The sequence below is a fragment of the Schistocerca cancellata genome, chromosome 2, assembly GCF_023864275.1.
Source record: "Schistocerca cancellata isolate TAMUIC-IGC-003103 chromosome 2, iqSchCanc2.1, whole genome shotgun sequence".
Taxonomy (NCBI): Eukaryota; Metazoa; Arthropoda; class Insecta; order Orthoptera; family Acrididae; genus Schistocerca; species Schistocerca cancellata.
This window is the reverse complement of record NC_064627.1, coordinates 507,979,437-508,123,615: the sequence shown is the minus strand read 5'-3', so window position 1 is coordinate 508,123,615 and position 144,179 is coordinate 507,979,437. Positions and strand designations below refer to the sequence as shown.

The window sequence follows — 144,179 nt, the reverse complement described above, 5'->3', positions numbered from 1 at the left end:
ATCCCTGGCCCAGTCCCATGTGTTACTCACCTGTGACCACTTGGGTGATATTCCCATTTCCATCACTCCCCATAAAAGCCTCAACATGGTCCAGGAGATTATTTTCCATTGTGACCTCCTCTTGCAGTCTGATGATGAGCTCCACGCCAGTTTAGAATGGTGGGATGTTCATTTCATCTGGTGCATCTACATGGGTCCCAAGGACAATAGAATTGCTACCGGTGCCTTCATCTTGGCCTTTGAGGGTGATTCACTGACTGAAAAGTCAAGGTGATGGTTTACTGCTGTGACATCAAACATTATGTCCCTCCCCCTAAGTGCTGGAAATTTGGGCACATGTCTTCCCACTGCAATTCTAGCGCCACATGTAGAGACTGCGGACATACACTGCATCCAAATACTCCGTGTGCACCACCTCCCATTTGTGTCAACTGTGGAGAGCACCACTTCCCCTGCTCACCAGACTGCACAGTACTCCAAAAGCAGCAGAAAATTATAGAGTACAAGACCCTGGACTGGCTGGCTTACCAAGAGACTAAATGTAAATTTGAACGATTGCACCTGGCTCAGTTGACATCCACATATGCTGCAGCGATGTCAACATCACCCTCCCATGTGCTGGTAGTTCCACACTCCCTGCTGCGTACAGTGGGCCCTTCAATCCACCCGAATACATCTGCCCCCTTGGTGGTAGGGGGCACATCTTCTTCTGTTGCTCCAAAAGCACCTACTTTGGGAGCAATACCCCCAAAACACATGGAACATTGGTTCGCTCGCCCCAGCCGGAGACGCAACAGCCTCCTCTGGCTCCTCTTGTGCGGAATGTACTAATGCCACAGCGGACACTTGCCAGTGGCTAAAGGAGGCTAAAGGGCTTCGTTATCTTCCTCCACTCCTGAAGCTACTTCAGAGATGCCCTTCGAGCAAGCCCCTACAGTGAAGCGAGAGAGCAAGCAAATGAAGAAGAAGTCTACTAAGAAACAGGACAGTTTGGTGGTCCCAACACCACCACTCCCTACCAGTTCTGCATCTGAGGACAAGGTGAAGATTTTAGTGTCCTCCAAGGACCTGGCTCTCACTGATGCTTCATCCGCAATGGCGATAGGTGCAAATACTTAACCAGTGGCAGTAGGTGACGTTATGACATAACCTACCTCCTTGGCCACTTCCCCGATTCCAGAAAGTGTCATCCTCCAGTGAAACTGGGTGGTTTTTTCTCCAACCTGGCTCAGTTACGCCAATTTTTAAGCATTACACCTGCTTTTTGCATTGTCTTTCAGGAAACCTGGTTTCCTGCAATGCGGACCCCTGCCCTTTGTGGCTATTGGGGGTACTAAAAAAACCATCTGCCTGTGACAGACCATTGAGTGGAGTTTGCATCTTTGTCCTTACTTCTGTCTGTAGTGAACCTGTGCCCCTTCAAACACCTTTAGAAGCTATGGCTGTCAGGGTGAGGGCAACATAGGAAATTACCATATGTAACATCTACCTCCCACACTGCCCCATGTATTGGCTGCACTCATTTTGCAACTCCTCCCCCACCTTTTTTCCTTCTCTTTGGTTTTAAAAACCCTTTGTTACTGGCCCTGGCAAAGATGTTGAGGACATGTTAACTCAACTCGATGTTTGACTCCTAAATACAGGTGCCCCCACACATTTCAGTGTGGCACATGGCACATATTCAGCCATTGATCTCTCGATTTGCAGTCCTGGCATTCTCCCATCTATCCACTGGAGAGCACATGACGACTTGTGTGGTAGTGACCACTTTCCACTCTTCCTGTCCCTACCACAACATCCCTCATCTCACCAATTCCAACGTTGGCTTTTCCCAAGGCTGACTGGGACACTTTCACATCTGCTATCACCATTGAATCTTCGTTGAATACCACCATCGATGAGGTGATTCACACCATCACTAATACCATTTCAGAGCAGGAAACATCGCACACACAACAAAATGAAAATGTGAATAGTGAAACAAGGAGCTGTCAAATGTGAAAGAAAACATGTGATATATAATGGACTTCATGACTAACAAGCTAAGTACAATTATAGAGGATAAAATAAACCAGATCCTGAACAGGCCTACACACAAAGAAAATGAGAAGGTATACAACACCAAAGATGGGGAAGAAAATTACTATAACTATTAAAGAACCAGAATGGAAACTGGTAACTAGAAACAGAAATAATCAGTCCATCAGGAGAACAAGGGTAGTAGAAGATGACCTGCAAGCTGCAAGCAAAATAGCCTGGCAGGGAAACATCATAATAGAGAAGGTTAAACAGTATTTGCAGAGAAATGGAGTTGAAGACAACGTCCAATGTGAAGAACTACATGCACTAGGGGGAAAAAGGCCTCCAAAATAGAATTCCCATTCGAATTCCTCAAACACACAGAGTGACCAGAGTTCTGGCTGATAGGAATAGTCATAAGATGTACCCATTTTTGGAGGACACACTACAACGAAGGGGGAGAATTACAATAAACTCACAAGTGTTATCCTATGGAACATCGAAGGTTTGAAGGATGCCCTGCCTCTCTTCCCAATATAAACACTAAGAAGCTATGGTGTTATCATACTGACAGAAACTTTCCTAACAGAGGAATGCTTTCCTAACAGAGGAAGCCATTCATTCAGCCATCAGACTGCAGGAAGCCCAGCAGGAGGGGTCTCAGATTGTCTCAAATCTTAGCAAACAGACTCATAAAAATGATAGACTTGCAAATACCAGAGAATCAACTCGGCTTCCGAAAAGGAAGAAGCACACTACATGCTGTAAGCTACCTAATGGAGCAAGCACAAGATACACTCAAACATCCAAGAAAGAAATACTTTGTAGTTTTTGTGGACTACTGCAAACCTCATAAACAGAGTGACACTAGTCCAAAAACTCAATCACCTGAAAGGAGCCACACAACCATTGGCAATCACGATCTCAAATATCCTCAGATACAACAATATCCAAATATCAGACAGCGTAGCAATATCCATCAACTTAATCCAGACAAATGGAGTTCTACAAGGAGATCCAATTAACCCAATGTTATTCAACATCATGACTGCAGACATTACAGATATAATCAGAGACACCTCAGCATCACTTATTCTCTATGCAAACGAGATGGCAATAGTCTCAGAAAATGCTGATCAACTCCAAGGGGCCCTCAGCAGGCTCACATCATGGGCAGAAAGAAATGGATTGCAAATAAACCACAGCAAAACCAAACAAATGACTTTTAGAAAAGAAGGGAAACACACTCCCAGAAATACAATGACCCTGCACAATAGACCTTTAGAGGTAGTGGCAAAATGCAAGTATCATGGAGTCATCCTGCAAATCACCTTCCCATCCTTCAGTATCCATGTCAAAGAAAGAGCTACCATAGCAATAAAAGCCATCCACCATATCAAACAGCCTCAATAAATATCACTGGATACAGCAATGTTAATGTTCAAGACAGCCATTTCCCCAATAGCTACCTATGGGATCAGCATCATGTGAGATAAACTCACGATATCTGTGTCTGAGAATTATCACCCCATCTTTCGTCTCCTCAAACAGAGGGTGGAACAACAACATCTATATTTTGCTCCATATCACCCTGAGCCATATAATGCTCCCTTCAGTGCATGGGAATTTCTCAGTGTCCTTGCTGACTGTCCTGACACTTTCCCTAGCCCAGACCGCATCCATTCGCAAATGCTGAAACATCTGTCAGCAGATTCCCAGCACCACCTCCTTGCTGTCTTCACCCACATCTGGAGCAATGGCGAATTCCCTTTGCAATGGTGGAAAAATATCATCATCCCAGTGCTAACGCTTAGTAAGAACCAACTAGATGTTGATAGCGACCGTCCTATAAGCCAACCGACATTCTGCGCAAGCTACTTGAATGTATGGTGAGCTGGTGGCTGTGTTGGCTCCTTGAGTCTGGGGGCCTTCTGGCTCTGTCCCAGGGTGGTTTTCGCCTAGGCCACTCCATCGTCGACAATTTGGTATACCTAGAGTCTGCCATTTGATCAGTCATTTCCCGGTGACAAACATGTTATTGCCGTCTTTTTTTATCTGATGAAGGCCTATGATACCACTTGGTGACACCACATCCTCACTACTCTGCATGAGTGGGGTTTCCGGGGCCTGTTCCCGATTTTTATACAGAACTTTTTGTCAGTCCTCACTTTCAGAGTTTGTGTTGGTGCATCCCACAGTGCACCCCATATACAAAAAAAAGGGTTCCCACAGGGCTCTGTCCAGAGTGTCCCACTCTTTTTAATTGCCGTCTATGGTCTTGCATTAGCAGTAGCATTATCAGTCTCTCCCCTCCTAAATGCTGACGATTTTTGTATTTCCTTCTGCTACTCTTCTATTATTGTGGCTGAATGCCAGCTGCAGGGACCTATATGGAAGATGCAGACATGGGCCCTCATTCACGGCTTTCAGTTTTCAGCCGCCAAAACTTGCGTCATGCACTTCTGTCTTTGTCGCACTGTCCATCCCCATCCAGAACTTTACCTTGATGACCCACTACTAGATGTAGTGGAGACTTACCACTTTTTGTGACTGGTATTCGATGCCTGATTAACTTGACTTCCCCATCTTTGTCAGCTTAAGGGCAAGTGCTAGCGGCACCTTAATAGTACATTCCCGTATTGACTATGGAAGCGTGGTGTATGCTTCAGCCTCACCCTGTGCACTGTGTCTGCTGGGCCCTATCCACCACTGTGGAGTTTGGCTCAAGATGGGAGCTTTCCGAATGAGCCCCTTGAACAGCCTCCTTGTGGAAGCTGGTGTTCCTCCATTTCAGCTCTGGCAGCAACTGTTGCTTGCAGATTATACTGCCCACATTCGCAGTTCACCTCATCATTCAAATTACCATCTCCTTTTTCCTAACAGGCCGATCCATCTCCCACAATGGTGGCCCAACACTGGGAATCACCTCACTGTCCATTTCCGGTCGCTTCTTAATTAACTTGATGCTTTCTCCCTACCACCTTTCCTGTGGGTCTACTTCCATACACCTCAGCCACAGCTTTGCCTGGACCTATCACATGGCCCAAAATGCTCTGTCCCACTGAGATCCTGTGCCAGCAATTTTACTCTCTTCTCAGCGGGTTCCAGGGCTCAGAAATAGTCTACACCAATGGATCAATGGTCGACAGTCTTGTTGGCTTTGCTTACATTCATTTTGGACATACTGAACAGTGCTCCTTGCCAGATTGCTGCAGTGTTTTCACTGGAGAGTTGGTAGCCATTTATTGTGCCTTTCAGCATACCCACCGGTGAGTCCTTCATCATCTATAGTGGCTCATTAAGCAGCCTACAAGCTCTCGACCAGTGCTTCCCTCAACATACTTTGGCAATGACCTTCCATGAGTCTCTTTATGCCCTTGAGAACAGTGGACATTCAGTGGCCTTCATTTTGACCCCAGGACATGTCAGGATACTGGGCAATGTACTTGCTGACCACCTGGCCAAACAGGCTACCAGTAAACCATCTTTGGAGATTGGCCTGTCGGAGAGCGATTTGCAGTTGGTCTTCTGCCACAAAGTTTTCATGATCTGAGACACTGAATGGTGCACCCTCAGTACACCAAATAAACTCTGTGTTATCAAGGAGACAACAAATGTGTGGCGACCATCCATGCTACCACTCATAGGGAATCTGTTGTCCTTTGCTGGCTCTGCATCAACCATATGTGGCTAACACATGCTCACCTCCTCTGTCGTTAGGACCCACCTTGGTGTTGATGTGGCTCTCCTATGACTGTTGCCCACATCTTGTTGGACTGCCCAATTTTACCTGCTCTTCAGAGGACTTTTAACCTTCCCAGCACCCTGCCTATGGCATTGGGCAACAATGCCTTAAGAGCAGATTTAGTTTTATGTTTTATTCGTGAGGGAGGTTTTTATCATACCATCTAAGGATGGGCACCTGGTCTTCTCTCCAAGGCCTCTATCCTCCCTCTGATTTCACTCTCTGTCATCATTTCTGTGCATTTTGTTTGACTTGTTGTTCATCTTTTCCGTATGTTTGCTCATCTCGCCTTGTCTTTTTGGGCTGGAGATTTTTGTGTGTTGCAGAGTGGCTGGCTCATCCTCTTTTATTCTTGTAGTCAAACAGCCCAGACCATCTGCCCTATGGTTTTAATACCTTCCTCTACTTATCCTTGTGGTGTACATTTTACTCCTTTTTGTTTGTTTCTTTCATTTTCTCTTTCAGTGTGGTTCCCCATTTCTTTTACCCCCTTTTACCTCCCCAAATTAAATTTGTGTGTTGTTTTACCTTGAGCTTCATTTGTGTCAGGAAAAAGGGACTGCTGACCTTGTAGTTTGGTCCCTTTATATCCTATACCAACCAACCAACCAACTATATGTATTCTTTGGCTGCTGCTTACAGAAGAAATAGCCATAAAAGAACATTGTGAAAACAACAGAAATCTCTTAGATAGGAAGCATACTACTGTGCTCAGACTACATAATTCCAGTACTCAGTCATGCAAGTAGCCTCTTACCAGAAGCACTCAGGTATAGACCAGGCTGCATATAACTTGACCTTGTCAGGAGTAATGCATCAGTCATACTCATTTGTAAACTCTCCCTGATCCTGAGTGACTTTCCAGGCTCTGAACCAACACTTTCCATAAAATGAATCATTTAAAGCTTGTTGTATCACTCAAAGAGTAAAAATGTTCATGCTAGTGTGAGGCCCACTGTCAGTTATGTGCCTGATGTCATCCTAAATTGTATAATGAGACTGTGATATAACCTGTTGCTTGCACCCTCAATTATAACTGCTTGATTTTCTTTACCAAGATATTTTGTCAAAGAGCTGAAATCACAATTGCCGGCCAGACTGTCTGAGCGGTTCTAGGCACTACAGTCTGGAACCCTGCATCCGCTACGGTTGCAGGTTCGAATCCTGCCTCGGGCATGGTTGTGTCTGATGCCCTTAGGTTAGTTAGGTTTAAGTAGTTCTAAGTTCTAGAGGACTGATGACCTCAAGTTGAGTCCCATAGTGCTCAGAGCCTTTTTTTTTTTTTTAAAAAAAAATCACAATTCCATGATTGAACTCTGTTTAAAAATGCTGGTGACTTGATAACCATCTCACAGGAAGTTGTATAAAAAATCTGACATTATCCTCCGTACATGCTATGTATTAACAAGATACTGATTATTCATCTCTATAACAAGTTTTTTCCTGGCAATGACTTGCATGATGAAGGAGAGCATTCAGGGATGTGGAAAAAGTTGTACATTAATGAGCAAAGGCAGTTGTTGCAGGCTACTTCTGTAACATTTTGACTAATGCTAAACTATTCATATTGATAATTATGAGGATAGCTTCTAAGTTACGTTATATACAGGGTGAAGCAAAATTTGTGCACTCAGGTTTCACAGCGCGACTTCTAATTTCCTAGTGATAAAAAAATGTCTGTCACAAAATTTCGTCCAGTGAGTACATCCAGCAGAAAAAGGACATTAAAGAGCGGCAACCTGGCAATACTGTAACCACATGTATGTTAACTACCTCTGTCAGCACATATAATGTGCCCAAGTCCCACTCACTTGAAAAACCAGTGTATTCACACAAAAAGTCAAAATTTTGTGTTTTCTTCCAGAATATGCAAAGCATAAGGAACAAAAGTTTAGAACTACAAATATTTTTAGAAAGCTTTAGAGACACTATAGATGTGCTTTGTTTAGCTGAGCATTGGCTTAAAGATAATGAAGCTGCCTATTTTTCCCTTCCAGGCTTTCAAATGGTTAACAATTTTTGCAGAACTAATAAAAAGGGAGGTGTCTGTCTAATACTTGCCCGAAATAATGTAGAATGTAATCCATTACTTAAAACCAAGCATATGAACTGTGAAAAGCATTTTGAACACATCACAGTAGAAGTTAAATCTATTAAGCTTTTAGTTATATGTATCTTCAGACCACCTGATGGTAACATACAAATATTCACCTCCAAACTATATATGCTACTACAACAGTACAATTTAAAATATCCCAGTATTATCTTATGTGGAGACTTTAATATAGATTTTCTAGTAGAATCCACTGCTTCCTGGAAAATAGTGAATATATTTCAATGTTATAACATGATAAACTTAAACAAAAAACCTACTAGAACAACTAATACCATTTCCTCTGCAATAGATGCTGTTTTGGTTAACACTAACATGTCATCTGTCTGCAAACTAGACAACATCTCTAACAGTATATCAGATCACAACTGCTTGATACTGAATATGACCATGCAAGATGCAAAATTTGGCATGGGGGGAGCACATCGATGCACTGTGTAAAAAGATAAACAAACAGATCTTCATCATGCATAAAACAGCTAAGACTGTGGATGATAAAGTCCTCAGATCAATGTATTATGGACTTGTCTTCCCACATTTGTCTTATTCAGTTCATATATGGGGAAGTGCACAAGCTGGCTACCTAAAAAGAATATTCACAATTCAGAAAAGGGCAGTGAGATGCATTGCAAAAATACCACCAAGACAGACCTGTAGGCAAGCTTTTGTATACTATAATATTATGACAGTATATTCACTGTACATATACCAAAGCATAATGGTGGTAAGGTCAAGTGATAAACACCTCCTAAATAAAGATGTACACAAACACGGTACAAGAGGAAATGAAAATTACTACATGATAAACAGAAATCTAAAACTGTCTATGACTGCCCCAGAAGAAGCAGGCAAAAGGTTTTTTAATAAACTCCCCAAAATCATTAAAAAAGAAACAGACCTAAAATGTTTTAAAAATCATTTGAAACTATATCTCACAGAGAAATGTATATACAGTTTGAGTGAATACTAAGATGGTGTTTAATACGTTATATCATTACTGAAATGTATCTTTTAAAATTATCATGTATGTTGTTTGGATTTGTGTGTACATATAATGTGAAACATGTAATACCTTTGTATGATTATGGACTATTTCTGTTTAATCATTTGTTTCATTTATATATAATGAAATCAAGTTTGATGTTAATAGCCTATTGTATGACACACCCAATACTCTCAGCTGGATTTTCAGCTGGAGTCCATGGGCAAAGAATAAATAAATAGACAGGCAATTCATGAAGCAAAGAAAATGTATAATAGGCAATTCATTATCAACTCAAGTAATAAATCAAAAGCCGTGTGGAGATTGATAAATGAAACAGTTGGCAAAAAAGACAAGACACACTCAATAACCTGCATTAAAGATCAGGATGGTGTTATCACTGACCCTAAGCAATTGTGTGAAATATTTAATGACCATTTCACAAATATTGGTGACAAGTTTTCTTCTTTAATCAAGACTCCTGCACTCACTCATCACTCAGATTCAGCAGTATTCCCACAATCAATTTTCTTTGACCCAGTCATACCAAATGAAATCTGCAATATTATAAGGCAGAGACCAAACAAACATTCCTGTGGTCTTGATGGTATATCTGATTGCCTTTTAAAATGAGTCTGCCATCATGTGTCTGAACCACTGTCAGATAAAATAAACTGCTCTTTATCATAAGATCAATTTCCTAGAATTTTTAAAGCAGCAAAAGTTATTCCTCTGTTTAAAAAATGGGAAAGGAGTGATGTAAACAACTACAGACCCATCTTAGTCTTATCAAGCTCATCAAAAGTCCTTGAGAAATCAGTATATGACCATGTTATAAATTTCTTGGAAAGTAACTGCGTACCAAGTCCTCACCAGTTTGAGTTTAGGAAAGGGAGATCAATAAATGGAGCATTATACTCATTTTTAAATGAAATCTATAGGTCACCCAATGATAGGAAACACACAACAGGTGTGTTTCTTGATCTCACTAAAGCTTTTGATCTTGTCAACCATGAATTACTTTTGGAGAAACTACTACGTTATGGGATTAGGGGAAATTGCAATGACTGGTTTAGGTCATATCTCTCAGACAGAGCACAGAAATTAGTGATTACATCAAAAATTGGTGAAAATGCTCAATCAGAGGAGCAAGTTGTAAGACAAGGTATTCCTCAAGGCTCTACACTTGGTCCCCTTTTATTTCTAATATTCATCAATGATCTGCCCCAAAGCATTCAGGAAGGTCTACCGGTTAATGTTTGCTGATGACACCAAATACTTTTTCAAATCACTGTCCTCATCAACTGAACTCCACAACTGCTGATACAAATTGTAGTCTGGTAAACTGGTTGAACAAAAACAAACTTCTCCTAAATAAATATAAAACAGTGTATATAAATTTCCACTCGACACAAAAAGTATTGTCTGTGATAGATGATATCAGGATTGAGAATGTGCCCATACAGCGAGAAAGAGCCACAAAATTCCTTGGAGTGTGGATAGATGACACGCTACAGTGGGACATACGTAAAGATAAATTATTAAGTAAAATGAACAGTTTGTGCTATGCTTTTAGTATTTTAAGTAAAATCTGTGATATCGAAACACTAAAATGTTCCTATTTTGCATTAGTACACTCAATAATTACATACTGCATTCCTTTTTGGGGCTTCTCCCATAAGAATGTTTTTATTATACAGAAGCGAATAATTAAGACAACGAAACAAGTACCTCTGCCTTCCACCACTAAAAATTTCTTTAAGGAGCTCAGTATTTTGCCAGTGCCTTGTATCTCTATTCATGAAACAGTGTGTTTTATTCATGAAAATCTCCATATATTTACAAAAAATAGAGATGTTCACTATCATAATACTCGTCATTCCAATGACATATTTATAGCTGATCAACGGCTACATAAAGGGCACAGTAGTGTAAGGCACAGGGGAGTACTTCTGTACCAGAAGCTACCTGAAAATGTCAGGTCTTGCCAGAAATGATTCAGATCCAAAATAAAGTCAATCCTACAGAAGCACTGCTTCTATTCAATGGAAGAATTTATGAATAGTAATCTAAAACAATTTTTGTAATGTATTTTACTGGATGTGTTAAAATATTACTTTCAACTGACTTATTTGACTCTATTCACTGATATAACTGTTCCTGCACTTACGATAACAAAATGGTTCAAATGGCTCTGAGCGCTATGGGAATTAACATCTGTGGTCATCAGTCCCCTAGAACTTAGAACTACTTAAAAATAACTAACCTAAGGACATCACACACATCATGCCCAAGGCAAGATTCAAACCTGCGACCATAGCGGTCACGCGGTTCCAGACTGGCCCTATGATAACACAATGTAAATAGTGTTACTCTGTAATCATTATCTGATGACTGTATGTAACATACCAAAAAAGTTATGATTCGCTATGTATATCTTAAGAATGTCTATACTTATGCATGTACCTGAATACCTACAAAATAAGTATATTTATGTATCAAAGCATGTTAAATGTAATTTATCCTACATCTATGTGTAATAACACAACAAGATTTCTGGACAAATAAATAAATGAAATGAAATGAAAATGAGATGAAATATTACTTGTTCTGTCAGTTGGTGCAGTGCATAGTTTTGGGTTAGCATGCAAGAGGTCGAAGGTTCAATCCTTGATTGGGGTGCATTTTTTTTTTTATTTGCTAATTTCATTCTGACATTTCATACTGTAATATACACCATTTCTTAGATCACGTGTATCCTAAATTTAAAGCACCATTCTGTAACGATGAACATAATAAATACGTGGTTAGACAAATAAGAAATAGACAGTTGAAACAAATGACCTGTCATAGGACAGAATAACTACAAAAACAATATCAATTTCAAGATGCTAAAGACTATAGCACAGTGCAATAACACAACGTCTACTTGTCATTTATACTACATGTAATATGAGCGCTCAGATGTTGCACATTAGCCACCAGTGACAATAATAATGTCCATATTAATGACTGCAACACCTTCACAACAGAACACGTTGTCCTCAGAACAACTGATACTCAAAGCGACCTCCCTGTGCGTCCAAACATTGCACAACCCACTGGATCATACAGCTCTGGACTCTTCGCAGCAAAGCTGTGTCCACAGTAACAAGAGCAGCATGACCATGTGCTACCAATTCTTCCACATTCATTGGCGGAGTAGAGTACATGTGCTCCTTCAGGTGTCCCACAGGAAGAAATCCAAGGGATTTAGGTCAGGTGAATGCCCATACAAATGGACCTCCATATTGGAGCCATTTCGCTGGAAATGTTCTGTGCAAATACTGTCACACATTAATTCCAGAGTGTGGAGGTGCACCATCATGTTGAAAACACATCCTCTGCCGAACATGTAGTGGAACATCTTCCAACGCATCAGGCAGATAGTTTGAGAGGAATGCACGATATCTTCATGTAGTCAGCCGGTCAGGCAACATGTAGGGGCCCAAACACCTGTTGCCCAATATCCCAGACCAGACGCTGATACCAAGGTTGCAGGTTAACCTCACACCAATGGTGGGCAACGTGCATATTGAAGACACCCTCATGAGTGAATGTTGCTTCATCCGGTCATATTACGGTGTTCACGAAGTCATTGTTGGCTTCCTGTTTTTGTTGGAACCATTCACAGAAAGGCATCACCTGATTGTGATCTGCAGGATGCCGGTGTTGCGTGAAAGCATTATGATAGGGGGCGCAGCCCATGCTCGTGCAGCATGTTAATGACCATGTGTTACGAGACGCAGCTGCCTTGCTATGCTACATGTACTTCACTGGACCTCCAGAATAGCTTCCTCAATAGCTGGAGTACGGCGACTCCATGGAGAACCTCTGTCACACGATGGTGGAAGGAGAGAACCTGTCTCCCAAAGGCGCAGCTCCAGATGACAAAACACATTTTTATCTGGATGGTGTCGATGAGGCTATCTAGCAGCACATTCATGGGCAGAAACACCAGCCCGGTTATCAGATGCACAAAGGACCAGAAGCATATCCACATGTTCATCGTTTGTGTATGCCATATGTCTGCCACACTGGTTTGGAGGTTTACAATGAGAAAATTCGATACATGTACACATGTACATTGGAGCCTGTCATGGGCGCGTTACTCCACTCGCAACTAGTCCCTGTCTGGTGAACAGCTCATACAGTATACACACACTGTTAGTCCTGTGTGCTGCTCCACATAATGTGCATTACACCTCTGATGGATTTTGTTCTGTATGATTCATCCTGACACTGCTAATTGTGATATGTTCGATTTCAAATTAGACTGCTTCCCTAACGGTAATAGACATGATGTTTCCACAATCCCATCGATATAATAATAATAATAATAATAATGCATTGAGATACATACTAAACACATGCAGTTACCAGACTCAATGTTGAAAGGCATAATTAGTGAAACCATGGTGATAATACATACAGATAGTAACTGAATTTGGACATTATTCGCAAAGTACATTGCTAGTACTACTGGTAATGTAAGGTCCAAACGAAATGTAATGGATCTCAACGAGGCAAGAATAATAGTTGGTACTAATCTATGGGTCTATTGGAGGAGGATGCAAAGAAAACACGTTTCGCATCTAGTAGATGAAGTGGTGCGAATAAATTCACACCCATGATGTGGAAAGGACTTCTTTCAAAGCTGACCAGTCTTCCATTTCTACGATTGTAGTATGTAAGTGCAAATATTTTCTAGAGGACCTGCTGCAATCACTGTTGAGGATTAAGATACCAGGTACCATACCACCTGGACTACATTTACCAAATAAAAATCATATGCCTGGCAGAGGTAGTTACCATACATGCGGTTACAGTGTTGCCAGATTGCAGCTCTTTAACATCCTTTTTCTGCTGGATATACTCACTGGACAAAATTTTGTGAAAGACAGTTCTTTATCACTGGCATGCGATTTTGAGTCGCAGTGTGAAGCCCGAGTGTGCGAATTTCGCTTCAACCTTAATGTTTATAACAACGAAAATAATCAATTTTTTGACAATATAACATATCCATGTGGATGGATATATGTGTGTGTGTGAGTGTTTACCCGTCCTTTTTTCCCACTAAGGTAAGTCTTTCCGCTCCCGGGACTGGAATGACTCCTTACCTTCTCCCTTAAAACCCACATCCTTTCGTCTTTCCCTCTCCTTCCCTCTTTCCTGATGAGGCAACAGTTTGTTGTGAAAGCTTGAATTTTGTGTGTATGTTTGTGTTTGTTTCTGTTTCTGTCGACCTGCCAGCACTTTCATTTGGTAAGTCACATCATCTTTGTTTTTAGGTATATTTTTCCTACGTGGAATGTTTCCTTCTATTATAACCAACCATGTATTCATTTACATCAGTTTGCAATCATGCTATTATAACCTCATTTAATTTCATGTGTGCGTCTCTACTTACCTTGTAAATCTGAAAGATAAGATGCAATTCAGGCGTGGTGTGACCTCTTATTTAGCTTGTCACTTATATTGTACTCAATTGTTTACCTGCAGAAAGCATTTTCTGGTCCTATAATTATAAGTAGTGTGTGCACTTTCAAAACTTAAATTTGTAAATATATAATGTACATAGTAGTGTAACTTCAGTAAATATTTCATAGTTTAGGATCCCTCTCTGTGTATATAATCCCTTAGCTTATCTTTGTTTATGTGTATTGTGTAGATAGTCATAGTTGTAGTATACACTCTCCCTTAATATTCTATGTCCCAGTTTATACAATAGGCTTTAAAAATGCTAGTTCTGGCTGTAGCTCATAGAGTTTGTTTGTTTTGGGTGCTCCAACACTTTTAGCTGTGTCTGACATGCACGTGCCTGCAGTTTGTTGGCTACCTTTCTCCCCAATGCGCACGCACTGCGTCTCTTTCTTACCACTAATGTCTCAGCGAGCTGTGTATTGCAGTGCGCACTCCTGTGTGTTTCACAAGTTCATCTATTCATTTAAAACTGGGCTACATGCAAGGCAAAGCATTGTGTTTAAAGTATCATTGTCTCTAGACACATAAAAGTAAAGTTCTTCCTTGTTACATCCACTCACCTTATCATTTACACATTTGACGTATAAGAAAAAAAAATCCTTATCAACTAACAACATAAATTCTGGAATGTGATTTTTGAGCATCCTAAATCTAATATTATTATACGTATGTACAACTTAGAGGGTAAACAGCCCTTCTTCGATATACAAATGTTCTCAAGTCCTTGTGTGGGTAAAGGCCCTTGTCTCTACCCGCATTCGCGTGCGCCAATCTATATGCTCCTGGGTAGGGGATTTTGGTAATTATGTATGTTCTGGTTTATAGTAATTGCCACTTACGGTTCAGTATTCCAATTTTTGTGGATTTGGGGTGTGTTCTAAGTAACATCTTTTGTCCTATGTAAAACTGTTTTGTATGTTTCAGCTTTCTGTTGTAAATTCCTTTCCTATATTTAGCCCAGGTTTCAAGGTTGATTACTGCTTTTTGTATTTTATCATCCAGTGATAATTCCAGTATCAGTATTTCGGGTAAAGGTTTTTCCCATTCATCTGCCTGTTTGCAATTGAACATCAGCTCATTTGGTGTTAATCTAGTTGATGTATTGGGAAGGTTGTTACCAACTTGTAAGAAAGAAGTGACATATTCAATCCACTTGGTACGTTTATGACATATATAGGTCCTCACAGACACGTTGAATTCCTTAAACACCCTTTTTTATGGGGGATGCTTCAGGATGAAATTTGGATACTAAAATGTGTTAGACTCAGTTGGAATCTACAAACTCTTTCCATTTACATCCCACAAAATATGAGGCATTATCTGTTAACATGACTCCTGGTTTTCCTACTCTTGCAAAATAATCCTCTTTAATTTGTCTTATAATTGAACTGAGAATGCTTCACTGAGGTTTGGTAACTCACCTGCATGTTGTTCCTGTTTGCAGTCTACAGATGTTACCTTTTCCGTTAACGTATTTATATCGCAAGACGTGTTGGTAATTGTTTCTTGTTTTGGTTGTTTACTGAACTTACTGGATAATTTGTCAGATAATTCAGTAAGTATAGTTTTGCTCACTTCACTAAACTGGGATAAGATGTAATATATGTTGGAAAACTGATTGAAAATTTGCTGCTTAAATAATTAAAAAGGAAATTTTGAAAGAATAATTGAAAGAAATTGGAAGGCACACATATCCTGAGAGGATCTTAACTGGCACTAATATCAACAGACCTTCAATATTCAATACATATATTCAGCATTTAACTTTACATATATCTTTTTCTTGTTACCGGTGTTGTGCACAGAGCTTGGTATAACAATAATGGTTCCAGATCACCCCTCCTCTGCTCACGCAAATTCTTCTTGTCTCTTCTTGATGCAGGATTCTTGGCACCAGCAAAATGAGGAACAGATGGTTTTTTAATAAACTTTATCTTTCAAATAATGTTTATAACACTTATTTAATGTCCGATTAGAATACATATTTTTGAACAATATTAATGTGGTGGAACTCTTGATACATCTACCCGCTACCACTTATAGAGACAAACAGATGAATATAAAGAAATTAAAAAATGTAAGAGCATATCTCTACTTGTTTCGTTTCTATGCCAATGTTATTTATGGTACAAAATTATGGAATATGGTACATTACAACATGTTGACAATGTTTTTGAAACTGTACAGCTAAAAAAAGTAGTTACTTTGAACCTAGGTGATTTAATATCCAGTTTTACTCTATAAACATCACAGAAAAATCAGGTATAATTGAACTAGGTATGGATAGGATTGGAAATTTTACCTGTCTCTTTCTGTTCAACTTAAACAATTACTTTGAGCTAATGTAATCATTAACTGCAATCTTCAGCTTCAGATGTTTTAGCTGTAGTAACTTAGCTTACATGCAAACACTTTTGCCCATTTGTCATTTCTTACTTGTCATATTATGGCTGTAGTGCATCAGTGTATTTCTGAACTGCAGTTATTTGGCAAATTCTGCTTGATTCCTTGTTATTTCACATAAGATGAGGCTATGTAATATCTCAACATCAGCATCTGAAGTGTAGTAATATGGTCAGTACAAGCAATTATTTTAATTGCTTTCTTTTCTTTTTGTGATGCTTGGTAATGATAATCTAGGCATAATTTTATGTTCTTTAGTTTGTTTGTTTGTGTGTGTGTGTGTGTGTGTGTGTGTGTGTGTGTGGGTGGGTGGGTTTATACATATTCTTATGACAACTATAGCTCACTCTGTAAAAGAAATAAATTAGTTTCAATTTAGATTTTTTTTTTACTTTCAGGGCCATTTCATTAAAGAGCTGTGGAATCAACATAAAATATAAGCTCATCAATTTCTAATAGATTTAGTATTCATCTTGATTGCAATAATTTTTTAAATGACTGGGTTTGGTTCAACATGAACCATCGTCAGATCTGTAAACGACAGTAAAATAACTAATTAGCAAATACTCTATGAAATATAAAATCTTACCATTTAATACCTACATCCAACATCAAATGTATGAGGATATATCTGAATATATTGCCTACAAGAGTAACTTGTCCAATTATCAACAAATTTACAAACTATGTCATGTAACAAAATAATGGTGAGGTAGAATTCATGTTATTAAAATTTCCTGTGAGGCTACTGCCAACAGGTGGTGCCTGGTACATTTGTCACATGTGAATAAAAGTAAACCCCCATACTGGATTAATAACAATATATGTTTCTATTGGGAGAATACTGTCCTGTGAGATAATTAATTTAATTCAGTGGTTTGGCAATGTTGAAATATATTGTTAACCCCTTAATATAAAGTTCTGAGTTGCTTAGTTTTTATCAACCAAAGGGAAATTCAAGATGGAATGTAACAATATTATGAAAAGAAAAGTTGCTGCTCACCATATAGCGGAGATACTGAGTCGTAGATATTCACAACAAAAAGACCTCACAAATAAGCTTTCGGCCAACAAGGCCTTTATCAAAGTAGACAACAGACACACACACACACACACACACACACACACACACACACACACACACACACACACACACAACACACACACACGCACACACTCTCTCTCTCTCTCTCTCTCTCTCTCTCTCTCTCTCTCTCTCACGCAAATGCAACTCACACACACATGACTGTAGTCTATGGTAGCTGAAGCCACACAGTTTTTATTATTTTCACAGAAACTTAAAATCCCCAGTATACTCAGGCAACCTCAGAACAGACCATTGAAAAAATAAAACCTCAGTTATATCCTTTTCAGCAATAACAGTTAAGTGTTTGGCTGCTAAAGGGCATCCAGTTCTACCTTAGTAGCCTGGTTATCATCTTTTGGTAGAGGTAGTTGCCACTATATATTGTCTTTACTCTGTGCAGCTTTAGATTCTTGAAAACAAAATGTGAGCCCCTTTAGACTCTGTTCTTTATTGTTGTTTACATCTACATCTACATGATTACTCTGCTATCCACAATAAATTGCCTGGCAGAGGGTTCAATGAGCCACCTTCAAGCTGTCTCTCTACCGTTCCACTCTCAAATGGCATGCGGGAAAAACGAGCACTTAAATTCTTCTGTGTGAGCCCTGGTTTCTCTTATTTTATTGTGATGATCGTTTCTCCCTATGTAGGTGGGTGCCAACAGAATGTTTTCACAATCAGAGGGATTGACCCGAGGGAAAACGCCTTTGTTCTAATGACTGCCACTCCAATTCACGTGTCATGTCTGTGACACTATCTGCCCTATTTCATGATAATACAAAACAAGCCATCCTTCTTTGAACTTTTTTGATGTAAAACATCAATCCCACCTGATGCGGTTTCCACACCGCACAGCAATACTCTAGAATAGGGCAGACAAGTGTGGTGTAAGCAGTCTCTTTAGTAGACCTGTTACACCTTCTAAGTGTTCTGCCAATGAATTGCAGTCATTGGTTTGCTCTACCCACAACATTATCTATGTGATTGTTCCAATTTAGGTTATTTGTAATCATAATCCCTAAGTATTTAGTTGAATTTACAGCCTTAAGAATTGTGTGACTTACCGCATAATCGAAATTTAGCAGATTTCTTTTAGTTCTCATGTGAATAACCTCATACTTTTCCTTATTCAGGGTCAATTGCCACCTTTCTCACCATGCAGATATCTTATCTAAATCATTCTGCAACTTGTTCTGGTCATCTGATGACTTTGCAAGATGGCAAATGACAGTGTCATCTGCAAACAATCTAATAGAGCTACTCAGATTGTCTCCTATACCTTTAATATATATCAGGAACAGTAGAGGGCCTATAACACTCCCTTGGAGAATACCGGATATTACTTCTGTTTTACTTGATGACTTTCCATCTATTACTATGAACTGTGACCTTTCGCACAGGAAATCATGAATCCAATTGCACAATTGAGGCAATATTCCATAGGCACGCAGTTTGGTTAGAAGATGTTTGTGAGGAACAGTATCAAAAGCTTTTTGGAAATCTAAAAATATGGGATCAATTTGTCATCCCCTGTTGATAGCACTCATTACTTCATGAGTATAAAGAGCTACTTGTGTTTCAAAAGAACAATGTTTTCTGAATCTGCGCTGACTAAGTGTCAATAAATCATTTTCTTTGAGGTAATTCATAATCTTTGAACTGTAACGTCTCTTAGCAAAAGGCATATTATGTAATAAAGAGAAAACATTATGTATCATGTTTTGTTCTTGTATAAAATTATGTACTTTTTTTATTATTTCTTTAAGATTATATCTGCGTCGGCGAGTACTGAAACCGCCACATACGATACTTATTAAATATCGAACAAAGATGAGAATGTGTGACTAGTATAAATAATACAGAACGAACATTAATTTCTCTGTTGTCTTCTTGGAGTTACATGAGTAGGATAGCCTGTGACGTTATATTGTACGCTAGCATAGCATTCTTTTGTCAAGTTTGTAAGAGGGATGCCATTAAGTAAGGTTTTGAAAAGGTGTGTAATTAATCAAATTGTTTAAATGTTTTGAATAGAGTTACTTAGTGAAACCTTGCATTATGATTTGTAATAAGCTTGCCTGGTATTTTATCCCATCCCTTTAAGACATTTTCAGTTATTTAAATATTATTCGTGGTGCAGAGCGGCGCTACGAACGAACGAGCCGTTGCCGCGGTGCATTTAAATTGCACTAAATGAAATCTATCATACCGCAAAGAAGCGGGCAGGTAATAGTGAAGTAAAAATTATTTCTTTCAGCTTTCGGAGTTGCAGAGCAGAGCAGCAGATTTTATGATGTGTTTTACAGGTTGATGCGGGCTGCTGATAATATATTACTAACAGTGCAAAAAGATAATTTACTTTCGTCACATAAAAGAAATCTTGCTGTGCGTAGTTCTGGTCTGGCAACCTTATAGTAAAAACATCTTTTTTCTCCGATAATAGTCTCATGTTCTCGTGTTAGTCATGGTACTTATTGTTGTTTTACTGTTAACAAAAATCCACTGCAAAATTATGATGTTGAACAATCATTGCGTACTGTAACATTAGTATTGATAACAAAGTAATTTTCATTAACCTTTTCAATAACTATAAAGTAAGGAAGATATGTTGAACTTTATGGCGAGTTACAGTAACGAAAAAATGTTCCTTTAATAGAAAGCCAGATCCAGAACAATAAGAACATAATATATTTTGTTTTGTTGAAAATTAATGATCCAAAGAAAGGCATAGCACAGCATCACTAAAAGGTATTTTGGATCTCTTTTCATAGTAACATATTTTGTCTCATACATTAGCTGTTACGCGAATAATAATAATAATAAAACAAAACAAATAGAAAAGAGATGAAGCGAAAGAACCAGTATATGTTCCAAAAGCCTACTGCAACACAGTATATGTTCCAAAACCCTACTGCAAATGGACATTAGTGATATGGCCCTGTAATTTAGTGGATTACTCCTATTTCCCTTTTTGGGTTTGGTGTGGCCTGAGCAATTTTCCAGTCTTTAGGTAAGAAACTTTCTGTGAGTGAGCAGTTGTATATAATTGCTAAATATGATGCTATTGTATCAGCATACTCTGAAACAAACCTGACTGGTATACAATCTAGATTGGAGGCCTTGCATTTATTAAGTGATTTAAGGTGCTTTGCTACACCGAGGATATCTATTTCTATGTTTCTCATCTTAGCAGTTGTTATTTATTGGAATTCAGGAATATTTACTTTGTCTTCTTTGGTGAAGGAGTTTTGGAAAACTTTGTTTAATAACTCTGCTTTAGTGGCACTGTCATAAGTGACTTCACCATTGTTATCATGCAGTGAAGATAATAATTTTGTCTTGTCACTGGTGTGCTTTATGTATGACCAGAAACTCTTTGGGTTTTCTGCCAGATTCTGAGACAGAGTTTCATTCTGGAAATTATTAGAAGCATCTCGCATTGAAGTACGCACTATATTTTGAACTTCTGCAAAACTTTGTCAATCTTGTGGATTTTTCATTCTTTTAAATTTGGCTTGCTTTTTTTCATTGCTTCTGCAACAGTGATCTAGCCCGTTTTGTGTATTATGGGGGATCAGTACCATCACTTATTAATTTATGTGGTATATATATCTCAATTGCCATTGATACTATCTCTTTGAAATCATTCCACACCTTTTCTACGCTTACGTTATCAGATTGGAAGGAGTGGGGACTGTCTCTTAAAACGGTGTTAAGAGCATTATCAGCTTTTTTAAATAGATGTACTTTGTGTTTCTTTTTGACAGTTATGGGTGTTACAGTACTCAGCCTAGCAGCAACTGCCTTGTGGTCGCTAATCCCTGTTTGTTGCTAAGAGGTGAAGTATGCTTTCGCAACCATTTATGCTTTGAGTGGGCTCATGAATTAATTGTTCAAAATAATTTTCTGAGAATTGCATTCAGTACAATTTCAGATGAAGTTTTATGCCTGCTGCCAGCTTTAAATGTATAATTTTTCCAGCATATCGAGGGTAGATTGAAGTCACCACCAACTATAATTATATGAGTGAGGTACCTATTTGAAATGAGACTCAAATTCTCTTTGAACTGTTCAGCAACTATATCTTCTGAGTCGGGGGGGGGGGGGGGGGTCAGTAAAACGATCCAATTAATAGTTTAGTCCGATTGTCAAGTATAATGTCTACCCATACTATTTTGCAGGAACTATCTGCTTCAATTTCACTACAAGGTAAACTACTTCTGACAGCAATAAATACTCCACCACCAACTGTGTTTAATCTATCCTTTCTGAACACTGTTAGGTCATTTGAAAAAATTTCCTCTGAACTTATTTCTGACTGTAGCCAGCTTTCAATAGCTATAACTATTTGAGCTTCAATGCTTTCTATTAGGGCTTGGAGCTCTGGTTCTTTCCCATCACAGCTATGACAATTTACAACCACAATACTGATCGTTTCTACAACTGCCTTACCTGTTTTACCTGCCTCCTTTTAGATGGACACCCTTTCTGTGGTTTCCTGAGACCCTTTAACCTAAACAACTGCCCAGTCCCTTCCACACAGCCGCCACTACCCATGTAGCTGCTTCCTGTGTGTAGTGGGCTCCTGACCTATTAAGCGGAACCTGGAAACCCACCATCCGATGGCGCAAGTCAAGGACTCTGCAACCTACACAGTCACAGAATTGCCTGAGCCTCTGATTCAGACCCTCCACTCAGCTCTGCACCAAAGGACCACAGTGGGTTCTGTCGACGATGCTACAAACGGTGAACTTCATCTTATTCTTGCAAGCAAGACTGGCATTCTTGACCATTTCTGCTAGCAGCCCAAAACCAGAGAGAATTTCCTCCGATACAAAGTGACACATGTCATTGATACCAACATGGGTCACCACCTGCAGCTGGCTGCACCCCGTACTCTTCATGGCATCTGGAAGCACGCTTTCCACATCCAGAATGACTCCCCCCGGCATGCATGTGGAATGCACACTGGCTTCCTTACCCTCCTTGGCAGCCATGTTTCTAAGGGGCCCCATTATGTGCCTAACATTGGGGCTCCCAACTACCAGCAAACCCACCCTCCATGAATGCCCAGACCTTGCAGGCCAAGAAGCTTCCTCTGGAACAGGGTGGACAAGTGCATCTGGCTTAGGGACTTCTTCAGCTACAGATAATGCCCAAAACCTATTCATCAAATGAACTGGGGAGGCCCTATGATCAACCTCTCGGAAAGTCTTTCACTGCCTACCAGGCTTTGGAATGATCTCCCACTTGACCATGGGTGAGGGGTCAACCTCAGTGCAGGCAGTACCCAGGGCAGGCACAGCACTGGACCGATCGGGGGACATGTGGGACATGCTCTATGTCCCTTGCATTCCCATGTCCGACCCCCCACAGTGATGCCCCTTGGCAGCAGCCTCAAGCTGTGTGACGGAAGCCAACACTGCCTGGAGCTGTAAGCGAAGAGTTAGCAACTCAGCTCACATCTGTACACAGCAATCACACTTCCTATCCATTAATGAAGTCGCTCCTGTTTGAAGCTTGTAAAAATATGTAATAAACGAATGGTATATTCGCCTTTTTAGATGCAGGAACTCGCGGTACTCTCTCACTGATGGTCTAACCAACACTGAGCTGTTCTAACCAAAACAAACAAAAGCCTGTATGATATGAGAGTCGATACAAGGGTCAATAACAGGGGCAGTACTTTACGTTACACTTTTATTAAAATAAAAGGTTGTGCCTAGTAAGCTCTCAAACATGCAGGAAATTACAAAAATAAACTAGTAACTACACAGATAACTGTAACTTATTTAGGTAGTGCTTCCAAAAATGGATGGCTACAGCAGTCCTGAGTTTGATACTGAATTTAGGGGCTCAGAAAGCAAAGAAAAATTAGACATTATTTCAATAGATTGAAAATGACGATAGTTTGTCACACAAGTGAAAGGTGTTCACCAGTGTTTCAAGATAAATATGTCCACTGTGCTCCACCCAGTTCCACCAAGATTTCTATGTACAGGAAACCATTGTGAAATAAATGGTTCAACTTCTTACATACAAAGAAACTAAAATATTACTAAGTTTCAGGATATTTTAGTCAAGGCTCAGTATGCAACAACACATGGGATTTTATTAATGGTGAATTTCAAAAATTTGTAGCTCAATAGTTTGAACTTTAAAGTCTGACTTTATTTGTTTACATATAATATTATTCATTACAGGGAATTTTTCGTTAATAAAAAAATACTATTTCTGGGAACATAATTTGTAAGAAAATTAATATGTTAAGGGGTTAAAACCATTACAAAATATTTGTAATTTAAAAGACAGACAGCGTCCACATCTAGGGCGTTGCTGTAGGCTTGTCTGTGTCGTGGGTTACTTCCTCATGTGATCATTGTTTTGCTGTTGTGCAATGAACCAAACAATCATCTGCTGACCGCTACCGCAAACAGGGGGCTATGCAGGGGAGCCCCTTCACCAATGTCAGGTGCAGCATACATATTAAGCTATCCTACGGCACACTCACTCTCATCTATTGCCTTGGAAATCAATATGCAACAATCATCACTTTAAGTTATCATACATGTTAAAAATAGAGATTACAATAGAATTTGCTTTGTTCATTCAGTATTAGATAAGGATCTTGCTCTTTGTGAGCATAAATTTGAAGTTCCTCCAAGACAAGGAATTTTCCTTTTGAGCCTTATGTAGAATGTCCAAATTTTTCTCAGTGTTCGCGACTGAGTGCTTTAAGGTTGTGTATGTCCCACAAATGCTGTTTTGGTCTGACAGTATGTGTGCTATATGAATCTAGTTTCGAAGTTCCTTCTCATTTGTCCTTTGTACTGTCTACTGCAGTCACTGCTTTTGCACACACCTGAATTCTGAAACTACTTCTGGCTGTTACAGATTTTATGGCACAGTTTGATTTTCAACATCTTATCTGCATGAAAACCATTTCGAATATTTGATTTACAAATATTTTATAATGACTTTTATAATGTCTTTTAACTTGGACAAACCACAGATTTTAATTGTAGTTAATTACCTTCAAAAACAGTAATCTCACCAAACAAACACAAATTATTATTACTTTAGTATGGATGTTACGTTTTATTCAAATGTGACAAATGTACAACATGCCACCTGTCAGCAGTGGCCTTATGGGCTGTATTAAAACTGTGGATTCTACCACACCCCTATATTGATTATTAAGTGATGTAGCATGTGAATTTTCTAGTACTTGGACAGATTACTCTTGTAACCAATACATTCAGATTCAATCTTGTGCATTTGATGTTGGATGTAGACGTAATCTGGTAACATTTTGTATTTTGTAGAGTACATACATCTATAGAACATTTGCCCTCCACAAATCACTGTTAAGGGCAAGGCAGAGGTTATGCCACATTGTATCAGTTATTAGGGTTTCTTCCATTCCACTTATGTATGGAGTGCAGGAAGAATGATTGTTTAAATGCTGCCATGCATACTGTAATTAATCTAATCTGAGATTGTAGTATATTCCTAGAATCATCATTTAAAGCTGGTTCTTGAAACTTTGTAAGGACACATTCTTGGGATAGTTTACATTTAGCTTGAAGAGTTTGCCAATTCAGTTTCTTCAGCATCCTTGTAACACACTTTCCATGGGCCAACAAACCTGTGTCCATTTGTGCAGCCCTTCTCAGTATATGTTCAATATCCCCCGTAAGTCCTATTTCATATGGGTTCTATACACTTGAGCAATATTCAAGGATGGGATGTATGATGATTGGTAAGCAATCTCCTTTGTAGACTGATTGCATTTCCCCTGTATTCTAACAGTAAACTGAAGTATGTCACGATGACTGAGCCTATGTGACTGTTAGTATTTGTATTTGTTAATTAGTTATTTCACTGCTGTCTACAAATCTAAGGATGGTTCATGTTGAAATGAAAAAAAAAATTAATGTAATCAAGACAAATAATAAATCTTTTTGAATACCAGTGAGTGTGGGACATTACACCAATTTTAACACCAATTTCTGTGTAAACTTTATGTTCTATATTTTATCTGGCATGTTCCATAACCACGAAGATCTCCTCCCTTTGAGGCTATGAAACAAACAACATATGCAATCTAACAGAGGATTGGTGGCTAACTTAATGTATGTGCAATTCCAATTCTTTCAACTATATACTACCAAGAACTGAGAAACAGGGTCCTTCATTTTTATATGTGTATGAAACAACAAATACTCATAGTTATTAATAGACTGCTTTATTACATACAATTTTGATCAAGTACAAAGGCTTTTCATTGTTTTTCCTTTCAATGGATAACAAACTCAGTAAACACAAAATTGTTTTTGCCTCTATTTATAATGATGACAGTAAAGGCAGTAATTATTCCAGTGACGATGTATTGACTTACTTCGACCTGCTGAACTGTCCTCTCTGATCTCTTTCCCATTTCTTATGTTACAAGTTACTTTTGTATTCCTGTTCCAATGTTTCAGTCACTTGCTTCAAGTTATGTAGCTGTCTCATTTTTGTTTTCCTGCTACCCATTCTGTTTCTGTCATCAGGTCTACCAGCAAACCTCAATAGTCCATTCTCTTTCTCTGATAAACCTTTTGGTTTTGAAATATATCAAGATTATTTGGACTTCTTTTCCAAGGTTGATCTGCCCATTACGTCTTACATTAAATTATAATTACCATCACTTCATATGCTTTGCAGTTTGTACCCTGATCAGATTCTTTCAAAACAGGTTCATCTTACAAGTCTTCAAGTTTCTTCTAGCCATACTTCCTCACTGTCTGTTTCATGAGACAGTGATAAAATTTCCATTTCCATTAAATGAAGACAACTTTTCAATTGAACTCATGTTAGTACTCGAAACTAAAGGCCAGTAGAGATTATAGTTTGTATCATCGGCAAATTCTGGTGAGCTATTTGAGATTGGCCCATGCAGTTCTTCATGGGTGTAGTAATGGGCCACATAATAACGTCGATAAAGTACAACAGCAATGACCATTAGTGCTACAAAAAACAAAACAAAAAATAAATGTTCTGTTATGCACTCTTAAAGTATTTCTCAACAGAGTTGACAAAAATGTAAAATGATAAGAGAGTACAGATTCATTTTTCATAGCATTTACAATTTAGTTCTGAATGTAATGTATTTCTGTGAGTTCTTATTATAAGAGAAAATGATTTATGATATCTTTAAAATATTTTCACATCTTCCCTTATGAAGAGAAAGCAAATACATGCAAAAATGTGCAACCTACTGAAGAGAAAGATAGTTTACATTTATCTTTTACAAAATACAGCTCCTTTCCACCATTTTCATGAAAGCTAAATTTAAAAAAATGTATATTAACAAGAGAAAGGAAATAAAATGCTTGTTAGAGATAAAAACTAAAAGTAATTTAATTTTCTTTAACCCATAGATGTTTCAGCACTTGATGTGTGATCTTCATTTATCTTTCTTATTATTCTTACTGAATAGTTTTTGTGAAATCATAGCATCTTTTCAATGTTCATATGACTTTGGTTTAAGGGTGTTTCTATACAAAAAGTTTAGTATCTGCCAGTGATTCTCCGCCCAGCCCAAGTATTGATATTGAAGACAGGTCAGAGATACTTGACGTTCATACTGCTGCAACAGTTTGCTGCAACAAGGGGCACAGCCACTTCCGGAAGCATGTCATGTGGTTGCTTCCACAGATATGGGACTGCCTATAAATGCAATGGTTCATATTTGCCAGTTAGTCTCTCAACAGCCTTTAAACCCGTTAGTTATGCACTACTAAACAGTAGAGTTCTGACCCTGACTATATTACATTTGTGATATGGGTTCCTTACTCGACCATTGTATATGCTTACAACAGCTTTTCTATACTCTGCTCTTGTGTTTGGTTAGCCATTCATTTTGTGAACTCCATCATCATTGACCTTAGGAACTGTGTGTTTATTCCACAATCAGTGTGAGGACCATAAAATGTGTTCCACCCACGCAGAGCAGGTTAGAAAAGTGGCAAACAGGACTTTCTCACCATGCAACTATTCCAGTGAAGCAAAGACCCTGAATTTCTACAATTGTGGCAGCAGCAGTTGTAGCTGCAACAGCAAGAGCAAGAAAAACAGGGAGAATTCCACCAGCAACAGCAGAAATTGCTGTTACAACTGCTAAAAAACCAATAGCAGTTGTCAAATGCAATTTACTCATCTCTTCCTCCACCATTCAGTTGCTTCAACTAAACACACAACAGTTGGGAGGTCTATTTACATTATTTTGTTCTTCACTGAAAGGTAATTCAATAACTGACACTGAACATGAATGTGCACTCTTGCTGTCTTCTAATAATAAACTGTAGGAAGGGCTACAGAAACTAAGCCCACACTAGAACCCCTGTAGTTTGAGATTTTCTTATGTTTGTGTTTTGCTGACTGACTATTACTGCCAACAGACCCCCCTCATTGCAGCTAGGCTCAAGTTTAATCAATGCATTGAGCAATGTAAGCAATCCTACACAACATGGGCTGCTGACTTATAAGTGATGCAAGGGTGATTTTTCCTGTTAATAGTGTGGTGCATTGTATGTAGAATTGTTAATCCATGATGTTATTATACATCTTGCAACTGACAGACATTATTATGAAGACTTTAGAGTCATCTGATCCAATCCTGACCAATATTCTAACAATTGCCAAACCCCACCAATTACAGTGTCTGCAAGTTATATTCCAAGATTCTTCTAGTGTCAACTTTCTTAGTGGTAGTAGTGGCTATTGTGTTCTATGATCAACTGGTGACATCAGTCAATGTCAGTATCTGACTTACTCAGCAGCTGTTTGCCCAGTATCCCAGAGACAGGGGATTCAGTTGTTAGTGCAGTAGGTAGTGAACTACTGCTCTTGTCATTGATAGGCACCCAAAACAGAAGCTCATTGTTCACTCCCAGATTTTCCCAAAGCGAGCAGAGGCTCAAGCACCAGTTTCCTCCCCATCATTGTTGAAGGGTCCCTGGAAAGTTCATTCCATCAAATTAAGTTCAGATTGGAGCCCATGACATCAATGGCATCAGTGCCCTTTCTGTAACATCATCTGTTTTGCATGCCACAAACCAAGATACCCTGCATGTTTCTGCAGTTGTTGGCATGCAACAACTACAATAATGGCTGTCAGTGCACTGCACCCTATCTTTACAATGATCATAGTAGCAGTAGACAGGATGCATAAGATCATATTGCAGCTGGAAATTAATAGAGCAACAGCAAAGCTCCGGCTGGACACAGGCATGACTGTGTCCCTGATTGATGCAGACATGTACCAGCACACTGACTTTCCACATCTGTGGCACTCTCAACGCTGAGTGTGATGCACAATGGCCAGTTAATCCTATTGTGGGAGCAGATTGTGGCTGAAGATAAGTACAAAAAATGTAGCTTGGCAACTAACCAGCTGGTAGTCAACTCTTGAATGACAATTAACATTTTTGGGTTAGATGCTTTTGTGCTTTTTGGTTTCCAGAATCAAGTCATAGTGATTCTCACTTCATTGGGATACCATTCAAAGCACTTTATACATTATATGCATAATACAAGCAACTGTGTGAACCTACATTAGGTTGTGCAACAGGTTTCCAAGTTTTACAGAACGCGTCCAGTGCCTTTTGCTATGTGCTATCAAGTTAACGTGGAACAGGATAGATTGCAAAATATGAGAGTCATATCCCCAGTGTCATCTAGCCAGTGGGCAATGCCAATGGTTGGAGATAAGAAGCCAAATGTCTCACTACAATTCGTGATCATTTTCAGTCTACCATTAATGCTCAAGATTCTGCCGCCATATCTAAGTGGTCAGCATAGATGGCTGCCATTTGAAGGACCCAAGTTTGATTCCCAGGGATATTTTCTGGGTGGTATGGGGTGCACGCAGCTTCACAATGACAACTGAGGAGCTACCTGACCAAGCAGTAGTTGTTTCACAGCCTGAAAAGTCTGTAAAATAACTCGGAGTGCTGTGTGCTGACCACATGATCCCCCCTACTGCATCCGCATGATGCAGAAAGGTGGAGGATGACACAAAAGCGAGTCAACATCCCTTGGCTTCACTGGCTGGACAAGGAACTCATTATATCAATGCTCAAACAAATGTTGATCTGTATCCAGTTCCTAAGTCGGAGACATTGTAGCCAAAATAGGCTGGGGGGGGGGGGGGGGGGGGCATTATTTTCTAAAGGTAGATCTCACTGTCACTTTTTTCTGGTTACCTGTAGATAATCAGACAAGACAGTTTTTAGTGAGTGACACATAATTCAGCACGCATCATTAGAAAAGGTTGCCATTTTGGGTTTCATGCACTCTCATGGTATTTCAGAAATACCTTGAACAACTCAACCAAGGTATCCCCAACTGTAATTATTTAGATGACTGATAACTATGGGGACACCCTGGAGAAGTACCTGCACGTCCTACAGAAGCTGTCCAAGTGGCGTCTGGCCTATTGAGCTGTGTCAAGTATCTGGGACATATATTACGTAAAGAAGTGCTCACACCTACACAGGATCATATGGATGCAGTCACTAACTTACCAGCTCCTGAGAACCACAAGGAACTACAGTTGTTCCTTGGCAAAGTAAATTATTACACAAAATTTATTTTCAACGCAGCCCAGATTTCATATCTGATTAATCAATTGCGTAACAAAAGTGTATGGTCTGAGGCATGCCAAATGACTTTCTCCCCACTTAAAAAATGCCTTAGGATGGTCCCTTGCTTACAAATGTTCCATGCTGGCAAATGTTTAACATTTGTCAGTGTTGTATCAGTTGTGGGACTGGTGCTGCGCTATCACACAAATATACCAACAGTACTGAACAGCCCATTGTATTTACATCTAAAACATTAAATGGAACACAGAGAAAATATTCGCAAATTGAGAAAGAGGTGTCAGTTATTATATAGGGAGTCATGAAATTTAAAGTGAATCTTCATGGTATTAAGGTTCACGTAATCTCCAATCACAAGCCCCTAATTCCGCTGTTCAGACCCCATTTGAAACTTCTCAATAAGATAGTGCACCAGCTACAATGCCAAGTGGTGTTCCTAAGTAACTATACATATGACATCCATTATTGGTCCACCATGCAGCACGCAACCACTGATTCATTTTCCCACTTGCTGTGCAGCTCAGATGCAGAGTCTGGCAGGTACAAAATAAGGAGTTTCACCATAAAAATAAATCAACAATACACTTATGATGAATTTCTTATTATGCCACATGAGGTGGCAAATAAAAGGGGGAATGCCCCACTATTCTGCAGGGTGTTGTCTGCTGTATGGTGGGGTTGGCCTGAGCAACTGCCAATTAGGAATGGTGCACCTATTTTTCATGACAGCAGAGGCTTAATGTCACTTAGCGCGTCATTTCCTGAGCTATGGAAGTTTCAGGTGGTAGTTCCCCCCACACTCCGCCCCTGCATACTGAAGTTCCTATACCCTGCACATTGGAGAACGTGCAGAATGAAGGCAATAGCTTGGGCATCATGTGTATTGGCTTGGCACTGACGCCACCACAGAACACACCATCCAGAAATGCCAGGCCTCCTCCCAAAATCACCCAGCCCCTGCACATCATTTCAACCTTGGTCATGCCCTGACCACCCTCAGCAAAGAGTGCATGTCAATTTTGCTGGACCATTCCAGGAAGCAATGTAGCTGCTACTTGTTGATGCCCTTTCTAACTTACCACATGTTACCACTACTGCAACAAATACTATCTGTGCCCTGTCCATAATATTTGCAAAAGAGGGTGCACCTTCACCCTTAATTCTGACAAATGCCCTCAGCTCATAGTATATGCAAAACTGGACTTCTGTAAAACAATGACATTGAGCAACTAACGACTGCCCCTTCCAACCTGTGTCCAATTTGGAAGCTACAAGAATAGTCAGGAGCTCCACACAAAGATGCACAAGATGATGATGACAACCAGTCCAGGAAAGCACTCACCAGCTTCCTTGGCACATTCTGGTCCACATCCATAAATGGATGCAGTCTGGTCATAGTTTTACATGGACTCAGACCCACACCTTCAACCTGCTGTGCCTAACTCAGCAAGCCCACTACCTATGGTCCCACATTTGAACTCACTTTTGGCTCGGACCCCTGGTGAACTCAAGGTATTTTTGTTGGCAACAGGTGGTAACAAACATTTGAGATTGTTGGAAACTGGAAGCACTTACTCATGCATCAAAATCAGCTCTGGCTGCATTGAGGCATACCATACCCCCACCCCTTCCACACAGCTGCCTGCTGGGCATGACCTACATAATAATGCCAGGGGCAAGCATGTGCCACAGCCTGCCACCTGCTGCTACAGCCTCCACTAATACATTAGTCATCAATAGGGGGTAGACAATGACCAAAAATGGGAACAGACTGAAGTGGCCCCACTTCCAGATTCCACTAGTTTCACAGGTAGCCCTGGCTTTGACTGGTTAGGTGATGTTTGTGACTGGACTGGAATAAGTGGTAGTGGGAGGATGTATGGGACAGGTCTTGCATCTTGGTCTATTACAGGGGTATGGGCCATCAGGCCATTTTCATAAAACTAAATCAGTCATTTTAAGGAATTAATTTTCCCCAGAACACATGTACCACTGAATGATTGTTTACATGGAGGACCATCAAATGGAAGGGGCAGAGTAATTTATATGTTTTCCACATGCTTCATGTAGAAAATGCTCAAAATGGTGAATTTCTTTAGCAGTTCCTCACCATTACATTTGAATGTAAGGTCAAGCCTCATGGTAGCATAGACATACCCAGTTTTCCCTTGTTCTAAGAATTTGCAGCCAAGCAAGTGTTCCAGCCAGAGAGGCAAAGAGGCCCCTCTGTGGTGAGGCTGCACCAATGGTTTGTTCCCTCCGCCTGTTACGCTGACTGTTGGGACCTACTTGTGAACTGCAGACACATACTACAGTGTGACGCCTGAGTTTACAAATGGGACCAAGAGCCACATTCCATCCCTTCAGTTGCTGATCTTGGTTGCCCTCATTCCACAGACAGTGTTGTGGAAAGTACTGTCATTTTGTTACTGAAGTATTATCTCTCATCCCTTTGTAAATTAGTATGATTCACCTTCAGAAGCTTGCAGAAGTCATGTTGTTGCTAGCGAACAATTATGCTGTTTGTACAGTGAGCACCCAGTACTGTGATCTCACAAACTGTAATGATGTAAGTTTTGTTATCTGACCCCAGTGCCTGTTTTCATTACACAGATCTCACATCTAGCATCTTATCATTCTCTCATTCAACCATTCCTCACTCTCTAGGGAATGGACATAATCTCATTTAACTTCAATGTGTTTTGATGTACTTTCTTTTTTTAATTCCTTCTCCTACAGGAAGATGGCTTCAGCCAAGTCACTCAGATTTGTGAGTGCTTGTATAAAATTTGTCACTTTTGTGTCTTTTACTGTAATATCTACCCCTACTTTAATAATATTTATTGTCTATCACCACCCTCCACAACTCCCTCCCACCACCACACAGAATCCTGAACCTAAACACACACGCAACACAGTCATAAACCTTTCCTCCAGAAGCCTTAGCCCCACAGAAATATCAGTCCTTTCCAAAGCCCTCACCTTTTGCCCTTCTTCAAAATTTAATCATGCAGGACTTTTAAAGACCTTCTCTTCTTTTCCTGGTCCCTACAGTGGAAAAACATTTTCGCCACCAACTCTACCAATCAGACTCAACCAAAGACAAATACTGAACCTTGCCTAACTCAGTTCACTACTTCATCGAATCGTGAACCACACCCACTGCCCCCAAACCATGCCCTGTTAAATTTCCAGAATTTCTTAACCTCACACCTTGCCTCACCATCATTCCCCAAATCCCACAACATACAGACTAACCTTATATCCACAGAAAGAACCACAGTCCACCATCTAAAAACTGATAGCGACTTCACTCTCCAACCCGTGGACAAATGCTCCACCACTGTTGTTGTGAACCACAAGGATTACCTGGTGGAAGGACTCTGCCAGCTGTCAGATACTTCAACCTACATACCTGCCACACTGACACCATCCCAGTAATCCAGCAGGATCTCCAGTCACTACTTAAATCCTTAGGCCAATCCCAGAACCCCTCCCCTGGAGTCACCTCTACCAATCCCTGCACTCCTACCTTCTACATGCTTCCTAAAGTCCGTAAACCTAACCACTCAGGACGCCACATTGTGACTGGTTACTGTGCCCCCACTGAGAGAATCTCTGCTCTGGTAGACCAACACCTTCAATCTATTGCCCGGAACCTACCCTCCTATATAAAAGATACCAACCATTTCCTCCACTAGCTCTGTCTCTTTACCACATGGTGTCCTGCTCGTCACTTCTGATGCCACCTCCCTGTACAATAACATTCCTAAAGCATGTGGCCTTACTGCTATTGAACACTACCTTTCCCAACGCCTGATGGATCCCAAACCAACTACCTACTTCGTGGTCGCCATGACCAACTATATCCTCACCCACAATTACTTCTCCTTTGAAGGTATTACCTACAAACAAATCCAGGATACAACTATGGGCACCCACATGCCACCATTCTATGACAAACCTACTCATGGGCCATCTAGAGGAATCCTTCCTAAAAACCCAGAATCCTAAACCCCTCACCTGGTTCAGATTCATTGATGACATCTTTGCTATCTGGTTCGAAGGTGAGGGCACCCTATCCACATTCCTCCAGAACCTCAAGAACTGCCCCATTTGCTTCACCTGGTCATACTCAACCCAACAAGCCATCTTCCTAGATGTTGACCTTCACCTCAAAGTTGGATACATCAGTACCTCCACCCATATCAAACCTACTAACCACCAGCAATACCACCACTTCGACAGCTGTCGCCCATTCCGTACCAAGAAGTCCATTCTGTACAGTCTGGCCACCTATGGTCACCGCATCTGCAGTGTCTGTGATGAGTAGTCACTCTCAAAATATACCGAGGGTCTCACTGAAGCCTTCACTGTCTGTAATTATTCTCCCAACCTTGTACAAAATAATATCTCCCGTGCCTTATCTTTCCAGTCTCCAACCACCTCCCAAAGTCTCACTGTCCGGCCACAGAGGAGTATTACCCTCGTAAATCAGTACCACCCAGGACTGGACAACTGAATTACATTCTCCACCAGGGTTTTGATTATCTCTCGTCATGCCCTGAAATGAGAAATGTCTTGCCCACTATCCTTCCCATCCCTCCCACAGTGGCATTCCGCTGTCCACTGAACCTACACAACAAACCCATCCATGCTTACACAACTCCTGCTCCCAATCCCTCACCACATGGCTCATACCCCCGTAATAGACCTAAATGCAAGACCTGTCCCATACATACTCCCACCATCACCTACTCCAGTCCGGCCACAAACATCACCTATCCAATCAAAGGCAGGGCTACCTGTGAAACCAGTCATGTGGTCTACAAGCTAAGCTGCAAGCAATGTGCTGCATTCTATATAGGCACGACAACCAACAAGCTGTCTCTCCACATGAATGGCTGCCAACAAACTGTGGCCAAGAAACAAGTGGACCACCCTGTTGCTGAACACACTGCCAAACATGATATCCTTCATTTCAATGACTGCCTCACAGCTTGTGCCATATGTATCCTTCCCACCAAGACCAGCTTTTTTGAATTGTGCTGGTAGGAACTTTCCCTGCAATACATCCTATGTTCCCGTAACCCTCCCGGCCTCAACCTTTGTTAGTCGCTGTCCTCACCCATCCGTCCCCTTCCCTGCTCCCATTCTAGCACTACACAACTGACATTCCACCACCACACCCAGTATTTTTATTTATTTCTCTCTATTTCTCTCCTTTTCCACTACTTCCCCTCCCCCCTTCCCCACCTCTACCCTGCCCTCCAACTAACCTGCAACACTTCACTGTCCACCATCCCCACCATACTATCTCTCCCCCTCCCTGCTCCAGCTTCCTCCTTACCCCCACCCAGTTGCTGCTACCATCATGCTCTGGTCCTACCATCATGCTGTGGTCTGCTGCTCGCAGTGTGGCTTCAATTATCTGAGACTGCAATCGTGTGTGTGAGTTGCATTTGCATGAGTTTGTGTGTGGGCATATGTGTGTCTATTGTTGATGAAGGCCATTGGCCGAAAACTTTAAGTGTGAAAGTCTTTTTGTTGTGCCCATCTGTGACTCAGCATCTCCGCTATATGGTGAGTACCAACTTTCCTTCTCAGAATCTTGTTATTGGCTATTGTGTTTTATAAGTTTTCCTCTATCTCTTTGTCATTAAATGAAGCTATCAACTGGGTGATGAAACAGCTGCAGAGAGAAGAAGGCCAACGCCTTTATGGTCCAGGGATCACAAATCAGCAGGTGAATGTAACTTCCCATCTGACAGGGAAAGGCGTTTTGCAGAAGAACATCATACCACATCAGTCACCCAGTTCAGACAACAGACCAACATTTACAAGTACCACCATCTGGCCCAGCTGATCACCTCCAGGAACAACTGCAGGAGCCTTTGTTGGGGATTCTGGCACTTCTCTCCCCTGTTCCTCAACAAAGTTAGCATAGGTTGGGCCATTCCTGGTCCTAGATGCCAATTAAAGGGGGAAGGGTTTAGTATCCAACAGTGATTCAGATTCCTCATGCAGCCCTATTATCATTATGGAAGACAAGTCAGAGATACTAGGGCTCCTTAGTCCAGCCCTAGCTTTCTCCCATGAGTGGTGCAATTGCTACCACAAAATGTCACGTGAAGCCGTCCACTGACATGAGACAGCCTACAAATACTGTAGCCCATATTTGCCACTAGCAGACTGGACTTTGATTCGGGAGGACAACAATTCAATCCCGCATCTGGTCATCCTGATTTAGGTTTTCCATGATTTCCCTAAATCACTCCAGGCAAATAATGGGGTGGTTCCTTTGAAAGGGCATGGCCAATTTCCTTCCCCATCCTTCCCTAATCCGATGAGACCAATGACCTTGCTGTTTGGTCTCGTCCTCCAAACAACCCTTCCCCCCCCCCATATTTACCAATCAGTCTCTCACTAATCTTTGAAGGCTTTAGTTACTCACCATTGAATAGTAGAGTTCTGACTTTGCTTGTATTATGCTTGTGATTTGGATTGCTACCTGAACTATTGTATACACTCAAGATGACTTTGCTACACCCTGGACTTGTTTTTGGTTAGACATTCACTTTATGAACTCTGCTGACATTGACATCAGGAACCACCTATTCATCCCATTGGTCTCTGCATTACCACCAGTGTGAGAGAGAAAAAATTGTGTTCTATCTATGCAGAGTAGGATGGAAAAAAAATAATGATAATATAACATTAATTTATGTTAGTATACATAATTAGCTAAATGATGTGACACACACTACACAATTGAGAAACAAAACATTATGTGTCTTATTTATCCTGTGCTGAAAATTTAGGTTCATAATACTCATTTGAAAAATAAGGTAATCATTGTGTTATATATTCCTGTACATCGCATAACATTATTAGTTATTTTGTGCTGGTGCTGAAATATTTTACACAGCTTGTCATCTGCAAAGAACAAAACATTATTCTATTTTTCTGTTTTTGTTTCATTTCAGATTGAAAACTGCTGTATCATTTTGAAGTTTTCAATCTGATACGAAAGAATGATGGAAAATTAGCTCTTCATTTCAGAGTAGCACTTGCACCCTATGCCCTTGATTATTGGCTGGATGTAATCCAATCTCTGTCTTCCCTACAATTTTATCCTCTACAGTTCTCTCTAGTACCAAGGAGGCCATTTGTGGATATCTTAACACATATTCTATCACACTGTCCCTTCTTCTTGTCAGTGTTTTCCATAAGTTTCTTTCTTCACTGATTCTGTGAAGAATCTCCTCGTTGTTTATCTTATCAGTCCACCTAATTCTTCTGTAGCACCACATCTAAAATGCTTAATTCACTTCTGGTTTTCCCACTGTCCATGATCCACTACCATATAACACTGTGCTCCAAATGTACATTCTCAGAAATTTCTTTCTCAAATTAGGGCTCAATTTAGATAAAAACAGCCTTCTCTTGACCAGGAATTCCCTCTTCGGCTGTGACAGTCTGCTTTTTATATCATCCTTGCTATGTCCAGCATGGATTATTTTGCTGCCAAGTAGCAGAGTGCCTTAACTTTGTCTACTTCATGACCAACAATTTTGATCTTAAGCTTCTCACTATTCTCATCACTGCTACTTCTCATTACTATTTTCTTTTTATGGTTAACTCTCATTTCATGTTCTGTTCTTGTTCCATTTATAAGATCTTGTAATTCCTTACTTTCACTGAGGATAGCAATATCATCAGTGAATCTTATGACTGATAGCCTTTCACCTTGAATTTTAATACTATTCTTGAACCTTCCTTTTATTTCTGTCGTTGCATCTTCAGTTTATAGACTGAACAGCAGGAACAAAAGAGTGCTTCCCTGTCTTACAGCTATTTTAATCTGAGCACTTCATTCTTGGTCATTCAATCTTATTGTTCCTTCTTGGTTCTTGTACACCTTTTATGTCACCCATCTTTCCCTGTAGCTTACTCTCATTTTTCACAGAATTTCAAACATTTTGCACAGTATCACAATGTTGAAGGCATTCTCTAGATCAGGGGTCTCCAAACTTTTTAGTCCGCGCGCCACATTGACTCCTCCACGAAGTCATAAGGACCAAGATCTACCTAGTGGGATTAAAGCACCCTAGCACTCCATGATCACCATAATGTAAGGCTAAAGGAAAGATAAAATCGCAAAAATCTAAGGTTGTGAGAATAGTTAGCACTGAAACGAACTACGATTTTTATTTAATTACATAATTTTGATTGGTGGACGTACCTGACCGATATTCTGGCGTATTTTATTCTGGCGATTTTCGCCGACAAAAAAGTATGTCACTGCACATTCTTCACGAAAGCACCCTGCAAAGTTAACGAAATCTCAAAATCATTGTTAGCACCACTATTACTGCAAGACGTAACAGAGGTAGAGTATGTCAACGCATTGTTATTTCAAGCTGTGCAAGAATAAGTTTAGTTATGTAGTCTTGTAGCGAGTAGCACAGCCAATGTTGCGGTGTATTGGTCACGATAGGCCTCGAAACTCAATATGTTGGCAGTATAGATACCACCTCAAATATTTGGCAGGTTGGATACCAGGGAAGTCCGGTAGCTAATGCTGGCTGGTTTGCCGGCCCTCGCGGGCCGGGATCGGCCCGTAGTTTGAAAACCCCTGCTCTAGAGCTACAAAACCTGTGAGCATATATTGATTTTTCTTCAGTCTTGTTTTCATTATCAAGTGCAAAGTCAGAACTGCCTCTCTGGTGCCTTTACCTTTCCATCTTCATCTAACAGATCTCCAGCTTTCTTTCCCATTTTTCTGTATAATATTCTTGCCAGCAGCTTGGATGTATAAGATGTTAAGCTGATAGTGCGATAGTTTTTGCATGTATCTGCCCTTTCTGTCTTTGGAATTATGTGGATGATATTTCTTTGAGAGTCTCGTGGCACATCATCAGTCTCATAAATTCTACACACCAACTTGGGTAGTCATTTGGTTGCCATTTTCCCCAATTATATTAGAAATTTCAATTAATTTTATCCACATCTTCTGCTTTTATTTGATATTAAGCCTACCAAAGGACTTTTCAATTCAGTTTCTTCTTCTATCAAATCATCAGGTAAGTCCTCCCCCTCTCTCTGACTCTACTAGCACAAAATAGTTGATGGCATTATGTTAGATAAATATAACAGTGTAACTCCTACTTTCCAAAGAGTATTGTGGACTTAATTTTCAACGCAAAAGAAATAACTGATATATAGTATTTCACGGTTCAACTGTAACATTTGTGCCGCATCCATAAGCAGTATATTGTAAAGCAACAGGGTAATGGCTAAATTTCATATGTGAAGTATTCAATACCGGATTTCATGTACACTTTATATTACATGTTTAAATCTGACTTACATGATACTTTTGGGCAAATAAAATAAAAGTTACATTCAGAATTAATAGCAATTATTTTTTTCAAACATTGTTTCCCACAGTATGTAAGTTTCCACAATATGTCCTTGATCCTAGCATTTCTTTTTGAAATATGATGTATGCAGTTGTAAATTTGTGATATGTATACTAATGTAATGTAAATTGACATTGATTCATCACTAATTTTCTCAAAGCTTTAAACAGAGTTAATATGAACCTCCACAGGAAGTTATCATATCACAAAAACTTTTCAGGAAGATCAATAAAAAAAATTGAAGACAGCCCAAAAGGTGCTGCAGTACATCTAGGCAAAAGAAACAAACTGACTATATTGAATTAGTTGGAAATTCTCTCCAATTTTTCTTTGCAAGCATGAAATTAAGAATAGCTACAATACTGGTATCCAAAAGACAACTGTGAAATTAATAATGAAGTTGGTTTCTCCTTTATGTTATTTAATGCGCGTAGGTGAACTGTATTTTTTCACTTTGGTATTAGACACTATTTTAACTAAGTTAATCTAACTTCACACCTCCTCAGTAATATGATCAAGAGATACTATTGACGGAGTTGATATTGTTAGTTCAAATCAAAAATCAACCTTGACCAAGAATGCAAAGAACCTGATCAGGTATCCATCCTCATAACAGAATCCAAGATGACAACAAAATATATGAATAGGTGATTCACAACAAACAAAGTAATTATAAATCCTTCAACAACAAATCTTATGCAATTATTGGTGGCAGATATAACCTAAAGACAAGTGGAACTACAACTAAGCATTTAAAATTAATGAAACTGCAAAGATAATTAACATACACATGTTCAGGGTATGGTGCCACATCATAAGGCAAATTAATAATCACTGAATAAAATTATGTTGAAGCCATGGTTGCAGCAGTACTGGACGACTCAGAAGGCCATTGCAACCATTGCTGAAATTTCAGTTTCATTCAGTGATTGTGATTTTACAAGATGAAGTAACACAAACCCAGAAACTTTTATGTCAATGGACATACATCTGCAGAAGCTTGCACATTTATGTGTAAGTGAATAGACATTTGAGATGGAGTGAGCATACACAGCAGTTGCTCAAGAAATTAAGTTCACTACATTTCATCCTATGGTATTTTATGGCCAAATATTGTGAGAATAAACTATCTATAATGCAGAAGCTATCTATGAAAACAGTTGATAGAGTTAGTAACTGACAACTTCACAAGGGCTGTTGAAAAAGTATCTGACTTTTATTTATAAAATCAGTCTTTATTCAGATACAGTTGTTTGACACTAGTCACCTTCAAAGTAGTCTCCTTCAGCTTCTACATAGCTATCCTAATGTGGATGCCTCTGCTGGAACCATTGCTGGAGAGCCTCTTTCGATATGCTGCACAGCCACTCCATCAAATTCTGCATAATGTCTTCCCTGTTCTGAAATCTGGTGCCTTTCAGAGTCTGTTTCAGCTCAGGGGAAAGCCAGAAGTCACTCAGTACTAGGTCAATTGAACAGTAAAGCTGACAAACCACAACTATTTTGTTTTGGCCAAAAAACACTGAATTAAAGAACGGTGAGTGGGTGTGTTATTATGGAGAAGGTGCCAACTGCCCACTGTCCAAAGTCCATCGTTTGCAACTAATTGCCTCATTGGGGAAATGCAGAACCTCTTGTTAGTACTCCTTATTGATGACAGAACCGTTTGGGGCATACACATGATAGACTACACCACTGTAGTCAAAAAAGACTTACAGCATGACTTTCACATTGTTATGGATTTGTCTCACTTTTTTGGGTCTCAGGGATGATGGATGCTTCCATTGTGATGATTGAAACTTGTTTCAGGGTCATACCCATAAAACCAGAGCTCATCACCAGTGATCTATGCGTTAATGAAGTTGGGTTTACTGTTCACAGTATTCAGCATGTCCTGTGTAATCTCCGCACAAAGTTACTTCTGCTCACTTGTTAGTAACTTTGGCACAAATTTTGCTAAGATCCTCCTGAGGTCCAAATGTTCCATTAAAATGGAATGAATGGATCAAGTACTTATTTGAACCTCATCCGCAAGTTCTCTGATCATGATTAATCTATTCTGCATCATCAGGGTCCACACATGATCAATAAGAACCTCATCTGCAGATGTTGAGGGCCTACCTGGACATGCTTCACTTTCCACTAATGAGCAGTCACCTTTGAAGCAGTTGCACTGCTCCTTTATCTGTGCGATATCCACTGCTTTGTCTACAAACACTTGTCAAATCTTGTGGATTGTTTCAACTTGAGAATCACCAAGCTTAAAACAAAATCTGATGCAGTTAAATTTTTCAACTTTTTCTTTCATCTTGTCCACAGTACAAAACCTGAAGTCTATCACTTACACATGTTCATTTTTCAATGGCTACTGAGTGACTGGTTGTTTCTGCAGTCATGAAAAAAATCAGGTGTACACACTATGTATGTCTACAAACAAAGAGACTGCACATATCCCGATACCATTGTTGGTTTCCAAAAAAAAATAAGGTCTGATACTATTTGAACAGTCCTTGTGTAAGGTCTTTACAAGAATCAACAGGCAAATGAAAAGTTTTGCAACAGAATACCTATTTATTTCATAAACCTAGAAACATCCATCTAACTTCACCAAGTCATGTACATCACACACATACAAAGTGGAACATACGGGATACAATATACTGCCAACAATTAATTCACAAAGCGTGTCTGCCAATGAAGAGCATGATGTTCAAAAATATCTTGAGGTTTTTTTTTGTGTTTGTAGTACTTTCTGCTATAAAGATGAATTTGCCTAAATTGTGAGTCATCGACAGTAGTATGTAACACTGCAAAACAGAAGCCATTATTCACAGTAGCTTTGAGCTTTTGCTCCTTTTCTAGTAAATGCATAAACATCCAAATACATGCAACTAAAAGGTAATATAAGTTAAATAAATGGTGGTAGCTTCATCATAAGTTGCATGGAGAAGTATCTATTTTTTATTCCTTGATGGTGATCAGTTTTCATTGGACACCTGTGTCTGCTTTCAGACCATCCATGCTGTAAGCGCGACAAATACAGGTAACAGCCCATGTACAGAAACTGCCCTTGCAGTAAGTAAAGTGGTATAAGGCTGGCTTAACAAGAGAAGTGGTATAAGGCTGGCTTACTAACAGCAAATTACACCACATAAGATGAACATTTTTCACCTGCAGCATGTAAATAAATTAAATGAATGTAGTAGAATACTGCATTAGGACAACATAGAAGGGAAGAATACCTATTTGTATGTTAAAAGAGTCAACCAAAGCAATGAGGAATGGGTAGCCAGGATTAGTGACAGTAAAAAGTGTATCAGTGATTGGATTTAACAACTTTTGCTATGTGCTCAGAAAATACTTTATACTAGACTGTTACACTTTGTGAGGATCTCAACAAATGTTTGAATAGTTTCAAAGGAAAACAGAGTGAGTCTCACCTACTGCCAGTATTAGCAGAGAAACCCCCATTACTGCGGCAAATATTTCACTGCCTCCAAATATCCCACCATTTTTATTCATCCTGTACACTTCACATGGAGGAAGCTGCTCTACTCTCAAACTGGAAAGTACCATTCCATGAGTACTTGAAGGCCAGTGGCATGTAGGCCAGTGAATGGTGACAAAAGTGCAATCCCCATTCTCTGCAAACACCAAAATAATTTTTAGAAAAATAACTCACTTGTTTGCAACATTAAATTAAAATGAAATAGTAATAAATATTTATACAACAATAAAAATGTAATTTATCATTTATGATCTGATGACCAGATTTTACACAATTCTTACTGTATTTTTAGTTTTAATTGGCTAGACTATAAAAGAAGCACAAAATGACACATCCAAGCTACATTTATTAATCCTAGGCCTTATAGAAATAAAAAAGAAAGAAAAAAAAATCTTGAGTGTTAGCAGACTAGGGCACTTTCTTTCTAGTGAAGACAAAATCTGTTTATTATGAATCCTATGGACAGAAAACACTGTAGCTCAAATAAAATTTAGTATTAGTTTTAATATGATATGCAGTATATGATGCAATATTTCATATCATAAAGCAGCAGTTACAGAAGCCTCTTCAATGACTGTACCTCACTATGTTTTTCTATTGTATTGTAATCACTCATTTATGGTAAAATTGTTGAGTCATGCCAATTTCGTGTAGACTTAGATCAGTTTCTTAGTAAAATATGTTAGCTGACTTGTATGTCACTGAACTTACATTTCAGGATTGGAATAAATGTAGCCACACTTTTATTTAAGTTTACATTTTTGATAGGGATAATCCATCATTTACAAAAATGTGAAATGCACTTATATAAGAAACATATGACATAGATTCCAGAAGTAACATGAACTATACCTGAATGGCTTGGGGACAGAATACCTATCTTGTGAACCAGATTATCAAGGAAATTAAAATATGCTAATATATTTCCAAACAAAAACGACAGTAAAAACAGGAGAAATAACAGTGTTATTAAAAGAAGGAGAGACAGTGACGCCAATATCAGTGCCAACAAAAAACGCATTTGTAGCAGAAAATGTAAAAACAAAGACATGGTGTCTACAGACGAAACAGTTGACAATGAAGTAAATGGTACAACTTCTTAGTCAAAGACAAAAGAATGAGAAGGCTCCAAGAAGAACATTACTATCACACACAGCAGAAACACTAGCACCACAAACACAGGTAGTATCAGAAGCAGCAGTTAAAAAAACATCACCACCACATGAAGCAGGAACAAGAGCACAAAACAGGCAGTTCCATCAAGACCAGTAGACAGTCCATAGTCAGCAGGAACATCAGTAGAAGTTAATAGAAAAATCACTAGAAGCGGAAGACCAATAAGCCTTAAGGAGTTCTGGTACTCTGACTGAACAAGAATCCAAATTTAACAAATGTAAGAGCACAAATAAATCCCTTTTGCGATGATTTAAAATTTATGAGTCACTCACTCCCCATTACAAGTGACTGCAAGCAGGAGAAGCATAGAATAAATGCAGTGCACTCATACAAAATACCAGATTTTTGTGTTTTCTTCCAGAATCTGAAATACACAAGAAACAAAAGCTTAGACCTACAAATATTTTTAAAAAATTACTAAGAAGCTGTACATTTCTTCTCAGTAGCTGAGAACTAGCTGAAAGATGATTAAGTAACTTATTTTTCTCTTCCACATTACCACTATGTTAGTAATTTCTGGACAACCGACAAAAAGGGAGGTGTCTGTCTAATACTTGCCAGAGACAGCATTCGAGTGTTATCCCATACTACAAACCAAATGACTGAACTATGAAAAACATTTTGAACATGCAACAATAGAGATACAATTCTGGAAGCTTTTAGTTATATACTTCTACCAATCACTTGATGGTAGCATACCAATATTTACTTCAAAACTATACACATAGTGTTAGAAATCTGTAGCTCACAGTACAGTAGAACCGCTCTAATCCATCACCTTCGGGACTGGGACCACGGTTGGAACAAAAAAAAAAGGTTGGATTATCTGAAAAATCTAATATTTATTGCAAAAAATATAAAAAAGACGTTTAGTACAAAAATTTAAATGATTTAAGAACTAAAAGACGTCTACAGTAATATAAAAAGATGTTTTTTACACAGTGTTAAACAATATATTAACTAAAAAACGTCTACACACACTATAATATGTATTGGTTTTAAAAGGAAAAACGACAAACAAATTACAGTACTGTACTGTATTTAATAACGTGTAAACAATATATACTGTAAACTAAAAAATGTTTATAGCAGTGTGTATAGAAAAGAAATTTTCTTACAAAGAAATAAACTGTATGTATAAACTTAGAAATGATTATACTGTATGCATTGTTTTTACAGTAAAAACGAAAACAAACTACTCGGAAAAAAAGTCAGTGATACATTTTTGTTTAGCAGATGTTAGTCTAGATTTAGCTGCAGTGTCCCTCCATTTTTTTGTCCACAAAACATCCATTGAAGTTGGATTCTGCTCGATGTACTGAAGGGCAATGTCAAAAGTGTTTTATGCATCGTTGTGTGAAATCCAGGTGGGGGGTTCATCTACGCCGTCCGAGACCTCATTACAGTTTCCTCGCTAACAGCGGCAACAATCTGGTCATCATTGAGCTCTTCAAAAGTGTCACAGTCTTCGCCACATTCGTTGATCCACTCTTCAACTTCATTGGCAGGGACGTTCGGCTCCAGAGTTGGTAGATCTTTAACGATTTCCAGTGCGTCATTGTTTTGCTCATCTTTGGTATGCTCATTTTCAGTCATAACTTGTGGCCAAATTTTATGCCATGATTTCCGCAGTGTGCCAGGTTGCAGTTCATCCCATGCTGCAGCGACTGTGTAGATAGCATCTTTGATGTTCAGGGATTTCATTGGCTCAAATAAGTTATGATCTCCTTCAGATTTTTCCAATACTGAGCTGATATACTTTCTGCAATATCGCCTTTGTAACCATTTGATAATGCCCTGATCCATTGGTTGGATAAGTGAGATCACATTAGGAGGCAGAAAGAGAGCTTTTATGTCCCCTTTCCCCAAATCTTCCTCAGATGGATGTGATGGTGCGTTATCCAACAGCAGTAGAGCACGAACAGGCAGATTTTTTTTGCTGCAAGTCTTTTTCGACCGATGGCACAAACTCGTCGAAAAACCAGGATTTAAAAAGGTTGCAGTCCATCCAAGCAGATTTTTGATTGCGGTAATAAACCAGCAATGAAGATAAGTTTATAATTTTGAATGCCCTTAGCTTCTTAGATTTGCCAATGACGAACAAGGGGAGCTTGTGGGTATCATCTGCGTTGCTACAAGGAATGATTCTATCTTTTATAAGTTTCGTTCCTACCACGGATTCATTTCAAGCTGCGAGCGTTTTTATTGGCAACATTTTAAAGTTCATCCCTGTATCGGCAATGTTATACACTTGGCAGGGTAACAGTTCATTTTCTTCCACTGTTTCTTGAAACTTAACAGAAAACTCCTTAGCAGCTGCGGCTTCGGCAGATAGTTTTTCACCGGAAATAGAAACAAATCGGACACCATGACGAGTTTTCCAACGATCAATCCAGCCTTTACTGGCAGCAAATTCACTTTCGGCTTCCAGTTTTTTGTGCAAAACTATAGCTTTCTCTTTGAGAATTGGTCCATATATTGGAGTTCCTTTCCTTCTTTCTTGACAAAACCACACCCACAATCAAGCAGTTCAAGTATAGGGTTTTTTAATGTTTTCACCATCAATTGTAACTGCATACGATTCAATGTCTTTCCGATTCTTCCTCCAATTCTTAATTGTCATAACACCTACATTCAGTTCCTTTGCAATTTTTTTGGAGCGATTCTCCTTCGTCCAGTCTTTGTAGCACTGCTAATTTTTCATTTAATGAAAGAGTTACGTGTTTACGTTTGAATCCAGACATGTTGAAAAACAGACAACTGTACACACAATGAATCTACAGTAATAAGTACTGTAGAGAACACGGAATAAAGCAAACAATGCCGTTTTTTTAAATCCCAACAAAGGATAAAACTGCACAATAACGGACAGTATAACAATATGCACAGCGATACACACCACAACAATGGCTCTACAGGTGTCCAGCCAGTGACAAATCGGCACAGGCTCACTAGCCTGAGCATGGTCAGACTAACCGGAGTGACGGACCATCCAGAGTCTGATTAGAGGGGTTCTACTGTACGCTAATACTTTACTGTGTCATGAACTTAACATATATGTTCTAAGAAAATCCTCAGCTTTGCAAAAAACTAGTGAATGTGTTAAAATGGTACAACATGGAAAGCATAACACACAGACAAACAACAGTAACAACTACTAGTTCCTCTGCCATTAGCAGCTTTCGTGTTTTAATACCAACAGATCATCATTATGCACAGTAAATGGTATTTTTAATAGTATATCCAATCATAATTGTTTAACATTGAATGTAGCTTTGTTAGAAACACAGACATAAACCTACAAAAACATTTCCAAATGGTCATTACTGTGCATAATGATGATATGTTGGTATTAATGCAAAAACGGCCAATAGCAGAGGAACTAGTAGTTTTTACTGTTGTAGGTCTGCCTGTTACACTTTTCATGTTATGTAACAAAAATAATGTAGTAGCTCTCACACATTTTCTCCATAAAGCTGATTGAAGGAGTGTTTATAGTGATGCTCACAATACGGTACACAAATTCACAGGTACTCTATAGTATTGCTATGATGAGGTATTTCCCATCAGGTTTACATCTAATCAAATTGAAGACATAAAGTCTGTAAAGGAGTTTGTGATCATGTCAAGGCACTTTCTTTAAGGTCACATAAAATATATGATTCACAATTACTGGTTTTTGTCATTACCATCTTCAGATCTGCTACAAACAGAAAAACAGTGGAACAACAAGCTAAATTCAGTTAACTGATGCAATTTCTACAACAGGCTCAGCAATTCATACAAAAATAAAAAAGATGACATTATTAACAGCCATAAACACCATAAAAATATCCTAATGTACTTATCAATGTCAATATCCATAAATCTAGGTACATAATGAGTGTTGGTAATGGCCTGGGTTAGTTATATAACTAACTGAAGCTGGTAGAGGGCACTAATGCTAGGGTGCATGAGTAACCTGTATCATAAATTCAATAGTTAAAATGCAGTATGCATGGTCAACAATGAAAATTATTTCATGTGACAAAAGAGGGCATCTGACAGTATAACTTGGACTGATATACAATACGTAGAAATAAAATCCATACCAGTACTTAAAATCCACATAAAACATGCAAAGAGCAACAATAGAAAGCTCTTGGGCTGACAGAGTAAATAACACTTAATTGTGTAAAAGTCAGAATTGAATGAAAAGTTTAAAAGCGACATCACATCTATAAACCAGAACAATTTAGCATGACCATAACTGTAAGACAATTAACAAGATAATGACTATTAATTAAAATTGTTATAGTTTATAATGTATTTGAAGTGGAATTTCAGAGGTGCCACCTCATAGCTTCTCTGTAAAAAGCTTTTATTTTCCTGTGGCACAGCTTGTGAAAGAAGGACCAGTCTCCTCGCTGCTGGTGGCCGGTGCCACCAACCACATGCCAAGCTGCTTCAGTGTGTGATGCTGCTCCAACTAGTAGGTCTCTAAATACATCAAATTAAATGTTCAACTTAAACCCATTCTGTTCATTTAGCAGTAATTCTGGTTGCCATTTTCTGTGAACATAAATTTCTATTTCTTCTAGTAGGTTCAATAATTGTACTTTGGGTACATTATGCAACAATTTCGTACTATCCTCTATATTTCCTGTCACATGTTTTTCTTTATCCGAATGTGTACCAAATGCACTCTTATTTTGGCTATATGTTTATTCTCTAAAATGAGCCTTGAAATTCCTTCCCATCTGACCAATAATATTTTTCAGTCTTGGCAGTTGATCCTGCAGACATCACATTCTAAATATGTACCTCTCATTTGAAATATAATTCTTATTTTTTTTATTCTGAAGGCTTGTGTAATTCTGTCACAATATGCACCATTGTGTGAGTTAGAAACAACAAACAACTCACCCTCTGGATCTGTTGTCTCCTTCTTGTAACATATTTGTGACTGTAACATGTTACACAGTTTTGTTACATCATAGTCCTTATATTTATTTGCCCTGACTTCCTGTTGAATCACATGTCATTCTTCCACTTCGTTTTTTAGCATCCTGTCGATCATGGATCTAAAGTAAACCCATTTATGCTTTTTTGGGTGACAGGATTTCACATTTATAATTGTGCCAATAGCTGTTGACAATCTAAGTGCACTCACCTTATGTCTTCCATCCCTTTTAGTTAACCTGAGGTCCGCAAAATTTATACCTCCTTCTTTTTCCAGTTCCACAGTGAATTTAATTTTTAGTGTATCCCACTCATTCTTTCTGCTACCACACGTTTCATTTTATCAGTACATCATTTTTGTCACCTCTGTACAGTAGTACGATGTCCTTTACATAACTTCTCTAACAGATAATTTTTTTGCATACATCAGGATTATGTCCAAAAAACTTATTTTCTAGTTCACTTATGAAGATCCCAGCCAAAGTACCTGACAAACAGTTGCCCACTGTCAGTCATCCTTTTGATAAAAAGTTTTATCTTTAAATTTAAAATAATTAAATGACAACAGAAGTTCTATTGTTTCTCCTTGGCTAAACTTTCTGTATATTAGCAAGTTCTTTCTTATAATCTCTGATGTCTTGCTTACTGGGATATTAGTATATAGGTTAACAATGTCAAAAGAAGCCAATGTAGATCCAGTTGGGATTGGTAAATCCTTAATATCACTTACAAATTCATTTAAATAATTTTGAGGTTGTACAATCTTTTATAAGTATATGCTGCTCTCAGTCCCTGGTTGCATTCTTGATTAACTTTGTAATTGGGACATGACATATTGCTAATAAATGGCCTAACTGGTTCCCCTCTCTTGTGTAATTTAATTTGCAAACTAAGCATTGGAATGGATGGATTTGCCATTTTTAATCTGCGTTTCTCTTTCTCATCTGTTTTCAGTTTTTTCCCTTATTTGTGGCTGAAATTTCACAGTGTGTCTCTTAATTTTGACTGTTTTATTATCTGCAAGAAATTTTCCAGTTTTTTGGATGTAGTCATAGCCATAAATTACAACAGTAGCATTCCCTTTGTCAGCACTTTCCATTTCTAATTTTTGATTTAGAAATTTAAGTGTTTCTATATGTTGTGCATTATTATGCTTGTAACAACCTACTTTGGGTACACATTTGTTAGTTCTTACTGCTATGTCCATTTGTTCAAATTTATTGAGTTTGGATATGTCATAAGTAACTCTTGCTCCTGCAATAACATTTTTTATTATACCTGGGATCAGCTTCAGGTTAACACTAAAATGCAGACCCTTATTCGGAAGATCAGTTTCATTATATGTCGCTTTATGTTCATGAGATTGACTACCCTGTCCTAAAATTGATATTTGACTTCCTGCTTTCTGTTTGCTATTCCACTATATTCTGTCTGTACATTCAAGGTTTTCTTCCTATGTCTCATTTTGATATTTTTTCTGTTCACTGTGTACCACACTGTTAACATCTTTCCACATTGTTAACAGCCATATAGACATGAAAAATTTGTAATGGCAACAGTAAAGTGCCTAAAAGTAACTGTAGTCTGAATGTTTCTTTATTACACTTTTTCTTATTGTTGTATGCTTCCCCAATTTCAGTCTTTATACATAAAATTTCATTTTTGTGTTTCACACATGCACAAATGATAATTAACCCTCAGATTAACATTTTTAGGAATAGTCCCCTCATCTAAAAAGAATTTGTTAAACCTGATTTTCATTATAGCTTTCACAGTGCTTCATTCACAAATTAAACTACCCAAGATGGGGTAACCGGTTAGACCAATTATTAACAATATGTCATGTCCCAATTACAAAGTTAACTGAGAATGCAACCAAAGACTGAGAGCAGCTTATGTGTATAAAAGTATACACAATGTCATAAATAGTTATGAATTTGTGAGATAATAAGGAAGTACTAATCCCAGTTGGAGCTACACTGGGTTCCTTTGATATTATTAACTATATACTTATGTCCTAGTAAACAATATATTGGAGATTATAGGAAAGAACGTACTAACATACAAGAAGATTAGACAAGGAGAAATAGTAGAACTCATGAACATTTTAGAATTTGTGTTGTCGTTACTCTAAATTTAACCACAAGATTTTTTATCAAAAAGACAGACTCGCAATGGGCAACTGTTTTACAGGTATTTTATCTGAGATCTTCATAAATGAACTAGAAAATAAGTTTTTCGAACAAAATCCTAATGTATGCAAGAAATGATCTATTACATGATAGAATCTTCTCGGATTGACAGCTGAGTCCATGTGTTGTTCTCCAGCAACATTTCAGCAAGTTTCTTACTAGCCATCTTCAGGTGAAGTGTTGGGTTCACGTCTCATCCAGGTCCTTATAGCCACTGAACCATGGGCTTTTCTGCATCCTCAGTGCCGATCAGGCCAATCAGGCGTGAGTGGAAATGGCGCAGCGGTGCATGTTGGGAGGGAGCTGCAGGCGCCGAGTCGTGATGTCTCATTTCCATGTGGCCTGTTTATTTGATTCGCTGCCACAAATGAGCCTCCATCGGTGTGCTCTCGATGTATTCTTGCTAATGTTGTGTTCCATGCAGAGCTGAGCTGGAAGCCACTATCAAGGTTGACCAGGTTATCACTGACTTTTACACTATGTGATCAAAAGTATCTGGACACCCCCAAAAACATATGTTTTTCATATTAGGTGCATTGTCCTGCCACCTACTGCCAGGTACTCCATATCAGCAACCTCAGTAGTCATTAGACATCATGAGAGAGCAGAATGGGGCAATCCGTGGAACTCCCGGACTTTGAAAGTGGTCAGGTGATTGGGTGTCACTTGTGTTATATGTCTGTACGCAAGATTTTCACACTCCTAAACATCCCTAGGCCCACTGTTTCCAATGTGACAGTGAAGTGGAAATGTGACGGGACATGTACAGCACAAAAGCATACAGGGCAACCTCGTCTGTACACTGACAGAGGCCACCAACAGTTGAAGAGGGTTGTAATGCATAATAGGCAGACATGTATCCAGATCATCACACAAGAATTCCAAACTGCATCAGGATCCACTGGAAGTACTATGACAGTTAGTCAGGAGGTGAGAAAACTTGGATTTCATGGTCGAGCGGCTGCTTATAAGCCACACATCATGCCGGTAAATGCCAAATGATGCCTCACTTGGTGTAAGGAGTGTGAACATCAGACTATTGAACAGTGGAAAAACATTGTGTGGAGTGATGAATCATGGTACACAATGTGGCGATCCGATGGCATGGTGTGGATATGGCGAATGCTTGGTAAACATTATCTGCCAATGTGTGTAGTGCCAACAGTAAAATTCGGAGGGTTGGCCGCTGTGGCCAAGCAGTTCTAGGCGCTTCAGTCCCGAACCACGGAGCTGCTGCAGTCGCAAGCTCAAATCCTGCCTCGAGCTTGGAAGTGTGTGATGTCCTTAGGTTAGCTAGGTTTACTTAGTGCTAAGTCTAGGGGACTGATGACCTCATATGTTAAGTCCCATAGTGCTTAGAGCCATTTGAACCATTTGAAAATTTGGAGTTGGTGGTGTTGTGGTGTTTTTCATGGAGGGGGCTTGCACCCCTTGTTGTCTTGCATGGCACTATCACAGCACAGGGATACATTGATGTTTTAAGGACCTTCTTGCTTCCCACAGCAATTCGGGGATGGCGATTGCATCCTTAAACACAATCGAGCACCTGTTCATAATGCACGGCCTGTAGCAGAGTGGTTACATGACAATAACATCCCTGTAATGGACTAGCCTGCACAGAGCCCTGACTTGAATCCTACAGAACACCCTTGGGATGTTTTGGAACGCTGATTTCATGCCAGGCCTCACAGTTGACATTGATACCTCTCCTCAGCGCAGCAATCCATGAAGAATGGGTAGCCATTCTCCAAGAAACATTCCAGCATCTGACTGAATGTATCCCTCCGAGAGTGGAAGCTGTCATCAAGGCTAAGGGTGAGCAAACACCATGATGAATTTCAGCATTACTGATGGAGGGCACCATGAACTATTAAGTCATTTTCAGCCAGGTGCCCTGACACTTTTGACCACATAGTGTATCTCCATTGTCTCTTTAATAACAGAGTCCCCGAAACCTTTCACTCTACACAGCATTTTGGTTTGCTCAGACTGAAACTTGTGTTCTTCACTGAGGTTATGCTCTGTTACCACCGATTTATCCTTTTGTCTGAGGCAAACGCTTCTCACATGTTCAGAGATGCATTGTGTGATGCTATGCTGTGTCTGTCCAATATATTGTTTTCCACATTTGCAGGAATTCTGGTGTTCTTAGACCCAAGTTGTCATTCATTGAGCCCAGCATATTCCTGATTTTTGTTGGAGGACATAAGATGGTTTTTATCTTGTTCTTCTCCATATCCTGGCAATCTTTGCTGTGGGTGGCCCTGCGTATGGGAGGCCTGGCATTCCTCCCATATGCATAGCTGCCCACGTCAAAGGTTGCCAGCATATTGGAGAAGAATGAGATAAAAACATTCTTCAGTCCTCCAACAAAAATCAGGAATATTCTCAGCTCAATGATGGACAACTTGGATCTAAGAACACCTGGTGTCTACAGCATTTCCTGTGAATGTGTAAAACAATATATCAGACAGACGCAGCATTGCACCATACAGTGGATCTCTGAACATGTGAGAAGTGCTCACGTTGGACAAGAGGATAAATCAGCGGTAGCGGAGCACAGCCTCAGTAAGAATGCATGCTTCAATTTGAGCAAACCAAGATGCTGTGAAGAGCAAAAGGTTTCTGGGTTTATGAAGAAGCAGTGGAAATATGAGTCAGTGATAAGCTGGTCAACCGGGATAGCAGCTTCCAACTTAGCACTGTGTGGAACACAGCATTAGCAAGAATACGATGAGAGGCAGGTTGGTGGCTGCGGATGGAATAAACAGGCCACACCGAGATGAGATGCCGGGACCCAGCGCCCGCGTCTCCCCCCCACCACATGCTGATGTGCTGATTCCAATCACACCTGATTTGCCCTACCAGCAACAAAGATGCAAAGAAGCCCATGACCCAGCGGCTATAAAGACCTGGATGGGGCATGAACCTGACACTTTGCCTGAAGATGGCAAGTAAGAAACCTGCTGAAACGTTGCCAGAGAATGATGCATTGACTCTGCTGTCAACCCGAGAAGATTTTATCATCAAGGTTCACCAAGAAAGCCTGCATTCTTATATATTACACACATTATGTAGATGACACAATGCTAAGACTACCACTCACCCATAATGACAAAGCAGAAGAATTAAATGTGATTAAACAAGTTGCCAGGACAAACAGATATTAGGACTGTGATGTAACAAAACTATATAACAAGCTGAAGTAAAAAATATGTGACAAGGACACAATAAATATGGAGGCATGAGGTTTGTTGCAATGTCATACAATGGCACATTTTGTGGCTGAATTGTGCAAGCCTTCAGAAAAAATTAGGTATAAAATGGATTTCAAATGGAAGGTACAGTTGGTTCCAGGCTGATCCATGAAACTGGCAGCAACAGCAACAAATATTTAGAAACTGGTGGCTACAGGATCAGCTGACAAGACTATGAAAAGTTTTGTATTGATCACACAGAAAGCAATTTCAAGGCTCATTTTAGAGAACATAGTGTTCACAAGAAATAAATTGATAAACCTTTAACTCTACTAACCAGTAAAAATGTTATTCCCTAAAACCAGAACACACAGGACCAAGTCCCAGCAGAAATAACATTAATATAAAACAGAATGATACAATCAAACAGGAACTATTAACCTACAGTGATGCTTTAAAATAGAACAATTCCATACAACTCCTTGTACATCAAACAGTATAAGACACTGCACCACCAAAACAAATCTCAATGGGTCCTTGCCCGTAACTGAGGTTATGAAAGAAATTTCTAAAGTATTCATGAAAACAATTTTTTTAATTGTTAACAGATTCTAATAGGTGACCACATAATGTCAGCTTTAACTATCTTTCAGTAGTATATTACAAGAGATAACAGAATCACATAACTACCAACCTAAGAATGATATCCTGTCATCATAAAATAACTACTGATCATTGGTAACTGTTTGCAATAACACTACGTAAGAGCAAAGCAGTAAAATAAAGTAAGCTTAAGCCCAGAAAATTCTTGTATCACCACAGCAGGATATCCAGCTCAATTAAACATTACAAGACCAGAGCCAGAATAGACAAACCCACTGCAAGTTGCTTGCAATTACAAAAATTCCTGTGGTAGCACAGAAAACTAATGCACAGAGTATTATCAGCCTTCTACAACTAAAAGAAGTGAAATTATTTAATCCAAATAAAAAACACTTTCATATGTTTGCCTTATTAGCAGCTGCACCATGCTCAATTGACAAAACACAGTAAGCCGAAAACAGTTCTTTCACAAATGTGAAATTGGTGATACATCACCCTCCCAAAACATTTTCTTCTGCAATTTCAACCTTTAATGGAGGAATATGCAAGCAGCCACTTGAACAAAGCATGAGCTGAACATTAGCAATTAAAGACTTAAAAGGCTGACAAGGACACAAATTTAAAACCACCAAAGCAGCACAGGCACTGTATAACATGTCTAATGAGCTGTGATGCCAACACAGTCTCCCAAAGTTCAAACTTGCAGCTCATAGTAGAAATAGCCGTCCAGCTTTGCTGATGAAGGCCTCACACCTCACAGGATGTCCACGCATGGCATCTCATCAAAATATGCCAGACCTTATTGACAATGTCAGTACAGAAACAGGGATTGACAATCATGATGTCATTGTAGTAACTACGGTTATGGAAGTTGATAAATCAATCAAGAAGACTAGGAGAGTGTTTCTGCTAGATAGAGCAGACAGGCACTTGTTAGCATCTCATTTATTTATACAGTTAACTAACATCATTTAGTTCTGGTAAGAATGACGTAGAGGAATTATGGGCAAAGTTTAAGCAGACCGTAAATCATGGTCTGGAGAGTTATGTGCCTAGCATGTGGAGAAAGGATGGAAAGGACCCACCATGATTTAATATTGAAATTCAGAAGATACTGAGGAAACAGAGACTGTTGACTCACAATTCAAATGAGAATGTACAAATAATGGCAAGGAAGGTTAGTAGAGCTTTGCGCATATGTGAAAAGATCTATGCATGAAGCAAACAACAATTACCACAGAAAAGATATGGCAGAGACCCCGAGAAAATTCTGGTCATATGAAAATTGCTAAGCTGGTCTAAGGCTGCCATTCAGTCCCTTGTTGACCAATCTAGTGTTGCAGGTAAAGATAGCAAAATAAAAGTTGTAGTTCTAAATTTCATGTTTAAGAAATTGTTCATACAGAAGAATCATACAAACGTACCATCATTTGACCATTGGACAAACTCCCGTATGGACAACATAGTAATAAGCATCCCTGGCACAGAGAAACAACTGAAAGATTTGAAAGCAAACAAAGCACCTGGTCCGGATGGAATCCCAATTCGGTTTTACAAAATTAGACAAAATTTCTAATTAGTGTGATGAATGGCAGCTAGCTCTAAATGTGGAAAAATGTAAGTTTATCTGGATAGGTAGGAAGAACAAATCTGTAATTTTTGGATACAGTACTGGTAGTGGCCTGACTGACACAGTCAAGTCGTTTAGTTATCTGGTCGTAAGTTGCAAAGCAATATGAAATGAAACAGGCGTGCAAGAACTGTGGTCGACTTCTGCTTATTGGGAGAATTTAAGGAAAGTGTGGTTCACATGTAAAAGATACGTTACATGGACACTGGTGTGCTCTATTGTTAAGTACTGTTCCAGTGTTTGGGATCCTTACCAGGACAGATTCAAGAAAAACATAGAATCATTTCAGAGGCAAGCTGCTGGGTTTGTTATCGGTAGGTTTGAACAACACGTAAGTATTACGGAGGTGCTTCAGGAACTCAAATAGGAATCCCTGGAGGGAAAGTGATGTTCTTTTCAAGGAACACTATCGAGAAAATTTAGAGAACTGGCATTTGAAGCTGACTGTCAAACTGTTCTACTGCTGCCAACATACATGAGCATAAGGACTGAGAATATATGATACAAGAAATTAGGGCTCATATGGAGGCATGTAGACAGTCGTTCTTCCCTTGCTCTATTTGGAAGTGGAATGAGGAAGCAGTAGTGGTACATGGTACCTTCTGCCATGCACAACGTAGTAGCTTGTGGAGTATCTATGTATAACAATGAAAATAATCAAGTATTGATAACATAATGTAAATGGATAGATAAAAAATCTACTCAGCAAGTGGCGACAGGGGAACACACACACAAAAGGACTTAAATTTTACAAACTTTTGGTGCCAGTGACTCCTTCTGGCAGAAGAGTTGAAGTGGAAGGAAGAGGGTGAAGGAAAAGGACTGGAGAGGTTTTGAGAAAAAAAGAAAAAATAAAATTCACCCAGAACCCCAGGTCACGGGAGATTTACCAGATGGGATGAGAAGGAAAGGCTGATTGTTGGGAAACTCAAAATGATATGCCACATGACCCCCTTCCCATTTGAAACAAGTAACTCAAATACAAGAAGGTGGATTTCAAGATAACTGCTGTTGTCACCATAGCTCCTGTAAGTTGCATTCCCACCTACAGACACTCCATACCAGATTCCACTATGATTGCTGAAGCTGTTCGACTTTTATAGGGGTGTACCCGGACTTTTGCCTCCCCCTGTATATAATCGAAAATGGGGGTTCCAGGTGGATTCGTCCCATCTGTTATGTAATGTTTTTATACTCCCAAAAATAACCAGAGGTTTTCCCTAATTTTCATCTTATTTTCAATAGGAAAGTGGTGGTAATATAAAACACTTTTTTGTTTAAAGCAAAACACTGAATTTGAAATGTGGTTGTTCCATCAAAAATGTCACCAGTGTTAGTCTGTACATCTGTTATAAAGGATCAATAACAATTCTGATGAAAAATGAACATGTGCAATAATTAAAATAGATTTTTTAACTTCCTGCAAATTATGGGCATTTTGAAGTGGGGTGGTAATATGAAACGCATATTGCCAGTTTACATTTTTATTAAATTATATTTCGACCTGACATGGAAGAAAATCATTTATTACAATGTAAATTTGTAGTAAAGCTGTTTTCATGAGCTACAAACCACAATTACAATTTAAAATTTCTTCATGAATAAAAATCACAAATGAACACTCCAATCTCACTTCCTCTGCACAACCATATGAGCCCATTACTGACACATGGTACACTGAACACAAAGTTTCCAGATTTCAATTTCTTTAAATGCCTTGTCACAAAGTAGACAGTATGGATCACCATTTTCAGGAACCTCTTTCCCAACAGGTTCCATTGTGTTTGAACCACCAGAAGATAGGCTTTCTATTTCCTCTTCCTAGACAGAACTTCCATCTTCATTTCTTTTTCTTGTCAACAGTCTTAAGAATAATCTTCTCTTTTGTAGAACTATTTGATGTCTTGCTGGTTCCTGGTTGATTGTGGTAACCTTTCTTAGTCCTATAAGAGGAAGTTATCTGAGCTGATGCCTTCCTCTGCAGTAGATTTGTTCACTTTGTTTCTTGCCTGTGCAACACTTTAACACATTTTTATAAAGTGAACTGGTTAGGACAATACCCAAAAGTGCTTTCTGATCTCTGTTTGATATCTTCTGTTTTGCACTTGGGACTGGGGAGATGTGTTGTGGCTTGACATAACCTACATATGTTAATGGACATGCTGTCTGCTCTTCCACTTGCCCTTTATCACCTTTCTTTGAATCACACCCCGATTTCAGTTCCAGAAGTTTCACAATGTCAGCAACCCATTCTGCTTCATGTTCAGCTGCAGTGAAATCAGGTTCGGTAAAAACACCTTTGTTTAGTGGTTACATGCTTGTACATTTGAATCTATTGACTGTTATTGCATCACTTTGGATTCTGAGGTATGCCTTTCCAAACTTCTCTGCAATATCATCCTACCTCTTCTTAGAGCCTGTCTGATCTCTTCACTATAATATGCTTTCAGGTGCCTTGGAAGTCCCATCGAGGGGTTGCAGTCTATGTGTAGTATGAAGTGGCAAGCAGAGGATGGTCACACGATTATTTTTGCTTTTATTATGACACCTATATTCCTGGTATGAGAATAAGATCCATCCAATTTGAGCAATACTGGGGATTAAGCTGTATGTTTTTTATGTTAAATGAAATGGGTATACAGTGAATAGATAAGACTGTACCCTGCCTGAAGATGACATTTTCCATGGCTCCATGATGTGCACCTTTCATCAATCTGTCTATCCCATTGATGCACTGGAAAATCATCATAGGAGGCATGAAGTTGCCACCTGCATTCATGCACATGATGTTCATTGCCAGACATCTCCTCTCTGCAGCAGTGAGGGCTGCTATCTGTTTCCTCCCATTCATGCCACTGAATGTGGAATTTCTGTTTGCACAACAGTAAGACCAGACTTGTCAACATTGAAGATGCAGCCAGGAGGATAACAATGTTTAGTGTATTCAGCTTCCAGAAGATCAAAAAGGCTCATGACTCTCTCTCAGTTAAAGTTGATGGTTTGAGAAGTGATGTTCCTTCAGGCTGTCATACTGAAAGATGATTCTTGTGTCTACTCATGTTGTGATCAAACCATGTCATTCCATTCATATCATCACTGAATGGATTGCAGATTCCATGTCTTACTGCCAGCTGATAAACCATTTGCCTTATGTCATTATTTGTGAGTCCATAAAACCTCTTTTCCATCAACAGACAATACTAAATAAGGTCTTTTTCAATTTCTTGGGGAAGAACAGGTTTTCAACTTAATTTTTCAGGGATTAAAGAATTTACATCTATATCCTTTCTAGCCATCTTTCTAAAGAGTGTAGATTTTGATATATTGAAACATCTTATTGCCTCATTCAAAGATTTAATTTTATCCCTGGCAGCCAATATTCCTTGAACCATGTCCTCAGGGCACCATTTCTGTTGCATTCCAATTTCTTCATACTATAACCTGCTTTTGGCACAGTGACACCAACAAAACAAAATAGGGTGTAATAAGGAACAATATGTTTCATGTTTCCACCCTACACCACTTTTGAAACTAACCAATGAAACTAGACTTTCAATAAATAATTTAAGTAACTAAAATTACCATTTGCAGACTTCATTCTATTGCTAAATTTTAAAGTAGAAACAGTATGCTAACTTGTAAATGAAGGTAGCAGGAAAATATTTGAATTTAACACTGCAAAAACTTTTGGAGGTTGGAAAACAAAGTGCGTCCACTTACGGCCATAAACAACGTGATACTGATCTCTGCTGCCTCTAGTGGAGGAAACAGAACATTATGCTAGTGATAATTGAAGCTGCTGCCAGATGACATAAGTAGTCTGCCAATACTACAGTGTTTCATATTACCACTCTGTTTCAAATTACCACTACCTCCCTTACATTTATCTGTTAATAGATTATCTAAAAGCTGCAATAAGTTCTTATTTAGAATAAATTTTACTGGAATTTATTATTCAGATTCTCATTAAAGAGTGTTCCAATTCCAATAAACAGTAGTTCTGAATTCAGGCTGACTATGTCACAATGGTAAAAGAAAAACATCAGGCAAGGAATGACTTTATTGTTCATATGATGCATTTCGGCCTTTACCTACCATTAAATATCCAGGAGAATTTGCTGCAAGTAAATATTTCTTTCCAGTTGTACACGAGACTATTCAACAGTGTCATTATGTCTACTTCTGGCAAGGGTGCTGCAACCGAGATACAGCATCTCCGGCTGACCAACCATGTTAGACCAGCTAGCCAGCTTGTGGTGGATTCAGGGTGGTTTTCTCCAGAGAATACACCAACATGTTGAGAACTATATTTTATTGCACATCACGGCAGAACAACACACACGGAACTGAACTTTAACACCGCAGGAAGCAAAGAAGTCAGAGATGAAATACAATACAAAGATGGTTTGTGTATGTATCGATATTTCTGGTGACGAGTTTATTGCAGATCATGGCAGAACAACACACATGGAACTGAACTTTAACATCGCGGGAAGCAAAGAAGTCAGAGATGAAATACAATACAAAGATGGTTTGTTTATGTAGCAATATTTCTGGTGATGAGATTATCGCTCAACTTAGCGACCCCCCCCCCCCTCCCGTACAGAGTACTGCTGAGAGACCGGAGGAGGGGTGCGAGGTAGACGAACGATAGTAAGCTTGACGGAGTCCTCCGGTAATGGTGTTTGAAGTCGTCGAGCTGCAAGGGTTGGCCAGTTGACGTGGAAATCGTGGAAGCGGGCCAGTCGTCGTACAGGCCGTGTGTGTCAGGAGGAGGCGGGCCTGTACATAGCAATCATGATGATGTTGGCCGAAGGTGTTGCGAATGCCCAAAGTGTTTCGAGGTCGATGTCAGGCGGCAGAGGGAAACACTTAATTAAGTGGCATGGTATCACAGAATTATCACTGGGAACACTGGGAGATGAGAAACACACGATAAATAGCAAATCGACCCTGAGTATTATAGAAATTTCGTGGATGGTGTTAGAGGGCACAGGGACTGTCACCTCGAATGAGGGTGTGTCGACCAGGGGAGCAGGGGGAGAAAAACTTCAACATGGTGAGGCAGGTGAGAGCGTAGATGTGCTCGACACAGGTAGTGGTGAGCAGTTCATGGTTGTGGGTGGTGAGCTCGATCAAGAGAGTGTGGTTGGTGGGGAGCTCGGCAAAAAGCTCAATGAGGAGTTCTGAGATGCACACGACGGTCAGTGATCACTCAAGGGAGGGAGCAAAGGTGGAGCATCGTGTGGGAGTAGGCGGAATGTAGTGCTCATGTCAGGTGATGGCATAGATTCGGGGTCGACATGAGCTGGTTTGAGTCTGTTCAGTGACACAATGATGGGGGAATTTTTAATCAGGATGTCAAATGTGTTCACGGATCATTGAAGCACATGATAAGGGCCAGAGTATGGGGGCTGGAGAGGTGCTAGGATGGAGTCGACCCGGAGCATGACAAAATTACAGTTGGAAAGGGAAGTGGGTACATAGACCGTTGGAGGTGTGTTAGTGGACAGGAGGGGGGGAATCTGCAGGTTGGAGAAGTGGAATTTCACACGTTCAATGAATGAGGGTAGGGGTGAAAGCGAGTGACAGGCAGGAGGACAGACAAATTTTCCTGGGAGGACCAGGGTTTGTCCATATATGTATTCTGCAACTGTCCCTTTTATGTCTTCCTTGTAGGTTGCACGAGCACTGAGCAGTACAATTGGCAGGGCCTCTGTCCATAAGGAGTCGTGGCAGCGGAGGGCCGCCTTGAGGGTGTGGTGCAGCGCTCGATGAGGCCATTGCTTTGCGGATGGTAAGCAGTCATGTGTATGCGTCGGATTCCGCAGATATGGCAAATGCCACTGAACAGGGCCGACTCGAACTGAAGGCCCTAGTCAGTGGTAATGACCGCGGGACAACCAAAATGTGATACCCACGACTCAATGACAGAACGAGCGACAGTTTCTGAGGTAATGTTGGGAAGAGGGGCGACTTTGACCCAACGATTAGTACAATCAATGGTGGAAAGTATGTAGCGGAAACCATTGGAGGCGGGAAGAGGGCCCACAATGTCGATGTGTACGTTCTGAAATCGCCCAGGGGGAATAGAAAAGGTGCCGAGAGGGGGAGGGCTGTGTTTGTGTACCTTGTTATGTTGACACGCAAGGCATTCGTGTGCCCAATGTTGCGAGTCTTTATTGATGTTTTGCCAAACGAAGCACTTCACGACTAAGTGGGCTGAAGCTCGAATGCCAGGGTGAGCCAAATTGTGAAGAGCATTGAAAACAGAACGAATGAGCATAGTGGGGATAATGGGGCAGAGTGTGCCTGTGCTGTCATTGTACCAGACTTCGCTGGAAATACTGGGAAAGGTGGTAAGGACAAGGTGTAGAAAAGAAGCTGGGTCAGAGATTAATTTCTGTGTATCTTCGTCAGAGGATTGGAGTTCAGGGAGACCAGAAAGATCCAAAAGGGAAAATACAGCATCAACAAGGGAAAGAAAATCAGCAACAATATTGTTGACACCCTTTATGTGCTTGACATCGGTGGTGAATTGTGAAATGAAGTCAAAATAATGGAAGTGACGTGGGGGAGGGTCGGCTGGAGGGTTCATTGTAGCAGCTGCCAAGGGTTTGTGGTCAGTGAGAACATAGAATGAGCGCCCCTCGATGTCCATTCGAAAATGTTTGATTGCCTCGTACGCAGCCAGCAGTTCGCGATCGAACGCAGAACATTTGCATTGGGCATTGCTGAGCTTTTGGGAGAAAGACTGCAGGGGCGAGGTCTGGCCATTGACTGTCTGGCTGAGAATGGTGCCGATGGCAGAGTCACTGGCATCTGTTGTTATGAAAAGTTGCACATCGGGGTGGGGATGCGCAATTGTGCAGGCTTTGGCGAGGAGTTTCTTGAGTTACGAGGAAGAGTCTGTCATTTCTGGCGTCCACTGCACAGGCCGGGTTCTGGAGGTGTTCTTTCCTGCCAAAGCGTTGGTTAATGGGGCTTGGATTTCCATAGCTCGGGGTAGGTGTTTTCGATAGTAGTTCATGGTGCCAAGAAAACGCTGAAGTTCTCTGAATGAAGAAGGTCTTCGCAGATCTAAGATGGACTGTACTTTCTCTGGTGGAGGTGAGATACCATCAGCCAATACCTGGAACACAAGAAAGGTGACAGAAGGCTGTTGCAGTTGTAGTTTGTCAGGGTTGGTTTCGATGCCTGTGGCTTTCAAGGTGTCTAGAATGGTCTGCACATGATGTATATTGTCCTCAACAGAGGAGCTGAAGACAAGTATGTCATCAAGGTAAGCAAAACAGAATATGAGGCTGAACAAAATCTTGTTAATAAAGCGTTGCCACATCTGTGTGGCGTGTTTGAGTCCAAAAGGCATGAATCAGAATTGAAATAGGCCTATGGGCATGGTGATTGCTGTTTTTTCAATATCCTCGGGGGCCACTGGAATTTGGTGGTAAGCCCATTTACAGTCAATGACGGAAAAAACAGATGCACCCAATAGCGTGCTGGTGAAGTCGGCAATGTTTGGTACAGGGTAGTTGTCTATTATAGTTCTCGCATTCAAGTGATGGTAATCCCCGCACATGTGCCAGGTCCCGTCTTTTTTTGGGTGTCATATGAATGGGAGTGGACCAGCAGCTGGCAGAGGGTTTGATGACACTGGCATTTAAGAGCTCTGTGATTTGCTTTTTGAGATAACAAAGGCGCTTGGGGCAAAGTCTCCGGGGTTTACTAGAGATGGGAGGACTCGGTGTGAGGCGCAATCTGTGCATTGTTCCGTTAGTAACCACAGCGATGTTGACTGACGCAAGGGAGGCTGTTTGTTTACTGCTCGCATCGTGCGAGTCAGGCAGAGCAGGATTACTGCATTCAGTGTAGGTTGGCTTTTCCGAAGGAAGCCAAGGTGGCGACGTGTCTCGGGAGTCAGCGCGAGAAGATGGCCACCGGCCCAAAGCGCAAACTCTGGAATTGTGAAAGTTCGTTGGGTTCCTGAATCGTTAGTAGGCACAGCGGCCATGGGTGCGGCCTATGGCAGCATGGTCTCAGTCGAAACACGTGAATTGCATTCAGGCATGAGTGCACTGTCTGTGTAGTTCATCGAGTTCACACAGTGGCACGCAGGAGCAGTGGTTTCACAGCTTGCAAGATCGTCCACTGGGGGCAGGCCAGGCTGAAGTGAGGCGTGGCGCATATGCACAGTGGTACACAAGTTGGAGTCAACAACTCTGGCGCGAGGAGGGCGTGGCACTATGGGGCTGTCAGTACATGTGGCAACAGCAGTACGGGGGCCTAGTTTACACATGTCTGCATATGACATTGCGGTGACAACACAGTTGACAGAGGTGACGGATGAGGAGCACATGGAAGTAGGATTGCCTGTACAGTCGATGCACTTACTAACCTTGATTTGTCCTTGTTGAAGTGTTTTTAATTACTTGAGAGTGATGGAGAGCTTGAACTGCTTTTCGTGAGTCTGGTGGGCGAGCTTGAAATTTTTGTTGCATAGGCAAGTGACCTGTTCTTGATCGACGAAGCACTTCTGTGTAATTTCTTACAGCGCAGTCAAAAGAGATGAGCATGTGTGTACTAGTTGAGCACGAACAGATGCATGCAGAGAGCGAGGGCTCGACGGAGCACAGGGAAAGTGAGTGTTTGTCGGGTGATGAAACACGGTGTTGCACACTATGTCCAGGGAAAATTTGTGGTGGCGCAAGAAATCAATGCCTATGATAGGTTCATCAATATCACAGACCAGGAAAGTCCAATCAAGCTTCCAGTTTGGAGAGAGCGTAACGGAGTGGGATGTCAAACCAACGCACTGCAGTTTAGTGGAATTGACGGCTTGTAGTGACGTGTGGTGGAAACGAATATTCTCAGATGCTAGAGACGTGGGCAGTAGGGACACATCAGCACCCATGTCAGTGAGGAACAGTTGTCCCAAAGACATATCTTCGACATATAAGTATCCACAAATGTTAGGTCGTTCACGAACTGAGTGAAGCACTGGGAGGTGCCTGTCTTGTGCGCAGGAGGTGGCACCCGAACCTACCTGCGACTGTCATTTGGGAAACAGCAAGGTGGTCTGCAGTTTCTTGCTGCATCACTGAAACATGTGTGGAAGAAGCAGTAGGGCTAATGTGGATGTGCATCCTGCAAAGAGCCTGTAGCCAAGGGGGAAGGATGAGGGTCCGTGCCTGCCGAAGAGTTGACTGCAGGAGGGGGCGAGGCCGTCGGCAGTGCCGCGAGTGGCTACCAGTGTCCAAATTAACGCGGCGTCCACGGCGTGCAAGGGGAGGGCAAAGCTGTTGGTGGGAGGCGGGTTCAATTTGCCAGATGTGAAGCCCGCATTGTAGTGCAGAATGAGCTCAGTCAGTGGTGCGGATAAGTACGTCAGTTGCTTGATCTTCAAGGCAAGAGATGGCAGTTTGGACAGAAAGAGGAAGTTTCTTGTTCCAGATTGACAAGAGTGTGTTATCGGGCATGGCCTGGTTGTTAACAAGGAGTCAGAGATGGCGACACAGCTGTGATGGAGTCGAGTCGCCGAGTTGTTCCTCGTAGATGAGCTGCTGGACCTTCTCAGTCAACGTCCGTGTAACACGTTCCAGTATTGTCCTCTTGACAGAAGCGTATACGTCTACCTGATAAGGTGTGGTGACTAAATCATGAATCAAGTCAGCATGGTCGTGGAGATTGATAATGAGACAAATATACCGTGAGTGGCGATCAAGTGAATAATATTGAAAGATCTGCTCAACTAAAGCGAACCAGAATTCTGGGTTCTCGATGGAGAAAGCAGGCAGTTTCAGTAGTTTTGCAAGTGGTGGGGGCCTGGAAGCAGCCTGGTGGTGAAGTGCGGAAGCAGATGTGAGGTCCAAAGCGTGGGCGGCAGTAGCATTCTCGAGCCTTCGTGGCGCAGTCGGGGAGCTCAATGGAGCAGTGAACTGACCCTGCAGTAGAGTGAAGGTGGCATATTGCGGTGGAGGACGATGTGTCACGTCACGGGAGGCCAATGCGAATGAGGCACCAGTTTGTGCTGAAAACAAATGCAGAAGCTCGACATGAGCTGGCGCAGGTGCGACAGGAGAGATGTGTTTAATGGAGGTGGCACGTCGTGGATGGCCAACGCGGAAGAGGCACCCAGCTGTGCCGAAAACGGTTGCAGAAACTCGACTGGAGCCAGCGTGGATGCAGCAGGTGAGAAATAATTCATGAACTGTGGGTGCATGTTAACACGCTGATAGCTCGACGAGACAGCTGAGCCGTAATCATCTGTGTGGCAGGGAGGCGGCAGAGGTGTGGCCTGAACCGAAGCACCATATTTATAGTGATGCCGAACATGGGGTGAGTGGTAAAAAGGTTCATTGTTCATAGTCACTCCACTCGAAATCACGTTCGGATAAGGTGAGAGCCATGGCACAGAGCACTGGGGCATAGTGGTAGAATGTAGGGTGTCGTTAGGCCCACTAGACCACTAGTTGTTCATATTGCAGGCTGATGTGCCAAAATCGTAAGACACATATTGATATAGGACAGAAGTAGCAGCAAGCATGGTCGGAAGCTGAGGTGAAAGGCCCGTGAGCCAGGCAGGACCGACCACATGGCTGTAGTTAACATGGGGTTGCATGGAAGAGGGCGGAGAGAATTGTTGCTCCGGCAGTGGAAAGTTGTCCAATGAAACATTAATGGAGTTTGACGTTTGGTACCACACTGCATCAAGAGCCGTAAGTAGTGGTGGCATGGTTGGTGGAGGTAGGCACATGAGGTGGTGGGAACAAAGGTGTTTGGTAACCAGAGTCATGCATGTTCCTAACTTCACTTGTTGTTACAGGCTTGAAAATATCAAGCGACACCAGGGGAGCCGTCGAAGGAGAAACACCATGTTGCAATCCTGGCGGGTGTACATCGCCAGCAACATGGTGCATATTTGTCACAAAATCGGGCATTAGGCATCGAGCCAAAGTCATTTTTTGAACACTGTTGTGGTAAAACACACGAAAATAACCGGCGCAGTCATTGCGGGCACTGTCAGAAAGCGAAAACGAATAACAAAGAAACTCGGGGCCACCACTGTGGTGGATTCAGGGTGGTTTTCCCCAGAGAATACACCAACATGTTGAGAACTATATTTTATTGCACATCATGGCAGAACAACACACACGGAACTGAACTTTAACATCACGGGAAGCAAAGAAGTCAGAGATGAAATACAATACAAAGATGGTTTGTTTATGTATCGATATTTCTGGTGATGAGTTTATTGTTGCCACAAGCTCATTTAAGCCAATGTGACCAAGAGCTCACTCATTTTCTGCAAGTCAACCTAAGCCATGTTCTGGTCTTTTTCTTTTAAGTGACATTTTCCTATATGAAGATGCTATACTTATGGACTCTGCCAGATAACAATTCGGCTGCAATTACATTTTTACTAGTCATCTACACCTTTGGGTGAGACTGCTAAAATGAAGATACACTTTGGTGCGTAGAGACCAGTATACTTCTCCAGCCAAACAAACTAACTAATTATTGTGGTGGTTTGCATGCAAATGTGAAAATGTGACAAATGATTATTGTCATAGAAGAGCTAGAAGAGAGGGAGAGGGAGAGGGGGGAGAGGGAGAGGGGGAGGTAGAGAGAGAGAGGGGGGGCGGGGGGGAGGAGGAGGAGGAGGAGCAGGAGAAAAAGAAGAAGCCATCTTCAGCTCAAACACTGATTATAATACCAAACTGTTTTACTGTATACACTCCTAATGCAGGTGACACACCTTCATCCCACTTGTTAATTAACTTATCCAGCCAGGAGACACACTATACAATGTGGAAACCAAACCCTGATGCAAGATATCATTTTTGACAAACATAAAGTAGAGGTGAAAGAAGAAATTAGTGACAGAAGCAATCCTAGGATTCTTAGGAATCCATCCCCAAAACGACACAATAGTTAACTTGGCATAAAAGCAAACACTGTGTTGTGATCTATGTCTCCAACACTGATGTCACTGAACATAAGACTACTGAATCTGTGTGTTTCTCTCACATATCAGTATTGTGTCTCTCATCTTTCAAATGAAATGTATCTACGTATTATACATTGTAAAATTCAGTATGGAATAACAACAATATAATGAAAAGGATAGACTGCTGCTTGTCATAGAGAGGAGGCAATGGGTTGCAGACAGGCACAACAAAATGACTGCTCAATTCTGAGATTTCAGCCAAAAGGCTTTCTCATAAAGTGGTAACACACACAATTCACACAAGCACAAGTCACTCACACATGAGCACTTGCGTCTGGCCACTGAGACTATCAATGGCCAGAGACAGTAGTCATGAGTGTGTGAATTGCACTTGTGTGAATGTGTGTGTGTGTTTTCTCCTCTAGAAGACAGCCTTCTGACCAAAACCTCAAATCTGTAGCAGTCTTTGTGCCTATCTTCAACTCAACATCTCCCCTATATGGTGAGCAGTAATCTGTCCTTTCCATAATATGATTGTTATCATACACTGTACTTATAAGCAGTATCAAAATGTTTGCTCATTATATAGGTGTTAAAGTTTATTCATGAATTGTTAATGCAGTTTATGATAACAAACCTGTTGCTATCAATAGTGGAGCAGCATGACACTCAGTGCAGGTCCATGGATTTCCTCTAAGATCCAATAACCGCAGCTTTAACACAGCAGGGATTGCTGAACTTGGTATCTCTGACAAACCAGTGTAGGCCACAGATAAGTTACGAAGCTGCCGCTCCTCCTGAAAAATATCAAGTGATAAGCTTCAGCCTGTTGATATTAATTGTGTATAAGTCATCAAGAAACATATTTATGTTTTGAGTTGGATTAAAAATACTAAAATTATTTTCTTCAAAGCAGTATTAGAAATTTTTACATCCTTAGTCACTAGCACCCCATTAATGTTATTCACTTTTAATGAAATTAAATTTAAAAAAAAATTTTAAATAGTTACTTTTTTTATAATGTTTTTTTTTACTGATTTTTTCCTTCTTTCTTACTTTCAGTACGAACTTTGTTGTAGAACCCCTTATTTACGTGTGGTAATAAAAATTCATTTAGACAGAATTAAGTACATTTAAAATTACGTGAACTTAGTCAACCCTCTCACGCTGATAAATTCATATTAACTGATTAAGAATATTTAGTTGAGAATTAAATGCTTTACATAATTCGGCCACGAAGCGCGGCCTTCAAACAACGGTGCCAGCGTTCGATCATTCCGTTGCTTGCTGGGTGATAACTTGTGGTCTTATGGTGGGTGTAACCACAAAACTTGGCCAGCTGTGAGAACAGGTCTGATTCAAATTGCCATCCGTGGTCAGTGGTAATATGTAGTGGGCATCCAAATCTTGCCAACCAAGTCATTGCAAAAGCAGAAGCTAATGTGTCTGCTGTGATATTATCCACCGGCACTGCCTCCGGCCAACGTGTAAAACGGTCGATCATTGTAAACAGATATCTTTGCCCGTTCGAAGGTGGAAGTGGTCCGACTACATCTAAATGAACGTGGGCAAAGCGGGCGGTGGTATCCGGAAAATCGCCAATTGGTGCGTGTACATGGCGGTTAATCTTGCAGCGTTGGCATTGAAGACAAGATCGGACCCACTCGCGGCAGTCTTTTTGCATGCCTGGCCACACGAAACGTTGCGATACTAGGCAGAATGTCGGGCGTACCCCGGGATGGCACAATCCGTGTACTATATCAAAGGTTTGTCTTGTAAAAGCTGGCGTCAGAGAGGGACGAGGTCGGCCGCGAGAAACGTCACAGTATAGCTGTGTATCTTCCCCCGGAGCATCAACGAGTTTCAGTTGCAATGCGGAAGCCGTGTCTTTAACATAGGCAAGGAGTTCTTCGTTGTCTCTCTGTGCCTGTGCCAGTGCAGGAAAGTCTATGGTACTGGAAACACTGCTGATCCGTGAAAGGCAATCCGCAACAATGTTGTCGATCCCAGAAATATGTCTAATGTCGGTAGTAAACTGGGCCACGAACTCAAGGTGATGAAATTGACGGGGAGAGCAGTTGGCACTATTCCGACGGAAGGCGAACGTGAGTGGCTTGTGGTCTGTATATATCGTGAAAGTTCGCGATTCCACTTGGGGGCGAAAATATTTCACTACCTGGTATACTGCCAGGAGCTCACGGTCATATGTGCTCCATTTTCTCTGTGCAGGCGAAAGCTTGTGGGAATAATACGCCAGTGGCTGCCATGCATTGTCGGACCATTGTTGTGACGCGGCACCGATCGCCGTCTGGCTCGCATCTACGGCAATTGCTAATGGCGCGTCGAGCCGTGGGTGTGCGAGAAGCACCACGTCGGCCATGCTCCTCTTTGTTGCCTCGAACGCAGAACACATGTCCTCTGTCCACTGTATCAGAGACTTGCTATTTACTTTAGGGCCTGATAATGCCGCCGTCAAAGGTTCCTGCAGCTCCGCAGCCTGAGGAAGGTGTCGTTGATAAAAATTGAGCATCCCCAAAAAACGACGCAATTCTTTGATCGTAGTTGGTCGGGGTAGCTGCAAGATAGCGTCCACCTTCTCGGACAAAGGAAGAGAGCCTTCAGCAGAAATCTTATGGCCAAGAAATGTCACCTCTGACTGCCCAAAAACACACTTGTCCACGTTCAAGACGACACCGTAACGCTCCAATTGCTCGAAAATCTCTCGCAGATGTTGTCGGTGTTGTTCGTGGTCAGCAGAGAACACTAACACATCGTCCAGGTAGGCGAAACAGAATGGCAGCCCCTGGAGAACCGAGTCTATAAACCTTTGCCAGGTCTGAGCGGCATTGCGTAAACCGAAAGTCATAAATTTGCTTTCAAATAAACCGAAAGGCGTTATTATTGCAGTCTTTGGAATGTCGTCATTGGCCACCGGAATCTGTGTATACGCTTTAGCGCAGTCCAGTACTGTGAACACCGTGACACCATGTAAAGCGTGATTATAATCCCTCAGTAACGGAACGGGATATCTGTCTGGCACTGTACACGCGTTAAGCGCACGGTAGTCACCGCATGGGCACCAAGCTCCACCCTTCTTCGGAACAAGATGTAATGCGGAGGACCACGGGCTCTTAGATGGCCGCATTATGCCCTCGCGAATCATAGCGTCAAATTCCACTTTCGCTATCTTCAATCGGTCCGGAGCGAGACGCCTAGGTCGGCATGCTACTGGGGGACCATCAGTCGTTTGAATGTGATGCACCGTGTCATGTGGTATACACCTGGGAGCGCCGGGCGGCCTGGTCAAGTTCGGATAGTTAAGCAGTAATTCAGTGTACTCACCCTCTGTAGTATGGGCCAACTTGGCACTGTGCATTTCGGTGTTGCGACGGAAACCCGTGACTGCTAAGCCAGTGACGCTGTCTACCAAGCGTGCGTTCGTGATGTCCGGCAGCAGGTGGTAGTGCGCAAGGAGATCAGCCCCGACGATCGCCTCCGTGACGTCAGCCACTGTAAAATTCCACTCGTATGCGCAATGTAGGCTGAGATTAAGCTCCATCCTCTGTGTGCCATATGTTGCGATGGAAGAATTGTTGGCAGCCATCAGAGGGAAGGTAGTTAGCGGCCGGCAATGATGTACGGCTGTTCGTGGTATGATACTCAGGTCCGACCCAGTGTCAATTAAAAACTTTACGCCGGAACTCCTATCGGTAACGAACAGGCGCTTGGAGGATAACTGGCAGTCGGTTGCGCCTATTGTCGACCGCCGGTGGCGTTTGGGTGCCAGCATGGCGATGTGCACTTCCTTGCCTGATCGCCGAATCGTTGGTGGTACCAGCACAACGGTACCTCGCCTTGCGGAGTGGTAGTACCGCCGGAAGATCTGCTTCTCGAACGCCGCCGTCTGTATCGGCTTCTTCTATTATTGTCGTCGTCACGTGCCACCAGCGCACTGACCTGGGCGCACAAAAGCTCAACCTTGGCAGCGAGAGAATCATGGTCGGCTCGTGCTACAGATGCGGTACTGTTTGCACTGTTGTCCAACGCCGCGACTGAGCTGACTGGAGCCGGTGTGATCGCGTCCTGAATCCGATCTGCTAGCTGCGCCACGTCATCCAGTGGCATGCCCATTTGTGAGGCGATTATGGCTTTTATTTGCGGCGGCAACCTACTGCTCCACAGCGTTCTGAGCAGACTGTCTGGCACAGTAACGGTGTCAACTTTGCTGCGTAGATGTCGCAGGTATTGAGAAGGCTTCCTGTCGCCAATTTCTTCCTGTGTCAGAACCTGACGTATCCGGTCCTCTTGTGACGCAGCCACCTGTCGAATCAACTCTGATTTTAGCCTGGCATAAGCTCCAGCCTCGGGCAGTGCTGTGATTATGTCCTGCACCTCGGCTGCATAACATTGGTCGAGTTGGCTCACAATCAGCGCAAATTTAGTTGCTTCGACCGTTATTCCAGTGCAGCTAAAACTTGCCTCTGCCTGCGCAAACCAGAGTACCAGGTTGTCAGACCAGAACGGCGGCAAACGGACTGCAATCCTGGAGACGGCCTGCTGTTCAGTCATTATGTGCTCGTTACTTACGTAGCTCACGGCTGCTTCTTCTTAATCACGTCGGTCTCTGCTTGAATCACGTCGGGGTCACCACTTGTCGGATTGAGCTAAACTGGTGGCTGTCCGACCTTTGCTTAACGTGATTCAGAAGAATGAAGACCTTCAGTTGAGCAACAATAACTTTATTGCAAGCGCGTATCTGACGACGCCCGGCTTGCATGGACAGATCGGAGCTATAAAATTTGCTTCCGGCATATACAGAGGATCCTTAATCCTCAGAAAACTTCCGTAGTTAGGAGAGGAAACAGTACTCATCCACACAAGTCAGGAGGCACGGAACTACTCACTAACTCAAAAAACAAGGAATAATAATAATAATAATAAACAGAACGTATATAAAAGCTAGAAAACACAGCGCCTCTAGAGGCTGGGCGCGGAACTACACAAACGTCGCGTAAAGTAATTACGCTGCACACCACTGCACTGACACACGTGCACAGCACACACACACACACCGGCGAACTTGAATTAGCGTGCGGCAGCATCGCTACAGTATAATTAAATTTTAGTTTATTAATAGTGTGAGTGTTGCCAGGGAACGTTACCCACTTCATTCCTTTTATCTGAAGACATGCTATAATTGTATATTAATGGTAATAAGGGACTATATTACTGGAAAAAATATACTCATGTGCCTAAAAATAGCACTGCCCAGCAAGCCAATTAATAAAATAATTACAATCTATAAACTGAAAGATCAACTTTGATGGTCACTAATCTTGATGTCTGGCATTTACAAAGGTTGACTGAAAAGTAATGCCTCCACCTTCATAACTCTTTAACAGTTGTCAGCGTTGGTATGCGACAGGTACTGGCTTGTTCAGTAGCCTCTTCTCTACAGCTCCAGTTGGCGGGGAGCCTTAGCACTGAACAGTTTTGTTGTTACTTTGTAAAGTATGAAACGCTGCACAGACAGTCGGTCAATGCAATTTAAGCAACGTGCAGTCATTGATTTCTTGACAGCAGAAGGTGTCACCTCAAAGGAGATTCATCAGAGAATGAAAGCTGTTTATGGTGATTGTGTTGATGTGAGTACTGTGTGTAGTTGGGCGAGTAAGTTTAAAGATGTTGAGGTGGGATCATCTGACCTGCGTGACAAACAAAGAGTTGGACGTCCTGCGACAGCAACCACCAAGTTTAACAAGAAAAATGTTGACAGATTGATTCATGACAATCATTGTATCACTCAGAGAGAAACTGCAATCACAATCGGAATTTCACAAGATGTGCGGATCACATTATTGCTTTGCTTGGCAAACCACACACTTCATGTGCCACCACAGCAGAACTTCAGAGACTGAATCTCACCACCATTGGCATCCTCCATACAGTCCAGATTTAGCCTTGTTTGACTTCCATCTGTTCCTGATAATGAAAGATAATCTGCAGGGACATCATTATGCTTCTGATGAAGACATTAAGAGAACTGTGAGATTGTGGTTGCAGAAACTGTGTGTTGACTTCTCCCATTACTTGTTCATTGGTGGTAGAAATGTATTCCATTGGCTTGTGATTGTGTGGAAAAGTGAATATTGGTGATTAAAGATTGCATTCTAAGGATTATTTCTGCATTTGATTTATTAAAATATTACCATCCAAACCCAATTAATGAAAGTGGAGGCATTACTTTTCATTCAACCCTCATACCATAGGAAACAATTATACATTTTTGAGATCATTAGGTAGATGCTATCAGGATCTGAACTGGCCAACTCTGCTATGAGGCAAACAAGATTTAATGTTCACAACTACAGTTAAGAATAATTACCACTATAATTTTAAATGATAGTAAGAAAATCACAGCTGTAAAGAACAATGATCACACTTTTAACACACAGGCATTTGCTTCTGTTATTCATTATTTTAATTTATTTAATGTATCAAAAACAATCATATTTTGTGGTGGTAAATGTGATTGTGCTTGACCTGAGTTTCTGTATTCTTTTACTGCTTACAACAATCACAAACAAGGAAAGACCACTCTCAACTATCGAATATTGATTGGCGTTGCATAAAAACACATAACAAATCAGAGTATAATACTAGTTTCAAAGCTTTTGCTCTTTCTGCTTTTACAAGTACAAAATTGAAATATAAGCACACACTCTTGCATGCTCCATGGCTGCAACAAGAAAATGGTACAAATAATGAAAAATATGTGCAAGTTTCTGGCTAACATATACGAGGTGCATTCAAGTTCTAAGGCCTCCGATTTTTTTTCTAATTAACTACTCATCCGAAATCGATGAAACTGGCGTTACTTCTCGACATAATTGCCCTGCAGATGTACACATTTTTCACAACGTTGCAGCAGCAAAGGCTTCTTTAGGAGTCTGTTTTGACCACTGGAAAATCGCTGAGGCAATAGCAGCACGGCTGGTCAATGCGCGGCCACGGAGAGTGTCTTTCATTGTTGGAAAAAGCCAAAGGTCACTAGGAGGCAGGTCAGGTGAGTAGGGAGCATGAGGAATCACTTCAAAGTTGTTATCATGAAGAAACTGTTGCGTAACATTAGCTCGATGTGCGGGTGCGTTGTCTTGGTGAAACAGCACACGAGCAGCCCTTCCCGGACGTTTTTGTTGCAGTGCAGGAAGGAATTTGTTCTTCAAAACATTTTCGTAGGATGCACCTGTTACCGTAGTGCCCTTTGGAATGCAATGGGTAAGGATTACGCCCTCGCTGTCCCAGAACATGGACACCATCATTTTTTCAGCACTGGCGGTTACCCGAAATTTTTTTGGTGGCAGTGAATCTGTGTGCTTCCATTGAGCTGACTGGCGCTTTGTTTCTGGATTGAAAAATGGCATCCACGTCTCATCCATTGTCACAGCCGATTAAAAGAAAGTCCATTCATGCTGTCGTTGCGCGTCAACATTGCTTGGCAACATGCCACACGGGCAGCCATGTGGTCGTCCGTCAGCATTCGTGGCACCCACCTGGAAGACACTTTTCGCATTTTCAGGTCGTCATGCAGGATTGTGTGCACAGAACCCACAGAAATGCTAACTCTGGAGGCGATCTGTTCAACAGTCATTCGGCGATCCCCCAAAACAATTCTCTCCACTTTCTCGATCATGTCGTCAGACCGGCTTGTGCGAGCCCGAGGTTGTTTCGGTTTGTTGTCACACGATGTTCTGCCTTCATTAAACTGTCGCACCCACGAACACACTTTCAACACATCCATAACTCCATCACCACATGTCTCCTTCAACTGTCGATGAATTTCAATTGGTTTCACACCACGCAAATTCAGAAAACGAATGATTGTACGCTGTTCAAGTAAGGAAAATGTCGCCATTTTAAGTATTTAAAACAGTTCTCATTCTCGCCGCTGGCGGTAAAATTCCATCTGCCGTATGGTGCTGCCATCTCTGGGACGTATTGACAATGAACGCAGCCTCATTTTAAAACAATGCGCATGTTTCTATCTCTTTCCAGTCCGGAGAAAAAAAATCGGAGGCCTTAGAACTTGAATGCACCCTGTAAATCAGACTAGCTACACAATGTATGGCCCATACTGTTCTACACTCAATGCAGTGCTGCACAAAACATTTGCAGTAAGTTAAAACAGTATACTGAAAATGAAACTCTACTCAGACACCCGTCTTTTAAGTACAATGTGCTATCTATAGTGCTATCCATATAGTCTGGTTTGGACCTTTCATTTGTCACTTATTTCTTTCCATACCATCCAAGATACTGAGAAGCTCTCTTGCTACACTGCTGTAGCAACAGCGCTAAGTGACATACCAAGGAAGTCTGGGACCCTTACCAGATTGGATTAATAGAAGAAATAGACAAGATCAAATGACAAGTGGTGCCTTTCATCCTGAGACAGTTTATATGGCATGAGAGCATTAAGGAGGTATTCAACAAATTCACTATCAGATGCTACAACAGGGGTGTTGTGCATCACAGAGTTTTACTATGAAAATTCCTTGAGGGTATGTTCCAGAAATAGTTGGACAACATCTTCATGTACATGTACATCTACATCTAATCTATATTCTGCAAACCACCGTAAGGTGCATGGCACAGTGCATCCCACTGTACCACTTATTAGGGCTTCTTCCCATTCTATTCATGTATGGAGTACAGGAAGAATGATTGAATGCCCCTGCATATGCAGTAATTATTCTATTTTTATCCCCATGATCCAAATGTGTGATTTAGAAAATTATATAAGCCCCCATTTATTGATCTTCCTTTTTAAAATCCGAACTGGTAAGGGCTGCATAGTTAGTTACTTTCCAGTAACTTGCAACATAGTTGCTTTCACAAGAACTTTGTATTTTTTATGGGCTTGAGATGGATCTGTAATTACTTACATCAATTCTACCAATTTTTTAAGCAGAGGAACCACAGCTACTACCATGGAAATTTTAGGGAATTAGCCCAAAAGCAAAGAGCACTTTATTAATCTGACAGTGAATAAAACACATGATGACAGATTTATTGGAGAAGGTAATCAGATATGCCACCTATCATCTGTGTTATAACTTCAAGATGAACAAATATATTTCAAGGACAATGCAATACATGAAAGTCACAGATCAAGTAAACAGAGTGAGATGTGTGTCACTTTAACAGTCAAATCATAACTGAGTCCAAGTCTAGCGGCCACTGGCTGGCTGGCTGCTTAGGTGGCGCTGCTGCTGCATAGCTGGCAGACAGCGCCGCATGTAGAGGATGCGTGTCACTGCGCGGTGGCACTTTGAAAGATCGGCGAGTCACAACACTTTTCCCCCTTTGAAGTTTTCGCACAGGTCTTGATGGAGGTGGCCTGTAGATTGCTCATGTCCATAGGTGTTGTTTGACTGGGCGTGAAGTCTCGAGGATGAGGCTTCCCGTACGGACGGAAGTGTCCTCGATAATAACAGGTCGAGATGACAGGAGACGTGGGGGTCGAATCTGCTGGGGCCCCATGCACCAATCTGCCCATAGCGGCAAGTCCGGTTGTTATAACAGGAGATATGGACGATGGGTCCGCGTCCGTAGGAGAAGGAGGCGAGTAGAGTTGCTCCAACAGATGGTGGTCATCTGGTTCCTGCATGGGCACTTCTCCTGGTGGTGTCAGTTCTTGTGCTGGCACCAATATGATGGTGAGAGGACTGCGTTGTGAGTAATGAGAGATTCCAGTATCCCGAGAGTCAGGTAGAGCCGAAGGTGGCGTAGTGGTATCCGGAACAGGCGTTGTCGGCACACGAGGCCGAAACTGGTCCGAATGACACAATGCAACACCTGTGTCTCGTCGGTGGTGAACCGGCCAAGCAAAGGCACCCGCGGCCGTGAGGTGGAAGACCGCAGAAGATGTAGTAGTGTGCAGGGCTGTCAGCCACGTAAGAGCTCAGTCGGGCTGTGGTAGCCCATAGGGGTGAAACAGTAAGAAGCCAGAAATTGGAGAAGCGCATCATCGGCAGCAGAAGAAGTCAGGAGTTTCTTCATCTGAGCCTTAAATGTGCAGACCAGTCGTTCAGCCTCACCGTTTGACTGTGGGTGGAACAGAGGGGCCATGACATGCATGACGCCGTGACGGGCACAAAAATCCACGAAATCGGAAGAGGCAAAATGCAGACCATTATCAGTAACAAGAGTAGAGGGAAGGCCTTCCAAAGAGAAAATGCGAGCTAGAGCATTGGTGATTGCCGCGGTGGTAGGTGACGTGCAACGGACAATGAAAGGAAAGTTAGAGTAGGCGTCAATAACGAGAAGCCAATAAGTACCTAAAAAAGGTCCCACGAAGTCAGCATGAATACACTCCCAGGGCTTCTCAGGCGAAGGCCACAGTGACAAAGACAACTTCGAGGCGGCGGCCTGTGATGCACAAGGGCTGCAGGCAGCGACCACGTGTGCGATTTCAGAGTCGATGCCGGGCCAGTGCACATGACGGCACACCAGAGATTTTCTGCGAGACACACCCCAGTGCCCTTGGTGAAGGAGGCGCAAGACCGAAGCACGCAAAGACGCAGGTACCACAACATGCGCCGAAGCATTTTTGTTGGAAAGGAGGATAATACCATCCCTAGGTGTGAGGCGGTAACGCAAAGTGTAGTAGTTCCACAATGGATCAGAAGTCTTAGTGGACGGATGATCTGGCCAACCCTTCTGAATACATCCTAAAACCCGGGAGAGGGTAGGGTCAGAACCTGTAGCAGCTGCCAGCCAGTCCCCGGTGATGGGGAACCCGTCCACAACCCACTGCCCGGCAACATCCAGGTGGAAACACAAAAGTTCGTCCCTATCAAATGCCAGATCAGGACTCATGGGAAGGCAAGACAGTGCATCAGCATTTGCATGTTGAGCTGTCGGTCGGAAATTAATCTCATAATTGAAACGAGACAAGTAAAGAGCCAACGCTGGAGGCGGTGTGCAGCCTTGTCGGGAAGTGACGATGATGGATGAAACAAGGAAACAAGTGGTCTGTGATCCATAACAAGATGAAATTTGGATCCATAGAGAAAAACACCAAACTTACGAAGAGCATAAATAATGGCCAAAGCTTCTTTTTCAATTTGAGAATACTTTTGTCAGGCATCCATGAGCGTTTTGGAGGCATAAGCAATGGGCTGTTCAGAACCGTCAGAAAACTGGTGCGCAAGGACTGCACCAACCCTGTATTGAGAGGCGTCCATGGCAAGAACAAGATGTTGGCCAGGTCGATAAGTAGCCACACATGGGGCCTGTTTCAGCATAGTCTTCAATTTCTGGAAAGCAGCATCGCATGATGCGGACCAGTGAAAAAGCACATTTTTATGCAACAGGCAATGCAACGGCTGAGCCACCGAAGCAGCAGACAGTAAAAACTTGTGATAGTATGCTCTTTTCCCCAAGAAGGCCTGCAGTTCCTTAACAGATGTAGGGCGAGGAAGGGCATCGATCGCAGTGACAGTTTGCTGAAGCAGACGAATACCATCCCGAGAGAGTTGAAACCCAAAGTACGTGATAGATGCCTGAAAAAAAAATTGATTTCTGAAGATTACACTTAAGACCGGCAGTCTGTAAGACATGAAAAGTGTGCGGAGATTCTGAAGATGTTCTTCAGTGGTGAAGCCAGTGACAACAATGTTGTCCATGTAATTTATACACCCAGGGACAGTGAGCAATAATTGTTCCAAGAATCGCTGAAAGAGAGCAGGGGCGCTGGCAACCCTGAATGGCAATCTTTGGTATTAATAGAGGCCAAAAGGCATGTTAAGGACCAGAAACTGCTGGGAAGCAGTGTCGAGAGGAAGTTGATGATAAGCTTCCTACAGGTCAATTTTAGAAAAATACTGGCCTCCAGCAAGTTTAGTGAACAATTCTTCAGGTCGAGGCATAGGGTAAGTGTCAATAAGGCATTGAGCATTTACAGTGGCTTTGAAATCACCACAGAGATGAATATCACCATTTGGCTTAGGAACGACAATGACAGGAGAGGACCACTCACTGGAAGTGACAGGAAGCAAGGCCCCTGAGGCACTGAGATGACCCAGCTCCTGTTTGACCTGGTCACAAAGGTCCACAGGAATGGGCCGAGCCCGAAAAAACTTAGACCGAGCAGTGGGTTTGAGCATGATATGAGCTTCAAAGTCGTTTGAACGGCCAAACCCAGGAGAAAAAAGGGACGAAAATGTCGTTGACAAGGAATCCAATTGAGCATAGGGAATAGCATCAGAGACGATTTTGACAGAGTCATCTATGGAGAACCCAAAAACGTGAAAGGCATTGAAACCAAAAAGATTCTCCGTATTACTATGGTCGACCATAAATATGGGAATAGTGCAAATGACAGATTTGTAAGATCCCTCAGCATAAAATTGTCCCAAGAGAGAAATCTTCTGTTTATTGTAAGTCCATAAATGCCTAGTGACAGGTGACAGGATTGGAGAACCCAACTGAAGATACATCTGAGAATTGATTATAGTGGCAGCAGAACCAGTATCCACCTGCATGCGAACATCTCAACCAAGTATTTGGACAGTGAGGAATAACTTCCCTGAAAGGGAAGAAGTACAATTGACAGACAACACAGAATCAGAATCAGCGCCATGTTCATGAACATCATGTATGCAGTTGGATTTGCAAACAGATGACACATGACACTTTTTTTTTTGCATTTGTGACAACGGCCCAACGTTGTGGACAATCCTCCCGTGAATGTTTTGTAAAACACCGCAGACATGAAGGAATTTGCCGTGGGTTTTGGTGCAGTTTCTTGGAGGGTTGTTTACAGTTAGGCCAAGGCTATGCTTGGGAGCGTACTGCGGCCACGTCGGCTGGCGGGGACACGCCACACGCTTTGTCAACAGCGCAAAGAGGTTGTATTTCCCCAACGTCACCCCATGCCTCTATTTGCGCTCCAGCGGCGTGAGAAATTTCAAAAGACTGTGCAATGGATAGGACTTCATCTAGAGTCGGATTTGCCAACTGAAGGGCACGTTGCCTAACTTCTTTGTCGGGCGCCGACCAGATAATAGCATCCCGTAACATGGAATCGGTGTAGGATTCTTTGTGAGCTTCAGTAACAAATTGACACTTTCTACTGAGGCCGCGAAGTTCAGCAGCCCAAGCATGATAGGATTGATTCGGCTGTTTTTGACAACGATAAAAGGCAACACAAGAGACTACCAAGACTACCACATGTGTATGCTTCTGAAAATGCATGGACAAAAGTTAGCACATTTCAGCAAAGGACAAAGATGCAGGATCTTTCAAAGGAGCCAATTGCAACAACAACCGATACATTTGAGGTGAAATCCATGAAAGGAACAGAGACTTACATATTTGGTCATCCGTGACATGAAATGCCAAGAAGTGCTGTCGAAGACATTTTTCGTAATCAGACCAGTCTTCCGCCGACTCATTGTAAGGAGGGAAAGGAGGTAGAGACAATGACGAGAGATGCCCCGCATTTGATGCCGCGACGAAACCACGAATCGCATTTGTGAGAAGCGTTTGCTGTTCTATGAGACCTTGCAATAGTTGCTCTAAAGTAGCCATGGAAACACGTGGGTCAACGATGAAAAAGAAAAATCCCACCCTCGCCGCCAATTGTTCTAACTTCAAGTTGAACAAATATATTTCAAGGACGACACAATACATAAAAGTCACAGATCTAGTAAACAGAGTAAGACGTATGTCATTTTAACAGTCAAATCATAACTGAGTTCGAGTCTAGTGGCTGCTGGCTGGCTGGCCGCTTAGGTGGCGCTGCTGTTGCATGGCTGGCAGACAGCACCACACATAGAGGATGCGCGTAACTGCGCGGCGGCACTTTGAAAGATCGGCGAGTCACAACACTAAACCACATGGGTGTGAGTTTGATTTCTGCTTATAATACTTCAAATTTCACTTCGTTTGACTAGATCAAGAAACAGTTCTGCGGGGAATAACTAAGTCTAAATAGAGAGAGAGCCCAGGAACACCAACCTGAGAAGAAACTGGTTCATTCAGCAGAACCTTCCTTACCAAATTTGGGAAGAAAGTTTGTTACCAGTGTCCCCGGTGCAGTCTGAGTGATTGCATTTAGCAGTTTCATTGGAACAGTTCAGATTTAATGTAAAAGGTTCCATTAATACCACACAAAAAATATATATTGAAATAAACTACACAAAATGAACAAAAAAAATACATGATAATATTCATGCTATGAAAACTCAGATATGATGCATTCCAAATTTTACTTTTTGCTATATTTTATTTATTATTCATTTAATAATAAAAACATAAAAAACTCCCACAAAACATTTTCAAAAATGAAAATTACACTAGTACTTTTTAGGTGTTTAGTTTCCTTCTCAGATGTTTTCTTTGCACCCCCTGGAAATTTTTGTGGAGATTTCATGTCATATTGGCTTCTCACAACAATGGCAAATACAAGGTGTCTTCCTCTTCTTTTTTAGGTCACAGGTTTGCATTTTTCCAATCATTCTACAACAACTTCCACTCTTGGTTCTCCTATAACCAAAACACAGGCAAGGATGCACAGAGTGTGTGATACTTGTTGACTCACTTTTTATCTATGGCGGCACCAATGAGTTTACAAGCTTCTTCAAAAATTAAAGTGCTTCACCTGAAGAACTGTGAAGGATGCATTCACCCCACTTATGTCCAAAATGCACAGAAATAATGCCATAGGCCATTGCTGGGAGAGGCTTTGATGAGCACTGATATTTGTTTTGGCCTAATGGATTTGTAGCAGACCCTCTAGCTAAAGATTCAGTCTCCACACATCTGTCTTTATCACTTTGATCACATGTTTTATTCAAGGAATTCACAGGTGGCAAAAGAAATTCGTCTTTAGTTTAGCACCCTTCCAATACTGTATTATGTTCACTTTCAATTTCATTGTCTCTGTATGATCCAACATCGCAGTGCTACGAATGATTTAAATATTTTCAGCAGGGCAGAATGTCGGTCTGTGATGATTCCAAGTCTGCACGTCCTTCCTTATCAACAGATGATGGCCATGTGTAGAGCGTTTGTGCTGTGATTTTCAGAAATCATCACTTAACTGTTCGGGAAGTTGCTGAGGAGGCAGGCATCAGAGTAGGGTCATGTCATCAAATTGGGTGTGAAAAACTTGAGATGTGTTGTGTCAGTGCAAAATTCATACTGCGTCAGTTGACTGAAGATCAGAAACAGACCTGCGTTTAAATGTGCAAGGAACTGCTTTCTGCTGTTAATGACTATGAAAACTTTCTTACAAACGTCTTAACAGGTGATGAGACATGGCTGTACAGCTATGACGCTGTAAAACAAAGATTCTGTCATCACAGTGTTGGTGGTGGTGGTGGTGGGGACAGGGGGAAGGATGTCCTCCATGGTCAGATGGTAAACATGGAAGTCTACCAGGGAATCCTAGTAGGCATGAGGGATGCTGTGTGCAGGAAGAGGCCTGAACTGTGGGAAAACCAGAGTTGGATGTTGCATCATGACAATGTGCCAGCTCATTAGTCACTCCTTGTCTGTGGCTGTCTAGCAAAACACCACATTCCCATTGTGTCTCATTCAACGTATTCTCCTGACCTAGCCCCAGCAGACTTTTTCCTGTTTCCAAAACTGAAAAACATGTAGAAAGAATGTCATTTCCAAACCATTGAGGAGATACAGTATAATGCAACAAGAAACCTGTGTGCCATCCCACAAAATGTGTTCCACAAGGCATTCCAGAATTGAAAGAAATGATAGGAACAGTGTATAGCCAGTAGAAGGGACTATTATGAAGGGGATAGTGCTTAAAATGTTGTAAAATAAGCAATATATCTGATACAGCAAAAGTTTGGTTTCTTTTTGAACACACCTCATACACCAGCTCTGCTGTAACTTTTGCCCAGGCTTTTATGTGCACATAAGCATCACAGATATCCACCCAAACAAATGGCCACCACGAATCTATGGACATGAGCAGAGCTGATCACCATATGTCAGAAAATGCTGCTGTGTACAACACACTCAACTTCAATGGCTGCTTCGCAACCTATGCCCTCAAGATTCCCCCTCCACAATACAAACTTCTCTAATTATGTAGACAGCAATTGTGTATACAATACAGTCTTCAATTTCACTTTTTTTTTTTTTTTTTTTTTTTTTTTTTTTTTTTTTTTTTTTTTTTTTTTTTTTTTTTTTTTTTTTTTTTTTACCCTGTCCCATATCTGCCTTTCCAGGTCCCATGCCCACATTTCACTCATTCTACACTCACCCTCTCCACTCATCAGTCTGTATCTTCCTCCTTCCAATCTCTCTTCCTGGTTCACTTTCCCACATCATCGTGCACCATACACAAACTCTCTCTGTCTACACCAGACTGGTCTCAACAGTGCCATGTTCCTATACCATGCACTTTGTTTAAAAGCAGAATCTTTTAACGTAAAGTCTTGTGATAACTTGTGAAATACATTAAGATTGCCACAAATGAATGACAATGACTTAAATAGATCAGATGACATTGTGTAAACCTTTCAAGTTAAATGAACAACAAATCACTTAAGTTACAGCAACTGAATATAACATTATGGCATAAAACCAAGTCAGCCATAACCACAGTGCTGCTTTATCAATACTATAATTGATTTGTAAGACTTAATGTTGAAATATTGTATGTAATTTATTAAGCAACCATAAACCTTACTTATGAAAGCTATTATTTTGTATGTTAAGTGGATAATCAGATACACTGAAGCTGGAGTAATTTTAAGCTTATACACACTACCCAGTCACATTAATGTGACTATCTGACAAAAGCACCAGTAATCACCTTTTCCAATGTGGGACATGCAGGAAGATAGTAAATGAGGATCTGGAAGATACCAACAGGGATGTCAAGACATGCCATCTCCAGTGCCATGGCCAGCTGTGTTACATTTCTCAGCTGAGACTTCATGACACAACCAGCCGGATCAAAGTGGTCCCACAGATTCTCAAATAGGTTTATATCAAGGGAGATTGGTGCTCACAGGAGTATAGGAAACTCACGCTGGTATTCTTCAAATTATGCACATGCACTGTGAATAGTGTGACATGTTAAATTGCACTGCTGGTCGATGCCTCCATGTCAAGGAAAACAAATTGCATGTATGGTGAACATGGTCCCCAAGGACAGATGCCTGCTGTGTTGATCCAGAGTGCCTTCCAGAATGATTAAATCACCCTGAGAATGTCTCTAAAGCATTTCTCAGACTATAACACTCCCTCCTCCAGCCTGGAACTTTCCAATTATTGTTGCAGGTCTATACAAGGTCTGTTCAAAAAATTCTAGACCATTCATAATTTCGTGACAATGGTGTGTTGGAGTGATCTCTGATTGGCATCCCTGCACACACCTGTGTTTAATGTGTAACTGTCACACATTTCATTGTTGTATGTCTGTTAGTTATTGCTCAGTGCTGCACTGAGTAGAATATTGTGTCACATAGTTTGCGAATTCTGAGACGGCAGAGTTAGAGTGCATTATTTTGTGTGAAACTCAAGAAAACCTCTACAGATACATACCAAATAATGCAGGAAGCCTACAGGTATGAGTAATTAAGCCATACTTGGCATTACAAATGGTTCACATGGTTTAAAAATGGCCAGACAGAAGTTAAAGACGACTCTCGTTCAGGACACCCTTTGACATCTACCGATGATGCTCATATCAAAAATGTCAATGAAATCATGGATGCCAATTGAAGACTCACTGTCTGAGAGATTTCAGAAGAATTAACATTTCAGTTGGATCATGTCATGAAATCCTGACACTGCGTCTGGGAATGCATCATGTGCCACCAGCACATGAGTCAAGACCAGGAAGCCCTTTGCCTCGCAATCTGTGAAGAGCTTTCGGATCGTGCAAATGAGAACAAGTCTCCAGACCTGGCTCCTGCACACATGGTTTTTTTTCCCCAATGTTGAAAACCCTGTTGAAAGGAAGAATATTTGCAATGATAGATAAAAAAAAAAAAAAAAAAAAAGAAAATTCATGGACGGCACTTTGCGTGATTCAGCAAGAGGCGTACCACGCCTGCTTCCAGAAGTGGAAATGGCGTTAGAGTGGTGTATGAATTTTTGAGCAGAGTATTTCGAAGGAGACAATGCACAGTGAGTAAAAGGTAAGTATAGAAAAATTTTGTGGACAAAGTTGAGAAATTTTTTGAACAGACTTTGTACATGCCACGGCATGCAAATTCCAGCCTTCATCACCAATGAACAGCAGACAACAAGGATGCTTGAACCAGGTGCCTGTTGAGGAGGCCCATATGCAACAATGTTTGCTGAATGGCCATTAAGGAGACATTTTGGTAACCCAAGGTTCATCTGTGTTGTCAGTTGCTTAACAGTTGCATGTGTATCATCCATACACATCTCTGCAGCTGTCATTTAGTCCTGTCGTCTATGGCCTGCAGAGCACCAGTTGCCTCAGCACCACTTTTGGATAACACCATTTTGGTATGCTTGGTATGCTTTAACATTGGCAGCACATGAACAGTTTACATACTTATCTGTTTAGCAAATGCTTCCAACCTTGGCCGAAAGCCATCATTCATGCCCTTTTGGACATCAGATAGAAAGCTTCAATTCCATATTACGACAATAACTGCACTGATTTCTGCTTTCCCACAACACGCTTTATGTACCTTCCATTACTAGTGCTGCCTCCTGCTGTCTGTGAATGGTTATTGCCCTTTGACCTATAATGTGGGTGATGGTTGTATTAATATGACTGGACCCTGTCTTACACATAAATAATTAACCCTTGAAAATAGAGAATGAAAATAAAAGCCATAAAATACTGCTTTTTCTAGCCAGACCTCTAAGAAGACATTTATGATTTTCTGTGCAGTATGTGAAGCTGACATGCAGACCTGTAGAAGTTGAATAACAGCAGAAGATGCAAGTGGATTGCTAGACAAGTCCAGCTCACGCAGCCACGAGGGCAGTTTGAGTGCACCCAGCCCAGCCAGCTCATTACGTTCCAGTGACATGGTGCCAAGGTGTTCTGGCAGTGCTGTCACTGGTACTGACGTCAGTCCATTTCCTGCAAGTGACAGCTCCCGCAGCTCTGGCCAGAGGCGTGAGGCCTCTGCTGCTGGGAATGTTCTCTGTTGTAGCAGGTTATCTGATAGATCAAGTAGGCGCAACTGTGGCAGTGCTGGCACAGAAGACAATGACACCAACCGGCAGCCACAGCATCGCAGTTCACTTAGCTCCTGCAACAGCACATTTAGAAAATCGTATCAAAAAATAGCACCTCCATTTCAGAGCATCTCCATGAAGTACTGTCACACCAGGCAAAGAGAGGCTAATTCAGTTAGTTTGTCAGAAAAATGTAGATACACTGTGCTTTTAGTCATTAAGAACACTTTTTTACTATTATTTATATGCTCTAATTGCATGCATCTGTAACATGGAGACTATTTCAGCTAATCACTTCACTGGCATGATTTACAATATGGTCATTCATTTCTAATGTTCCATAGATTCCACCAAGAAGGACAATCATCAGGGATGTAGAATAAGTCATGATATACAATAACAGAAAACAAGAAACTCATAAAATCTTAATCTGTACAGTGCATTAAGAACAGATTATCACTATGATGTTTTATACTATTTTTGCTTCCATCATCTAAATGTAATAGGCTATAGTAAATTATAAAGAAAGCTGCCAGTTTGAAAACAAGTTGTTGCTTCCTCAGTTATGTTAAAAATCTTCTATAACTTCTACTGGTAGCTGAAAATTTACACAATTACATTGCTACTTTTAAAAGAAAGTGATTGCCTACATCCGTAACAACAGTTGCCAACCCCAACCATTGCCAACCCTTGAAAAAGTATCACATTACTCAGGTATCACATCAATGAGACATACACCCAAAAACCTGTAGGATCCTGTAAATAGCATACGTGTACACAAAAACTTAAATACTACATAGTGGAAAGGAATACTACAGTGTTAGAGTTCACCTAACAAATTAAATTAATAAATATTCTTCTTTTCTATCACTAGGTTCAGAGAGACTCTTTAGGAAACAAGTGACACAGAATAGTATCTATTCTTGCATCTCCCATATTACATATACACTTGTTGTAAACTGTCAATTGATACAGGATCAAACTGAAATCAAATCAAGTGACACACAACTACTTCTCAGTTCCCATGTAGCATAGTTACAAACATGATATTTTCCATGCAGCTAACAGGGATTTTCAATCTTTGAATTTAGATAGTCATATAATAGTATATATAATCATATAGTGCATAGTATATATAGTCATATAATTTTCCTTTGAAATGACAGTGAGTCCTAATTTATTGCTTTATGTTAGATAGGAGCTATGCGCCTTTGTACATTGCTTCACTCTGAACCCTAGACAAGGAGATGAAGTCTACACAAAAATTATTTGTGTCTCATATTGTAACTGTAAAAAACACAGTTCATCTGAAACTGATTTTTATTGTGCGCAGAAAAAACTGTTAAGGAGTAAATGTACTGGGTACAACTCCAAAATTCTTCATGAGATCTCTATAAGATGTAGGGTTATCTCCCTTACACAATATGCTTTGAACCAAAAGGATAATTCACTTGAGAAAACTCTCAAGTTCCAATACATACTTGCTGCAAGAAAAATTCCAGTTTTGCTGATAGACATACAAAAAGCACCTAAAAATATTCCTAGCTTTTGGAACTGTAAGTTCCTTCTTCAGAGAACATAGAGGAATAGAGTTGGGAAAGACTGGCTGGTCACTCCCTCACATAGGTGTCCACAGAATTTTTTCCAAAAGAGAGTGTGATTCAAAACTTATGAGTTTCGATACAACAGATTCAGTGAGTTTCAAATGTGTCATGCCCCAAGAACTAAATTTGACAAGAAGTACAAAAAACTTATTGTCTCTTAAGGGGCTCCGGAAAGGCTCAAAATCACGAAAAGTTCAATTTTTACTTTTTTGCGTTTTCTGAATCTGCAGACTATTACCTTTTAATAGATATATAATTTATTCAATTCCGAAGACTACAACTATTTTTAAATTTTTTTTGAAATGTGTTCTACATGGGCGTGACCCACTGTGGCGCTGTTAAACTGCTGTCAAATGGTGTTATTATTAACGTCCGTGTTCATCAGGTACATTTTAGTGATGTGAGATAAAGTATGTGTTGTGGCTAACCTGTGATGGTTCAATATATATCGCTGGTGTGATTGTCGATTGTTTCATGTTTATTTACTCTGTCGTTATCTCGAAAATATTCGTAATTAATTCTGTTTCTTGAGTCTCTGTTTTGTTGAAGTATAATAATGAGTAAACGTAAAGTTATTAGAAATCCTCTGAAGGATTTTAAGAAATGGAGAAATGTTGGAAAGCCAAAGGTATGTGTTATTACTGTAAATAATAACATTCTAACATGGTACGAGCGATGCTTGCTTTAGACAAGGAACGCCTTCGGGCTGCAGACAGGGCTGTAAAGAGTCTAGAAATACAAGCAAGAGTAAACAGGAGGAGGAACAAGAGGAAGCTGGAGGAGGAGTTTGCAGAGGATGAAGATAATCCATCCTATGCACCTGGAATGCACTAAAAAGTTAATCCAATCTTTGTCGCTCGATTCCCAAAACTTTTATTTTCTCATACTAATTACATGTTTTCTAAGGATCTTCCAAACATATTTGTTTCAAACTTTCAGTAAATGTTACACAGTACCTTCTGCATAATTTAACACAGCCTTTTTCCAAAAAACTGTATATTTTTGAATATATAAATAAAAAATTGCAAAAAAATGTTGTGAATTTTCATTACAATTGAAAAAAAATCATCTTTAATAACTGAACTAAAATTTTGTAAAATCCCTCTGTTAAGTTGTAGCCCATATTCCAATAAATAATCTGTAAAAAGTTCAACTTCCTACCTCAAATACTTTGTGAGGAAAGATGTAATTTATAAGCGTTATTTTAACATTGCAAGTATAGGGTGTTCCGGAGCCCCTTAAAAGATTGATAGTTATATGTTTAGTTCTTTTAAAGTATATAGGTTACTTTGGTATCTAATTGGTAAGCATATTTCAACAATATATGCAAAGTAGCCTAAGTCTCTTTACATTATTAATATGCAAATAGATCTCACCTTTTTGAGTCATTGATATGAAATTATATCCTCATATGTTCAAAATGATTAAATCCAGGGTATACAGTGGATTGTAAATACAGCTAGAAAATATTCGCAAAAATAATGTATTGATACTCCCATAATGTTAGGCTGAACATGAAAAAAATTGAAAAAAAAAAATAATAAAATAGGAGAAAAAGGTCGGAATTTGAATTAAAATCCTGCTGGATATCAATCAAAATGCCACATTACTGCTCCTCAAAATGACAAAACAGGATTTAAAGTTTAAAAACACTTATTCGACTTTGATGCCATTGCGTTATTGTATGTCAAAACGCCTAATTTTGGAACATTTTCCTGCTTGAACACCACCGACTGTGACGAAATTTTACGTGAACATTCGCACATGTCCCCGATGAAAACTGGTAAAGTTTACCGTTCGTCGAAGTAATACTGGCTGAAACACAATCACTTGGATGACTCCATCCGCGACTCTGTGCAGAGCGACCACGAATTTTGGGGGAGTTGAGATATCATATTTTGTTGAAAGAAATGGAATCTGGCCATCTTGTACAAATGTATGTGTTCTCTTAAGAATAATAATGAAAAAAATTAACGAGCCATATCCAGTCAGAAAATTTTGGACAAAATCGCGCGAAAAATTTTAAAGTTTGGCTTTTTTCATCTCAGGGAGTGAAGGTATGATGAGCGTGAAACTTGGAATGTAGTAACCAAACAACACAAGTTCCCCAAACATGAAGTCTCATTCACATAGCAGTTTCCAATATTGTTCAAATTAAGTGCAAATTTGATAGTTTTGTAAAAAGGTAAAGAATGCGGTAGTATTTTCGACCTGATTTTGGAAAAAAAACTGTTTAAACTGTGGTCATTAGACCATGGTTTTAACCGCCCGCAAAAGTGTATTTGCTTATCCAACGCATACTAACAATGTTAGCTAGCTAATTTGAATCGAAAGTTGGACGCTAAAATCCCGGCATGAAAAAAATGTTCTGTATTGTCTTGTATTTGCAACTATTTTTTCAAATACATTGTATAATACTGGGAGGATAGAGATAGGACGGTAGTTTCCCATACCCTCCCTTGATTCTTTTATGGTTCAAATGGCTCTGAGCACTATGGGACTTAACATCTAGGGTCATCAGTTCCCTAGAACTTAGAACTACTTAAACCTAACTAACCTAAGGACATCACACACATCCATGCCCGAGGCAAGATTCTAACCTGCGACCGTAGCCGTCGCGCGGTTCCAGACTGAAGCGCTTGGAACCGCTCAGCCACAAGGCCGCCGATTCTTTTTTGTGTATGGTTTAACCTCTGCATACTTCAGTACATTAGGAAAGTTGGTTTGTTCAGATGACTGATTGTTTGTTAAAGATAGAGAGGGTGCAATTTTATTGTAGACAAATTTACTTTAGTGGACACTTGATCCTATCCTGCGGAGTTTTTGTTTTTTAAGATCAAAATAGCATTTTTTACATCTTCGGTTGAGACTTTACTAAAGGCCACAAGGGGTAAACTTTGGATTCTTATATCTCGTAGAGTCAATACGCGCCGAACGTGAAACTTGATACAGAATAGATCGGTAGCGCAACACACGGAATACAAAATTTCATTGACCTACTATTTTCCTGTCATCTGCAGATTCGTTCAAAAGATGGCGATTTTTGTGAAAAGGTGAAAATAGTGTACATTCGACAGTTCCTTTACAAATACTGTTTTCTATGAATGCTTCGAAAACAGTCTCATTCGAAACAGCGTTTTTGAAGCGCATCACCCCCCCCCCCCCCCCCCCCAAAAGACAATGAGTAGGCTAAAACTTCCAACATGAGCTATCAATGCAACATAAATAAAGGCAGACTAGCCGGAAATATTGCGCTGCAAAGAAAGTTTAAATTTGCCTTCTCATATCTCTTCGGTTAAAGCCGTGATAAACCAGACACTTTGGACACTACAACTTAGCGACATAAGATTTTCCGATATACACTGAGGCGACTCAAGTGATGGGAAATCTATACGCAGATGGCGATAGTATAGCGTACACAAGGTATAAAAGGGAGGGGTATTGGCAAAGCTGTGATTTGTACCCAGGTGATTAATGTGGAAATGTTTCCGACGTGATTATGGCCACATGACGAGAATTAACAGACCTTGAACAGGGAATGGTAGTTGGAGCTAGATGCGTCCGACATTCCGTTTTGAAAATTGTTATGGAATTTAATACTCTGAGACCCACAGTGTTAAGAGTGTGCCGAGAATACAAATTTCAGGCATTACCTTTCACCATGAACAATGCAGTGGCCGTCGGTCTTAACTTAACGAAGCAGATCTGTAGTGCCCATGGAGTTGTCAGTGCTGACAATCATCACTGCATGAAATAACCACAGAAAACCAATGTGGGACATATGACGAACGTATCCGTTAGGACAGTGCAGCGAAATCTGGTGTTAATGGGCTGTGGCAGCAGCTAACAGCACGATACAGCCTGCAGCACCTCTCCTCAGCTTGTGACCATATTGGTTGGACCTTAGAAGACTGGAAAACCGTGGCCTAGTCAGATGAGTCCCGATTTCAGTTGGTAAGAGCCGACGGTAGGCTTCGAGTGTGGTGCAGACCCCACGAAGTCATGCACACAAGCTGTCAACAAGCCACTACACAAGCTGGTGGTGGCTCCACAATGGTGTCCACTGTGTTTACATAGAATGGACTGTGTTCTCTGGTCCAAGTGAATTGATTATTGACTGGAAATGGTTTTATTTTTCTACTTGGAGACCACTGCAACTATTCATGGACATGTTCCCAAACAACGATGGAATTTTTATGAATGACAATGTGGCATGTTATCGGGTCACAGTTCTTAGCAACTGGTTTGTAGAATTCGACTATTCGACCCAATAATTTGACTACCCAGAGCAGTAGTGGGGCAAGGATGAAATGATGCTACTCTGTATTGTTGCCAAATTTACTCTACACGGTGGCTCTCCATGGGGTGTTGTTTACCTTGCCACAACGGCTGATGTCGCTTTCATAGCTGCGTGTCCAGAGGAGAGTGACATGTTTGCATAGTGGCTCACCCTCACAGATGCAGCTAAAAGATTGTCAGTGTTATAGTAACGTCTCCTGTCTATGTAAATAAGAGCCAAGTCTTCCTCTCGGAAATTGTAAAGTGTTGCAGGACTAGTTAACGGTCGCTTTTGTTATTGTAGGAGCTTTCGTGATGTCTCAGCTTGTCTGCGTGGAAATTCTTGCTCAAACAGGAGATTTTTATGAAAATATTCAAGAATAACACTGAATGTATTGTTCCCAATGCTCCTAACGAGGCAGCCTGTGTTATTCTTCCTGGAAATCGTGACATCCTGCTTTCAACATAAGTCTCAGAAATGGTAAACATTCTCACCGCTAAAAGCCTTCATCATGTATCTGCACGCTTGCGAAAACACTGTCAATCATAAAAGCTTTCTTGTTTAAGCACAGGCGGGAAAATCAGAACAATTATGCGAATAGAATTCGAAGCACTGCCCTGCAGAAGAGAAAAATGGCTGGAATTTTTGGTGACCTACAGCTGTTGGACTGGAGATATCCTAATGCAACAATGGTGGATGAGTGACAGCATCCCGTCTGAGATGGGTGGTCTGCCTCAACTTGTCTTTGAACACTTGAACATCACGTTACTCTCTAAACTTTCCGTATATGCCTTGCTCCCATCTCATTCAAACCAGTCTGTAGAGGCTCCTATGTCCTGCATCCGTGACACATGCACATATACAGACATGCAGAAAACAGAGTAAATGCAATGCGAATGTAGAATATGTGGGTGGAGGCGACTGGATGCAATCGATTACAGTGCTATACTATGCCGACTGACCAGAAAAATGGTGCATTTGCGCTACGTGTTAGCAGCTGTGCTACATTTACAAGCAATTTTAGAACATGGACCAAGAAGTGATGTCATGATCACATGAGTAGAAGTGACATAAAACCGATAGAATTACGAAAAATGACGGAAAATAAGTATAAACTGAGGGAAAATACACCGAAATGCAGGGAAATTGAGGAAGTACTTGCATGTCTTCTGGTTGGCACAGAACCATTCTTGTACATGAGAACGAGTATGCGACAGCAAGAGGACTTCAGTTTCATAACTAAGGTGATTCTAAATTAGCGAAAGGTGTTTGTAAGGCACTGCAATCCCTGTGTATACATCTGCTTGGCAGATGTCCTGTTTACAGAGTTAGTGGTGGCAGACGTGTAATTTCACGTGTGAAATGCCTCTGCTATGAGTTTACCTGTTTCCTTGTAAGTTGTATTCTCTGTTACTAACGATCGTTTTATATAGAACTGATGTGAGCATAGCATAATTTCTGAACCACAATCGGATGTGAACACTGGATGCTATACATCTCTGGAAAAGCTACATTGGCATATATCAAACAGAATCCATATTTTAAGGAAGTAGTTTTTTCATTTTACAGTTTGTTACCATAGCTTATCGTGGAGAAACCTGCAAGAAGGATGTATGTCATGCGCTGCAAACATATTTCTTACACTGGAATATTAACAGCATTATATTCTATACGACTAATAGGTCAGAAACAGAAGCAATCAAATATTATAGCCTGTTTTAAGTGCAAACCGTGTAGCCTTAGGCGTGCGTGTGTTTATGTTCTCTCTTACCAGATCCCAGACACTACAACAATACTTTAGAATTAATAGTGTAGTTGATTTACGTAAAATGCTTCGAACTCCATCTGTCTGGAGCTTCATCATGCATAAAAACCAACTGTTTCTTGTTCTTCTTAACTGTCTGCTACTATATCAGAACACTTTCAAAGCTACTACTACTCACCAATAACGGGTGCTAACCTCCTCAAAATGCGTGCATCTGGAGAAATCTTGTGCACTTGGGTGGGTGCAGAACACCAGTTATGGACTCGGCAAGCTCCATTCATTCACGAGAAGCGGAATGTAGCGGTCTACTTCTGGTCAGCTGCAGATTAAATCGGTAACGGTGCTGCAGGGTGGGTTAGTCGCGCGAGAGGATCTTTCAGTCTCTGACTCCCGTCCGCGTAGAGAAAGATCGGAAGTTACGCACTATGCTCGAGGTGCTAGAAATATGTAGATCACTGTCCGGTATACTTAGATGATGTATATGTTCACGAATTAGTAATGAATGGACGTACTGCACAGTCATCTATCTCCACTCGCAATGGTACTTGCAAAGGAGAGGAGGCCCAGTTTAGCGGTGATACTGAAAATGGTAAGCATGCTGTCACATCATTGGTCGGTGTTGAAATTACTGTAAAATTGTTAAAATTGTTCACACTATCAACTGTGATACTTATTATTACAGTACATCGACAGTACCTTTTCCATCCCATTCGACCACTGTTATGCTGTTGATTACCATATAATGATTGATTGACATTGCTTGTTTGAGATGGAGAAAGAGTTTTGGTGGAGGGGCAACACGTTATGGGGATGGCTAGCACTGAAACAGTGATCGCATACATGACTGCAATATGAGGAATCAATCGAAACAAAACGCAGAGTCATCAGCTACCCCATCACTGCGACAGATGAGTTTAAATGTAGAGGTCATCAATCACCTTCGGACAGCAGTTTGGAAATGCTCCACAACGCCGCAAAACTCTTTCAGTTTCTTTATGTTGTAACTCTCTCATATTTAAAATCATCCAGTACGTGTGTGTGTGTGTGTGTGTGTGTGTGTGTGTGTGTGTGTGTGTGTGTGCGAGAGAGAGAGAGAGAGAGAGAGAGAGAGAGATGTGGTAGCAGCAGTAACAACAGTGTGTTGTCTAGTTTTCTGTGAGAGGCAGTGGATCAGAAGATATTAATGTCAGTGTAGAACCTGACACAGACTTCGAAGTCATGGCATTAAAAACAAAATGTATGACAGTGTACAAAGCGTGTTATAGCAGAAAAAACGATGTTTCAAACATTGCGACTGTCAGTGTAGTCTGTGGGATACGGTCGTCATCCTCCTCCTACAGTAAGGGCGTTGACACTTTACACTGGTCTGTGCAAGCGACTTCGTCAGTGGCCACCTGCTCCAATGTATTAATACCTGTATATTTAATAGGATCGCCACATGCGCTCGAATCTGGCATGCAAACGGTATTTGTTTTCGATATATATCTGTGTGTGTGTGTGTGTGTGTGTGTGTGTGTGTGTGTGTGTGTGTGTGTGCATTCCTAAGGGACCAAACTGCTGAGGTCTTTGGTCCCTAGACTTACACACTACTTAAACTAACTTATACTAAGAACAATACACACACCCACGCACGAGGGGGGACTCAAGCCTCGGACAGGAGGAGCCGTGCAGTCCGTGGCGCCATGGCGCCTGGAACCGCGTGTCCACTCCACGTGTCATTTTCGATATATAGGGAGAGAAAGATGTGGTAAAAATCTTGTCGAGTTCTCTACTGGATGAAGTTGGTGAAGCTTTTACAGTTCGTAATTTTTCTCTTTTGGATGGTACAGAATAACGATGATAGTATGTTGGGGTGATAGACGGGAATGGACTCTGAGGGACGTGGATCTGCTTCGGACTGTAGTAGGTGTATGACATTGAGTCTTCCTGATTTTCCCAATTAGAAATACCGCCATAACTGTTCGTACTGCCTTTATACTACCTCATGTTGCATGAATGGGTTTCCTTTGGCACTGACCTTACACATCATACACGACATGTTCCCATTTCCATCAAATGGTCAAAACACGGTCCTGTCGCACTAACTCAGCTTAGCCTGTTTCTACACGGGCTGCAGATTGTGGCAGATATAGGTCTCTCTGACGTCTGCTCAATTCCAACTTAAACCGGAATGATCACACGTGCGAAGCTGCAGGGATGGCAGTGCAGAGTCTGAGGAGCAGTTGCAAGATACATAGGGGCTATCTAAAGCAACATTCGAATTTTATTGTAGCAGATGGGTTCGAGAAGATGACTCGTTTCGAGATATGAGAGTGCCAGAAATATGATTCACTAATAACAGTAATCATTAAGACTTCTCCATAGGATCCATCACGGGTATGTGCTTGAATGGAAAGACTTGATTCCAAACCACAGACAGCATTTCTACCAAAAAGCGTAGCACTAGAGATCTGAAAAGCTAGTGTACATTTTTTACGACCTCAGTCAGCCTTCATGAGCAATCAACCATCAACTATAACCCAGTGGATATATCGCAGAACCTCTGACACGGCATAGAGACAGAATACATTACATGTACTGGAGAAATATGTAGTGGCGGCATGAGGGAGTTGCAAATACCAGTTTCAAACCATGTTCCTTAGACGAATCACTTTCTAAATTCTGTGATTTTGTTATGAGCTTACACTGACGGTGACGTGTAACCGCGCTGTTGGTCTCTTAATATATAGTCCGGCGAAAGACAGCTAGGTTTCTCTTTCTAAGACACCGTGGTACCACCCACAAGAAAAACTTATGAGACATGGCCACCCACCGCTGATTTTCGCTCAGTATTGTTTCGTATTGCCAGCAATCAGATACTGGCGAAGTATTATACTTAGTAGTAGGGGATGCGCTTTGAGCATCAGGCTTATAATGTGTGTGTTCCAACATAAGCAAAGAAAATGACTACGTCTAGTCATAAGGAAGGTATAGATTTGATGTGGACTACTGTCAAGTCATAAGAATGGTACAGATGTTTCTATTTCCAGAGCCACTGCCATCAGCAGGGGGTATTTCCGATAATTCGCTCATTGCTGAATGTCGTCCAATTGAGACTGCGATCGTAATATTTAATTGTAAGTACAGTGATAGAATATATGTGGCCGGTTTCCTAGAATGATTCTGTCTGGTGTGCAAGGAGTACGTGGTGGCGGTGACCTGTGGCAGGAATTATTCACGTTTCCAGCTAACAGCAGGAGCCGTCTGAATGGAGAGAGTGGCTGGGGTGCAGGAATGTAGCTGACTTAACTATGCCGCCCTCTAGATGGCTGAATAGTGAACCAATACTCACTATGTCTACAGCTCATGGTCTTGTGGTAGCGTTCTCGCTTCCCCTGCCTCGAGATGACTGGGTGTTGTTGTGTCGCCTTCATCATCATGATTCATCCCCATTACGGACGGAGGAAGGCAATGACAAACCACCTCTGCTAGTCGGCGGTGTGGGCCTCCTACATCGTTCCCTACACTCCTCTGAGTAAGGGACCTCATGATCATCACTCACTATGTGTTGAACAGCCTTCATGATCACACGTGCTCTCCATGGAAATTTGAGAACATTCAATATGGACGTGTGTTTGCACTGGACCGTTATTTCCTCCCATTTAAATTGTCTGGTTGTTGCTTCTGCACATTCCCTGTCTTTATTTGATTGAGAGAACTTCGATTGTGGTGTGTGCATCTGGTAGGTGAAAGATGGTTGGAAGACACGTTTGCTGGTTCTCTGCACATGAGAAGCATCTTAGTTGAATTTGTAAATTATAGGGATGATCTGAAATCTGTTATATCACCGACATCGGTATTCACAAGCGGAAACATCAGTTTCCTCTATTTTTTCGGGTTTTCATATAAAGATACTTCATAGACAGAATGAGTTTCCAGTTACTCAGTGGTTTACAGCATGCTGCTCCTCGCTCAAGTTTCGGATTTCTAGAGAAATAATTTCCACTCTATACCTTCGGAATTACACTGTGCAAATGATCGGTAGCATACTGCTATGTGCTTGATACCGAGAAGTATCGCGTAAATGGTATGATATTCCGGGAAACCATGAGAAAACACATGTGTTCTTGTAATCCCGGAGTCTGGAGATGGATGTAGAAAGCAATCAAGCATGCCAGGACCAGAAACAGTGCCACCTTTGTATCAAGGGGGAACCAACCCAGCCTTTGTACAACAGTTCGGAGAGTGACCTCAGTCCGCTGGTGGTGCTCTGGTCATTCATTGGGCCAGTGTGTGTGCGGGGACAGATGGCTTGTGACTGTTGGCTGTAGAGGATGACTTACCAACCTCACGGGAAATATCTAGTGCTGCGAGGACTATATACGATCCATGTGCTTATCCTGTCTGTCTTTGCGTTATAATGTACGAGTGTCTGATGGTCACTAGATATATGCAGGATGATTTTGTATGGCGTAGGATACGAATTGCATGTTTGCTTCATTGATACAGTACGTAGTTGGAGATCAGTTTCACACTGAAATATTCAAGCTTCCGTCGTCAGTGTCAGAGCAATGTAACTGAGGAAGTGTCTTCCCATATTTCATTATCTGTAGACCACTTCTGCAGGCAGTGTCAGAGCAATGTAACTGAGGAAGTGTCTTCCCATATTTCATTATCTGTAGACCACTTCTGCAGGGTTTCACTGTCCATGCGATATGGTGATCTGTACAAAATAGTTTTGCCACTGAAAGTTTCATCTGCAGAAGAAAAGGTGGTAAGTGCTGGCACAATGACAGCATCAGTAATTTGGCAGGTAAATTCAGTAAGAGCCAATCAGAATGCACCATTCATTCACAAGACATCCATTGGATTGGGACATAGGAGCCTCTACAGAATGGTTCGATCAAGATGGGGGGCAAGGTATCTATGGAAAGTTTAGAGGGTAATGTGATGTTCAAGTGTTCAAAGACAAGTTGAAGCAGACCTTCCATCTCTGGTGGGGTGCTGTCCCTCATCCACCATCGTCACAGTAGGACATCTCCAGACCAACAGCTGTAGGACACCGAAAATTCCAGCCATTTTTTTCTTTTGCAGGACAGTGTTTCGAATTCTGTTTGCATAATTGTTCTGATTTTCCTGTCTGTGCTTAGACAGTGCTCTCTTTCCAAGCAACAAGAGAGCTTTTATGTATAACGGTGTTCTTGCAGGTGTGCAGACACGTGATGAAGGCTTTTAGTGGTGAGAACGTTTACCATATCTGAGACTTATATTGAAAGCAGGACGTCACGATTTCCAGGAAGGGTAGCACAGGCTGCCTCGTTAGGAGCATCAGGAAGAATGCATTCGCTATTTTTCTGGGCTGTTGGGGCAAGAACTTCCATGCAGAGAAGCTGAGACATTACGAAAGCTCCCACAATAACAAAAGCGACCATTAACTAGTTCTGCGACACTTTATGATTTCTGAGAGGGAGTCTTGGCTCTCATTTACATAGACATAAGACGTCAGCATAACACTGACAACTTTTCAGCCATGCCTGCGAGGGTGAGCCGCTATGCAAGCATCTTGTTCTGTGTTGGAGCCGCAGCTATAAAAGCCACATCAGCCATGGTGGCTAGGTGAATACATGTGCAGCCAGAGGTTTCTCGCATGTGGGATGGGCTGTCTCATTAGGATCGTTAGAAAGAATACATCCGGTCATCATTCCGTCTTGGAACTCTGAAGGGAACAGTTCGCTGATATGTTGCGATTGAATTTCTTAAAGATAGTCTGAAAGCGTTTTTACATGCAGTGTGTGTTTGTACTCTGCATTATTTCAGCTGTTTAAGTGTTGTGAGCATGTTTGCAGAGCGTTATACATGCATTATTTTGCCAGTTTTACTCATAGTGAATATGTCTGTTGTATTATTTTGCGAACATGTCTGTTGGCTGTGTAATGGATTATTTCAGTTAGTGAGCATGTTTTCAGAGTGTTATACATGCATTATTTTGACAATTTACGAGTTGTTTTTGTGCCTTTACATCAGTGTACTGCAGTATTTCAGTGATTTACGTGTAGTTTGCAGGTCTGTAGGCTGTGCAGTGCATTATTTCGACAGTTTATAATTAGTGAGCGTGTTTGCAGAGCGTTATACATGAATTATTGTGACAGTCTACGAGGCGTTTGCATGTCTGTACGTCAGTGTACTGTATTGTTTCGGTGATTTGCAAGTAATTTTCAGGTCTGTAGACTATTTACTTTGCCCCAAATATGCCAGGGCTGGTGTTTCACATCAGTGTAATAAACTACATGAAATCTGTTCCTAAATAAATTGTTCCAATGTCCTACTGAAAATAAATAAAGTACACTACTCCCTCCCTCCCCCCACCCAGCAATAGGACAGAGACTGCATTATTTTCCTGCCGTTTTTTCCCCAGATGGCGATCTTGGATTACATCGCAAGAGGAACGACAGCTCTTTCTGGTGGCAGTACTGTGTGCTAGGTTAGTTGGACTCCGGACCTCATGGTGAGCACACTGGATTGAGCTACTGCCTACAACAACTCAAATTGTTTAAATAAACACTGCATGCAAAAAAAAGACTTGTGTCCATCCTATCCAGCAGCCCAGCACAGGTGAGTTGTTTTCCCACCACTTCCAGAGAAGAGGTGTTGGTTGGATGACTTAGGTTAGTGGAGGTAGCCCAAGTGACCTATTTTCCCGTCAAAATATTCCCACCATTTTGTTGAGGTAGCCCAAGTGGCCTTCTTTACCTGTCAAAACTTGAACTTCTTGCCTTTTTTTGGGGGGGGGAGGGGGTTAGGATAGCAGAGGTAGCCCAATTGACCTATTTTCCCGCCAAAATCTGAACTTCCCTCCATGACGTCAATGCAACATTGCCACATCTATCGCTGCCATCTTGAATAAATTTGGCAACAATGCAATGTGGGGTGACATCGCTGTTGTCTCACTACTGGCACCCTATAAGAGACAAGTGGGCAGGATCCCACACTTGCCTTCCCTCCCACTTTCACTCCTCCCTTCCTTTCCTCTCCCTATGGTGGGGATACTGGTCTTCCAGGCCTGTTCTATCCTATTGCTGATGGAACACAAAGAGATCTATCTGCTGACAGTGATGTACTGTTTCCAGTATGTAGAAATCAGTCACAGATGTACAAAAGACTCAAGAACCGGATGCTTCCTGCAAGCCATTAAACGTATTTCTGTGAAAGACTGGCCTGCCTGGAATAATTTCTTGAAAGGACTGACCCCCAAGAACAAAAGCTAAATACCTGACTATTCGTCATGGATGAAGAACTGAACGATCAACAGCTGTGTACATTCAAATGTTCTGGGTGTTCTGCCACACTCCAAAGTGGTCCTTGGCGAAGTACATCAGTCTCATGTTGAATAAACCTGCACTTTAATGCTTCTGACTGCTGATACCCATATCCCTCCCTCATACCTACACCAGCTGGAGACTTGTATCACTGAAATATGATCTCCTGTGCATGTCCCTGTTCGTCATATCTAGTATTATCCGTTAAACGAGTGTTATTTCATGTTAAGGTTTTCCAGAATAAGTTCTCTGTATCCCTTCAGCTAGTTTGTTAGGCTGGCCGAAGCTACTCTTTGGTGCTTCTCATGACCTATCCCATCCTTCACAGTCCTTCAGCTAGTGGGTGTTTCACTGATCAAAGCTACTCTTTGACACTTGTCATTGTTGATATCTTCATACCTAAACTCGTTGGATACATTTCTAGTCGCTCGTTTGTTGACCGAGCGGGGTGGCGCAGTGGTTAGTCACTGGACTCGCATTCGGGAGGACGACGGTTCAATCCCGCGTCCGGCCATCCTGATTTAGGTTTTCCGTGATTTCCCTAAATCACTCCAGGCAAATGCCGGGATGGTTCCTCTGAAAGGGCACGGCCGACTTCCTTCCCAGTCCTTCTCTAATCCGATGAGACCGATGACCACGCTGTCTGGTCTCCTTCCCCAAACCAACCAACCAACCTCTCGTTTGTTGGATTTAGTATCACATGAGAGATGTTCACAATACTGCTTCACTCAAAAATCCTCCCTAAAAGCCCTTGTACATAATGCGCATAGACTGCACCGCGAACACGCGTGGAGTTGCCGGGCCCGCGTCCGCAGCGGCGGCCAGCGTGATAGGACTCAACCGCTAAGTGAGTGATGCATGATGCATGTAGGGTGTGCGAGCTCACGGTTAGGCAGTCCCCAATACCCGCTATCAAAAACCTCGTCTTCATACCCCAATTCTTGTGATAAAAAACTTAGAAAACACCACTCACCTATTTCTCCAAACACTCTACAACTATCGTTCTGTAAACGATGCTCTCTGGCGACTTCGTCCTATTACGCTGTCCCAGCGGACTCGCTGAGAGTTAGTTCACAATACAGCCTTCGAAAACCTCATCCATTACGAAAATATCTAAGATAACATATTTTATAACTGAACTGGCAAATAACTTAGGTGGTCGAAACTCACAGGTCACGGTGGCACAATTGACGGAAAATGCATCAAGATCTTCTAAAGCAATCACGAACTCTAAATTGTCGTGAGTAACCATCACTCGCCTTCCAAATAGTCACGAAACACCGCTCCCCCCCACACCACCCACTTTTAGATAATTATAGACAGTGCTAATATCTGAAATAGAACAAAACACCGAAAAAATTACTGTAATAAAAATCTTCAGCCAGAAAAGCGAAGGCAGCTGCAAGTGTTCAGCAACATGTCAGGGAGCCAACTAAGTAAGTTTACAAATAGACAGGTAGAGGACGCTGGGAGATGCAATCTTTATCCTCCTCCCTCCCCTAACCCTAGTGCTGGCTTCTCCATTCTGATGGCCTATTGTAACTTGTTGCTAGTGGTAACAAAGAGGTGGTGGTTTTGCTTTGATGTGGGGTTTGATTTGACAGTGATACAGTGTTTTTTTGTGTGTGTGAAAAACCTCTCTTCGATTGTTACATCCCTTCTGGCACTCTGAAATATGCATCAGTATTTAGTGCAAATGTAAACACACGGTGAAAATACAGTCTTTCCGAACATTATAACTTATCCCTCCATCGCTTATAACCGCAAACTATAGTAAACGAAAATGTTGTTGGAAAACGTGTTATTTCGCAACAAAAAATGGTTCAAATGGCTCTGAGCACTATGGGACTCAACATCTTAGGTCATAAGTCCCCTAGAACTTAGAACTACTTAAACCTAACTAACCTAAGGATATCACACACACCCATGCCCGAGGCAGGATTCGAACCTGCGACGGTAGCAGTCCCGCGGTTCCGGACTGCAGCGCCAGAACCGCACGGCCACCGCGGCCGGCTATTTCGCAACACCCAGCGGGGTAGAAGATTGGGAATGCAAACGTAACTTTAATATGCACAATGGAAACGGGTAGTTAGTTACCAAGCATCATCAAATAGCATAGTAGTCATGTACACGAAATTGGTGTTGGTAATTAGCATAAATACACACACACACACACACACACACACACACACACACACACACACACACACACACACACACAGACAGACAGACAAAATAAACATATGGTCTTTTCTGGCCATTGCAGCATGTATAAAGCGTGCTATAGTAAACGAAATTGTGTGTCTGAAAACACTGTGCTACGCTAGCTGTGTTATTTTATTTCATAACATCCAGGGATGCCATCAAACTTTTATGCTCCATAACAATTGCGTTTACTAACTATCCTATAGACCCCCAAGAGATTTATAAGCTGCTGGTTTAAATACACCATTAAGCAGGGGAACAGTACCGTGCCCTCTGAGATGAAGCGCTTCTCACTGCTGTTAACTAATCAAATTTCCGCATTTTATGTTATTAGCAAACGCTGTCTTTCGCACTACCCCTCACAGATGATCTCACAACATGCGACGTCGAGCTTTCTGCGCGCAGCTCTGGCGAGGGTGCTCTGTTGTCAATAAGAAACGCTGCCTTCCGGCATCCTGTGAACTTGCACACCATTCCTTAAGTTAAAAAATATCTTCACTTTCCACTCTGTGAGCAACACCTCCGCAATCTGTAAACAGTAAGCCGTGACCTAGACACACGACATCATCTAGATTAATCTCTCAATGCAAAGACGTGGAGTGGTAATAGTGCGTAACACTGTGAAAAAGTTTTGTGTTCCGCTCTTTCTCCAAGCTGATGCCACAGCGAGACGGAGAACATTGCTTTGCTCACGGATACAACATTTAAGCACAGTGAAATGATTCTGGTAGGAGACTAGCGATCATCTGTTCCAGGTCCCTCGTGTGGTGTGGGTAGCATCAGTCATTTTGGAGACATCTATACCAAGAGGGCTGTTCGGAAAGTTAAGGTCCGATCGGTCGCGAAATGGAAACCGCAGTGAAAACCAAAAACTTTTTATTCGCAGAATTCAGACACACCTTCCAGCTACCTCTCTAAATAGTCGCCACTCTGAGTTAAACATTTGTCGTGGCGTTGTACAAACTGTCTGCCTTCCGTTGTTTGTGCCAAAATGTTGTCTTCATAGCCAGCGGTTCATGTGAGCAGAGATGAACATCGGAGGGAGCCAATTAAGGGCTGTAATGAGGATGATCAAACAATTTGCATCGGAAACGCTGCAGGAGCGTCTTCATTGCCACTGCAGAATGCAGCTGAGACTTGTCTTGAAGAAAGAAACGCGTGACATTTTATTATGCTGGCTGCATAACTTCAGGCGGAATCTCCCACCAGATCCACACAACTGGCGGGAGACACTGGTATTTTAAGCATCTCTACATGCTCTCTATGCGCTCAGAACTTAAAAAAGCGACGTCACGCCATCGACTGACATACTAGAGACACTGACTGACGCATCTGTGCACAGCTTCATCGCGTTGTTCACAGTGGTTTCCATTTCGCGTCAAACCGGATCTTACTTTCCGAATATGCCTCGTATCACAGCAGAAGCTGCATTGAGTCAACAAACTATTTCAATCAGCCAAATAACGTCCCCTCGAAAATGCAATGTCCAATTAAATACAGAGCTCATCTTCTTTGGAAACCATCCAGACTCGTCCTCGAATCTCCATTTTCCACATTTTGTCAGTAAGAAAAACTGCCTCTGTCTCGTAATGTGAGAGCAGTCGATGTTGTGATGTGTAGCTTTCGATGATAATGCCGGTTTATACATCAATGTCTAAATATAGAATCTCTGGTGGTGTAACACAGTGCATCAGAATGCTTACGAAACTATAGCACACAAGAACCCTCTATTAGCCTTCTTTCAGTACATGTATATGGAAACGACTTGCTCCCAAGTACCAACACTAGCATGTTTAGTGGTAGCTTGCTGTCGAACTTGAAAATGACTGTGTCTTTATGCATGCATGTAAAAGACACAGTTCCCTATTGATATTACATGCATATCAAATATATGTCATAGATATTTGCACGAGAATTTATTTACAGATACTAACTTTGAACGCTCTCAAACATACGCACACACACACACACACACAAGGAGATTGTTGTGACTGGTCTTCTAGAAGATGCTAGGTATGTGTGTGAGAGACAGGGCCACACACAAACAGTTTTTCTCTATAAAAGAAATGAAACCATATTTATTTAGTTTATTTTGATTATTTCACCTACAAATTCAACTTCATCGTCGCTCTCCCCCTCATTGGGCAGTAAATACCACCTCAGTAGCTCGTCCACTTGTGGTGGTGGAAAAATATCAGCTGTGTACTGAATTCCGCCACGAATTTTACCTGAGTATTAGTAAACTCCACAAAATGTACTTGTTCATAATGAGTTAGACAATATCACATTTACCTTGAGTCTCACCTCACGTGCAGTGATCGGTCCTTGTAACTGCCAAGAGCACTAACCAATACTGCATGTATGCAATATAAAAAAAAGGCTACACAGGATCAGGAGACATTGCTTAGGTGAAACACACCATGTTAACAAGCAGAAAGATTTATGGATATCTGAAAGTCATTAGGCGCAGTACTAATCAGGAACATGATAATTGACATCGAATGTTCAACCTAAATGAAACTAACTTGGATATATCTCTAGTAAGCATAACACTGTGGCTAAGGTAATGGATATCCATAAAAGATTTATAAAATAGATCCAGCACCGACGTAAATTTTTTTTTTTGTTAATGCTTAAATGAGTTCAGAGAGAGTCTGTAAATAAATTCTCGTTCACGTAGCTATTACTCATATCTGAGCCACATGAAATATCAATATGGAACAGTGTCTTTTACATTAAGGCAAAAACATAGTCATTCTTATGTTTGATGGGTACATAGGAGTAAGTCATTTCCATACACCTTACTGAAAGAAAACAAATAGAGGTTTCTTGTGTGCACTGTTTCACACCACCAGAGATTTTCTATTTAGACAGTGATGTATAAACCGACATTAAGACCGAATGCTACACATCACACGATCAACTGCTCTCACATCACGAGACAGAGACGGTTCCTCATACTGACAAATTGTGGAAGACGGAGCCTCGACGTTTCCGAAGAAGATGAGCTCCGTATTTAATCGCACATTCCTTTTTCGAGGAGACGTTATTTGACTGATTACAACAATTTCGTGATTCGCTGCAGCTTCTGCTGTCATAGTGTAGATGTCTCCAAATAGACTAATGCTACCGCCACTACAAGAGTGACCTGGAACAGACTGATCGCCAGTCTCTCAACAGAATCATTTCACTGTGCTTAAATCATGTATCTGTGAGGAAATCAATGTTCTCCCTTCACTGTGGTGAGTCATTCCGGACCAGCATCAGTTAGCGTGGAGAGAGAAGGGTAACACACCGCAGAATATTCACAGTGCTATGCGCAATTACCACTCCGGGTCTTTGCATGGAGAGAATAATCTAGATGATGTCGTGTGTTTAGTTCATGGCTTTCTGTTTACACATCACTGAGGAGCTGCGAGCACACTGGAAAGCGACGACATTTTTTAACATAAGGGACGGTGTGTATGTTCACAGGATGCCGAAGGCACCGTTGCTTATTGACAAAAGGGCACCCTCCCCAGAGCTGTGCAGCGAAAGCTCGACATGTTGTAAGATCAACTGTGAGGGGTAGCGAAAAGGACGGTGTCTGCTAATAACAAAAAGTTCGGAAACTTGATTAGTTTACAGCTGTGAGAAGCTCTTCGTCTCAGAGGGCACAGTACTGTTCCCTGCTTAATTTAACGACGTATTCAAATCAGCAGCTTATAATGCACATGGGGGACTACAGGGCAGTCAGTAAACGCAATCGTTCTAGCATATAAAGTTCGATGGGATTCCGACCTTTCACACAGCTGGATGTTGTGAAGTATCAGAGTTAGAGTAGAACAATGTTCCCAGATATAATTTCGTTTACTGTAGTACAACTTTATACATGCTGTAATTCCCAGAAAAGACGTATGTTTGTTTGTTTGTGTGTGTGTGTGTGTGTGTGTGTGTGTGTGTGCGCGCGCGCACGCGCGTGTGTGTGTGTGTGTAGTTGCACTAATTACCAACATAAATTTCGTGTACGTGAATACTATGCTATTTGATGAGACTTGGTAACTAAATCCCAGTTTCCATCGAAAATATTAAAGTTTTGTCGGCATTCCCAACCTTGCACCCCACTGGATGTTACGAAATAACCCGTTTTCCAACCACATTGTCGGCGATGGAAGGACATGTAATAATGTTCGGAAAAGAACGTATTTTTGCCATGAGTTGATATTTGCGCCAAATACTGATGTATATTTTACAGTGCTGGGAGATATGAAAGAATTGAAGAGCGGTGTTTCATGACACTTAGCAGCTAATTTCCAATTAAAAGTTTGGCGCCACGTACACGTGGTTGTGATCTCTCCGCGCGCTCCTCTTGTGACAGAGGTGCAGATCGCAGAAACCTGGCGCTTACTGCAAGCTGGCTCTCCCATTCAGCACACTCGTACAACGCCTTAGAGACGTCACATACCCTGTCAGTGGAGCCATGTACGTATTTATTAGGTATGAGGAGAGGGGAATATTGTCGAGAATGGGAGGTTCATATGTGTTACAGTTTTGCGAAGTGATAACGTGTTGTGTGAGAGGAATTCTGGAGTAGGTTTTCAACCACGAATAGTTGTGCTGGAGTTCCACAAACCGGATGCCCTGGAACGAAGCTGTTGTCACCGGCTCTAAAGACATCTTGTTCTGAAGTGTCTGCAGGTGCAGAGTTATCCTTGTAACTTTGTTCCATCCATGAGCTGTTTTTGTGGATCAGAAACACTATATCACTGTCAAATCACACTTCACATCAAAGCAAAACCACCGCCTATTTGTTACTACCAGCAACAAGTTACAGCATGCAAGTAGACCAGAAAACCAGTGCGAGGGTTAGGAGAGTGGAGGTAGGGAACAAGGACGTAGCCAAAGGCAACGTCCAGGGATACAATGATCTACCTGCCGTATAGTGAAACTGGAAGTTATAAAGGGAGGTCAAAAAATGTCTGTTTCAGGGCGTTGCTGCAACGTATACGCGATGTAGCGTGGTTTCGATGCTGGTATATAAGCACTGATATGTAGTCAAGGGATTACTATGCATACAGGACCAATGTGCTGCTATTCTTTTCTTGGCTGCCGAAGGACAAACACCGGTAGATATCCACCGAAGAATGAAGTATGTGTAGGGAGCAACATGTCTGTCGAAAAGTAAAGCTGTGAAATGGTGCAACAAGGGCTGCTGCCACTTCATGATTACGCACGTCACCGTATCGCAAATGTCATAACGAAGAAATTACACCAACTCAGCTGGGAGACACTCGAACACCCGCCCCATAGTCATCTCTCCCTGTGCGATATCACGACTTTGGTCCCTTAAAATAGGCCTTGAAGCGTCGATGATTCCTGTCGGACGAAGACATACTGCTGGCAGCTGAGGACTTCCTCGCGCAGCAGTCTTTTACCAAAAGGGTATCTTCAGACTGGTGTGTCGGTGGAATGATGCCTCTATGCCCACGGGATTTTACCTGGGTAGCATACCAATTCTGGACTGTACGGCCTGCGAACGGAAACTTTTTGATCGCTCCTTATACTTCGATTTTCAGTTATACAACGAAAAAGGGATTCGCACTATCGACAAACAACAAGGCTGCCGAAAGATTTAATAGCTTTAATCTGTCGATATTTCGATTGCACTATCGGACTTCGCCTGTCCCTGCTTCAGCCAAGATCAGATATGTACAGTGTTGGTCTCACCTGAGATCAGTTTCTGTTTTTTTAATCGGTTCAGTTCTGACTTAATTTAATGTAAGTGTTGCCATATATTATTTTTGTGCTGTGTGCTTTTCTGATAGTTTCTAATTAGGGGAGAGTGTCCTAAAATTACAGTCAGGTAAAATGACATACCTTTGGCGTCCTGCTACTGCCACCACTGCTTTATGACACAAGGTTGTGGTCTAGTGTTGACGACACTGCTATACCTAAAATGGCGAGGTCGTTTGTTTAGAAGGTTGTGTTTAGAAATTGCGATAATTGTTTTCGTGTGACACATTTCGCTTGGATCATTTGAGTAATAACGGTTTTTACGCAGTAAGTGAATAAGTACTTCCTTTGCAAAATTTTAAGCACGTTTCTGGGTGTGTGTAGGTACTCGTATTTCTTAGTAGTGCGCTATTACACGAAACGCTGCAACTGCAAGTAAAATGACATACGATGGATGGAGGCAAAACGACACAGGTCTGTCATTTTACCCACTATCTCAGTTTATGCTTCGTTCCTAGTCATGATAATTCAACGTGTGGTTCGCTATTATTATTATTATTATTATTATTTCAAGAACACTGGCTGGACTTCATAACACAATCAGTAGGCTAATCGCCAGTCATGGGATCCAGAGAGCATGCTGAAGGGTATTGATGCTGTTTATAGCAAGCAAATGGACTGGCAGCATGCCTCAAACATGTTCGGTGTTCCTCAAGCTACTTTAAGAAAAAGGGTACAAGGCAAGAAAAAGCAAGTTGTAGGAGAAATAAAGGCTTAGGTCGATTCGGGAAAACGCTTCCAATAGAGCTACAAATTGAACTAGTACAGCATATTAAAGACAGAGTGCGGGCTATTTGGGCTTACATTGAATGATATAAGGAAACTGGCATTTGAGTTAGCCAAGAGGACTGAAATTGACAATCGATTCAGCAAGGAGACGTTGATGGCAGTTAAATGCCTACTTAAATTAAACAAACAAACAATAAGCATTTAATAGGTTACATACTACTATGCGTATTTTTAATACTGCAAACTGATTTTTATATTTTAAAGTTATTTACGAACAAATTTATTTAAACATATTTTGATTTTTTGCTTACACATTCACATGTCATGGTAATCGTTGGGTAAATACCCTTCTGGCTCTGTTGTGTTAAGTGTTCAGTGTCGGCTCACAGTGTATGTGCTGAGATATCATATAGTGCAAAGATGTTTACATGTGACATCTGCAAACAAGAGTGAAAATCTATAGAAGACATAAGGGTATGTCATTGTACTCAACGATTGCCATGACGTGCGATTGTGTAAGCTTTCTGATAATACATTGTAATAATGATACAAGGTATTATATAATTTGTTTTCATGAATCACTTAGTTAATGATTCATAAGATTAACTTGCGTAAAATAAAGCTTATAATTCGAAAAATATGCCCACAGTAGATGTTTTTCTTTGTGTTACGACATTTTAGGGAACCTTCCCCTACGGATAAGTTTGTAACAAGAAAAAAGAAGAAATGATTTTGATTCGTCCACAACAGTTATGACAAGTTAAAATACGTGCGCACTATTGTAATGGCCTAATTACCCATCTGCGGCATATTAATGTTAGCACAGGAGTCGTTATTTGGAGATTGGTAGAACTTAGGGGTTGAAATATTTCAGTATTTCACAAGGCAGCGGAGCGGTGTACATCATTGAAAACAACATTAAACTAAAATTAGTGAATAAAAATACACTTGGATTTGCTTGTGTCGCCCAGAAATCTCGCTGATCAACAAAAATATCGCTTAAACGACGAAGGTTGCATTTCTTTAAAAAATTTGCCAAAAATTCTGTCATAGCCCAAATTTGATAATTCAAGCGGTAGTCAGTTATGAAAACCGGTTTCGATACGAAACGATGGGAGGGGTTTGTGGCGAGTAGAGCAGAAGGGGTATGTGATGACAACACGTTCTACATTTCGTTCGTTTCTAAAAGATTTTTTCAGCGGGCTACTTGAATTCATCCGAGCCAACTGCGCCCTGCCCCCACCCCTTTATTGTCCAGACTCTATTTACACCCTTGCAATACTATAATAACTGAAGCCACGAATTCCCTGCACAATAATTAAATCTTAAAATGCATGCAATCATGCTCCACTAATTGTCGAAACATACATAAACAAAGGACAAACACGCACTATATGATTTCCATCTTCTGTTGCGATGCATTTTATTTCGTTTGAAAACAATGTATAACAAAGTTTTTTCACATTCTCCACCGAACGGGGTTGCTCTGCGCCTTGAGATGCTGAGCTACCAATCCTTGGATTCGGGAGGCGATATGGTTCGAATCCATCCGGCGACAACCATGAATATGGTTTTCGGTGGTTCCCAATTTTCAGTTCAGTTAACGTCGGGGTTGGGTCCTTACTACAGGCCAAAGCAAATTCCTTACCATTTCCTTCCTTTCCTGTCAAATCCCAATTCTCTTAAAAATACAACCTGAAAAGAGCCGCATCGAAGCCGAGCCGAACATCTCTTTGGAGACACCTGGCACTAAAAAGTCGTATTTACATAGGAAGGCGGCTAGCGATCGTCATTTTGAATTATGTTTTTGTGCATAGAGATGGCCCATTTGTCGAATGGCGTTATATCATGTCTTCAAGTTTTAATGAATGAAAGATGTTCTGTTGTGAAATGTCTTATTCGTAACATCAATGGAACAGTGGGTCCAACCGTCACAACCCTTACGTATTTGCATAAAAACGTCATGTAACTGACACCGTATGTTGTACATTGTAGAATAGTTTATTAACATCAAAGGCTTCATATCCAAATTATCATGGATAAATACACACTCATTTATGAAGTCGCATACATTAGAAGTCGAGTTGAAATAAATGTGTGAATCAATGTTAAATTCCCAAAACTGCAGCTCATACTATCTGTGTATTCCGTTTAAATTTAATTCATCTGACGATAGAGTGAATTTGTCTTATTGCCAAATAAAGAAATATTTTGTATAATTTTATCTTTAGTTGTCAGTTTTTCTTCCACGACTGTATTACCCTTGTAAAATAAAGAACAACCGCCTTCCATCACAACCATGATTTTATTTCAATGAAGGATGCGTTTTGAGCAATGCAATTTCAACTTCAGGTGCTTTAACAGTCTACATAGACTTTTTTTCCTTTTCTTAGATTTAGATCAATTCTGTTCCTGTTAAGATTACAATGGTATATTAAAAAGGGGCATATTGTGATAATAAGTTTACAAAAGTAAGACAAATCGAAAAATAGCTTACTGTTTAGGGCAGTGGAAACATGGTTTTGAAGTACAGTATGCATAAACACGTTTACGTGCATTTATATACTTCTGTATACTGCGTATGTATATACACTCCTGGAAATGGAAAAAAGAACACATTGACACCGGTGTGTCAGACCCACCATACTTGCTCCGGACACTGCGAGAGGGCTGTACAAGCAATGATCACACGTACGGCACAGCGGACACACCAGGAACCGCGGTGTTGGCCGTCGAATGGCGCTAGTTGCGCAGCATTTGTGCACCGCCGCCGTCAGTGTCAGCCAGTTTGCCGTGGCATACGGAGCTCCATCGCAGTCTTTAACACCGGTAGCATGCCGCGACAGCGTGGACGTGAACCGTATGTGCAGTTGACGGACTTTGAGCGAGGGCGTATAGTGGGCATGCGGGAGGTCGGGTGGACGTACTGCCGAATTGCTCAACACGTGGGGCGTGAGGTCTCCACAGTACATCGATGTTGTCGCCAGTGGTCGGCGGAAGGTGCACGTGCCCGTCGACCTGGGACCGGACCGCAGCGACGCACGGATGCACGCCAAGACCGTAGGATCCTACGCAGTGCCGTAGGGGACCGCACCGCCACTTCCCAGCAAATTAGGGACACTGTTGCTCCTGGGGTATCGGCGAGGACCATTCGCAACCGTCTCCATGAAGCTGGGCTACGGTCCCGCACACCGTTAGGCCGTCTTCCGCTCACGCCCCAACATCGTGCAGCCCGCCTCCAGTGGTGTCGCGACAGGCGTGAATGGAGGGACGAATGGAGACGTGTCGTCTTCAGCGATGAGAGTCGCTTCTGCCTTGGTGCCAATGATGGTCGTATGCGTGCTTGGCGCCGTGCAGGTGAGCGCCACAATCAGGACTGCATACGACCGAGGCACACAGGGCCAACACCCGGCATCATGGTGTGGGGAGCGATCTCCTACACTGGCCGTACACCACTGGTGATCGTCGAGGGGACACTGATTAGTGCACGGTACATCCAAACCGTCATCGAACCCATCGTTCTACCATTCCTAGACCGGCAAGGGAACTTGCTGTTCCAACAGGACAATGCACGTCCGCATGTACCCCTTGCCACCCAACGTGCTCTAGAAGGTGTAAGTCAACTACCCTGGCCAGCAAGATCTCCGGATCTGTCCCCCATTGAGCATGTTTGGGACTGGATGAAGCGTCGTCTCACGCGGTCTGCACGTCCAGCACGAACGCTGGTCCAACTGAGGCGCCAGGTGGAAATGGCATGGCAAGCCGTTCCACAGGACTACATCCAGCATCTCTACGATCGTCTCCATGGGAGAATAGCAGCCTGCATTGCTGCGAAAGGTGGATATACACTGTACTAGTGCAGACATTGTGCATGCTCTGTTGCCTGTGTCTATGTGCCTGTGGTTCTGTCAGTGTGATCATGTGATGTATCTGACCCCAGGAATGTGTCAATAAAGTTTCCCCTTCCTGGGACAATGAATTCACGGTGTTCTTATTTCAATTTCCAGGAGTGTACTTATAAACATGTTTACCCATACTATGCTTCAAAATAATTTATCCACAACTGGAAACAATAAGTTATCTTTCAATTTACCTTAGTTTTGTAAACTTATATTCAAATTTGCCACTTTGTAGTATACCTCTGTAATCTAACCAGGACCAGAATTAACCTAAATCTGACACAAGAAAAAAAATTGAAGCAGACTGTTGAAGCAACCGAAGATGAGACCCCAGGGCTCGAAATGCATCGTACATCGAAATAAAATCACGACTGTGGCTGGAGATGGTTGTTCTTTATTTTATGAAAGAAATATTTAATTGCACATTTGTGTGTTTCTTATTACACGTTATACTTTTTAAGAGAAGTATTTCCTATTTAATTTTATGGACCAAATGCTGTTGGTATGAAGGTTTCCCGAAAGCAAATAATGCACATTAAGTTAATAAATAACTAAATATGTTTTCAGAATAGAATGAAAAACATGAGCATTTTTAAGGTCCTTCTTAACAAATCGGACCCCCACTCCTTTGACAAAATCCTGGCTACGCCCTTGGAGAGAGGAGGATGGAGGTTGATTCTCTCAGCGCCCTCTATCGGTCGAATTGTGTGCTTAGTTGGTCTTCTCACGCCTAGGTGAATACTTGCAGCTGCCTCCACTTTTCTGGCTGAAGATTTTTATTACAGTGATGTTACGTGATTTTTTCGATGTTCTGTTCTATTTCTGATACTAGCAATGGGTATAATGATCTAAAAGTGTGGGGTGTGAGTGTTTAATGACTATTTCGAGGGCATATGCCGGTGTCTCACGACAATGTAGAGTGGTGGTTGTCTTAGAAGATCTTTCTGATGCAATTTCCGTGAGTTGTGTCACTGTGATATATGCGTGTTTCGAGCATCAGGGTTGTTCAGTTATAAAATCTGTAATTTTAGAGCTTTTCCTAGTGGATGAAGTTAACGAAGGCTCTATTGTAAATTAACTGTCTGCCAGTCCTTTGGGACAGTGGAATAGAAAGAAGTCGCCAAAGAGCATCGTTATGAGACCGAGGCTGTAGTGTGTTTGGTGGAGTAGGTGGGTGGTCTTCTTGAAATTTTTCATTATGAGAACTGCAGTATGAAGACGAGGTATTTGATAGTAGATATTGCGGACTTCCTAACTACGAGCTCAGGCACTGTACATGACTGTGCGGTTAGCCAGCTGCAGGATCCACTCTCCCAGCAATTGAGGCCTCGCTCGCTGTTCGCCGCCGCGGATTCGGGCCCAGCAGCTCCACATACGTTCGCTGAGGAATCTTTGAGCACAATCTGTACGTACGTTCAGCGAGGATTTTTGAGTGTACTCTGTCGTCAGTTTCATGTGGACTAGGGTATACAGCAATGCGACGTTCAGTTCAATTTTTTCGAAAGTGGTATTGCGAACATCTCTCACGTGATACTAAATCCAATGAACGAGAGACCATAAAAGTTACTGGCGGGTATAGGTATGAAGTAACAGCACTGAGAAGCGCCAAAGAATAGCTCTGATCAGTCTAACACTCACTACCTGAAGGACTGTGAAGGATGGGATAGCATTGGCCAGCCCAACACTATAGCTGAAGGAATACAGAGAAATTATCCTGGGAAACCTTAACACGAAATAACACTTGTTTAACGCACAATACTAAATATAATGGGAATATGCATAGGAGACCATATTTCAGCGCTAAAAATAGGTATGTGAGAGGAATAGAAGTATCAGCAGTGAGAAGCATCAAAGAGTAGTTTTGACTAGTCTAATGTTTATTCTACATGAGGCAGATTTTACTCAGCCAAGGACCACTTTAGAAGTGTGGCAGAACATCCAGAACGTTTGAAAGCACATCGCTGTTGATCGTTCAGTTCTTCATCCATAACGAATTTTGTTCCAGGAGGGCAGTCCTTCCAAGAAATTGCTCCAAGCGGACCAGTCTATCCGAGAAATACGTTTAATAGGTTGCAGGAAGCATCGAGTTATTGAGTCTTTTGTCCATCTGTGACTGATCTCTGCACACTGGAAACAGTCCATCACTCCCAGCAGATGGATCTCTTTGTGTGCCATCAACGACAGTATCGGACAGGCTTGGAAAACCGGTATCTCCACCTACGTGGGGAGGAAAGGAAGGGACGAGGGTAGATAGGAGGGGAGACGAGACAGGTTGTAAGCTGCTTAGTCTGTATCCATACACTGAGGTGAATATGCGTGCAGCTGTTGCCACTCTCTCCTGGCGAAATCTTTTGGTGTCGGCTTTTGTGGTAGTTATATTATTACAATGATTTTTCTCAACTCCCACTGCATGTGTTGCATTATAATCCGTTGTTTTCACGAGATTTCCAATGCGTAATTGGAGCAGTGAAGCATTTTCCATCAGTTGTGGTAGCATATATTGATCTTCCTGCGCTTCAGTGATAGTTTGGTGCCCTGTCCTTTCTTACCATGTATATCTCTATGTCTGTGTACTAGCTCCTCAGCAGCAATACACTTGCAGCTCGATAGGAGGCAACGTATCCTACGGTTCAGTGATAGTTTGCTGTCCTATCCCCTCTTACCATGCACCTGTGTACAAGATCCTCAGCAGCTGTTTCACTTTTAGATCGATAGGGGGCAACTCTTCCTATACTCAGTGACAGTTTACTGTTATGTCCCTTCTTATCATACATATATATATATATATATATATATATATATATATATATATACACTCCTGGAAATGGAAAAAAGAACACATTGACACCGGTGTGTCAGACCCACCATACTTGCTCCGGACACTGCGAGAGGGCTGTACAAGCAATGATCACACGCACGGCACAGCGGACACACCAGGAACCGCGGTGTTGGCCGTCGAATGGCGCTAGCTGCGCAGCATTTGTGCACCGCCGCCGTCAGTGTCAGCCAGTTTGCCGTGGCATACGGAGCTCCATCGCAGTCTTTAACACTGGTAGCATGCCGCGACAGCGTGGACGTGAACCGTATGTGCAGTTGACGGACTTTGAGCGAGGGCGTATAGTGGGCATGCGGGAGGCCGGGTGGACGTACCGCCGAATTGCTCAACACGTGGGGCGTGAGGTCTCCACAGTACATCGATGTTGTCGCCAGTGGTCGGCGGAAGGTGCACGTGCCCGTCGACCTGGGACCGGACCGCAGCGACGCACGGATGCACGCCAAGACCGTAGGATCCTACGCAGTGCCGTAGGGGACCGCACCGCCACTTCCCAGCAAATTAGGGACACTGTTGCTCCTGGGGTATCGGCGAGGACCATTCGCAACCGTCTCCATGAAGCTGGGCTACGGTCCCGCACACCGTTAGGCCGTCTTCCGCTCACGCCACAACATCGTGCAGCCCGCCTCCAGTGGTGTCGCGACAGGCGTGAATGGAGGGACGAATGGAGACGTGTCGTCTTCAGCGATGAGAGTCGCTTCTGCCTTGGTGCCAATGATGGTCGTATGCGTGTTTGGCGCCGTGCAGGTGAGCGTCACAATCAGGACTGCATACGACTGAGGCACACAGGGCCAACACCCGGCATCATGGTGTGGGGAGCGATCTCCTACACTGGCCGTACACCACTGGTGATCGTCGAGGGGACACTGAATAGTGCACGGTACATCCAAACCGTCATCGAACCCATCGTTCTACCATTCCTAGACCGGCAAGGGAACTTGCTGTTCCAACAGGACAATGCACGTCCGCATGTATCCCGTGCCACCCAACGTGCTCTAGAAGGTGTAAGTCAACTACCCTGGCCAGCAAGATCTCCGGATCTGTCCCCCATTGAGCATGTTTGGGACTGGATGAAGCGTCGTCTCACGCGGTCTGCACGTCCAGCACGAACGCTGGTCCAACTGAGGCGCCAGGTGGAAATGGCATGGCAAGCCGTTCCACAGGACTACATCCAGCATCTCTACGATCGTCTCCATGGGAGAATAGCAGCCTGCATTGCTGCGAAAGATGGATATACACTGTACTAGTGCCGACATTGTGCATGCTCTGTTGCCTATGTGCCTGTAGTTCTGTCAGTGTGATCATGTGATGTATCTGACCCCAGGAATGTGTCAATAAAGTTTCCCCTTCCTGGGACAATGAATTCACGGTGTTCTTATTTCAATTTCCAGGAGTATATATATATATATATATATATATATATATATATATATATATATATATAAACTTCCTATATTTCACTTGTAGGTCGGTAGAAGGCTACCTTTCCTACAATACAGTGATAGTTTGCTGTCCTATCCCTTCCTACCATGTATCTGTGTACAAGTTCCTCAGCATCTATACATCTATCTATCTATCTATATCGCTAGGAGGCAGTTCTTCTGGCAGTGGCTGTAGGACAGTTTGCCACCCATTTCGAGTGGTATTGTGAACTACGGCACACAGCAAGGTGAACATACACACACGTGATTGGAAAGGGGAGCAAAGCACATTTCAAGTATCGTCTGTCGAGCCCCATACACCCCATACCTCTTTATTCATTCAGTTTGGGGTAGTGGAATAGGACGAATTTGTCGAACAGCTCCTGCACAGGCAGTAGTCTCTATGAGTTACGAAATGCATCCTCTATCCATCCTGATGCAGCATCATTATTTGCTGAAAAGTATTCCCCCTACGCTCATCCAGTATCAATTTTCTCCAACCATTAAGTATGAAGCTATGGATGTAGTCCTCAACTGTACGCTTATTTAACTCCTCCCAATCCAGTACTAACATCTCGTCAACTGAACACATTCCTGACCAGTTTAATTAACTTAATTAATGTCTGAACAAATAAGCAAATATTGGTGGAATTTACCGCACATTTCGTGACATGAGATACGTTTTTTCATGAGAGCTTTTTCTATCGTCTCGCCAATTTTAAGCAGTTGTGCTTATTTGAATTTCAGATAGCAAGGTATATGGGGTAATAACCAGTTCTGTATACCCGGTATAATTTGCGATATTCTTCCAGGAGGATGAAACATTTAAATAAATGAACTCAATTTCCAAGACAGTACCTTACATCCTTCCTCTCCTGCAACTCAGCACAGATTGAGTCTTTTTCCCCACCAATTCATAACTGGGGGAGGGGAGGGGAAGTAGGGGACAGGAGGGGATGACTTTCGTCACCTCTGTGTAAAATATCGTCAGCATACTGGTTCACAAATTTTTACAAAATCAATTCAAACTCTATTTTCGAAATACACTCCTGGAAATTGAAATAAGAACACCGTGAATTCATTGTCCCAGGAAGGGGAAACTTTATTGACACATTCCTGGGGTCAGATACATCACATGATCACACTGACAGAACCACAGGCACATAGATACAGGCAACAGAGCATGCACAATGTCGGCACTAGTACAGTGTATATCCAACTTTCGCAGCAATGCAGGCTGCTATTCTCCCATGGAGACGATCGTAGAGATGCTGGATGTAGTCCTGTGGAACGGCTTGCCATGCCATTTCCACCTGGCGCCTCAGTTGGACCAGCGTTCGTGCTGGACGTGCAGACCGCGTGAGACGACGCTTCATCCAGTCCCAAACATGCTCAATGGGGGACAGATCCGGAGATCTTGCTGGCCAGGGTAGTTGACTTACACCTTCTAGAGCACGTTGGGTGGCACGGGATACATGCGGACGTGCATTGTCCTGTTGGAACAGCAAGTTCCCTTGCCGGTCTAGGAATGGTAGAACGATGGGTTCGATGACGGTTTGGATGTACCGTGCACTATTCAGTGTCTCCTCGACGATCACCAGTGGTGTACGGCCAGTGTAGGAGATCGCTCCCCACTCCATGATGCCGGGTGTTGGCCCTGTGTGCCTCAGTCGTATGCAGTCCTGATTGTGGCGCTCACCTGCACGGCGCCAAACACGCATACGACCATCATTGGCACCAAGGCAGAAGCGACTCTCATCGCTGAAGACGACACGTCTCCATTCGTCCCTCCATTCACGCCTGTCGCGACACCACTGGAGGCGGGCTGCACGATGTTGGGGCGTGAGCGGAAGACGGCCTAACGGTGTGCGGGACCGTAGCCCAGCTTCATGGAGGCGGTTGCGAATGGTCCTCGCCGATACCCCAGGAGCAACAGTGTCCCTAATTTGCTGGGAAGTGGCGGTGCGGTCCCCTACGGCACTGCGTAGGATCCTACGGTCTTGGCGTGCATCCGTGCGTCGCTGCGGTCCGGTCCCAAGTCGACGGGCACGTGCACCTTCCGCCGACCACTGGCGACAACATCGATGTACTGTGGAGACCTCACGCCCCACGTGTTGAGCAATTCGGCGGTACGTCCACCCGGCCTCCCGCATGCCCACTATACGCCCTCGCTCAAAGTCCGTCAACTGCACATACGGTTCACGTCCACGCTGTCGCGGCATGCTACCAGTGTTAAAGACTGCGATGGAGCTCCGTATGCCACGGCAAACTGGCTGACACTGACGGCGGCGGTGCACAAATGCTGCGCAGCTAGCGCCATTCGACGGCCAACACCGCGGTTCCTGGTGTGTCCGCTGTGCCGTGCGTGTGATCATTGCTTGTACAGCCCTCTCGCAGTGTCCGGAGCAAGTATGGTGGTCTGACACACCGGTGTCAATGTGTTCTTTTTTCCATTTCCAGGAGTGTAATTATAAAAATATATTTTATCCAACTTTCTTTTAGAAAATTGTTTTCTATAATTGATTTCAAACTAATCACTGTTAGAAAGAGCACCTTTTCAAACATTCAGAAAGTCACGTTTGATTTTTCAATGTGTGTTAAGTGGGTTTCTTCATCCAGGTTCCCAAGCATCTACTTTGGTTTCGTTATTTAGTTAATAAAGCCTTGTGGTCGTACCTGCCTGCTTACAACGCATTTACTAAGTATCTTACCTCCAATTCTATGGGTGTATCTCACATAGGCGGCAGGCAAAATGTTACATCAATTTTGATTTTATACCTCTCTATATTGCAACATTATTAACATATCAGTGGAACAAAATAATGCACTGATAAAATTTATGCATCTTCAAGGCCTGGTTTATTCATTTTAAGGCTCTGAAGACAGCGCGCTTGTTGGGTACCAGAACAACACGTCATTCTACGCTCTCTGCTTCTTCAATATCATCGGCTGTCTGACAGTATCAGTTTCCAGAAAATGAACAGCAGTAAGTAGCTCAAAATTTTCTTCAAATGTAAATGCAGTGTTGAGAAGTTTAAAATCAACATGAAACTATATTTTGCTTGTCGTCTATTTGAGATACTCTTACAGGCTCAGGAATCGGAGATAAGGTAATGTATGAATGCAGAGTCTCGTCGCGATAACATTGAATAAAATCTTCTCCGATTTCCAACCGCGTCAATTGCTTAAAACTACACGTGCTTTCGGCCAAGCACTCCTTGGCCATTGTCAAGTGGTCAAGTGTCATACCACTTGACAATGGCCAAGGAGTGCTTGGCCGAAAGCTCGTGTAGTTTTAAGCAATTGACGCGGTTGGAAACCTGATAACATTTTATTCGGAGATAAGGTAGTTAGCAAACGGCTTTGTAAGCAGACAGGTACAACGCAAAGGCTTTGGGCCAGTGGCATAGCTTGCCTTAGACGAGCCCTGTTTAAAAATTGGTTGCTGTGCCCTTTTACCCGACCGTGGCGAAGCTTAAATGGAGAGTACAGATTTTTCACGAAAAAGATAAGAACTCTCATTCTAAATAAAATAAATATTTATTGATTAAGTGCAAGTTACACAGGTAAGTTATTATTTACAATTAATGCTCCTAGGAGCCAAGTTAGCCAAACAATTCAAATATATACTTTTCTCTCCTTTTTTTCGGTAAACTTACTTATTAGATCATTCATAGCTGAAGACGATTTTAGTTTGTCGAGATGTTCTGCCTCTACAGACAGCACTGACAAGTCTGAAAGCTGTTCTTGGCTCATAGAAGTCCTAAGATACTTTTTAATCAGTTTTAATTTCGTAAAATTTCTTTCAGCAGGTGCAGTTGTTACACGAAGGGTCAAAAATAGGAAACATGCTGTTATTACCTCCGGAAAACTGGGTGCAAGGCTACTGTCAGTTTTTAAGCACATTTTCAAAGAAATTAATTGTTTATACAGATCAAATGACTTGTCTTTACTACATTTAGCAGTCAGTTTTCCTGCTGCTTTTTTTTATTATTTAATTTTAAAATGGTTAGAGTTTCTCCACTTGTAACACTTCGAAAGTATTACTAAGGTCACAGAGGCTTTGAAATCTCTGTTTTTTTTTTTTTTTTTTAGATATTTAGATATCTAAACAGCAATAGTCCACACTGACTTTGAAGTACGATTCCGGATCTGAAAGTCTCTCATCTTCTGATAACTCATCAAAATATCGCTTCGTCAACTTCTGTCTTTTATCTTTGAAAACAGCTGTTACCCCCACTCCTTTGGTAGGTCTCTGGACTCGTTTAGCAAACCATGGAATGAATTTTGATTTCTTATTTCGCCCAGTCTATTCAAAACATTACTTAGTCATTTTCAAGCTGTAGAGCCTTAACAACTGGATAAATGATTTCAAATAATGAATTAAAATAGGCGCTTTTAACGGATCGACAGATGTAAAGGTAATATCAGGAGTACCACAGGGAAGTGTGTTATGATCGTTGCTGTTAATAAATGATCTAGTCGAAAGCATCGGATGCCCTTTAAGGCTAATCGCGTATGATGCAGTTGTCTATACCAAAGTAGCAACGGCAGATGATATTAAGAATTTGCAGAACGACCTGCAGAGAATTGATGAATGGTGCAGGCTCTGGCAGTTGACCCTGAACTCAAATAAATGTAATATATTGCGCATACACAGGAAAAGAAATCCACTATTGTGCAGCTACACTACTGATGACAAACAGTTGGAGACAGCGCCTGCAGTAAAATATCTAGGCGTAACTATCTAGAGCGATCTTATGTGGAGAAGTGGGAAAAGCAGACACCAGACTCAGATTCATTGGAAGGATCTTAAGGAAACGTAGCTGATCCACGAAAGAAGTGACTTATAATGCGCTTGTTCGCCCGATTCTTGAGTATTGTTCATCCACCTGGGATCCCTATTAGATAGGACTGAGAGAGGAGATAAAGAAGATACAACGAAGAGCGGCGAATTTCGTCACGGGATCGTTTAGCAGGCGAGAGAGCGTTACGAATATGCTAAACAAACTGCACTGGCAGACGTTACAATGGAGGCGTTGTGCATTACGGGGAGATTTACTATCGAAATTTCGGGACAGCACTTTTTAGGAGGAGTCGGACTACATATTACTTCCCCCCACATAGTTCTCGCGTATTGTCCACGAGGAGAAAATTCGAGGAATTAGAGCCAATACAGAGTTTTGCCGACAATCATTCTTCCGACGCACTATTCGCGAGTGGAACTGGTTTCGAGGGATCAGATAGTGGTATCGAAAGTACCCTCCACCACACACCATTAGGTGGCTTGCGGAGTATGATGTAGATGTAGAACCGGTAGTACGCCTTTTATGTCAATAATATGAATATGGGTGCCACCTTTTTCATTCAACTATCTGAAATTACATTCTCACGAGAGTAAATCCAAGATACCCAATGAGTTAGGAAATGAAGCTAAAGAATTTTTTCAAAAATAATTTATTCATACTCCCATGTAAGATTTATACTGAAAACTAAAAATCTGACATAGGAAAAAAAGAGTAATTGAGAAATTCCTGCTAGATATCAACAGCCACCTTAATACCTGTCGAAGTGGAGAAACAAGAAATAAACTTTGAAAAATGTTTATTTAGCTTTGATGCTATCTAAAGTACATCGTTTTCTTTAAAAACTTCACATCTGTTCACATTGATGGATTTATTGCATTATTTTCATATTTCTATTTTTTAGTGTTTACGTACATAACTGTAGTCGAGCAAAAGGTGTTTCGAAAGCTACACTAAGTAAAACATTGCCCACAGTCATCCTATGACAAGACAAATATGGAGAAACCTCTCAAAAACACTACCAACTGGCCAAAAGAATCTACTTTTACCTGTCTAGGACTGCATCAAGCAATTCTTGTCATCCAGTTTATCTCATTATTATGCATTTTGCCAAAAGGAATGCAGCTTTTATAATACAATGACTGCATGCATCAGTTTGTTTTAGCCACAGACAGTGAGAGAATCCCAGTCCCAGATAGTACAGTCTTTCGACTTTAAAACTGCACTAACTTTCCCTCTCTCCTAGAAACCGTGTTTTCGGTTTTGGACTTTGTATCTGAGACCATGGATTAAGTAAAAACTTTCAGACCTATAGCACGGCAGTTCTGCCATGTAAAACTAAATGTAACATCAGGAAGCTATCAGGGGATAAGGTACTGCTGTGATTTCCATTGCAGAGCAAGCGTAGGGGTGTCATTATGGGAAATGGCACGTATACTGCTGTCATGTATATATTGTGTTATGGAATTGGCGAGGGAATCCGTGGCCCGCATGTTGTGAGACTAGAGGAAACAAAGATGAAGGGGCGGTGTCAAAGAGAGTAGCACAATAGTAGATCAAAGAAAGTAAATTGGTAAGCAGTTTGCCGAACATGACAGGACAGAATAAGAAGTAGAGACAGATTCCAAAGAAGAGAAATGAGATGTAGGTTGCAGTGCCATTAAGCATTAAGAAGAAAGATAAAAAGGAGACGGAGGATAAGGAGACGGAGAATAACCAGAGAGAGAGAGGGGGGGGGGGGGACAAAACCATGGAGTAAAAAGAAAAGAAAAAAAAGAATGACAGAAAAATAATTTAGGAAATACAGGAATGGAACTGTTACCGCTCATTTTCATGCGAATTCCAAGCTAATTTGGACTGCATGACTGTTACGTCATTAGGTGCGAACCATAGAAGTAATTTCGCCTTTTACGCTCCGTGACGTACTGTGAAACAGCTCCATGACAAATTACTGAATAATATTACGTCCTCCCATTGGTACCAACATTTACTGTCAATTCGTTTCATTGAAATTAGGTTTTATTTGAGAACAGTGGAATAAGAAAAGAGATGCAAATACACTATAAGTAAATTGTTTGAAACGTGTAATAACTCTGTTTATCATACTGCCAGCTTTCTATGCTATTAGCTAATATAACAGCAAGTAATTACCTCGTAATTACTGTAATTCATAAAACGAAACCAGATTAACAGTGTAAACAAAATGTTTATTTGGGTTGCTGTATTACACATCGAAATTCTGTGCACATCAAAAAATAATGTACGTTACACATATCTGAAGCAGGACAGGTGATAGGAATCCTTATGATAACGTAGTTCCAGTGAAATGAACATAAATGTAAGTTACAGTGTAATAAACGTAAATGTAATCAGCATTGTTTATTCGCCCCATTTCACCCATTTTTTCTTGAAAACAAGACATATGTAATCGTCTTTGTATCACATTCCATGCGTTTCAATTGTAACCACCGGAAGATGACTTTTTTTGGAATTAATAACAACTTCTGTAATTGTAAGTAGCGAATTTACTACACACAACACTACATCAATTGTCAGTAATATTATGCGAGACTTGTGGGAAATCGTGTGGGAGGCTCAGTGTGTAAATGAAATGATCGTACGGCGTTTATTGGCCGGGATATCCCTTCGTGGTTCGGCCGCCGTAAAATCTTGAGCAGCGCTCTCCGACGTAATAAACTGTGCACCTGAAACAATAACTGACTTTTCACGTTATTTGAGAACCATGACGTTTTCTGGTCCGTTTACACCTAAGAAACTTACAGGAAACATCAACTGCAGCGAAGCAACGAAATGAAGCTGAGTTCTGGTCAACGTTTACTGCTTTCGATAAACTGAGCTACACCCACCAAATTTCAAGAATATTTATTTCAGCTACCACTGACAAAATTAATATTTCGTAAAGACGTTTACTTTGAATTATTTTCTGTTGACCCATTCATCCCCAGAGAGGCAGATACACCGCAGAATGCTACCAATGCGAAAAATGTAAGCAAAAAATGGAGATGGGAGGGTGGTTAAGTGGAGCTGGGGTAGTGGGGAGGGGGAGGGGGCGCTTTTAATGGAAGTTAAGGCCAAGAAACTCTGAAGGTGTGAAAATCGTTGGAGAGTAAGTTTCCATCTCCGGAGTTCAGGGAAACTTTTTGGATGGCGGCTCTTGTCACTCCCTTCCTTGTGGTCTTTTGTGTGTTCAGTGGAAAGAAGAAGACAATAAGACGCGGGAATACCTGCACGTCCCAGAAGACGGCATCGTCGAGGCGCGACAGCGGGTTCCCGCTGAGGTCTAGAGCTTGCAGGTGGCTGAGCCCGCGGAAGAGCCGCGGCTGCAGCGCCGCCAGCCGGTTGCCGGCCAGCGAGAGGCGGCGCAGACTGGCCGTGTGCCGGAAGGCGCCGCTGGGCGCAGACTCGACGCGGTTGTCCGCCAGGCTCAGGGTGCGCAGCGCCGGCACGCCCACCAGCGCCTCTCCGGACACGTGGCTCACCGCGTTCCCCGACAGGTCCAGCTCCTGGAACACGGCGTCAAGTACATTGCTCACGTTGTCGTCTGCTACAACTGATCAACAACCACTGCGGGTCAGGTATGCACGGTGGGACAGTGCAGCGAGCCTTATGTGATGCACAAGTTTATATACAATGAGATGACAGAAGTCATGGCAACCTCGTAATATCGCGTTGGAGCTCCTATTGCCCGGTGTAGAGCAGCAACCCGATGTGGCATGGGCTAAACAAGTCGTTGGTAACACCTTGAATCATGCTGTCCATAATAGCGAAGTGTTGTCATCGCTGGAGTTTGTGCACGAGCTGACCTCTCGATTGTGTCCCATAAAGTCCTATGAGATTCACGACGGGCGAGCTGCGCGGCCAAATCATTCGCTCGAATTGTCCAGAATTTTCTCCAAAACAACTGCGAAGAGTTGTGGCCAGGTAACACGGCACATAGATGTTTGGAAACATGAAGACCATGAATGGCTGGAAATGATCTCCAAGTAGCCGAACATAACCATTTCCGGTAATGGTCGGTTCAGTTGGACCTGAGGACCTAGTCGATTCCATGTAAACCCAGTCCACACCATAGTGGAGTCACCAACAGCTTGCACAGTGCCTTGTTAACAATTTGGATTCTTGGCTTCGCGGGGTCTGCACCATACTGGGACCCTACCATTAGCTGTTACCAACTGAAATCGGGATTCATCTGACAAGGCCGAGGTTTTCCAGTCGTCTAGGGTCCAACCAATACGGTCATGAGCCCAAGGGAGAGGTTGCAGGCTATGTTATGCTGTTAGCAAAGTCACTCCCGCTGCCAATGGCATGTTTGCCGTACGTACCACACTGATTTCTGCGGGTATTTCGCGCGGTGTTGTTTGTCTTTTAGCACTGACAACTCCACACATACGCCGCTGCTCTCGGTCGTTAAGTGAAGGTCTTCAGCCACTGCATTGTTCGTGGTGAGATATAATCCCTGAAATTTGCTGTTCTCGGTACACTCTTGACACTGTGTATCTTGCAATACTGAACTCCCTGAGAATATTCGAAAGAGAATATCCCATGCGTTACTATTCCGCGTTCAAAGTCTATTAATTCCAATCGTGTGGCCTCAGTCACCCTGGAAACATTTGCACACGAATCATCTGAGTACAAGTGACAACTCTACCAATAAATAACTCTCTTACATATTGTGTACGAGATACTACCGCCGTCTGTGTATATGCGTTCTCTGTCCCGTGAGTTTTGTCACCGAGCGAGGTGGCGCAGTGGTTAGCACACTGGACTCGTTTCGGGAGGGCGATGGTTCAATCCCGCGTCCGGCCATCCTGATTTATGTTTTCCGTGATTTCCCTAAATCGCTCCAGGCAAATGACGGGATGGTTCCTTTGAAAGGGCACGGCCGACTTCCTTCCCAGTCCGATGAAACCGATGACCTCGCTGTCTGGTCTCCTCCCCCACAACAACCCAATGACTTTCTTTACCACAGTGTACGACATCGCAACTTGAGGCGCAAGGTAGGACAGCGCGCCTGCTTCCGCCTCCACCACACATTCCTCGACACAGAGTTCACTGAGTGCACATCGCATAGTTTCACGGGCTGAAGCATCTCTTCCAATAATTCAGACTAACTCAGCTCAAGAATTCGAAACACTTACGACCCTACAATTCCTTATTACTCTGGATCCTTGAGATTTTAATAGGTCCATGTAAGTTATAAGTAAATCAAGAAATCTTCCTTTTATAGGTAGCAGTAATATTTCAAGACGATCAGCTATAAATTCGGCACAATTGAGAGAAATGACTAAGTTAAATAGTATCTCTGAGTTTAGTATAGATCTATTAACAAGGACTGCATGTAATACTTTCCATTTACTCATAATTGGATCAGATTATTTTCTTTCTTAAGAAAAAACATACTGACTTCTGCTCAAGCAAAAGTTACTAGATAACTTCGGCTTGTATGGTTGCGTTTCAAATATATATCTGCTATAAAATTACCTACACCGTGTAACCCAATGAAGTATCGTACCTCGAAAGCAAATAAATTATGCCCAGGTTCTGTTGAATGGTGCCGGCCGCTGTGGTCGAGCGGTTCTAGGCGCTTCAGTCTGGAACCACGCGACCGCCACGGTCACAGGTTCGAATCCTGCCTCGGGCATAGACGTATGTGATGTCATTTAGGTTAGTTAGGTTTAAGTAGTTCTAAGTTCTAGGGGACTGATGACCTCAGATGTTAAGTCCCATAGTGCTCAGGGCCATTAATAGTATGTTGAGGTAGCGCCTAATAAAATTTTATTTTAGTAACTTAGCGCAAACATATGCAATCTGTCATGATTTTTGGGACCATTAAATTTGTAATATAAGACTTTAATATTAATCGTAACAGTTTACACTTATTACGCATAATAGGTCCCTGCAGGACAAAACCGAAATAAAACCTACTGAGGCCATGTACGGTAGCTACACTGATCAAAACTATCCGGACATCCCCAAAAGCCGGCCGGATTGGCCGTGCGGTTCTAGGCGCTACAATCTGGAACCGAGCGACCGCTACGGTCGCAGGTTCGAATCCTGCCTCGGGCATGGATGTGTGTGATGTCCTTAGGTTAGATAGGTTTAATTAGTTCTAAGTTCTAGGCGACTGATGACCTCAGAAGTTAAGTCGCATAGTGCTCAGAGCCATTTGAACCATTTTGAACCATCCCCAAAAACATACGTTTTTATATTAGTTGCATTGTGCTGCCACCTACTGTCAGGTACTCCATATCAGCGACCTCAGTAGTCGTTAGACATTGTGAGAGAGCAGAACGGGGCGGCTCCGCGGAACTCACGGACTTTGAACATGGTCAGGTGATTGAGTGTCACTTGTGTCATACGTCTGTACGCGAAATTTCCACACTCCTAAACATCCCTAGGTCCCCTTTTTCCGATGTGACAGTGAAGTGGAAACGTGAAGGGACATGTACAGCACAAAAGCATATGGGCCAACCTTGTCTGTTAATTGACAGAGACCACCGACAGTTGAAGAGGGACGTAATGTGTAATAGGCGGACATCTAGCCAGACCACCTCACAAGAATTCCAAACTGCATCAGGATCCACATTAAGTACTATAACAAAACATGAGAAAACTTTGATTTCATGGTCGAGCGGCAGCTAATAAGACACGCATCACGCCGATAAATGCCAGACAACGCGTCGTTTGGTGTAAGGAGCATAAACATTGGACTGTTGAACAGTGTAAAAACGTTGTGTGGAGTGACGAATCACGGTACGCAATGTGGCGATCCGAGGGCAGGGTGTGAGTATGACGAATGCCCGGTGAACGTCTCTGCCAGCGTGTACAGTGCCAACAGTAAAATTCAGAGGCGGTGGTGTTATAGTGTGGTCGTGTTCATGTCGGCGGCTTACCCCGCTTGTTGTTTAGCGTGGCACTATCACAGCACAGGCCTACATTGATGTTTTAAGCACCTACTTGCTTCCCACTGTTGAAGCGGAATTCTGGGATGGCGATTGCATATTTCAACACGATCGAGCATCTGTTCATATGCAAGGCCTGTAGTGAAATGGTTACACGACAATGACATCCCTGTAATGGACTGGCCTACACAGATTCATGAGCTGAATACTATAGAACAGCTTTGGGATGTTTTGGAACGCCGACTTCGTGTCACACCTCACTTTCCACAGTGCAGCACTCCGTGAAGAATGTACTGCAGTTTGCTACGAAACCTTCCAGCACCTGACTGAACGTACGCCTGCGAGAGTGGAATCTGTCATCAAGGTGGTCCAACACCATATTGAATTCCGATGGACGGCTCCACGAATTTCTAAGTCATTTTCAGCCATGTATCCGGATACTTTTAATGACATAGTGTATATACGGCAACTCATTGCCCTTACTTCGTTGCCACAAAGTTCCAAATTTTTATCATTGAGCAAATTACTGCCAAGCAGAACCGACAGTTGCCTGCCGTTGCAGCGTGGTGACTTGTACCACATTCTAATATAACAGTCGCGACACTTGCCACGATTTTGTTGATTACCGCGCCAGCAGCGAGCCAAGCGGCCAGTAAGTTAAACTGTTGAGTTCGGTGCGATCGTGAAAACAAAAGCGAATAGTTTTTGTTTATTTTGGTTTTTACAAATGGTAACGTAGCGTAGCGCAATAAATTGCAGCAACAACAAGAAGAAGATACCACATATCTTTTTTTTTTAGGTTTCCTAAGGACCCTGAGAGCTATACACCACCATGTTGTTAAACTGTATCACCGACACCGCCTTGTGGTAAGGAAGGTTAATTTTTACGGAAATTTTGATTATCCTGGTTAAATGCTGGACCATTTGGCGATGTAGACTTTTATTACGGCCACACGTTGCGGAGCAGAAACTGCAACTATGTTTTTACATTTTTCAAATTAGAGCAGCATTAACGTTAACAAACGTACTATAACCAAAACACGCGAACAGTGCACAGAGAACAACGGTAAGCTTTCGCTGACTACCACCTGGAAGCGCTAAGAGCAGCCGAGAGTACCCGATCGGCACCAAGATTTGCTGTTCCTTGGCACAAATACGTCTGTGGTGCTGCGATGTGAGGCCCTCTTTGGTTTGCTTAGAGTGGGTTGTCGTAGCGGGCAGAGACTTTTTCTGGTGTTTGCCCTTTAAAGAGGTCGCTGGCGGTTTGTTTTGGTTACGAGGCGCTCAGTACGAAAGGACTTCGCAGCTCGCTGAGCGAGTAAGGAGAAACAGCGTAAACACGGCAAGGAGGACCTTCCTGCATCGGAGACGCGCTGTGACCAGAAGACATGCGGCGTATGGCAACCTCTGTTTTCCAGATCTCGCTGTTGGTGCTGTTTAATCAGGATCGAGAAGCCTTGCTGCTCCTGGACAGAGTGAGTGCCTAGTGCATTGGTGGTTTTCCTCAGGTCCAAGCACTAGAGTGTGTAGCACAGTTTATGGAACATTATTCGGCAGCCTGATTTTTGTTTTTTCTCTGTGGTGAATCACATGCTTCTTTATTTCGACACATAAGCGTATTGCTTACTTAGTGCGCCTTTGGTGTGTTCATGTCGATCTAGCGATGCTACACTCCGCTTCGCTCTTGAATGGGACAGTTTTTGCTTTTGGCTTCTATTGCCAAACCTTTCTGTTTTATCGTGTTCACCTTTTGATGGGATTGATGTTATGTTCAGGCTAGTGAACATACTGTTAAGTTTTTTTGAAGGATGTTTGGCGATTTAAGCCATCTTTTGATATGTTGAATCTGTTGAGTTACAACCTGTCTCGAGGGACCCCTTTTTTTTAATTTCGGTAAAAACGGGGATTGTAATAGACGTTTCCTCACTTGTGTTAGTTTTGGTGTGTTATAGAAGTCATTTATAATCTTGTGCCCCCCGCCAGCCTTGGCATGTGGCTGCACGGCCTTGTCGGACTGACTGTTTTGGTAGAGGTGGTGGCTGGGATCCTTGACTGGTCTTAGGACACGCTGTTAGTAATCATGTCTTACAGGCATCGCTTCTGTCTGTATACCGCCCATTGTGTTTAGAATTTTAATCTTTTACTGTTAGTAGAGTTTACTATTGTGTGAATCTTAAACCTGTTTATTAGGACATTTGTATCAAACTTAAATGGACCTTGAAAGGTCATTCAAATGTTCCCTATCTTCTTAAGTTTTAATGGTTCTGTTTTATGTTCTTTCTGTTGAAATAGTAATACTTTTGTTGAAATCACTTTAATTCGCAATAATTATGTGGTGCTCAATTTGCATTTGTAATAAGAATTTTGTGGCCCAGTAAATTTAAAAATGTGTAAAACAAATTCTCAATTCCCCCCCCCCCCCTCCCACCAAGGTTTCGCCATTCCAAACATCTTCAGTTGAAAAGATGCACTGGTACCATTCTGGTAGTACGAGTGTGGTTTTGTTGTTTACTTTCTGGGATTTCTGGTCTTCTGAGCATTGTTTGTTTCTATATTTGTAATTTTTAGGTTTTGGTTAATTCTGCCCTCAGCTCAGAGACTACCGGTTGTTGTTTGCAAGTTTTCTCTGACGGACATGGAACCACGCCAGATGATCGGGCTGGGTGTTCTGGGCAAGGAGCAGCTCAGGAACGAGGTAAAGATTTGTTGCCAATTCGAAGACGATGATGTACTGGATTTATGTTCATGGCGTTCTTGGGCTCCCAGTGCAAATTATGCCAGAGCATATTGAGGAGGTAAGTGCCAGGTTGGGATGCTGTTTAGCCTCTTTCAGCGACTGGGCAAGAATACAGATGTTTTAGAAGTCAGTTCCCCTTCTTGGTCCCAAATCTATACGCTTCAGGAGCAGATTACTGACTTAAGTACTCACACTGAGGATTTAAGTTTGGTAACGACTGATCCTCCTTTAAAAGGCAGGGTTAGTGATTTAATTGTTGGGATAATGGCCTTGCAGAGAGCAGAGGGCAGGGTTAAAATGGAAAACTCCAATCAGGAGCAAGGTGTTTCAGGAGCCCGAATGGGGTGTGACACTGGTGATTTCGCCCTTTGCAGTGCAAAAGAAGAAATAGGTTATTTAGCAGTTGATGCTGTTCCTTGTTAGTAAAGTCTCTGTTGTTTTCAGTCGACCTGGAAAGGCAGATCAGTGTTTTTAATATTCTTTGGGAGTTAGCTTTTGAGGTGATGCCCTCCTTTGTGTAAAGTTTTGCTAAGTGACTGTCTTAGCTAGTGAGGGTGGCGTTTGAGAGTTGCATACATGCATTTTAAGAGAACGGCTTTCCGAAAGAGTTCGGAGTGATTTATTATAGGTAATCAGCGTGCTTTTCGCATTCAGCACACTGGGAATGTCGAAGTCAATAACTGTCTAAGTAAATAACTGCCACCATGGTCGCTTTCAATGTGAAATTATCAGAGACACAGGTAGTCAGTGTTATTGCACAGGGAATTGAGGATCGTTCTCTCATTTTGTTTTTTAAAAGAACCAGTAACCAGCCGAGACCTAGATCTTTCGATTAATAATATCATTGGGGTTTCTCAAGCGGAGGCAAGGCAAAGCTCTGATAAGCAGGTAGCACGTGTAGTTAACGCTAAACCGAGCAACTCGGGCAAGGGCAAGAGGGTGCAAAGGCTTTGCTATCATTGCAGTGAACCCAGGCATTTTATTCGGAATTGGTGGATTCACCACGGGTAGTCGTCGAACAGCTGACGTGAGGGTAAAGGTAGCACTTAGCTTCACATACTTTCTCGTGAGCTTGTAACAACGTGGCAGGTGTTCAAGGTCCTCTTTTGCCTTTCGCTTGCACTTACCTCAACCATGAGCCAGTGTATGCCTTGCTCGACTCTGGAAGTATTATGTCCTTGTTGGAATACTGGTGGTATTCCAGGCATCGACATATTTGTAATCTACCCAAGGTACAGCCCACTGTAGGGAGCTGTACGGCAGTTAATGGGCAACAATTGGGTTCGGTAGGCACATTGCTTGTGTATTGCCATCTGGGGAATTTTCCTGGGCTGTTCAGGTCACTGTGGTGAAGGGTTTGTGTAACAACCTCCTGTTAGAGTGCGATTTCATAGGAAAATCTTGGTTAGTGTTGGACTATGTTAAGGGCGTCTTATTTCGGGTTTCACACCTCTTTAAAGATTTTGTTCTGCAAGCATACTCATCGTCCAGGTGTTCTGCATCTGTGAGTTTGAGTTGAGTCTTACCTAATGAAGAGGCACAACAGGTGTTGCATCTACTTCCCTGTATAACGAATGAAATAGAGTACTGAATTAAATTATTGGAGCGAGAGCCCATTAGGCAGTCTCCCTACACACTGTCACTGCCTAAGATGAAAGCGTTAAAACAGGAAGTTTACAATGTTAGCAGACGGTGTGACTCATCCTTCGACTTCCCCCTATGCATCGCCCATATTTTTGGTCAAAAAGGCAGATGGGGATGGTTTCCTTCCTATGGTGGATTATCGCGCCTTGAATTGGAAGATAGTTCTTGAATCTGCCCCTCTTCCTGACCTTTATCATTGCTTCACCTGGTTCACTGGTACCCAGTACTTCACGGTACTTGATCTAAATCAAGCATATTACCAGATAACACTGGTGGAGGAATGAAAGGACGCTACTGTTTCTGTCACAGATTGGAACTGCCCCTTGTACGGGTTCTGGCTCGCCCATGTAAGACCATCGGCATTGCTCACAGTGAACCTATTGGCTTTCAAATTCTGGGTGAGGCATATTAGAGGCAGTGAGAATGTGATGGCTAATGAATTCAGCTGCACATTCGAGAAGCAAGGGGCGGAAGATTTCGTTCGATCCTCTGATGAGCTGGAAATCGTAAGAGCTGTTCTTGCTGAGGTGCTGGCTCTGTTTACGAACTTAGAGGATGAACAAGAGACAGATCCTGAGTTGATAATAATTACCTGGTGTTCTATTTGAATTCGCAAAAACAATAATTTCCCCACTTCTTGCTTTCTGCCCACCCAGTTAATTCCCAGCTTGTCAACTTGTGGGACATTGTGGATTTACTCCCAGATAAAACAACTTTGGAGGGTGGAAGCGGGAAAGTGTGACATCAAGAAACTTAGGCTTGGAGGGCTGCATTTCAGTAAAAAGTGCTAGCTCCAACTGAATAAAGCTTGTTGGGCAGTCTCGCCCTGGTGATAGAGTTTATTGGAGGGGGGGGCGGGGGAGGGGGGGGGGGGAGGCTGAGCCATGCTGCAAGGTCGATACTTCGCACCTGACTTGCGAATGCGTCTGTGGTCCTGCGATGTGAGGGTCTATTTGGTTTGCTTAGCCAGATCAGCTGGGGCAATGAGCAGAGAGATTTTTTCTGGAGCTTGCCGTTGGAACAGGTGGTCTGTTTTGACTACGAAGTACTTGGTACGAAAGAACTCTGGAGCTCGCTGGGCGAGTAAGGAGAAACAGTGTAAACATGCCAGGGAGGACGTTCCTGCACCGGAGATGTGTCGCTGTGGCCTGTGGCATCTGCTGTTTCCCAAATGTCACTGTTGGCGCTGGTTTATTCGGAGGACGAAGCCTTGCTGCTCCTGGACTTACTAAGACTGGGTGGGCGCCGTAATTATCCTCTTGCGTTGCTGGTTTTCCTCGGATTTGGAAGCCGGCCGGAGTGGCCGTGCGGTTCTGGGCGCTATAGTCTGGAGCCGAGCGACCGCTACGGTCGCAGGTTCGAATCCTGCCTCGGGCATGGGTGTGTGTGATGTCCTTAGGTTAGTTAGGTTTAATTAGTTCTAAGTTCTAGGCGACTGATGACCTCAGAAGTTACGTCGCATAGTCCTCAGAGCCATTTGACCCATTTGAACCATGAGATTTGGGCACTTGAGTGCGTAGCTCAGGTTTTGGAATATTATTCGGCAGCTTGCCTTTTGACCTATTGTGGTGCATCACTTTCTTCTTTGTTTAGACGCCTAACCGTATTGCTTATTTATTGCGTCTCTGGCGTGTTCATGTCGATCTAGTGTCGCTACCCTCTGCTTCCCTTTGGGTTGGAAAAAGGTTTTATCTTTTGGTTTCTATTGCAAAATGTTTGTTTTATTGTGTTCACATGTTCACTGAGGTCTATATGTTATGTTCAGACTATTGTACCTGCTGTAAACTTTTCTGAAGGATGTTTGGTGATTTGAGCCATCTTTTTGATATTTCATGTTTGAACCTTTAAAAGGTACAGCCTCTCTCGAGGTACCCCTCTTTTTTTAATTACGTTAAACAGGGGATTGTAATACGTGTTCACTCACTTGTCTTAGAGTTTGGTGTGTTATATAAGCCAGTTATAATATAGTCCCTCACGCCAGCCTTGGGATGTGGCTGTGCAGCATGGGTGGACCTCGTGCATGGCTGTTTTGCTAGACGTGGTGGTTGGGAGCCTTGACCGGCATGTTAATGATCACATCTTACTTGCACCACTTCCGTCCGTATTCTGCCCCTTATGTTTGGTATTTTTTATCTTTTACCATTTGTAAAATTTACTATTGTTTTGTGTATATTTTTCCTTAACTAAAGACTCTTAAACCGGTTATTGAGGTATTTGGATAAAATGTAAACGAATCTTGGAAGAGCACTTAAATTTGTTACCTATCTTGTGAGTTTTAATGGTTCTGTTTTATGTTCCTTCTAATAAAATAGTGATTGCTTGCATTTATATTAAAAATAATTTTGTGGCCCAGTAAATTTAAAAATGTTTTAAACAAACAATACTCAATTCCTCCCCCCCTCCCCCTATCATCGTCCGACTGTTCCTAATGTATTTAGTCGAGCACATGAGTGGTACCGTAGTCCCACGCACTATCAACTTTGGTTATAAACGCTACAATCCACATTAAAAAGTAAAATGCCGGTATCATAAACTTATGGAGCTTAGACCAATGCATTTCGCGACAATCTCCGTAGTTCTGTGGCACACAGTAAAATCCTAATCTACGTCGTGCGTCGTGTTGGTGGTGAAAGCTGGAAACAAAGCATTTCCACATGCGTCGAAGGAGAATGAAAACACTTATTTTAATGGGTTAAACATTAAAGCATACATAAAGATCTTACAAAATGGTTGAAACATGGTAGACAGACAAACTGTAAAGATACAATATGTTTAAGTTCAAAATCTGTGACGCGAATGTAAACCATGATCGCGGAAATGCATTGCATGAGCTACATTATCACTAACCGTAATTCAAACGGATAGCTGTCAGGCTGGGTGAAATTTCTAGTTGTCAGACTGTTTCGCCGTGAGGCCTACAAAGTTTGCAGCGTGGTTATCTCAACCAACGAAACTTTACAGGTTGTAACAAAAATGTACTGCACAAACTGCAAGACCAAGAAATTGTTATATGAACATGTGTCTGTAAATGTTTCCATATTACAACTCACTTTCTCCAATTCATTAATCATAGCAAACACACAAGAACAGAACGTTACAATCACGGGGAACATGCACTCTTGGTGACGTCTGGTAACGTTGTGCACCGCCAGTGTTTTTTTTTCATGTCCCTGTTGCTATGCGACATACGTAATTGTTGCTTACAGGTAACGTTAACCGTTCTAGCGATCAGTAAGACCGCTGCAAGCTGGGACCCTGTCGAGAAACTGAGATGAGGGTGCAGAAATGAAGTAAAATTTTATTTAATATAATTAATTTTTATTTAGACCACAATTAAATGGAACTTGTTGCCGCAGAAGTAGTTGGTACGCCACATTTTTCGGAAGATTTCACCTTTTTCAGCAAGTCTTTTTTCCGTTTTACATATTTGTGAAACTCCAAGCAAGTGAGCCTGTAGTTAAACTGGCACAGTACGACTGTTTCCACAGGTCCTGCGGCAGTCGATTTCTTTCATCAGTCCATCGGGCCGACATCAGCAAAATACTCCTTCCATAGTGGCGTTGAGTGCGGGAATAGAATACAAATACTCGCATAATTTTAGTAGTTGGCATTTGTGTTCAGAATTTTTGGTTTTCTTATGTAAATCCACCTTTCTTCCATGGGGTGTTTAAACTTCCATTCTTTCGAGTCACACTTAGTTTCTAAAATTATCTTCAGATACACATGTTCTTGAAAACACTTAGTTTAGCCTGAAATCTTCACACCATTTTTAGTCATGTGTAAACAATTTAGGAGACAATCTGATCAGCAGTCTTAAGTTGTTTGCAGATGATACTGTTTATCGTCTAGTAAACTCATCAGAAGATCAAAACAAACCACAAAATGATTTAGAAAAGATATCTGAATGGAGCGAAAATTGGCAATTGACCCTAAATAACGAAAAGTGTGAGGTCATCCACATGAGTGCTAAAAGGAATCCGTTAAATTCGGGTAACACGATAAATCAGTCAAATATAAAGGCCGTAAATTCAGCTAAATACCTAGGAATTACAGTTACGAACAACTTAAACTGGAAGGAACACACAGAAAATGTTGTGGGGAAGACTGACCAAAAACTGTGTTTTATTGGCAGGACACTTAGAAAATGTAACAGATCTTCTAAGGAGACTGCTTACACTACGCTTGTCTATTCTCTTTTAGAATACTGCTGCGCGGTGTGGGATCCTTACCAGAGTGGATTGACGGAGTACATCGAAAAAGTTCAAAGAAGGGCAGCACGTTTTGTGTTATCGCGAAATAGGGAGAGAGTGTCACTGAAATGATACAGGATTTGGGCTGGACATCATTAAAACAAAGGCGTTTTTCGTTGCGGAGGAATCTTCTCACGAAATTCCATCACCAGAGTATCCACGTAAATGTAGAACTCACTCTCTGCCTTACCTTCCTATTCATAACGAATCCTACTCTCGTTATGCCACTTTTTGCTGCTGGTGTTATTACCCTATACTCATCTGACCAGAAATCCTTGTCTTCTTTCCGTTTCACTTCACTGACCTTCAGAGTATCTAGACTGAGCCTCAGCATTTCCCTTTTCAGATTTTCTAGCGTCCCTACCACGTTCAAGCTTCCGACATTCCACGCCCCGATTCGTAGAACGTAATCCTTTCATTGGTTATTCAATCTTTTTCTCAGTCATCTTCCCCTTGGCAGTCATCTCTCGGAGATCCGAGTGGCGGACTAGTCTGGAGCTTCTTGGCAATAGAGACCAATTACAGGCCACATGTCCTGTAGACACATGTTACGTGTCTTTAATGCAATGGTTTCCATTGCTTATTCTTCCGCCTATAGGGGGAGTTTCCCACCCTCAGGATAAGACTGCCCTGAACGTCAGTCTGCTCCTCCGCTCTCTTTGGCAAGACTTTTGGCAGAATGTGGGTGACTTCTTATGCCGGAAGCCTTCAGCCGCCATTACTTGATTTTTATACTGAATTTAAGCGGGACCGAGGAAGTTTTGATTATTTGTCACGGACACTACCGCTAGACCACGGTTGCTTCTTGCCTGAAACGTATTGAATAGTCTTCTTACCTTAAAATATTGGCAACAATGTACTTACTTGGAGCGCGATGAGTCCGACGAAGGACCTGGAGCCAAGAGCAGGCACTCCAGAATTGGTGACGACTAGGGAGAGCAGGCTGGAGAAGTTGTGGAAGAGCGGCCCGATGGTCAGGTGATTGGCTGGTCCGCGAGCGGGAGCGACAATGCGCAGCTGTCGTACCAGGGCGGCGGGCATCTCGCCCGTGGGCACGGAGCCGGACATACCGCCGCGATCGCACACCACCTGCGGGCACAGCGAGTCCAGAGGAGAGCCGCGCACTACGTCACAGGTTTGTACAGTGAGAGCAGCAGAAACGTGTTCATCGAATTCTAACTGGAGACGCTAAGTGAAATGGAATTCCAAACTTCATGAACTGTGTTAAGAAAGGGCTGTAGCCTCTTCCCAGTGTATGGCTGTGGGGGGAGGAGTGGACTACAACGACAAAATATGGAAACACAAACACAGCACATTAGCATGCCTAAAATGTTGTGGGAAAGCCGTTGGCATTCAAAACACCTTTCTGCCGTTTCGGAATGAATAAATACAGGTCTTGTATGGTTCTCATGAGCATCTTAAATCCTCCTTCCTGCAAAAAAAGTAGCAAGTTCGAGTAACGATGATGGAAGTGGATAGCGATCATGCTCCCTTCTCTCCAACGTAGACCACAAAGGCTCAACTCGCATTCGGGAGGACGACGGTTCAATCCCGCGTCCGGCCGTCCTGATTTAGGTTTTCCATGATTTCCCTAAATCGCTCCAGGAAAATGCTGAGATGGTTCCTTTGAAAGGGCACGGCCGACTTCCTTCCCCTTCCTTCCCTAAACCGATGAGACCGATGACCTCGCTGTCTGGTCCCCCCTCCCCCCCAAACAACCCAACCCCAACCCAACAAAGCCTCAATAATATTGGGATCTGGTGATTGTGGTGCTAGGGGAGATGCGACACTTCATCTTCGTGCTCACAAAACCAGTCCTGGATGATGCGAGCTGTGTGAATAGGCATCTACATACATACTCCGCTAGCCACCAAGCGGTGTGTGGCGTAGGGCACAATTCGCGCCAAAGTCATATTCCCCCCCTCTGTACCACTCGTGGATCGCGCGAGGGAAAAACGACTGTCTGAAAGCCTCAGTACGAGCTCTTATTTCCTTATCTTTGAGTGGTGATCATTGCGCGATTTGAAAGTTGGTGGTAATAATATATGCTCTACATCCTCGGTGAAGATCGGATTTCGGAATTTAGTGAGCAGCCCCTTCTGTTTATGGCGCAGTCTATCTGCAAGTGTGTCCCACTTCAAACTTTCTACGAGATTTGTAACGCTCTGGCGATGGCTAAATGTACCAGTCACGAATCTTGCCGCTCTTCTTTGGACCTTCTCAATCTCTTGAATCAGACCCAACTGGTAAGGATCCCATACGGACGAACAATACTCCAAGACTGGACGAACTAACGTATTGTAAGTTATTTCCTTTGTTGAAGGACAGCATCGCTCCAGGATTCTACCAATAAACCGCAATCTAGAGTTCGCCTTGCCCGTTACTTGTGTAATCTGATCATTCCATTTGAGATCATTTCGAATAGTCACACCCAGATACTTGACGGACGTTACCGCTTTCAAAGACTGGGACTTTATTTTGTACTCTTACATTAATAGGAATTTTCGCCTTGTTATACGCAGTAGGTTACACTTACTAATATTGAGAGATAACTGCCAGTCATTACACCACGCATTTATTTTCTGCAAATCCTCATTGATTTGTTCACAACTTTCGTGTTATACTACTTTCCTGTAGACTACAGCATCATAGGCAAACAGTCTAAGGCCGCTCTCAATACCATCAACCAGATCGTTTATGTAAATCTAAAAAGCAGAGGACCTATTACGCTGCCCTGGGGCACACCTGAAGTTACGCTTCTTTCTGTTGAAGTCACCCCGTTCAGGATAACATACTGCTCCCTGTCTGTTAGAAAACTTTCTATCCAACCGCATATGTCATCGGATAGACCGTAAGCGCGCACGTTTGTAGCAAGCGACAGTGCGGAACTGAGTCGAGAAATATGGCACCAACCTGGGAGCCGGTATCTAGAGCCTGTTGTATATCATGCTCAAAGAGGGCCAGCTGTGCCTCGCATGACCTCTGTTTCCTAAAACCGTGCTGGATCCTATCGTCTTGCAACAAAGCAATCGCCATTGGAGAACAAATATTTTACGATGGGATGGTCCTGATGAGCCAGAATCGTCACATAATCCTTGGCAGTAATTGCGACCTTGCAGAGTAACCATGGGGCTCCTGGAATACCACCATGTCGCTGCTCAAATCAGCACCAAACCCCCGCCATATGTCACTATTGGGACATAAGCTCAGCCAATGCGAAACGAGATTCATCCGACCAAATTCCATTCTTCCATTGTTACTTAGTTCAGGTTTATAGCTTCGGCACCACATTTTTCTATTACAGGCATTTCATCACTGATAATTGTTTTGAAGTTCCAGCTCTCCCTCCAATGCCCTGATTATGGAATTCTCATCGTTTCGTTCTGCTGAACTGATGCGATGCTCTTTGGGTGTGCCCTCTCGGATACGCTTTGTGGGGTGGGCACGTTGTCGTCTGGCGCCCACTTGGGTGGGGGTGGTGGAAGCAGCGTCAGTGGCCAGCATCGGCCTGCTGTTTGGGTGGCTGCCTACGTTGGTGACCTGCGGTTGCCTTAATTACCTCACAGCCACGGTAACTTGCCACATGCGGGCAGCCACAGTTTGCAAGCTTTGGGGTGTGCGTCCTGGGGAACAGATAGTTCCTGCCTGCAGTGCATTTCACACAAACC

General features: G+C 41.9%; 1 protein-coding gene across 1 annotated transcript; it reads right to left on the bottom strand.

The window, feature by feature from the left end:
- Window positions 1–26,192: 26,192 nt before the first annotated feature.
- Window positions 26,193–123,908, bottom strand: LOC126155883 (uncharacterized). Its single transcript, XM_049916259.1, has 6 exons — window positions 123,812–123,908; window positions 107,608–107,726; window positions 88,080–88,424; window positions 69,779–69,938; window positions 43,388–43,591; window positions 26,193–26,884 (listed from the first exon to the last, which is right to left on the bottom strand). The coding sequence occupies exons 1-6, from the start codon at window positions 123,906–123,908 to the stop codon at window positions 26,667–26,669; spliced, it is 1,143 nt and encodes a 380-aa protein (XP_049772216.1). The 3' UTR covers window positions 26,193–26,666.
- Window positions 123,909–144,179: the final 20,271 nt, after the last annotated feature.

Bases quoted from the DNA above. Each gene is read 5' to 3' on its own strand.
- LOC126155883 (XM_049916259.1), bottom strand. From the start codon at position 123,908: ATGAGCCAAGAACAGCTTTCAGACTTGTCAGTGCTGTCTGTAGAGGCA. The intron at 88,425-107,607 runs GTAGGTGAAATA...GTGCTGTTGCAG, and splicing joins GCGACGATGAAGTTGAATTT to GAGCTAAGTGAACTGCGATG. The intron at 69,939-88,079 runs GTCTGCATGTCA...GATATTTTTCAG, and splicing joins CTGTTATTCAACTTCTACAG to GAGGAGCGGCAGCTTCGTAA.